At 32.4% G+C, this 135,646-nt stretch overlaps 2 protein-coding genes across 6 annotated transcripts; one reads left to right on the top strand and one right to left on the bottom strand.

Moving 5' to 3' along the window:
- Positions 1–20,469: 20,469 nt before the first annotated feature.
- On the top strand, positions 20,470–81,455 carry LOC145268451 (SWI/SNF-related matrix-associated actin-dependent regulator of chromatin subfamily B member 1-like). 5 transcript variants are annotated; one of them, XM_080124018.1, is made up of 10 exons: positions 20,470–20,819; positions 25,183–25,288; positions 32,756–32,882; positions 37,277–37,411; positions 38,436–38,563; positions 40,218–40,384; positions 41,564–41,672; positions 43,815–43,896; positions 78,998–79,150; positions 81,106–81,455. In XM_080124018.1, the coding sequence occupies exons 1-10, from the start codon at positions 20,727–20,729 to the stop codon at positions 81,143–81,145; spliced, it is 1,140 nt and encodes a 379-aa protein (XP_079980144.1). In that variant the 5' UTR covers positions 20,470–20,726; the 3' UTR covers positions 81,146–81,455. The 5 variants fall into 5 exon arrangements, with proteins under 5 accessions (XP_079980144.1, XP_079980147.1, XP_079980148.1 ...); XM_080124021.1 differs by having other exon boundaries at positions 20,474–20,819; positions 32,756–32,840; XM_080124022.1 differs by having other exon boundaries at positions 20,493–20,819; positions 32,756–32,840; positions 79,019–79,150.
- A 12,812-nt stretch (positions 81,456–94,267) lies between these two features.
- On the bottom strand, positions 94,268–118,723 carry LOC145268450 (mediator of RNA polymerase II transcription subunit 19-like). The gene is made up of 6 exons (XM_080124017.1): positions 117,841–118,723; positions 103,648–103,804; positions 99,058–99,157; positions 96,775–96,883; positions 95,489–95,586; positions 94,268–94,535 (listed from the first exon to the last, which is right to left on the bottom strand). Exons 1-6 carry the CDS (start codon positions 118,022–118,024, stop codon positions 94,479–94,481), a joined length of 705 nt encoding a protein of 234 aa, XP_079980143.1. The 5' UTR covers positions 118,025–118,723; the 3' UTR covers positions 94,268–94,478.
- Positions 118,724–135,646: the final 16,923 nt, after the last annotated feature.

The following is a 135,646-nucleotide window of genomic DNA, read 5'->3' as shown; positions in this document are numbered from 1 at the left end:
TCAAAGGCAGCATGCATTCCGCAGGTTTAACCGACATAAGTCCAGTTCAAACAGACAAAAGTACATAGAAGCTAGAAGTAACGTTAAGAAAGAAATAGCGACAGCTAAGAGGGAATTTACGGAAACCACTAAAAAACGCATCGAAGCACAAAAATTAGGAACTCGTGACTTCTGGAAAATCTACAACAGTGTAGTAAATAATGGGCAATCAACAATTCCCCCACTAACCAACAATCACGAGGTTCTTTGCTCAGCAACCGAGAAGGCTAACATGCTTGCCAGTCGGTTTGCCTCCAACTCTACACTGGACCCTCTAAACCACCCCCTACCTGACTTTCCTATGCGGACAGACGCCACGCTAGACGATCTGGAAATCACCCCTGCTCAGGTGCATGCTACCATAAAAAACCTTGACACTTCCAAAGCATGTGGACCCGACCTCATCCCAGCTGTGCTATTAAAAAAGTGCTCAGCCGAAGTAGCTCCAGTTCTCTCCAAACTCTACAACAAATGCCTTAATGAATCTTGCTTTCCGAGCTGTTGGAAAACTGCTTCTGTGGTACCAGTATTCAAGAATTCTGGCGAAAGAACTGACCCATTAAATTATCGCCCTATTAGCCTCCTCCCACTTTTTGCCAAAATATCTGAGACCTTAATTAACCATGCTCTAGTCCAGCACCTTACAGATGCTAAACTTCTGACCGACCATCAATATGGATTTAGACAAGCCCGTTCCACGGCAGACATCCTCACTGTAATCTCTGAACGCATATACCATTCACTGGACAAAGCGGGAGAGGGCAGAGCAGTAGCTCTAGATATATCTAAGGCTTTTGACAGGGTATGGCATGAGGGTCTCCTCAGGAAGATTAGATCTTACGGTATCACTGGTAGAATACTTAACATAATTAAATCCTTCTTAGATAAGAGAAAAATCCAGGTTGTCCTCGACGGTCGTACGTCCAAACAATATAATATAAATGCGGGAGTGCCCCAGGGATCTATCCTTGGTCCTCTGCTGTTCCTGATATTCATAAATGACCTCCCCGACAAAATTGCCTCTGAGATGGGTATATATGCTGATGACACCACACTCTATAGCAGGCACGACAGGAAAACAAATGAACATATATCTAAAGTAATGGCAGAAACACTAGAGGATGACCTCAAATCAGTAGTGGAATGGGGACAAAAATGGATGGTAACGTTCAATGCCACCAAGACAAAACTGGTTTCATTCAATAATTACAAGAAACCTTCTCTACCACCTATAGCAATGGCCAACAACTCTTTAGCTGAGAGTACGTCTTTCAAGCTCCTTGGCCTAACGTTCACAGGAAACATGAGCTGGAACAATTACATCGAGGGCATTGCCAGGGCCGCTGCGAGGAAGGTGGGCTCTCTCTACCGTGCTAGAAAACTTCTAACACCCGAAAGTATCCTGTACCTCTATAAGGCCACTATTCGCCCATGTATGGAGTATTGCTGTCACATTTGGGCCGGTGCATCGGCTACTAGTCTCTCGCTCCTTGACAGGGTTCAAAAGAGAGTCGCAAATCTGATAGGCCCTAAACTGGCATCAAAACTTCAGCCTCTGTCCCATCGTCGAAACGTTGCATCCCTCTGCCTTTTCTACAAGTATTATAATGGTGAATGCTCTGGAGAACTGCAAGCACTTGTGCCCCCACGACGTGAACACCCTCGACAGACCCGACAAGCTACAAAATCCCACCCCCACACTGTAGAGATCCCTAGATGTAAAAGATCTTTCTACTCCAGTAGTTTCTTCCCCAGAACTGCTAGACTTTGGAATTCCATTCCAGGTCACTGCTTCCCCAACTGTACTGACATGCATAAGTTCAAGTGCAACGTGAACCAACATCTCGCTGCCCTAATCCCTACATAGTACCCCAGTAGATGTTTCCCCTGATAGTAGCCCCCTACATTAAAGTGGCAATGTGCCTTGTTTGGGGTGAAAATGTAATAAAAAAAAAAAAAAAAAAAAAAAAACTTCATCTTCACAGGTTAATCCATTCTCATCACACTTCTTCACTGTGATCTCTTCATTTTTTCTTATTTTATTTCAATTGGTTTTAAGAAATCAAGGGGAGCTAACTCCTCCTGGAGCAAACACTTGATTCCATTATGATTTGAATTTATATCCGAGTTATCTTTGGAGATAAATGTTGTCCCTTTATGGCTGCTATCCATATTTCGTTACAACTCGATCTTCCAGGGATTGCTTCTAAGTATTTCTGAAGTTTATTTTTTATAAGACAAGTTGCTTCTATCACAACCGGTATAATGTTTATTTCTTTTAGAGACCATGTTGTTTTTAGATGATTTTTAGGTCGTGATATTTTGTTATTTTTTTTATTTTTTATTTCATTTATTTTTTTTTGTGTTTAGCTCAAGGCCAAGGTCATTTGGGACTGGTACATCGATAATGAGCGCAGTTCTTTTTGGCATGCTCCATATTACAACGTCTTTTATGTATCTACCCGCCTGTATGTCTTTGTCATAGAACACGATGATCTTTTCATTTGATGTTATCGCCTGTGACTTTGAAGGTGGCTTTTTAAACCATCTGAAAATCTTTATCAGAATGGAACCTGATTTTGTTTTTTCAACAATTGGTTCACCACTTGACCATGATCACTCAAAGCTAAAGATTAATTATTCATTCATTTCATATCAATCAGATGATCCTATTGCTGGTATTGGTTTCACAATAATCTTTCTAGTTAGAATTTTTTCTAGAAAGACATCTGGTACTTACGGGGGAAGGGGCTGTGTGAAGTGTGCAGACAGTTTCTGTGAAACAAACTGGATTTGAACTTGGCACACTCACGTTGTCAGTCTGTGTTCTTAACCACTTAGCCATAGTCACCTCCCTAAGGATTACCGAGATAGAATTATAACTGCCAGTTGAAATATGAGCTTATAAACAATTATGAGAACAATAATCTATAAATATAAAAGCGAAAATGTATGTGTGTATGTGTGTTCGCTTTTTCTGTATATCTACAAAACACTTTTTTCAGAGAAGCGGTCGGTTGCCTAACAACTTTTTAAAACTTTTTATATCACATGTAAATCGTAATATCAGAGTTAACAACGGAGCTCGCCTGTCTATTTAATTTGCTCGACTTTGGGAAGATAAATATTCAACATTTGTCGCTTGTCACATGTGGATTAGTCTTTTTCCTATAATAAAAGCGACACTAATTCTGGCAGTATTTTCCGTCTATCGCCGGAAATGTCCGAAAGCAATCAGCTTTGATCAATGGGGAAATATTTTCCATATATCAAACAATTGCTATTCAATTTGGACAAGGGAAGCTGTTTCACCCTACCCCCAACCTCTTGGGAAAAAAAAAAGCGTTCCGCACTAAATGATACCCCGCAGTCAAAAGTTGACCTCATTAAGTCATTAAAACGTGCACCTGCTAATTTAAGTAATTAAATAAATTCAAACGTGTTTCTGTTAGCATCTTGCGGTGGCGCAATGGTTAACGTTGCACTCTTTTTTTTTTTTCACACTTTAATTTTCAACTTTGCCTCAAGGGTTCAGGTTCGATCCTCATACTTACCTATCAAAAGATTTTTTTTTTTATTTTAAACACCCCACCCCCCGGGGTTTTGATTTACCCAAAACCACACACACCTCCAAACACCCGGGCAACGCCGGGTACACCTTGCTAGTAAAAAGAAATAAAAGGCCAAGTGTAATTACACATTTATTTACTGTTAACAACATATGTGGTGGTGGTGGTGGTGTAGCCATGAATACCCTTGTGGCATTCAGAAATGATTATAGTCCTCATTCAGCATGGATTGTGCTTTACTAGTGCCTTCAGTAAAAGACAGGCAAATGAGAATTGCTAAAAGCAAACAATAGAATTGCTAAAGTTGATGGTTGGAGAGAAAAATTTCACAGCTCTCTCTGTTCTAGAGTGAAGATGTGACAGGTTTGTTTCATGACAGAATTATTGCAGTAACCTTGATGAGAAGGAAATACTTGCTGTGGCAGGAGATTAGACTGGTCATGTTGGAAACGACCCCTAGTAATTCTGAGTGTGTGCCTATAGGAACTGGATATGGTGATAGTGTTGTATAATGAACCTGATGTAGACAGATTGCCAGTTGGGGCCAGTGCGATATATAGAATTGTTTTTAGGTTAGAAATTATTTTGCGAACATAGCTGTAGATTGCTTTGTTTTCCAAAAGTGCGATAACAATATTAGAGAGACGGGCGGAACAATGCAGAGCAGTCATTGACACATGGCGTGATGTCGTTGGATTGCAAAATCACCAAACCGTTTGTAGGATTCGATTTGGGTGATGATTCAAACAAGATTGCAAAGAATCTGATTCTGGGTGGCAGAGAGAGCAGATAAAAAAAGTCTGTCTCTGGATCCCAGAAAAGCAGACTGGGGAGAATTCTCGTGAAGGTGATGAAAAGAAGCAACTGATAGCTAAAATCATGGAAAAATAAATACCCCCTCACTCTCCTTCTACGGTAAGAAAATGCGATGATGCAACTTTGACCATAGTAAAATCATTGTGGTTAAATAAAACCCAATTGTCCAAAAAAGCATAGAGACTTGCGTCTGTTACTATGTGTTGAGAAAGCTTTTGTTTCCCGAGGTGAGAAACAGCAGGACACAAGCAACTCAAGCACTTGGCCATGAGGTATGAGGGCAAGATAAAAATGATACTTCGATTTTATTGTAATTAACACAATATTTGGTTCAAATGCCAAAGAAGTCGTTTCCCATGTAAGAACACTTTTATAAATCCCAGAATTGTTGATGCGCTGTAATTGTGAACACTGATGAACTACAACAATAAAAAAGGAAGTAGAATTTTAAAGTTTAGTCTTGAAATCAACATGTTGGTTACAGACATCGTTTTTAGGAAAAATGGAATCCATCTCATTATGTATTAATCTGGTGCAACATAGACTGCTGGTTAGAAAAAAATGGCAGAAAACTTGAGTGCTATGAAAATAATATGCGGTGAAAAAAAATGTGACTCAGTAAAAATGCTCAAGAAGTGGAGAGAAGATTTATCACCATTATTTTTATTTTTTTATGGAAATCGTTTGAGACAAGGCATGAAGCCACTTGATGTAAGGGGCTAACAAGAATGAAAGCTGATTATTTCAAAGACATGAAGTGCCTATTGATCTTAGTCTTGAAAAGACCAAGGCTGTTGGTAGAAAGAAAACAGTGAGCAGGAAGAGAGTTCCACAATCTTGCAGTTCTTGGAAAGAAGTTACTGGAATAAGAAGTTGTATTATGATGAGGTATTAAAACAGTGAATTGATGGAAACCTCTTGACCAATGAGTCAAATGAGCTGAAACAAAGGAAGCAGAGAATAGATCATACAATTCTGAGGAACATATGTTATAATAGTATTTGTAGAAAAAATTGAAATTAGCAACATCACGTCTGTGAGAGAGAGAGCGGCTGCAATGAAGAAAAAAGCGTGGGAGCCAATCAAATCACAGATACGTTTCTGCAATTTATCAATAGCCTTCAAATGGGACACAAATTCACCATCCCAAAAATGACAACATTACTCCATACATGGTTTGATAGTAGATTTGTAGAGATAGACAATAGACTCAAGTGTGAAAAAGTGTTTAGAGCGATAGCAAGAACCAATTTTATGAGAAGCAGAAAGAGCAATGGATTTAATATATGAACTCTAAGAAAGATTTGATGAGAAGTTTTAGAGCTGATTTCTTATCAAGAGCAGAGCCATCCATAATAATCTCAGGAAGAAAAGAAACATGCCAGCGATTGGAGGACAACAGCTGAGTTTTGACAGGATAAAACGAAACAAGCTATTCTTTATCTTAATCTATAATAGAACCCAAATCAACTTGTAGATCAACTGCATATTTCAACTGATCTGAGAAAGATGGGTGAGTAGCAATACCAGAGTAGAGGATGGTACCACCAGCATAAATATTAATTTTTTGAAAGGAAGGTCATTCATATAGAGAAGAAATAGTGTTGGACATAGAATAGAGCTCTGAGGAACACCGCTTTGATAGGGAAAGAAAATGATACTCCATCAAGAGTTATTCGTAAGCTTCAATCTGAAGTAAAAGACCTAACAATGTCAAGAACTTTACTAACATTTAAGAACAACAGGAAATCAAACCCTTAAACTTGTCAAGGCTAACATTTTTTGGAGTGATGATTATGGAATCAAGAGTCTGATTAGTTTTCAAGGAAAATTAGGAAGAACAGTACCAGAATCATCAACATCAATTGTCAGCAAAAAAGACCAGCAAAGAAATCAGCCTTATCTTTAAAAGATGAAATGACCTGAAGGCCATTAAAAGAGGGGGAATAGCAGACTTGCTACTATTATAGATTCTCCAAAAATCATGAGAGCAAAATTTCGAAATGAGATAGAGTCACAAACTTTTGGAGTATTAGCTAGACTTAGTTCCCAAAATTTTGGAGTAATTGCTATACTTAGTTCCAAAACTTTTGGAGTATTAGCTAGACTTAGTTTCAAAAATTTTGGAGTATTAGCTAGACTTAGTTCCAAAAATTTTGGAGTATTAGCTAGACTTAGTTCCCAAAATTTTGGAGTAATTGCTAGACTTAGTTCCAAAACTTTTGGAGTATTAGCTAGACTTAGTTTCAAAAATTTTGGAGTATTAGCTAGACTTAGTTCCAAAAATTTCTCTCTTGCAGGCATTGCTAGCTTTTTTTGGAGGATTGTGTAGAAGCCTAAGACCTATCCTGACAATACTGATTAAACACAGGAATTTTTATGTTAACCTAAGGAATTTGCATAGAATTTTGAACAAAACTCTTTATTTAATCAACAGTGTTATCATGTTCTCGTTCTGTCAACTGTAACCGAGTAAAAATCTTAAATAATTCACATGTGTATACTTAGTATTGTTGACAGGTTAGGATTAAGCCTTCAACCTCCATAACAGTGTCACTTAGAAGTGAATTTTTACTTAGTACTTTATCATGGCACAGGTGAAAAAAATATAAATAGCCTTGAGCCCCTGGAGGAGTATAGGCTATCCACAATTTTGTAGATGCTTTTGTAGCAAAGAGGGTTTTTTTTCGGGATGAGGGTGCTGGTCCCACGCATAGCATTCCCAGAAGAAACATACAGTGCCTAGCCTTCCCAAATGGTCACCCATCTAGTACTGGCCAGGTTCAACGTTGATTACCTTTGGTGATCTGGCAAGAACCAGTGTGTCAATGTGATTGTGCTATACACTCATGCCACAGGTCCTTCAGAAGAAAAAGGTTGGAGGTTATATCAGTTGAAATATTTTGAGATTAACATTCAAGGTGAGAAAAGTAGTGTGAATAATCCAAATTACATGTTCTCCGATCCCCACGGTGCATCCACTTTGTTATCAGAATCAGCTGATCGAATTTTTGTAGCCGCAGTAGTGATGATTCCTCTTCATCTTGTCATCTCAGTAACAGTTTTTATAGATGTTATTAATAAAGAAATAAATGCATTTGCTTTTTGTTTGTTTTTTATCACTTTGGAGTTTTATTCTTTATTTGACGTTATTTTATTCTTTCTTTGATGTTATTTTTATGGAAATTGCTCCAGACAAGGTATGGAACCACATGATGTAAGGAATTAAAAAAAAATAAAATAAAAGGCACTTCTTCAAAGTGAAAAACTATCTAACAATAGGTGTTAGATGGATAAATTCTGACACAGAAAACAGCAACTCTCCCTCCTTTGTCAAAAACATTGCTTATAGAATGTGAGAACTAAAGGACAAAATAATGGAAGTGAGAGTTAAAAGACAAAAATAAAATGATATGGTATATAATTTTGTTTTTGTGAAGGGAATCGTTGCGACGCATGCTAAAAATTCCAGTCTAGTGCTTTTTCTCTCTGATGACTCAGCGAAAGAGAAAGGTTCCATTTACTCCTTCTGATCAGTTTAGCAGCTTCCTGTCTCTGTGACGTCACTGCCAGGACACAAAACTCTTATGATTTCTACTTGGAAAAATTAAGTTTGTCTAATTTGCTAACCTTGCATGGAAATTTACTATACACACCCTATACGCACACATCTGCATCTACATAGTATCATAGGATGATAAAGTATACAGAAGTAAAGAGACATTTTATTTTGTCATCTAATTTACATATGTGTTTGTGGTGCACACAGAGACATATGTAAATTAGATGACAATAGTGATAAAAAAAAGTCATGTAATTTGAACAAGTAGTTTTATTTTTATTCAAGGAAATCAAAATTTACCATGTTTCGACGAGGGGTTTTTTTTTTTTTTTTTACATAGGCATCACCACATTATCAAGGCCAAGAGGCCACTCAAGGATAAGGGTTACAGAGTGTACAGTAGAAATTGGACAATATAGTAATCATTAGTAATGAAAATTTGGTAAATTTGATAACTTATATGGAACGGCTCATCAAGAACTTATTTACGTTAGACTTGAAGACAACCATATTGTAGTCAGCCGGAAAGCAGGAAAACGGAAGACAATTCCACAGGCGTGCAGTTCTAAGAAAAAAGCTTTGTTAATGGAATCTACGTTTAGGTTTAGGCACAGATAAAGAGTGGGGGGAATTATTGATAGTGTTTACAGCTAGACGAGTATTTCTTGTGAAAGTTTGGCGAGGGGGGACCATAGATTGAAGCTCAGTCGAACACTTTCCATGAAAATAACGATACATCAGAGACAAACTCGCAACATCTCTTCTGTGAGATAGAGGTTGCAAGGAAGAGAAAACGACATCTCCTACGAGGCTACGAAGTCTATTTTGAACTCTATCAAGGCAGGCCAAGTCCTTTCTAGCAGCTCCTGCCCAGATGTGGCAACAGTATTCCATCCTTGGACGTACCTGGCTTTTATATAGATAGAGAATATCATCAGCAGTGAGATATCTACCGGATTGATAGAAAGATCCCACCATTTTTCCAGCGGCCTTGGCAACAGATTTGATGTACATGTTCCATCAGGAGTAATGGTCAAGCCCAGAAGCTTGTCAAAACTTGAGGCCTCCTGAAGACGAGAGCCATTCATTTCAATTGATGCCAGATGTGGATCAGAATGTTGATGATGTAAAGAGAGAAGCTTGGTTTTAGATGCATTAAAAGTAACCAGCCACTCCTTACCCCATTGTACTACGTGATCAAGATCAGAGGAGAGAGAATTGGAGAGAACTTGGTCGTTTACTGTCTTAGATGTGCTACCATAAATGGTAGTGTCGTCAGCATAAATGTCTACAAATGATGTAAGGATGTGATTTGGAAGATCATTAATGTAGATCAGGAAAAGAGTTGGGCCCAGGATGGACCCCTGAGGGACACCGGCATTAATACTGTGAGCTTCTGATTTTTGCCCATCAACTACTACTCTTATGAACCTATCAGAAAGAAATGATTTAATAATTGAGAAGACATTTCCAGCTATACCATAGCTAGAGATCTTATAAAGTAAACCTTTATGCCATACCCTATCAAAGGCCTTATATATGTCGAGCAATTGCCCTAGAAAGGTTGCCTCCATCGAGAGATTTGCTAATCCTATGAGATATAACTGTAAGCACATCTGCTGTAGATCTAGCAGAACGGAAACCATATTGAGTGTCACTAAGAAGGTTATTTTTGTTGAGATGGTTGATTACTTCTGTATTTAACACACATTCCAGCAACTTACTCATGACGCACAGGAGACTTATTGGCCTGTACTGAGAGGGGGATGAGCGATCACCTGAATTCTTAAATACAGGGCATACTGATGAAATTTTCCAGGGAGATGGGAAACTATTCTCCTTAAGACAACGTTTAAACAGTTTTGTAAGAATGGGCGCTAGTTCAGGGTGAAAAAAAAATCCTCCAGGACAATGGCAGACAACCCTAATGTATATGGAAACTGTCAAAACAATCACTGATTACCTTCTCTTTACTTACTTACTAGGTTATTATTTGAAACTGCTGCAAAGACCGCTCAGCTACTTCAAAACAAATATATCTCTTTTGTGGGACATATTACTCTGAAAGGGAAGATACACATCAAATCCATTCCCAAGGCTGCTGGAAAAATGGTGGGATCGTTCTACTGCTCCAGTAGATATCTCACTGCTGATGCAATTCTCTACTTGTATAAGAGCCAAGTACGTCCAAGGATGGAGTACTGTTGCCATATCTGGGCAGGAGCTGCTAAGATAGAGTTCAAAATACACTTTGTAGCCTAGTGGGGGATGTCCTTTTCTCTTCCTTGCAACCTCTTTCCCACAGAAAAGATGTTGCGAGTCTGTCTCTGCTTTATCGTTATTTTCATGGTAAGTGCTCGTCTGAGCTCCAATCTATGATACCTCCTGGCCTGACTTTCACAGAAAACACTCGTCTAGTTGAAACCACTATCAATAGTTTCCTCCACTCTTTATCTGTGCCTAAACCTTAACGTAGATTCCATGAACAAAGCTTCTTTCTTAGAACTGCACACCTGTGGAACTCTGTTACGTTTTCCTGCTTTCCAACTGACTACAATATGATTGTCTTCAAGTCCAATGTGCAAAAGTTCTTGATGAGCCCCTCCCCCCTTAAGTAATCCAATTTATCAAATTTCCACTACTAACGATTACTATTTTCCCATTGACTACTGTACACTCGTTAATCCTTATCCTTGAGCGGCCTCGAGGTCTTGATAAGTGATGACTCCTTTGTAAAAATAAATGAATAAATGAGTGAAGGTGACTTGTTCAATTAATTACAAATTACAATTAATTAGAACAATTAAAACAGAATTTATTCCAAACATAACTCAATCCCAGAAGTAAAGTATATTTTAGCATGTATGTAAGAGAGAATATCCCTTGCACTGGGAGGGTAGAGATTGCATATCCATTATCAACCATGATATACTTTGTTATCTAAATTCTCACTTGGTCCAAGACTTTAGATTTCCTATGTGAATGGGGGTTGGGGGAGAGGGTTACAAGTAGTGACAAATGGCATTAGAGAAGAGAGATTTGCATTTTTCTCTTAAAAGAGGGTTTAGAGAGATCAGTTTGTGTTCCCTATTACTACTCCTTGAAATAATAATAGGAGGGAATATGATCTTAGGAGAGGGGCAGGGTTTTGTCGAAGTTTTGACAGGATATCCCTTTTAGATGCGAGTAAAGAATAGCATCTGCTTCATCTTTTCTATCTTAAGTCAATCACAACATGTAACCGTTTTAATTAAATCTTAGATGTAATCATGCTCTTGTTTTTTGGGGAGATAGCCACTCAGACTTAGGGTTAGTGGTAGAGTTAAACGAGGGTTCTAATAAGGGTGTTACCATCTAGACTTAGGGTTGATAGGGTTAAAGGATGGTTTCCTTTTGGGGGAATGAAGGCCGTTGCCCACCAAACTTTAGTAAGATTAAGAGAGAGGTTTTTTTTTTTTTCTAACTTTGGAGCATGACTACTCTTCCTCCCCCAAAAATAAAATGGATAACAATTTATCTTTTTTAATAAAAAAATTGTGGTTATATGATCTTAATACGAGATCTAGCTAAGCAATGTCTCAGAAATGGATGATCATTTTACATTGAATTTATATGTAAAACTTATTCTCTAATTAAAATTAATTTTTGTTTTCTTGTTTGTTTTTCCCCAAGTTTGTTGGAGGTGTTGAGAGGTAATCACATAAAAAGGTAAAAATCCTTGGTTTTTTTTTTGGGGGGGGGGATAACTAAAGATTCTCATCTACAAATTTACTAACTTTTTAATGTTTAATGATTTGATGTTTACATTCTACATTTTGATAAACTCGTTGTTAAATTTTCATCTGTATTTTCCATGTGTCATTCTTCTTATTTTGTTGGATATAGAAACGTGGTGACGCATACTTAGAAAACAAACGTGTGCACATCTTTAGACTATTGTTGCCGCATCTGGGTTGGTGCATCTATCACTAGTCTCACCCTCCTAGAGAGGGTCCAAAAAAGAATCTTCAATTTAATAGGTCCCACTTTGTCAACTAAGCTCCAACCCCTGTCCCATCGCCGCAATATTGCATCCCTCTGCCTGTTTTACAAATATTTTAATGGAATGTGATTTAATGAACTAGTTGCACTTGTGCCCCCTCAACGTATATATCCCCATCAAACCCATTTAGCAACAAAATCTCACCCTTTCACTGTTGAGGTTCTTAAATGCCAGAAAGCTTTCTACTCTAATAGTTTCTTCCCTCAAACAGATAAACTTTGGAATTCTACTTCCTGCTACCTACTTCCCTGAATTTACTGATACACAGAAGTTTAAATGTAACGTAAACTAACACCTTGTTAATCTTTCTTAGGGATGGTCTCACATAGTCCAAGTGGCAATATGCCTTGTTACGGGTGAACGTGAGTAAAAAAACAAAAATTTCAGATGGAGTTGATCTACATTTTTGGCGTACCATAAAAATGACTGAAATTTTAATTAAAACAAAAGCAAAGAACTGCTTACATTCCCAAGGTCAGAATTTATGAATTATGCAATGCAAAATAGAAAAGAAGTGGTAGATCTTGTTTCTTGTCTAGGGCATTGAATGCCGTTCCCCCACTCCCGACACATCCCGCCCCTCATAACTGGGCACTTGGGAGTGCTTGAGTACCACGCATGCCTGTGCAATTAGATTGGGTGATCTTCTTCTGATGGGCTGAGTGTACCGGATTGACAGTTCCTGGCTGCTGTTTGCAACTGATAGTACAGGAGCCCTAATTCTTTGGTAGTGCTTAGAGCGGCTGCTCCATCAACAGTTGTATAATATCGGGTTGTTTATAGTGCCATGTTGCGCATGGAAAGGGACCCTGCACTCATCCCCGATGGGCTTTCCCGAGGCCACAGTCCTAGTTGAAGAAAGGTCAGCCAATTGTTCTACTTGTGTTGCATGTCTGATATCCTGCATAACCTCTTGTTCAGCTCCCCCTCACCTAACTGAAACTCTTTAAAAACATGATGACACTAAAATAAAAAAATAAGCTTAAACCAGGCCTAGGGACAAACAAATTCAACTTGCCTCCTCCCTTGAGGCTTGCATTCACTAACATTCGTGGGCTTAGAACTAATTTAGCTGATGTTGAAGCATTTCTCCTAACAAATACCCCGGATATCTTAGCACTAAGCGAGACTAACCTACACTCCTCCATCCCCTCTACTTTAACATGCCTGGCTATTTCCCACTCTTCAGTAAGGACTTTGACAGACATATGCACGGACTCTGAGTCTACATTCGTAATACCCTCCCCCTGACTAGAGAAACAAACCTAGAAACGGACGATCAAGCCTTTATGTGCTTTAGACTAAACATACAACACAACATTAGCTACTTTTATTTTCTCTACCGCTCTCCCTCGACCCAGGACTGCACCATAATAAACAAAGTCTCTGACAGTATTGACACAGCACTCTCCCTCAACACTAGTGCACAAATCCATGTATTTGGTGATTTTAATGTTCACCACAAAAACTGGCTTGGATTCTCTACTCACACAGATGCAGCGGGCAGCACAACACATAGTTTTGCTATATCTCACTCCCTATTACAAATGGTTACGCTTCCAACCTGTTTCCCTGACCAGCAAGAACAACAAGCATCACTTCTAGATCTGTTTCTGACTACAGTTCCCGAGGATTGTATAACAGCCCACTCAGGAACGCTGACCATGCAGTGATAATGGTAGAAATCGCCCTAAACTCTAGACCCAAAACTGAAGAGCCAGTGCTCAAAACAACGAGATATTATAAAAAGGCTGACTGGGAAGCCATCAGAGATCTTATCAGAGATGCCCCATGGGGAAATATTTTTTCTCTTCCTGTCGAACAGTGCGCAAATGAGACCACTGAATGGTTCAAAACAGCAATGGAAGCACATGTTCCCATGCGGAAATTTTATAGCAAGCCCCACTCTCCCCAATGGTTTACTTTGACTTGTGCAACTGCCATTGCTCAAAGGCAGCATGCATACCGCAGATTTAACCGACATAAGTCCAGTTCAAACAAACAGATGTACATAGAAGCTAGAAATAACGTTAAGAAAGAAATAGCGACAGCCAAGAGAGAATTTACTGAAACCACTAAAAAACGCATCGAAGCACAAAACTTAGGAACTCGTGACTTCTGGAAAATCTACAACAGTGTAGTAAATAATGGGCAATCAACAATTCCCCCACTAACCAACAATCACGAGGTTCTTTGCTCAGCAACCGACAAAGCTAATATGTTTGCCAGCCAGTTTGCCTCGAACTCCACACTGGACCCTTCCAACCACCCCCTGCCTGACTTTCCTTTGCGGACAGACGCCACGCTAAACGATCTAAAAATCACCCCTGCTCAGGTACATGTTATCATAAAAAATCTTGACACTTCAAAACCATATGGACCTGATCTCATCCCAGCTGTGCTATTAAAAAAGTGCTCAGCCGAAGTAGCTCCAGTTCTCTCCAAACTCTATAACTTAATGAATCATGCTTTCCGGGCTGTTGGAAAACCGCTTCTGTGGTACCAGTATTCAAGAATTCTGGCATCCTCCCACTTTTCGCCAAAATATTTGAGACCATAATTAACCATGCTCTAGTCCGGCACCTTACAGATGCTAAACTTCTGACTGCCAAACAATATGGATTTAGACAAGCCCGTTCCACAGCTGACATCCTCACTGTAATCTCTGAACGTATATACCATTCACTGGACAAAGCGGGGGAGGGCAGAGCAGTAGCTCTAGATATATCTAAGGCTTTTGACAGGGTATGGCACAAGGGTCTCCCCAGGAAAATTAAATCCTACGGTATCACTGGTAGAATACTTAGCATAATTAAATCCTTCTTAGATAAGAGATAAATCCAGGTTGTCCTCGACGGTCGAACATCTAAACAGTGTGATATAAATGCGGGAGTGCCTCAGGGGTCTATTCTTGGACCTCTATTGTTCCTGATATTTATTAATGACCTCCCCGACAAAACTGCCTATGAGATGGGTATATATGCTGATGACACTACACTCTATAACAGGCATGACAGGAAAACAAATGAACACATATCTAAAGAAATGGCAAAAACACTAGAGGATGACCTCCAATCTGTAGTGGAATGGGGACATAAATGGATGGTCACATTCAATGCTGCCAAGACTAAACTGGTTTCCTTCAATAACTACAAGAAACCTTCTCTGCCACCAATAGCAATGGCCAGTGACTCCCTGTCTGAGAGTACATCTTTCAAACTGCTTGGCCTAATGTTCACAGGAAACATGAGCTGGAACAATTATATTGAAAACATTGCCAGGGCCGCTGCAAAAAAGGTAGGCTCTCTCTACCGTGCTAGAAAACTACTGACACCTGAAAGTATCCTGTATCTCTATAAAGCCACCATTCGCCCATGTATGGAGTATTGTTGTCACATCTGGGCTGGTGCGTCTACTACTAGTCTCTCGCTCCTAGACAAGGTTAAAAAAAGAGTCGCCAATCTGATAGGCCCTGAACTGGCATCTAAGCTTCAGCCTCTCTCCCATCGACGAAACGTTGCATCCCTCTGCTTGTTCTACAAGTATTTTAATGGTGAATGCTCTGACGAACTGCAGACACTTGTGCCCCCACGAAGCAGACACCCTCAACAAACCCGACAGGCAGCTAAATCCCACCCCCACACAGTAGAGATCCCTAGATGTAAAAGATCTTTCTACTCCAGTAGTTTCTTCCCCAGAACCGCTAGATTCTGGAATTCCATTCCAGGATCCTGCTTCCCTAACTGTACTGACATGCAGAAGTTCAAGTGCAACGTGAACCGACATCTTGCTGCCCAAATCCCTACATAGTGCCCCAGTAGTTGCTGACCCTGATAGTAGCCCCCTACACCTGAGTGGCAATGTGCCTTGTTTGGGGTGAAAATGTAATAAAAAAAATTTTTTTTTTAAATATCTTTACTACGTTTACAATTCCAGGAATGTCTAATTGTGACTATAGAAAAGAAAAATAAACAACAGAAAACAAAACAGAGCAGACTGACAGTGGTGAGAGTGATTGACATATTGACATCTTTTTTTTTTTTTTTTTTACATAGGCGGTACCACTTATCAAGGCCGAGAGGCCACTCAAGGATAAGGATTAAAGAGTGTACAGTAGTCAAAAAGACAATATAGTAATCGATAGTAATGGAAATTCGGTAAATTTGTTAACTTAAGTGGAACGGCTCATCAGAAACTTGTTTACTTTGGACTTGAAGACAACCATATTGTAGTCAGACGGAAAGGAGGAAACTGGAAGACAATTCCACTGGCGTGCAGTTCTCAGAAAGAAGCTTTGTTCATGGAATCTACGTTTAGGTTTAGGCAGAGATAAAGAATGGAGGGAATTATTGATAGTGTTTTCAACTAGATGAGTGTTTATTGTGAAAGTTTGGTGAGGCGGGGGCCATAGATTGGAGCTCAGTCGAACACTTTCCATGAAAATAACGATAAAGCAGTCACACACCAACCAACCCCACACAACTAACATCTCTCTCTCTCTCTCTCTCTCTCTCTCTCTCTCTCTCTCTCTCTCTCTCTTCCTTCCTAGATCTGGAACTTAATTGTAAATAAAACTTACACTTTGAAATTGTACTTGGCATTCGTATAAATAAAATACTTTTATTTATAACAATAATGTTATGGGGTCTTCGTTTGCACTAGGCATTCATATAAATAAAATACTTTTATTTAATTTATAACAATAATATTATGGAGTCTAAAAAAACGTTTTGAAAAATTTCATAAGTACATTGTAAAATTTGTCTTATTTTTAAATATCAGAAAACTCTTTTAGAAATGGAGAATATTACATTAATTACGAGGCCATGTTTTAACTAAATAATAAATTCAGCACAAATTTTTTTGTGGATATCATGAATGGAAATCGAAACTGGAACCTTAAAATCTTCAGAGCAAAGTTCTATCAGCTGAACTATTTGGTCTATCTTATAAATAGAGCTTAAAAAATTACCTTAACAAAATAATTTTGGCAAGACATCATAGATTTATGGTTTAAGTTATGTTTCAAAAAATGAATTCAAACATAAATGATCAAAAAAAAAATTAAATAGATAATGGATAAACATTGTTATTAGTACACTTTCTTCTCCTCTGCAACTTCTTTCACACGTAAGTCTAGTCTAAGTCTCTTCTATAGATATTATTATGGCATGTGTTCTTCAGAATTATCTGATTTATTCCTTGCTTCCTTTGTCCCAGCTTGTTTAAATCGTTGGTCTAGTGGTCTTCATCAATCCACCCTTTTGACACTTCATTGTAATACAGCTTCTTATTCTAGTAGCTTCTTTCCAAGAACTTTGCAGCAAATTCTACCTTTTATGATCAGGACAGCCTACACCTACCTCCTCCCGTATTTCCTCCTGTGAATGAAAATACACCCTCCCCATATTTCCTCAGGTGACTGAAAATACACTATACAACATGCAAATATCTGTATGTGATGTTGCCAAGCTTATTGAAAATCTTGATTCCAGTAAAGCAACTGGCCCCAACAGCATTCTAGTCATAGTGTTCAAAAAGCTTCAACCGGAACTAGGTCTCATACTTACAAAATTGTTTAAACATTGCCTTAAGGAGAAATGCTTCCCAACACCCTGAAAAACTTCATCAGTCTGCCCTGCATTTTATATTCGAATCTGTGATAAACAGAGAAGTGGTCAACCACCTCAGCAAAAATAAACTGCTCAGCGACATGCAATATGGTTTCCATTCTACGAGATCTACAACTGATGTACTAACTGCTATATCACACAGAATTAGTGAATCTCTCGACAGGGGCATCATTTCTAGAGCAATAGTTCTTGACATATCAAAAGCTTTTGATAGAATATGACATATAAGTCTACTTCACAAGATCACCAGCTATGGAATAGCTAGAAATGTCTTCTCAATTATTAAATCCTTTCTTTCTGATAGGCTTATAAGAGTAGTTGTTGATGGGCAGAAATCAGAAACTCATAGTATTAATTTTGGCATCACTCAAAGTTCCATCCTAGGCCCAACTCTTTTCTAATTTTCATCAATGACCTCCCAAATTACATTTTTAAGCCATCCATGTCTTGACAAGCTTCTGAAACTAACCTTCACTCCTGATCTGAAATGGAACACATACATCAAACCGTTGCCAAGATCGTTGGAAAAAAGGTTGGATCATTCTACCGCTCCAGTAGGTATCTCACTGCCGCTGCAACCCTCTCTCTGTATAAGAATCATGTATGCCCTCAAATGGAGTACTGTTGCCACATCTTGTCAGGAGCTGCTCGACATGTCCTTGACAGAGTTCAAAACCGGCTTCAAAACCTAATAGGTGTTGCCCTTTTCTCTTCCCTGCAACATCTCTTTCCCAAGAAAGAGATGTTGCAAGCCTGTCTCTGCTCGATTGTTATTTTCATGGCAAGTGTTTGACTGAACTCCAATCTACCATTACCTCTTACCAAACTTTCATAAAACACTTGACTAGCTACAACAACTATATACAATTTCCCTCACTCTCTGTGCCTAAATCTAAACACAGATTCTATGAACAGAGCTTCTTTCCCAGAACCATCTATGGCAACACATCAAAGGCTGTAAATGACAAAGTTCTCTCTGATTCTCTCTCCTCTGATCTCGAGCGCATGACACAGTGGGGGGAAGAGGTGGCTTTAATGCATCTAAAACCAAGCTCCTATCTTTACATCATCAATGCTCTGATCCCCATCTGACATCAATTGAAATGGGTGGCTCTCGTCTAGGGGAGGCCCCATGTTTTGACAAGCTTCTGGGTTTGACCTTTACTCCTGATCTGAAATGGAACACGTACATCAAGTCTGTTGCCAAGGTCGCTGGAAAAATGGTGGGATCCTTCTACCGCTCCAGAAGATATCTCACTACTGATGCAATTCTCTATCTGTATAAAAGCCAAGTACATCCAAGGATGGAATACTGTTGCCACATCTGGGCAGGAGCTGCTAAAAACAGAGTACAAAATAGACTTCGTGGTTTAGTGGGGGATGCCCTTTTCTCTTTCCTGCAACCTCTCTCCCACAGGAGAGACATTGCGAGCATATCTTTGTTTTATTGTTAGGTGCTCGTCTGAGCTCCAATCTCTGGTCCACCTTCGCTAATCTTTCACGATAAACACCTATCTAGCTGAAACCACTGTCAATAATTTTCTCCACTCTTTGTCTGTGCCTAAAACAAACCGTAGATTCCATGAACAAAGCTTCTTTCTTAGAACTGCACGCCTGCTTCCCTTCTGACTTCAACATGGATGTCTTCAAGTCCAACATAAACAAATTCCTGATGAACCGCCCCCTTAAGTAATGACACTTTGTCAAATCTCCAATACTAATGAATACTGCAACACTATCCTATTGATTACTGTACACAAAATAACCCTTATCCCCGAGTGGCTTCTGGGCCTTGATAAGTGGTGACCTCCATGTAAAAAAATTAAAAAAAAGAACTGCCCACCTGTGGAATACTGTACTGCTTGCCTGCTCCCCGGCTCAATACAAGATGGTGGCCTTCAAAGTTCTACCCAATTTACACCCTCACCACCTTTCATTCACAAACCCTTATCCTCAAGTGGCTTTCGGGCCTTGATAAGTGTGGTGACTCCCAAGCAGAAAAAAAAACAAACTGCAAACTTGCGGCACTCTCTCGCTACTTCTACCTGTATCTTTGCTTTTTCCAAGACTAAGGTCTTGTCTTTGCGATAATCAGCATTCGTTCTTAACTTCTTACGTCAAGTGATTTCACCGTTTCACACCTTGTCTGGGATGATTTCCATTATTAAAAAAAAAAATCTAAAAAATAATTAAAAAATTAAAAAACGTTGGAAATTATTTGAATCAGGTCAAGATCACTGTGTAGTAGCTGTTCTAATACTACACTTAATCTTTTCGGTCCTCGGTCAGTGGAGGACAAATCCTTCATGACTGAGACAATTTTAATTCTTGTTCTTATCCAGAGTGACACTTTTGAGGGAGCTGAATTTTCCCCACATTAAAAACCGACCCTGTGTCTAACTCTGCCCTCGTGGGGAGGCAAGTAAATATGAACCTTAACTACGCAGTTTGTAGTCTTTGACAATAATCTAATTTTCTCAGACTACCAGAAAAAAAGGGCATATATTTGCTAGCTCAATAATAATAGTCAAAAATACAAACAATGAACAATGAATAAAAAAAAAAGTAAAACCTTCTTTTAAAGGATTTTTTTTAGTTTTTTTTTTTAAGAAAAGCGGAAGTGAAATATATGAGAGGAAAGCCTTTTGCGGTTTCGGGCATTTAAAAATATATAAACATAAACGTAGTATATTTATTTTCCACAATAATAATCTTAAAAAGAAAGTAGAAATTTTTGAAGTCGTTAAACGAAGAAATGTAAAAAAAAAAAAATTTCTGCGAATAAACAGGAAGTGACGAAATATCAGTTAAAAAAAAAAAAAAAAAAAAAGGTCTAAACTTTTTAGTTTTAGGCTGTAAAAACAATGTTAAACAATGTATTTTACTTTGAATAATAATAATAACAGACAAAAATGTGAGCAAGATTATTAAAAGACTTATTTTTGGAAAAGTGAAAGAAATATAATTGGAAGGTAAACGGAAGTGACGAAATTAGCGGAAGAAACAAAAAAATAATTTCGCTTCTCCTGAAACTAAAGATCTCCTTACACACGATATTTTACACAATGGCTCACCATACACCAACAAAAACATTCGGCGAAAAACCCAAATCATTTCAACTTGAGGATGGCGGAGAATATTATTATATTGGGTCCGAGGTAACAATTAAATTCACGATCTTTTGAAAGGTTTTGTGTTTATCGAAATATTTGTTTTTCTCCCATTTAAATCGTGACCCGGCGAAGATAAACATCTCCCCTTCCATAACACCTTTTTCTTTATTATTTGCTAGTTCTAAAATCGTTTTTAAATTAAATTTGTTATATATATTGTTTTTAATTCGTAATATATATCGTAATGTAAACACGTGTGTGTTCGGACAAATTATTTCGTACGATTTCCATTTGCCGGTACAAATTAGGTTATGACACCAACTAGTTTAAAAAGGCACCTCCCTCACCCTACCCACTCATAAGAATGTTTCTAAATAATAACATTAATATGAAACCCATTCTTAACATGAGGAGGCAGACGGAACTTTGTTAACTATTCTGTACCTTTATTTACACTTCTTTTCTCACAGTTGATGCGACGTGGGTCGGTTTTTAGTGAAGAATCCATTTCCCCTCCTCTTAAAAAAGGAGGGGGGAATGGGATTATATGGCTGCAAAATATGTCGAAATTGGACCCCAACGAGGGCAACCGGCAATAAGCCGGTTTTTTTTTTTACGATTACTGCTTTCACTTCACTTCCGGTTACTTCGTTTATAATTGATTGGTACGTTATCTTTTGTTGGGACTTATTAAGATTGCCACTCATGGCGGCATTTAAAATTAAAGAAAATACAGAAATGCTTATGGGACGCAGATGAAAAATTCCCAAAATCACGTAATTTGATCAAGTAGTTATTTTTATTCAAGAAAATCAGAAGGTAAATTCGATATTTTGGTATTTGTGCACGTTTATCACCGTGCTGAAATAATGATTTTAAAAATTTGAAAGCCATTCATAACATGGGGAGGGTGTTTTTTTTTGTTTGTTTGTTTTTTGTAACTATTCTGTGCTTCCACATAACAATTTGGGTAATCGTGAAGAAAGAGAGCCTGTTTCCTCCGTTTTACTATAGGTGGCGTTACTGTCTGTCTACCCAGTTATGGAAGCACAATGTATATAATGGCACCCTTGAAATAAAAATAAATGTTTTTGTTATATTTTAATTTTAAACCTGCTTTTTGTGTGTGTGGGGGGGCTCTTTCTTTGATCACGCGCATATATATATATATATATACTCGTGGGTCGGTAAAATAAGTGCAGAAAAATTAAGAAAAAAGGGGGGTCAATAAAAAAAAAAGATAAAAGAAAAAAACGTTTTTTATTTATTTATTTATTTATATAAGAGCGTAAAAAATACTCGCGGAAAAACGGTTGTACCCATAAATATGTTTAAAAGAAAAATATAGCAAAAACATTTAGTTTATGCTTGCAAAAAAAAAATGTAAAAACAAAAAAAAACGTAAATGTTTGAAAAAAATAAAACTTAAATATGTTTGCAAAAAAAAAAAAAACATGTTTAACATTAAAATATAACAAAAAACATTTATTTTTATTTCAAGGGTGCCATTATATACATTTTGTGCTTACATAACTGGGTGGACAGACAGTAACGCCACCTATAGTTAAACGGAGGAAACAGGCTCTCTCTTTCCTCATGATTACCACAATTTGATTTAAAAAAAAAAAAAAGATTTTAGTAAATTTGAATTTAACCCGAAACAAAAAACTATTTAAAAATAGCGCGGTGGCAAAAGTGCACAAGCACCGATATTTTTTTACAATCTAACTCAGCATAGTATAAACACCCCTCAACCCTTAAGAACGGCTGTCGAAGTTGGAGGTGTTTATTCCGAAAGCTGTTCTCAACCTGGGAAAGTTGGTCTTTTTATTATGTTGGATTAGGTCGTAAAAAATACCGTAAAATTTTACTGGGTTACTGGTGGTTAAAATGGCGACTTTTATAGATTTTCGGGTATGCTGAAAACGAATACTCGAAAAACTAATTATTTACGGGAAATCTATATGCGATATTCGTTTTTAGCATATCTGAAAACCTTTAAAAGTCGTTAATCTAAAGGAAAATATTAAGGTGCAAACCAAGTAAAATTTACCAATCAAAATTTACTGTTTCGATGAGGGCGAAAAAAAAAAAAAACAATGGTAGACAACCCTAATACACGTGCAAGAGCTGTCAAAACAATTACTGATTACCTCCCACTTATGTTTTCTAATAAAACATGACTTTGTCTGTCACTTATCATTAAAAAATGGCAAATTTATTTTTTGTAAATGATAAAAATAACTACTTGATCAATTTTTGTGATTTTTGGAATATAAAATTTTCATTCTGTGACAAGTAGGTACAATATAAAAGTTTTTATTTTTGTTTATCGCTTGCCAATCTGAATAAATACCCTTTTGGTTTTTTAAATTTTAGGTGAAAGTACAGAATAATTAAGGAAGCACACCCCTCCCTATGTTAAGGTCTTTTCTAAATAAACATAGGTCAGTTTTTAATGAAGAATCCAGTCCCCCTCTTCCTGTTTAAAAAAAGTGAAAGAGTGAGTGTATGGCTGCAAAGTTTATGGACCTGTCAGCATTTCCCAATGAGGGTGAACAGCAATAAAACTCGTGGACAGTATAGTGTATTGCCTCGGAGAATTTTCTCATAAGATTGAACAGATACTACATTCTGGTATAATTTCGAAGGCCTAAGGGAAGATATATTATTATTTGATGTTTGTCATACTCATGGGTAATATATTATTGCCCATGGGTATGATAAGCATTTATTAAAAAATCAGACTTCTGTAGCTATGTATGGCTTTAATCATGCAGAATTTGAACCGAACAAAACAGACTTTTGCCAGAGAAAATCTGAAACTTAGGTTTAAGTTAAAAATAAGTTTGGTTCATGTTCTTTAGAAGAACCGAATTATCTATATGTGTACTTCATCTCTCTTGAACAATAGCCCAGTCTAAAGACTGCAGTGACAATGGGGCTGGAGATGTAGAATATAAAGTTTCCATTGAAATAGATATCCGTAAATTCATTAGATACAAAACGAAGAAAGAAGACATTGGGGCTCTTTTTTGAACAATAGTCAAACAGAAGAGAAAAAAACAACTTTAAAACAAATATATTACTTATCTAAGTTTTTATTTATTTATCTATATATATATATATATATATATATATATATATATAATTTGCATGTGTTTTAACTTATTTTAAAGCGTTTTTTACTTCAATACACAACTAGTGTCAACTCTGTTAGAATGAGAAATGCATGTCTGATATTAGATGATCATGTGGAGTCTCAATAATCGCTCAAAGACCAAAAATTAAACAATCACTGCTAATAACTGTTATCAATCATGTAAAAATGTAATGTTCAACCCAACTATGTTTTTATAACCCTTATTTTTGTGTAATTTTCGATTTTGGAGCAATTATCGAGACCTCAATGATCACCTATTGTTAGCCATATTTTTCCCATTCTAACTTAGGAGTTGACACTAGCTATGTATTAGACTAAAAAACTATAAAACACAAAAACTTATCTCAGTAAGTAGAAAAGTTACTTAGCTTGCCTTTAGTAATATTTATTTTTTCATTTATTTATTTTTCATTTATTTTTCATTTATTGACTATTGTAAAAAAAAATTCCCCAATTTTAAATGTCAAAGAAGTGAGTAAGAGATGAAATGAAACTAAAAAAAAACTCAAACATTGATAACGGTGTCTGTGTGTGTGCATGTGTAAAACCATGTTAAATGCTGGTTTTGTTTTCATGATAAAAACAAATTCATGTTATTTACTTCCTCTGCAAGAGGTAGGCTCATAATAAAGCGGGGGTTTGAAAAGCCAGTGCACTAGGTGTGAAGTGCACTCCATCGGCATTCCCCAATAAGTATGACTTAGATAATGAGCAATAAGCTAACCCCTAATCAGCATAGTATGTTTTTTTGTTTTGTTTTTTTAGCCCTGCCTTATTCTGTAGTTTACATTGCTTTCCAGGATCATGTATTCGTAGGAGGAAATCTTTATGCTTTAAAACAATTTTTTACAATTATCTTTCATCTAGCAATAATGATATAGATGTAAAATTCTCAATGATTTTTTTTTTTTTTTAAAGTGCAACAGAATGTACATTACATAAAATAAATCCAAGGTAATTTTTTGATTCAATTTGAATTAAATTTTTATACCTTACTTTGTAAAATTTATAAAAGTGCACTTTGAAGATAAATAAATTTCAAATTGAATTTTGTATCTTTATTTTTAAAGCCCATAGTAAAAACATTTTGTTTAACAATTTTCATGCCTTGGATGAAATGCTTTTCTAACTTGTAATGGTTTGACTCGTAACTTTACCTTTTTCTTATATTTTTAACGTGTAGTTAATTATTTGTCCATTACTTCACTTGATTAATTAATATATATGCTTGTTTTTTCTTTTTAGGTTGGCAACTATCTGCGCCTTTTTAGAGGTTCCTTATATAAGAAATATCCTTCTATGTGGCGGCGGCTTGTAACTGTTGAAGAACGAAAGAAAATAGCATCGATGGGTATGTATATATATAATATATATATACGCATGCACATGTCTTGGATCTTTATATGATTGGGTTCAAAAGATTCATCCTGGTTTTGGCATTTCGTGCGATGAGCACAGCAAATCATATCTTTTACCCACAGTCAAATGGGCAAATAGAAAGATTTCTGCACACTTTCAGAAGATTTTTGAAATGTTAAATAATGAAGAAAACGGCATTAAAGATATTTGAATATGTTTCTTCAGAATTCCCCTAAATTATAAACAAAATTTTTTAAAATCTGTATGATGCATGTACCTATGACAAAACAAAAATGGCATATCCCAAAAATCATGTAAATTAATGAGTAACTGTCATGCCTGCCATTTAAACAAAACAAAAGAATCTCAAAAAATCAGGGAGATAATTCAATAATTAAAAACTTGAGAGATTTATGTTGTAATGTATATGAATTACCATTAGTAGCTTAAAATTATTTTCTTTATAAAAACTATTTGATTAATTTACCTAATTTTTGGAATATATTTTCATTTCGTCACAGGTACATCAAAGATTTTTGTGTTTTGATATGAAGAATTCTGAAAAAAATCGTGTTTTTTTTTTTTTTCTAATCAAAGATTTTTTTTTTCTAATCAAAGATTTATAAGAAGTTCCAACATATAAATAAGAAAAATTAATGCATAAAAGTAAAATGGCTAAAGTATAAATATGAACAAAGTGATTGCTCATCATATTACCACATAAAAAAATTTTTACAATTAAGGATATATGTTTCTCTTTATCCTCCATCGTACAGGTTAATGCAAATTAAATGCCACCTATCCATGGAACTATTAATAAAACTTACAATCTTTTCTGCAGTCATATTTGACTCAAATAAACTTCACTCTGATTGGCTTGCCCATAATAAAGTTTATATCGGTTTTTATTTTATCATTGCTCTGACACTCTCCTTTCTCTTGATACTACCATATTTTGGCTGTGATGACCATCTTCAGTTCAAAAATGGACTGGGGATTCTTTTGATAGACATCTTGGTGCAACTTTGCTATAGTGTGTCTTTAAAAAAAAAATGCATTTCAGAGGAAAACATTATGTACTTACAAGTTATGCTGAAATTAGTATGAATTCCAAAAATTACGGAAAATGGTCCATTAGAAAAATGATTATAAGTAAAAACAATTTTTCAAAGTTGCAATTTCACCGCAAATTAAACTTTTCGGTACTTGAAATCTAAGAGAGATAACTGCTTTCAAGTCGGCCATCTTGCTTATTATCGATAATGCTACATGCTTTTTTCCCAAAAACTTACCTCTAGCACGTTCTCTACTGGGTAATGTTTCGTAAATTTTGGAATTTATACTAATTTTGACATGACACATAAGTACATAGTGCTTTTCTCTGAAATGCCTTTGTTCGAAAATACACAATTGGGTTTTACGACACCCTATAGTAAATTTGCACTGACATCTTTGAAGTAACCCTACAGATAAAAATTTAGCTAGTCTAATGAGTGTGAAGTCCATCTAGGATCACATCTTCTACTGATCAGACGATCACCAAAATACTCCCACATTTAAAAACCAATAAAATAAAGACTGTTGGACATTTCTGACTGAAACCTCTGGTTGTTTTTTTTTTTTTTTTCAGATTCCTCTAATCTATTCAACATGATTAGATACCACTCTGCCATAAGGATTCGGGCACACATATGCACAGGCTCGGAGTCTATATTTGTAACATTCTTTCTTTAGCTAGAGAATATTAATTAGAATCTGAAGACCAGGGCTATATGTACTTCAGATCAACATTACACCACAAAATATCAGTTACTTATATTTTCTCTACTATTCTCCTTCAGTCCAAGACTGTATTCTGTTCAATTATGTCTCTAACAGTATAGATGCTGCACTCTCTTTATATCTGAGCACCCAAATGTATTCTGGGTTCCTCGAGATCTACAGATGCAACTGATAACAGTATAGATGCTTGCTGCACTCTCTTTATATCTAACAGTATAGATGCTGCACTCTCTTTATATCTGAGCACCCAAATGTATTCTGGGTTCCTCGAGATCTACGGATGCAACTGATAACAGCACGCATAGTTTCTCTACTGCACATTTCCTTGCACAAAAAGTTACTTTTTAATCTGCCTCTCTATTGAGAGAATCAGCAAGCTTCACCATTCTTGATAACACTGCCTAAGGCTTGTGTGACAGATGCCATAGCTCACCAGGGAACACTTGTGATAAGGGTTATTATCACTCTAAACTTTCGACCTAAAGCTGAATAGCATTTGCTCAAAACAAATATTAGGTTAGCAACTAAATTCTTGTCATTTTTTTTAATCTCCATTTTTTTTAAAGTTAAAATAAGAACTATGTGTCGAAAGTGTACATTTCGTTTAACTTGACATTGCATTTTGATGAAATAACTTGCATCCAAAAAAAAAAATAAAAATAAATTTTTAAAATGCAATATATTTAAAAACGGCAAGAACTTAGTTGCCAACCCAATACTATAAACAGGTTGATTAGGAATCCATCAGATGCCCCACTGGGTAAAACCTTTTCTCTCCCTGCCGATCAGCATGCAAATGAAGTAACTGGATGAGACAAAGCAGATATAGACTTGTGTGTCCCAAGGCAAAAATTCTCTACAAAGCCCCACTTCTCCCAATGGGTAGGATTAAACCAATAATAGGATTATGCAACTGGTGTTGGGTATAAGCAGCAAGCGTTTTGCCAATTCAAATACAAATAGACAAAAAACTTCAAGAAATAATTGTAAAAATGTAATAACTGCAGCCAAAAGTATACCGAGATGACCAAAAACAAAAATCAGTTACAGAAATTAGAAACTTGCAATTTCTGGAAAATTTATAACAGTCTGATGAATAATGGCAATTAACAATTCCCCCACTATCCAACAACCATGATGTCTCCTACATGGCAACTGAAAAAGTTGGATTGCTTGGCCAGCTATTCACCTTTTATGGTAAGTGTACTGGCCTACGGAGAGGCTTTATGGTAAGGGTATTGGCCTATGGAGCCCTAAAAAAATGTAAATAGCAGAAAGTCCTTGTGCAAGCAAAAAAAAAGTAGCAGCCAGGCTCAAATCTGTAACACTAAGAGGAAAAGGAAATGGGGAAAAAAAGCAAACAGTTTAGTTGCCGCATCCACAATGACATACAACGTCGCCGCCGTTCAAATTAAGCTTAGTCATTGCAAGGCGTATGGTGACTTTGCAAAAATGTTGACGAAAAAAGTGCCCCCCCCCCTCCTTATAAAAAAACAGCCTAGTTGACTTTCAAGAATGAATGTTTTTGGTCAATTTTTGGATATTTGTCGGCCAAGAGACTGAGCTTTCCAACAATACCAATGTTGTCAGTGTTGGTTACGTGTGTTGAAAGTTTTAACGAGACATACAAACATACACACTAACAGGCATTTGAAATTTATATTATAGAAGATGTTGTAAAAGCCTAGATACCTCCAAGGCATGTGGGCCTGATCTTACCCTGCTATACTAATTGATAAATCTGCTGAGCTAGCCTTTGTTCTCCCCAAACTCTACAACAAATGCCTTGCCAAATTTTTCTTCCCCGTTAGCTGGAAAATTGCTTCTATGATACTAGTATTCACGAATTCTAAGTGAAAAAGCTGACTCGCCCAATTATTGCCCCCATGAATCTCTTCTGTCTGTGTGCTAAAAACGTCTTTGAGTCGTTAATCAACCAACCACTAATCTACTATCTTGTAAAAATTAAACAGTTTTCTAACCAACAGTATTTAGGCAAGTTCATTCTACTGCGCACATCCTAACAATCCTCTCTGAACATAAAAACCTGCACGAGACAAGGCGGGGTTGATAGGGATCGACATGAAGGTCTTCTCATGAAAATCGTCAAGTATTACAAGCAGAATATTATATAGAAACAAATGTTTTGATGAAGCTAATACATTTTTGGATAGCACAAAAACTTTAGTCTTTTTGGACCGAAAAACCAATAACACACAGCAAATATGAGTCTAACATTTTTATGAAAACAGTGTCCATTATATTTTAAATATAGAACTGACCCAAATGAGATAAATTAATGAATACTAATAAATACTTAGAAAGTAATATTGTGCTACATAGTGCAATATAAATAATAAAATCACATTGTAGGAGGCGATTTTTAATTTACTCCTTCAGTCCAGCACCTTTTGAGAATGTTCTTTTCTTTTCTCCCTGTTTCTTTCAAATGTTGCCTTTTTATTTAATGATTTTGCTGACTTCTTCCTTTGAACAATTGCTGCACGTCAAGATTATGAGTTTCTTCCTCACGCTATTATTACAACAATGATTATGTATTATAATGATATTCAAAAATAAGGAAAATCACTCATATTCTTTTCCAGATTGGCCTTTTAAACCAAATTTTGTGAATTTGACCCTTTTTTTTTTTTTTTTTTTTTTTTTTTAAGCAGTTTGGCCTTCAAAAATTATATTTTGACCTTTTTCATAGCATAACGTACGGACTAAGGAAAGAACAAGCAAAATATTTTATAGATAATCGAATCCTTCTTAGCCAAAAGAAAGATCCAAATTGTCCTTAATGGCCATACATCCACACAACATGGCATTTATTGAAATAATGTTTGGTGAATTTATAATTTTTAAGCACACTTTGTTTCCTGGAAATGAATGTTGGCCCAGATGTAGTCCTACTCCAAGCCCTGTACCTCATATTACCATTTTGTCTTCTCTAATTTTAATGCTGCAAAATAAATAAAATGAAGTGAAAAGTTGGTTCATTTTTATGGATAGCAGAGGGAATGCAAACCCAAGACTATTATTTTATCTAAAAGAATTCCCCACTCTAAATTCTGAAATTATTGTTTTTTGTTTTCCAGCACATAATCCCTTTTCTCTTTTTCTTTTATCTCATTTTTAGGGGAATAGGATTTAACTGAGGGAACTCCTCTACAAATTTATGAATCTATATAATTATAAAACTCAAATCTTGGTTGCTAACGTCTTCAGTATAACCATTTTTACTTTAAAGAAAATTTTCAATTTGGCCTTTTTGGCTCTTTTTCTGAAAAATTTGACTTTAAATATTTTTATACTCTGGCAACCCTGAGTTATTTCCTTGTGTTAATGTTATATGTCAAAAACAAAATGGCAGACCATTGTGTAGTGAAATCCTGAAAATGTGTTTATACAATAATGCACTAATATTTAACTAATTGTGACATGACAATTAAGTAGATAACATTGCTTTTAGTTGAAATTGATAGAAAAAGTAGGTAGATAGCATTGGGTTTTAATGGAAATTTAATTTTTCCACTTTAGTTTTAATATCTTATAAGCAACAAAAACACTATGTTATGTTGAAACTAGTAAAAATATAAGTTAACATAACAAAAAACAATTTATTATAAGATACACTAAAACTTTTTTACAAAAAAGTGTTATCGATCCACCATTTTCTAATTTGAAATGACAGAAGTTAAGTGAAAACAGGGGAGATAAATCAGCTTTTCATACAGAATAGAATAAATAAAACTGTTATTCAATAAATTTTGTTTTTGTTTTTTCCTCCGTAATAATTTTTCTACTCTATCATTGGTGCAAGTCCAGAGTTAAACCTAATTAAAAAAGTAAAACTACAGAAAAGTAGGTGCTTCTATATTTAAATAATGAAAAGATATTGAATTTCAAGTAAAACAAAGCATCGAAAAAATTTTGTACACACCCATTGCAGAACAAAAATGTCATATTCCAAAAATGGCATAAATTGATGAATATTTACAATTTTTCTTTTCGCAATTTAAAAGTAAATTGTAGCCATTAAAAGGCTGATTTTGATCTTGGTAGTTCAAGTTAAGTCATCACCCTTTATTTATTAAATACAGCGAATCAAGATACAACATTCAAGTTTCCTCATAAATTACATTTTCTTAGTTTAAAAAATACTTCATCAATTTACATAGATTTTGAAATATGACATTTTTGTTCCATGACAACAGATACATGTATCATAAAGATTTTTCTTTATTTATCCAATAATTGACAGCCACTATTTTTTTGTTCTTTTAATTTTCCTTAAAAAAAAAAGTCTTGAAAACGCTTTAGAAAGAATTTGTAACTTGTAGAAAGAATTTAACTGTTTACTCAAGTGTTTTTGATCTCTCTCTCTCTCTCTCTCTCTCTCTCTCTCTCCCCCCCCCCCTGGAGTTTTTCAGAAACCCTAACATGAGGATATTTCCCATTTGAAGTAAATCCTAACCAAATATTTGACAAAAAAAAAAAAAGGTGGTGTTCTCTTCTCAAGTATATTCTCAGGGTTACAGATGATCCTCTATTAATCGAGGGCAGTTTTGATTCAGCAATGTGCAATGAAGAATTGATAAAAATATGAATAAAAATAATAAAATAATGGCAGGCCAGCACCCAGGATAAAAAGGGCTCCTCAACCTATTTATACACCGAGTGGTTAAACAATGGTATGAACCTTCCTACCTTTGGAAGTAGTATTTCAGCCATGACTGAGGCCAACCAGAAAAAACTATCATACCTTGAAAAAAAAAAAAAAAAAAAAGTACCCTGGTCTCTTATCTCCAGCATATGCAGCAATAAAAAAACAAAAACAAAGAAAAATATATTTAAATGCCTAGCTATGGTCTATTTCTATTGTACAGAAGATGCTGTTAATTTTGCTATCATTACTCAAATTTTTGACCAGTGGAGCAAGATATCAAACCTGACCAAGAAGATTAAAAAAATTTTACCTCCCTGGAGAGAAATCTCATACCTTCGTTTAAGAAGATTTGTTGAAAGATAAATAAAATATTTTGCTGTGAAAAACTGAGTTAACGTTTCTGGTAATGTAATCCACATTCATATTTTCATTTATTTTTTAACACATCTTTTTATCCTCGGGTACATACATGGTGGTTTGTTTATTTTTAAATAGAGTTGATTTAATTTCATTAAAAATCAAACATTTTTCAATCAGCCTTCAGTTAGGCTTCTTAACTGTAGTGCCATATGGTGACCTGTAGTATAGGAATCATGAATCAAGCACCATTTTTTCTTCTTTTAAATTTATCTATATAATGTCTTATAAATTTATTTATTGCGGACTATTATCCTCGTCTTTTTTAGATGTTGGTTCACAACATTTCGGCCAACTATTCCTTTGGCCTTCGTCAGGTGGTAACCGCGACGGGATAGGAACTCCAAATCTCCTAACTGCATTCTCAGCAATTACTGCTATCCAACAACTATGGATGGCAGTAATTGCTGAGAATGCAGTTAGATTTGGAGTTCGTAGGCCAGAGGAATAGTTGGCCGAAATGTGAAACATCTAAGAAAGATGAGGATAATAGTCTGCAATAAATAAATAATACTCATCTCAATAATGAATTCCAATTAAAATAATGTCTTACCTAAATAATTTACAATTTTTTAAATTTTTTTTTAGGTTTTGGTCAACACACTTTAGCCACAAATATTACCCTACTGAAAGCACCAGAAGTCGATGAAATATTTCAAGGCAACGATGATAAGTATAAAGCTGTTTCTTTATCAACTGACCCATTCCCTACAAGGTAAGTTTAAAGAAAATAGGTTCTTTAAGAGAAATTCCATAAAAGTATTATTTCCAATTAAGGGGAAAAAATATTCCCAAACAAGAATTTCTGAAAATAGTTTCTATAAGATTTAATTATGTCAAGTAAATTAGAATGATAGACAAAAATGGGACGAGTAAAATAGGAATTTTCTGCGATACGATGAATTCCGTAATTTACCTTTTTTTTTTTTTTTTTTTTTTTTAAATTCCTTCTGAATCAGAGTGAGGCAGCTGCTTGGGTTTAACTATACTCGTCTCAGACAAACTGTTTGGCTTTTATTTATAACTATGAATGTCAATCGATATTTTATCGCCATAAACAAAGCATGTGCTAGGCAGAGGATTAATGATTTGACTGCCGAATCCTTATTTAAATATTAAAAAAATCCTTCCGATTGGCTCAGTGTTGTTTAAGTGCCATTTCATTTTGTAGTGATCATGTAACTTCTTTTTTTATATGCCACAACGAGACCACAAGGAATTCTGAATGGTTATGCAACTTTGTAAAGATAACGAGGCAATTATTAAAGAGTTGAATGAAAATATAAAAATAAATTTAACTTGGAATTATTGGAAATAAAGGTTGCCAATAACAGGGAAGAAGATAATATCAAGAAAATTGTTAGATTTTTTTTTAATCTCACATTCTGGGGGAAGCTCAATGTATTCCAATATGATTAATTGCTAAATATCCTTAGCTAGCATTGCTCGGAATTTTTATTTTTATTAATAATTTACCTGATTATAATGTAAAATATTTTGCGTCTTATTTTTCTTTCTTTTTTTTTTTTTTTTTTTTTTTTTTTTTAAAGGTGAAAGGGAAATAACTCTGTATTCATCAATACAAAATTATTTTCGTTTTTGATAGAAGTAAAAAGCTGACTAAACAAAGGAAATTAACTCTGTATTAATGAATATAGAATTACTTTCTTTTTTTTTTTTTAATATGACGTAATTTCGAAAGTATTCTGGTTGGATAAAATAATTTCTCAAGCAAATTAAATCAAATTAAATTTTTTCTTACTAAGAACATGTACGAACGTTGCACAAGAAAAACTGACGAACCAGAATCAAATATTGATTTTGCAGGACGAAAGCTATCGAGGACAAAAGCTATCGGTGACCAAAATCGACAAACTGACTGACTTTACTTTATTATCTGGAAGAAGAAAGAAGAAGAAGATGGGTCCCATAGATGTGCCACTTCGGTTGAACATGCATCTAAAAACAAAACATGCTTAGAATTTGCCGTTTTAATTATTCAGTAGTCTTGAACGTTTATGCAAATTTGAAAATTATGGTAGATTTGTATTTAAAAAAAAAAAAAAAATTTTATCTTTAAATTTTAACTATTTTTGTGCTCCTATCATGATTTTATTTTTATTTTTTTTTTTTTTTTTTTTTGCTGATGCTCTAAATATTACCTATTCTCCATGAAATGTTATTAAAAAAAAAATCAAATGCTAATATTTTGATTTCTGTAATTAGCTTCTGAGTTCCGTCATTACAATTCTTTAAAAAAAAAAGTAAATATTTCTCTATCTTTCTAGTTTTCTCTCTCTCTCTTTGTAGAGATTAGTTCTCATTAAAAACGTTTCAAGTAGTCCCAATGATATATATATATATATATATATATATATATATATATAGGCACCCCAGAATGTAACACTAAAAAAAAAACAGGGAAAAGATTTATTTTACACAGGGTTTTTTTTTTTTTTTTTGTGTTGATTTGTAGTACAACATTCTGAATGGAGGTTATGCACTTATTTTAATTGGAATTATTATTAAATTAATATTAACTAGTGGCACCTGTGGAAATTCCACAGAATGAGAAATACATTTAACCAACAAATGCTTTGATAAAGCTGATATTTTTCTGGGTAGGGCAAAAAATTTGTTTATTGGACAGTAAAACTAATAACGCAGCAAATATGAAAATAGTGTCCATTGTATTTTCAATGTAGAACTCAACCAAATGAAATAATTTAAAAGTACTAATAAATACTCGGAAAGTAATATTGAGCTATATAACAAATATTATAAGAGACAAGCTTTTGCCCAGCACATCTAGACAATGTTTTTTTCCCTGTTTCTTTCGAATGTTTCCTTTTTTATGTAACATTTTGCTGACTTTCTTCAGTAAAGAACTGTTAAACATCAAAATTATGAGTTTAATCAAAGGGAGGTCATTCTCATATTCTTGTCCAGAGTTGCTAGATTGGCCTTTTTAGAGCCAAATTTTGCGAATTTTACCTTTTTCTTTTTTTTTTTTTTTTTAAGCAGTTTGTCCTTAAAAAAATGTACTTGACCTTTTTTACAAAGTGTAACGTACAGACTAACTAAGGAAGAAAGGAACAAGCAGAATATATAGATTCTGTTATAAATGCAATTATATTGGAATTATTCAGAATCACGATTTTTATTTTGATTGTATAAATAAGATAGTGATTTATACAAATAAAAAGGATTTATAATTTTATTTGAAATATTTTCTTCAATTTGTGTTCATTTTTTATGGTTGTCTATATATCTATGAGGAAAACTTTTTAATCATTTTTCATCTGGAAAAAAAAGTTGCTAAAGGATAAAAATTGACAAATTGTTATATGGGGTTATCAGATTTTTATTTGTCAACTGGTTTACAAATGTGCATGTGTGAATCCTTCACATGACAGATTACTTATGCTAAGAATAAGTAGGTTTGAAAACACTTTTTAGAAATTGTCATGTTGTCCTACAAGAAGTGAACTGTTTAGAAAAAAACCATACTCGCATGCACATATCATTTTTCACACACACACACACACCCCTTATTTTTTTCTTTTTTTTTTTTTTTCTTTTTTTTTTTTTTTTTTTTAAGAATTTAACATTGTGTTTAATACTTAAGGTATTTCTGTCTATAATAAATGAGAATTTTGCATTAATTAAAATATAATATTTATGCATATATTATGACCAGGCAATGCTGGGTGGCATGCTAGTTATATATGAAAAAAGAAATTGATTTTAATAAGTCAGTATTCACATGAACATAATGTTTTTCTGTGAATCTGATTTCCATATTTTTTAACTAAATTACATTATCTTTCACATTCGTGCAGATTGATGGGGGTGGGGGGAGCTGCTTGGGTTTTTGTACTCTGGAACAATCTGAACTGTTTGATTTTTTTTTTTTTTTGTTTTTTAACACAACCATAGATGTTAATTGAGATTTATAAATATTAGAATGGCAAATACAAGTTATGTTTGATAAAAGGTCAATGATTTGACTGCCAAATTGTTACAAATGCATTTATGATTCTGTTTTGAATAAAGTTAAACGAATCATATTTTATATTTATATGAACATTAAAAACTGAATTTTTTTTTTTAATAAAAAAGTTCAGTTTTTAATTTTAATTAATTGAAAGTTTATAGATTTTGCATTTTTGAAAAATTCAATCTTAAAACAAAAATAGGATTATAATTTTTTGCTTGATCATATATATCTTACAAGTGATCAATTTCAATTTCTGATTAAATAAAAATGATTTTTAATATGAAAGCATGATTTTATTCAATTTTTATTCAAATGAATATTGTAAGTGCAAAATGCCCATTCAAAGCATCATATATATTGTTTACAAATCAGCTAGAAAAAAATTTGTATAACATTCTTCTTTTTTTTTTTTTTTTTTTTTTTTTTTTTTTTTTAATATCTAATTCTGGGGTGCTTATTCCATCTTGTGATCCAATTATTCCGAAGCTGAACATATATGCTGACCAGAAGAAAGATTTTTTAATTTTTTTAGGGAAAGTTTCATCTTTATTAAAAAAAAAAAAAAAAAAAAAAGTATTGAATAAGTGAATTAATTATGGTTAAGATAAGGTAGAGAAAATATTCAAATATATTATTTATTATTATAATTTGAAGAAGGAGGGGGGCATTTAAAGTGTTCTTTACATAGACAGTTTAATTATTTTACTGCTATTCTACTTATTATTGCATTAAATTTTAAAACTAATTTATGAACATACAAAGAATCTTTTTTACTTTGTAAATAAAATTTATTTAACATGATTTTAAATAAAACAATCAAGTCAATGTAAATATCATTTTTTTTTTTTTTTTTTAATATTTAAATGACATTTTTCCAAAAAGCCACCATTTTTTTTTTTTTTTTTTTCAGGCTTGTCTGTTATAACTATTATAAATTTTTCAAATAAAACTTAATTTTAAGTAAAACTTTTTAAGCATAACCGTTTCTTAATTTCTGTGAGATTTTTAGCTAAGATTGTTTTGTGGCTTTTTTTTTTTTTTGTTTGTTTTTTTTTTTTAAATTTTGATCAAAATTTAATATATGCAACTCTTTTTATATAAATACACAGAGAAAACAAGTCTAAACGAAACAATTGGGTGCCGGCGCTTCCAAGTAGTTCCCACCATCTTGATGCCGTGCCCTGTTCAACTCCAATTAACAGGAACAGACTTGGAAAAAATAAAATGAGAACTTTCCCACTATGGTATGATTTTTTTTTTTTCACTTGTTTTTTAATATTTGTATAAATATTTGTATTTGACTTAATAATGTGTACAATTTATATTATAAATTTTAAGATGTATTAAATAAATCAAAACATATTGTGTAAATTAAGATCCAGAGCCTATCCGCCATATATCAAGATTTTAAAGAAATTGATCAGTACAAACAGGACAATCAACTAGATGTTGACTAACCGTTTTTATTTCTCCTCTTGTAAGAAAGGTTTATACGTTTACTAATAAAATTGTTGCAAATATATGAAAATTAAAAAAATATGAACTATATGAAAAAATTTTTAAAATATGAAATATATGAAAATTAGGCGCTTCTACATTATTGGGAGATTTTGTAGTCGATAAATGGAGTTTTCAGATAAAAACAATGGTTTCAACTGATTTTTTTTTTTTTTTTTTTTTTTTTTTGTCAATTCTAATAAGTTACAATGTTAGCTTCCAAATTATGCAGTCAAAATTATCTGAATATTAGTGAATTATTAAACAAAATAACTTTAATCGTGTTGGCAGGTGAAAAATTGCCGCCATCTTTTTTAAATTGAAACTGAAAATTACCTCCCTTTTGAATTTTCCAATTGTTTTCTTCAAATTCTTTTTATTTTTTATAAATAATTTTCTACCTTATCGATTTTCATAATTTTGGGATACGAGGAATACGTAGATACCATTGTTTTCATGTGAAATTCTCTATTATGATTTCCGAAATCTTGTCCCAATAGTGTAGAAGTGCCGAAAAATGTGTTTTATAAAAAAACAGTGTCAGTGAGTATTTACATGATGTTGAAGTCACTGGTTGTGTATGAACCTCTTGCAGCAGAAGAGATGATTAATTTTTGTTATTGTTGTTTTTCTTTTTCAAAAAACATGGAATAAATCCACTTTTCGCAGTGAATAATCACAAACTTTTTTTATTTGTATAAAATGGTCGATTACAAAGAAAGCCTTTTTTTTTTTTCTTTTTTTTTTTTTCTTTTTTTTTTTTTTGTACAGTTTTGATGACACAGATCCATCACAAATCCATGAAAATGCCTCGAGTTCTGAAGTCTTGATTCCAATCCGTTTGGATATGGAATTTGATGGCCAGAAGTTAAGGGATTGCTTTACTTGGAATAAAAATGGTTGGTTTGCTTTTCTCATATGCTCAGATATGGACATCAAATCTCTTATTGTGTGTCATATGTCCTACTTGAACTTGAAAGTCGAGATTGGTCATGCTGTTGCTACTATTTCATTAAGATACAGACAAGTATGACTGCATTTGAAATCAAAATACAATAAAATTAGATTGCCCTTCTCCTGCTAAGATCTTCTTTTCAACAAACAAGAGCAATGTCAGAACAAATAAAATTGAAAGATGGCGGCAAAAATCTAATATAAACACAAATTACTACTTGTGCACATTACTGATTGTGCTATTTTTTAGGGTTTTTTAAGTTAATCTCAATTTTTTACTTTTTTTTTTGTTTATTATATTTTCAAGTGAAAGTACAGTGTAGTTACAAGATACCATCCCCTCTCCAGTTAAGAATGGATTTCTAAATAATATTTCAGCATCGTCCATAACCTGAACAATTACCCATGAATCTTTCACATTGTAAAGATTTTATTGAATATCTAAAATTTTAATTTTATCTCTCTGGTTAATGTCTATTTTAAAAATAAAATAAAAGAAAATATCCAAGTTATTTTATTAAAAATCATCTCCAAACTTTTATTGCCTATGTGTGTTAATGTTTTTTTTATTATTTTTACTATTATTATTATTCAATTTGAATTATAAAGATTACTTTTAAATTAAAATAAAATACATAATTGCTTCTTTTTGTCTCTTTTTCTTTCACTTATTCGTTTCACAAAACTTAATGTGTACTGAAAAAGTTAAGCAATCAACAACTTTTTCATTTCAGTTATCAAAATTCAGTTAACTGTTTTAATTTGAGGTTTTAAAAACCAGATTGTTTTTTATTCTTGTTCAGACTTCTCCCCTCCCAAAAAATCATCCTCATGACAAAGCGAAAATATCATATTCCAAAAATCATGTAAATTGATAAAGTACTTTTATTTTTATAAAGAAAGTCATTTTTAAGTGATTAATGGGAACTTGTAACAAAAATCTTGCAAATCTTGAATTATTGAGTTATCTCCCTTGTTTTTTGAGATTATTTTTCAAATTATAGGCAAGACAGTTACTCCTTGGATACTCAAAATGTTTTGTTTTCTTAACAAAAATACTTGGTCAATTTATGCGATTTTTGTTTTGTCATGGGCACCTACATCAGAGATTTTTCATTATCGTTTAATATTGGGAATTCTGGATAAAACCTTTTTTTTTTTTCTTTATAAATATACATAAAACATTTTTTTTTTGTATTTGGATTATTCAAAATACTTTCCTTATTTTCACAATGTTTTGGCCTATGTAACCTTCTTCAGATGTCTGTTGTCAAATTCGAGAATCTCTGGAATTTTGAACATAACTTTTTATTTAATCTACAGGATGCTCTCATTCCTTGAGCCATGGTCAAGTAGAAGTCTAAAGTAATTTGCAATTGTATTCTTAGTACTACCTGCACTAAGGGTTAAGCCTTCAACCTCCAGAAGAGTGTCACTTAGAACTGATTTATTATATAGTACTTTATCTGTTACACCACAGGTCCTTCTGGGCATCAGCAGAAATGTAAGATCCCTCAAGATGAGAACAGTAGTCTGAATAATCAAAGTTATGAAATCCTTATCTAAAAAATTCAGAAACCTTTGTTTTTCTTCTGACAGAGGCATTGATATCACCAGAACAATTTGCAGAAATTTTATGTGATGATTTGGATTTGAATCCTTTGAATTTTGTCCCAGCAATTACGCAAGCAATACGCCAACAAATTGAAGCGTATCCCCTGGAAAACATTCTAGAAGAGCAAGCAGATCAAAGAGTAATATTAAAAGTAAGTAGAATCATTTCGAGTGTGGTTTTGTTTTTTAAATAAATTAAAAACTTTAAATAGATTTTTAACAAAAAACAAAAAAAACACTTAATTCCTTATGCTTACAATAGTCATAAAAGAAAATCTTATTTTCTAAATGTTTATTTTTTAAATTTCCTCAAGATGAATTGATTTGAAGAAACAAATTTGAAATTTCAAAATACATGGCACGTTTATGACGTAGAAAAGGTTTTTATTCTTTGTTTATAAATAATAGTAATAAATCATAATTTAAGCGTTTTCTTTGGCTATTACTCTCCTTTCTTAATAAGCTCATATTTGACTAGAGAGAGAAGGGGAAATAAAGATGGGAGAAAAGAATTTTCACCAAATCAGTAGCCGTTTATTTTGTTATGTAGTTAAATAGCATTGCCATTTCCTAGTTACTCTAGTGGCTCAATCTGTTAGAGTACCGAGCTTAGTCAGAAGATGTGAGTTGCTTCCCTTGAAATCATTCCGGTACTTGTACAGTTTAATTAAGACATTCAAAGATGAAAATATTGAAAAAAGGTTATATTGTACGTATCCGTTTTGAACTAAAGATCTTCGGAAAAAAATTTTCATTTAATTTGATCAAGTAGTTTTTTGTTTACAGCGGAAAAACACATTTTTATGAGAGCATGTTAAAGTCAGCCATTATGGAATTTGTTAAACATGCCACGGGGAGATAACTCAGTTTAAAGCGCTGACACTCCCTCCCCATCTTTAATACTAGCTTTTCTTCCTAAACATCAAACCTTTTGCTCGGTATCATAACAAATTGTTTCTTCACTGTAAAAAAATAAAAACTACTTGAAATTAAGGGAAATTTTTTTTTCCCAGAAACAGATACGTGCAATATAACCTTTTTTCGATATTTTCATTTTTTTAATGTCTTAATTAAACTGTACAAGTACCATCATTCCAACCAATCATTTTATTTAGATTTGATAAAATTGAAAAAAAATATATTTAGACTAAACTTATTAAAATCTACTCCAAAATCAAAATACTTTTTTGATTTTCCTGTTTAATTTCTATTCATAATTTTTTATGTGACAAAACTTTATACGTATCAACATTTGAATTTCCATGTACTTATTTTGAGTCTAAATTTTTCTCAGCAATAAAAGTAATGGTCTATTGTTTTTTTCTTTTTAGTTAAACATTCATGTTGGAAATATTTCTTTGGTTGACCAATTCGAATGGGATATGTCAGAAGTCGATAATAGTCCAGAAGAGTTTGCAATAAAACTATGTGCAGAATTGGGTAAGAATTTTATTTTTCTTGGTTATTTCTATTATTCATCTCCAGACAAGACATATATTACTCTAGTAGCATAAGGGGCTACTGTAGTAGGGGGTAGCTTGGGTGGGGAGTTGTGCAACAAGATGTTTGTTCATATTACATTTAAATTTAAAAGAAGTTATCAAAGTAAAAAAAAATATATAAATATATATCTGGCATCTAGGGACCTCTACAGTGAGAGGGTATTTCCATTAAGTTAATCAGACATACATTCATAAATCAAGAACAGGGATGCAACACTGCAGTCCTGCAATGGCGGATTGAGCTTGACAGTGCAAGACCTTTTTTTTTTTTTTTTTTTTTTTTTTTTTTCACCCCTGTCTAAGAAAGAGAGGTTAGTTGATTCGATGTTGTACCGGATATAATCGTGATACAATGACTCTTAGGAACTCTTATATTCTTATTCCTTTAACGAATGTCCTCATATTAAATTAAGATCTGGATTAAGTCGATTGATCATGTCGATACAACATAGCTTACCAGCAGACTTTCAAGCATCTTAATATCTGATATAGCTTTCAATCAATTTTTTTTAATCATCAGATTTATAGAAAGCATCATAAGTGGAGAGTTCTGCAGCAAGATGTGTTATGTTCACATAACGTTAAAGTTTCTGCATGTTGGTATTGTCAGAAACAGGAAGCAGTCTGAAGAAAGAAGCTCTAAAGTGGAAAGCTTTCTGATATCTGGGGACCTCTATAGTGAAAGGGTATTTTGCTTCTAGTTGGGTTGGGCTATTCACGCTGAGAGAGAAAACAAGTGTAGCAAGTTCATCAGAGCACATTCCACAGAAGTACTTGCAAAACAAGCACAGAGTTGCAGTGGTCCAATTCTCCACACATAATAAACGATTCCTGAAAATAGACTTTAAAGTTTAAAAGTTTAAAAACTTGTTTATCAGGCGTAAAAAACATCAGTAGACACAAATAATCAATGTCATATTAGCTGTACATAACCAGTGTAGCTTGTTAGTGTATATTCACTTGAAATTTTTGAGGAGTTGGGAGGGGCTGTTTTATTTTTTTTATATTTTTTTCAAAGGGAAATAATTCTATAGACGAATACACTTATGTCTCTTTGTGTTTTAAAAATGTCTGAAAAAAAATTCCGATCATGACAAAGTATTTTCCAGAAAGAATTAAATTGAATTATGGGTGATTATTCAGATTGACATGTTATTTTTTCCGACATTATTCTCCCCCCCCCCCCCCATAAAAAAAAACAATTGAAATGAAAGTCGTTTGTCTACCCTTTATTCTGGTATAGTTGCTGATTTTTTTATCCTCTCATCAACATGGAGTAAAATTTGATTTTCTTGAATTAAAAAAAAAAAACAAAAAAAAACTACCTGATCAAATTTCGTGATTTTGGAAATCTTCATTCCATGACTGGTACATACTTGATACAAACTTTTCTGTATTTTTTTTTTTTTTTTTTTTTTTTGTTGACGCCATTTTAAGTGCTAATCTGACTAAGCATCAAATTGTTTCACGTTTAACAAAATGCTGCAGTGATCAACAAGAAAGCCGGAAAGCCAGAATCCAGAATTTTTAACATGTTGTTTCAATAAATAAAAATTTATTCTTAAAATTCATTTTTACAAATATTCAATTTGTCATTTTTTTTTTTTCTTTAGAAACAAAAAGTTAAACAGCAAAACATTGGACATGGCATTTAAGATGATGCTGTTTCAACAAACATGTAAATAAAAGTACCCCATCACAGAAATATATAGAAATAACTGGGTTTTTTTTTTGTTTTTTTTTTTCTCTTTATTTACTTGTCTCTTAACAAGAACAAAAGTTAGTCTATTTTTAATGTGGGGAAAATCGAGTTTTCCTGCTCGCTCGCTCGCTCTCTCTCTCTATCGTATAAAAAAAAAACATACTCTGGAGTGAGACTTAAATTGACTTGATCAAGAAAGATTTCTCTTTCACTGACTGGCAATAGAAACTGCATGGACCATTAGAACAGATATTACAATTTGCTAAGGCGAAAGAGTGGCAAACCAGTTTGTTTGTTTTTTTTTATCTATTTGATTCTCTTTTTATTTACTTATTTCTTCATACCAAATAATATATTTTTTATTATTATTAAATTTAGGACTTGGAGGAGAGTTTGTTACTGCCATTGCATACAGCATTAGGGGCCAACTCAGTTGGCACCAAAGAACGTATGCATTCAGGTAAGTCTTTCTTCACCTCTCGGCTTTTAGTAAATACTATTGCTACTGCTGCTAATGCTTTTGGTGTAAGGGTTTTATTTCCTTCTCCTTTTTATGCTTCCTTTATAAAAAAAAGCTTTTTAAATGTTTATACACAATCTATTTGCTAATTATACACTAACAAGCATAAGGTGTCCAATATCTAATCAAGCCTGTCTGTCCACATCTGGAAGCAAAGCAAGCAATTCGCTTTTAATGTAATTTATTTTTTATATTGAACAACCACCAAGTGTCAAAATATACTCATCTCATACTGAGGAGCAAAGTTAGACACAAGGTCTTTTTTTTTTTTTTTTTTTTTTTTTTTGTAAAGAAAATCCAACTCCCTTCCTCCTGCCCATACTCCTACCTCCTCACAAAATGTTGCACTCTAAATTGAAACACATTTTTAAATTACCTTAGTCTCCTTCTTGAACTGAGGACAGAATAGATAAACATTTATTTTTTTATCTCTATATAAATAAAATGAACTCCTTTTTTCCCGTCTGATTTTGACATTAATAGGATTAAAAATCAAGATATTTCATGCAAATATAATATGCACAAACGGCAGAACAATATCTGAGGTGTGTTATAGGCTTATTATTTCTCAAATTCCTCGATAATCTTAGATTTCTATACTTTTTCTGCTGAGAAGTCACGGCCAAAATCGGTTAAGATCAATGGAAGTGGTAAAATATTTTCTCTCTAATAAATTCCTCCTCCCCCTGCCACCACTTAACACCGTTTGGGGATCGTTCACAAGGAACAGTTGAGAAGAGAACACCGGTTTGGCTTCGTAGTTCTTTCATGTGAAGTTATTTAAAATCACTAAACTAATCTGCAGTGCTCTGTGGCGTAGTGGTTAGCGTGCTGGACAATTCACATTATATTTTCACGTTCGCGCCGACCTACCGTAGTCGGTTTTTTTTTTTTTTTTTTTTCCTAAACAACTGGAATGGACTGTTTTTGGTGGCCGAACTGTTAACGTTGCAGATGTTTTTTTGGTTTTTTTTCACTTTATTTTCCTACTTTTACTCATGACTCCTGGTTTGATCCTTCCTACTTACCTACCATAACATTTTTTAACCCCCCCCCCCCCGTCCCGGAAACAAACACTCGGGCAACGCCGGGTACCCCCGCTAGTTCAAAATAAAATCTAAATTATATTCCATTCAAAAATTAAAAACAAGGCTATAAAAAATATACCTTGGATATTACACTAGCCCAAAGGCTAAGTTTCTGTCTGATTAAATCTCTGACATCTCTTCTTTTTTTTTTTTTTTTTTCTTTTTTTTATACTTGTTGACAGATCATTGAAATTTATTATTGATATTGGATTGGGGTATTGACTAAAAACCGCCTGGATTCTGAAATTTGTTTTTAAAAATAAAAATCAACTCCTGTAAAAATGGTCAACTTCAGCAGCTAAAAGAATTTGACTCCTGAAGAGTCCCTATTTATTTTCCTTCCCACAAGTACAGTGTCAGACACAAGGTCGTTTTTTGGGTTTTTTGTTTTTTTTAATGTGAGGAAAATCCAGCTCCCCAAAAACTGGGAGTACTTTAGAGTAAAACAAAAACTAAAATTGCTTCACTCTAGGATTTCTCCTTTACAGACCAAGGACAGAAAAAAATGAAGTACAGCATCAGAACAGATACTACACTTTGGTCCGAAGCCAAAAGTTAATTTAAAAAAAAAACAAAAAAAAACAGTTTCAACTCTCAGCTCTTGTAAAAAATTGCTATTTCCCTAACCTCTCACCTCTGATTACTATTACATTTCTAGCAAGCATAGATTGTCAGTCCATGAAGAAGGCGATTCTATTTTAATAATACTACTGTCATTATGTTTGTCCACTCTTGCGTGGTAGATTTTAATTTAAAACCGATTTTGTCATTTAATATACAACCTGGATATAAGAGATCCTGATATAAAAAGAAAAATCGGTACTTGTACAGTTTAGTCAAGACATTAAAAAATGAAAATATCGGAAAAAAAGGTTATATTTCACATATCCGTTATGAAACGAATCACATATCCGTTATGAAACGAAGTTCTCCGAAAAAAAATTTCACTTAATTTCATCAAGTAGTTTTTTACAGCAAAAAAACAATTTGTTATGATACCGAGCAACAGGTTCGATTTTTAGGAAGAAAAGCTAGAATTAAAGATGGGATGGGAGTGTCGGCGCTTTAAATTGAGTTATCTCCCCGTGGCATATTGTTCAGGTTCAGCAAATTTCATAAGAACGTATGTTTCCGCTGTAAAAAAAAAAACTACTCGATCAAATTAAATGAAATTTTTTTTCGGAGATCTTCAGTCCAAAACGGATACGTACAATATAACCTTTTTTTCAATATTTTCATTTTTTTAATGTCTTGACTAAACTGTACAAGTGCCAAAAAAGGGATATAGAGATTTTCTCTGCTCCCAAACTAGAGCCTGTGTGCTGCATAACCCGGATATAAAACAGCTCTGGGGATCTGAGAAAAGGTTTCTTATATCCGGGTTATACTGTATTGGCATTTATCTGCTAAAGAAAAAAATATGCCAAGATGTGAATCTAATTTTTACAAAATAGGCTTTAATATCAATTGACATTAATATGAATTATTAACGTGGTATTAGGATTTATAATGTAAGTTTTAAAATTAACTTGTAGGAAAATTAAATCGGGTTTGTTTTTTAGTCACCACTTATCAAGGTCTGAAGGCCACTCGAGGATAAGAGTTAATGAATGTAATGTGGTAGTGTAGTAATTGTTAATGGTATAAATTGGGTACAATTTTATTATTTATGGGGGCAGTTCAACAAAAATTTGTTTACATTGGATTTGAAGACTACTATGTTATATTCAACCAGGAAGCAGGCTAACAGAGGCTTTTGTTCATGGAATCTGTGTGGGGGAAATCGTATATAGTAGTTATAACTAGTCGAGCATTTTTTGTTTTTAAGTTTGGCAAGGAGGACCATAATAGTCTGCAGAATGGGAAACTTTGAAAGAATGGGTGACAGTTCTTAGGTTAATAGGTATAGAACAAATATCGGCAATCTACAACCTACGAAGGTATTTTGACTATTTTTAACATGGGATGAGGCTTTCGAATTCAACAAAATGCTTGTTTTTCTCTTCTCCTGATCCATCCAATCAAATTTGAACACTATAACTACAAAAACATGTTCTAACCCCAATCACCTACATTTCTATATAAAAAAAAAAAAAGTGTTTTTAAATATGCATAAAACCAAAAGCTCAGAGCCGATTTGACATGCTGACATTAGGTGAAGACAACTTCGAAGCGATAATCTTGTCTCAGCGTTCTACTTCATTCCTCTAACAGCGACTCCCATACCCTTGCCATCTACCCTATGTAAGTTGCTGGAATCTTTCAATGGGCCATGTTATCTTTTCAATGACTGTTTAAAACATACACATCATAATTACATCCATTTCACTTGGATTTTTTTTTTTTATTATTGTTTTTCTGACTTTCCAATGTTTATTTTCACTATGGTTTTAAAGAAGGGGGTCTGCTCAGGTAATTTTGCTTACTTTTACATTGATGCCCTTTTTCGTCTTGCTCGCAACCAATCATTACAACACAATCTGGCTTGCAGGGTCAATTGAGTTGACGACACCTGGTATAGAACAATAGAAGGTTCTGTTCACAGCAAAAGGGCAATGAAAATATTGCATGAAATGATAAAAATGAACTTGAGAGAAAGAGGGATTAATAAAGACCTGGGCAGGGATAGGTTAGTTAGGAAGTCAATTTCTAAAATTCGTTCAGCGCATGTAAACTGGATATTAATCAAAACATGATTATTGAAAAGAAAAGAAGCAAAAATTATTTGAAAGAAATGGACACTTCATAATAGTTGCATTTATTTATCAACTTTTCCAGAAAATCTAACAATTTTTCTCGTAGAAGAACCACATTTCGTTTATATTTAGAATGTAATTCAAAAACATTCAAACAGATGTCATAATTTCTACTAATATTAAAAAAAATATTTAAATACTTACTAATAATAGATGTTTTTATTTGTTTTTGTTAGCGATACTTTCTTGAATAAATTCAATTATTTATACGAAAGTGCATTTTTATCTAAATGCAGGTTTTCCTATATATTTTTATGCTTCTTCGCTAGGTAAATGTCTGAACATTCTTGTAAAAATAAACTTTATTCAATTTTATTCTTTAGAAAAAATAATTCATGAGTACGCCAAACACAAATTTATCAAATAAAGTCACTTTCGTTTAAGAAAAAAAAGGAAGTCAACTTCATACCCGATGTATAATTTGGATTTTTTTAAAATAATAAACGCGGTTTTTCATATATATTTTTATGTTTATTTGCTAGGTAAATGTCTAAACATTCTTGTAAAAATAAACTTTATTTCATTTATTCTTTAAAAATATAATTCATGAGTACGCCAAACAGAGATTTATCAAAAAAATTAGTTTTGTTTTAAAATCGAAATCGTTGTTGGATATTAAAAATAATGAACATGGTTTTCAATATATAATTTCATGTTTATTCGCGAGATAAAAGTTTAAAAATAAGTTGTTTTTTTCTGTATAAAGTTATTTTCATGACGGAATGAAATTTGGCCTGTGGCGTACTTTTTGGCGAGCTGGCATCCCAAAAAAGAATCACCCGTTTTCTACCTAGCTGGCTAAGTCTTTAGTAGTTTAACTTATTTTAAAGTATTCATTCAGTTAAAAAAAAAAGTAGTTGAGAACAAGAAAAAAATGCCCAACAGGAGAGGATTACATCTTTGAAGTCTCGATAATAGTTCAAAAATAGAAAATTAAAGAAAATACTGAAGGGGGGGGGTAGTTTTTTAAAAAGTTATGTTAGTGAATTAACTAACAATTTAATAAACAAAAATATCATAAAAACTGAATTAACTTGAAAATACTATGAAAAAAATAGATTTTTAAATTTAGTAATCAAGTAAAAAAAAAAATGCCAATTTTATTTTTGTTGTGCAATAATTTCTATCAGTTTGAAATATGTTAAACTTTTTAAAAAAAACATTGTTAATGAATGTTTTGGTAGAAAAAAGTCCATTAGTGTCAGCTCGTTGTTACGAATTCAAAATAGGAATATCTGAGCGATAAAAGCAAAAGTACAAATCCGGGATAGATCTCTATTATTATTGGGGTCTCTTTTTGAACTGAATAACACTTTAAAATAAGTTAAATCACTAAAAACATATCCAGCTACATAAAAAATGAACACTTAGAAAAATCGGTTTTATCTTTTACGATACAACAGTAAACAAGTGAAAATATATTTTTTAATAATTATGGAGAGGTGTGTTTAGTCTCTTCTAAAAACAATATCTCCTTCTAGAACGGTCATAAGATGTGTTTTCAATTTCAATCAATATTTATTCAATAATGGTCCAATTTTCCTACCGAGCAAAAATGGACAAGTTTTCCTAAATTCAAACTGCCTGGAAAATTCCAACAATAGCATAGTCCTTATTCTGCATAAGTATTATAATAAAAGGAATTTGTTGACACTAAGTAAATAAACAGTGGTAGGTTTGTTTTTGTTTTTTTTTGGGGGGGGGGGTATGTGTTCACCTAGTAAAAATAGGTCAGCTTGACCTCTTTTCCTGTTTTGAGTCTGGGATTGTTTGAATTGCTATAATAATTATCTTTACATTTTTTACTGAAATATTTTATAAAAAAAAAAAAAACATTTTCTTAAATGTTAAAATTATTTGTCAATAATTTTAGAATTGAAAATCATCAAAGAAAATGGCCACAATATACGCTTGACAACAGTTTAATTGGTGCCCGGAAAACTCGTCCCGGGAAAACTCGTCTCCGGAAAACTCGTCTCCGGAAAACTCGTCTCCGGAAAACTCGTCTCGGGAAAACTCGTCCCCTTTCGCTAGGTAGGAAAACTGGTCCCTTATTGAATTAATATCGATTGAAAACACATTTTATGATCGTTCTTGAAGGAGAAATTGTTTTTTTAAAATAGACTATAGCCCCCCCCCCATAATATTGAAAAAAAAATTTTTTTACTTGTTTGATGTTTTTTTTTTTTTTTTTTAAATAAAATCGATTTTCTAAGTGTCCGTTTTCTACCTAACTGGCTAAGTTCTTAGTGGTTTCACTTATTTTAAAGCGTTTATTATGTTCATAAACGAGACCGCATATTTTTTTATATTAATATAAAAAGAATTTACTTATTTACTGTTGTTATAAAAGGGTAAAATCGATTTGGGTTTGTATTACTGTACACATAGATTCGAAAAAATTGTCAAAAAACAAATATATAACAAATAAATGTTATCAAAGGCAAGATAAGTTACTTTCCTACCAAACTGCATATATTTTTCGTGTTTTTATTCAATGTAACATGTTTATTCAGCTCGAAAAACATACAGTGTTTACCGATGTATTGGAACATTCAAAATAGCGGCCGACTCGAAACACAGTAAGTTCGGGAATAGGTGTTATAAATAATAAACTAGACAAAATACTATTAAAAAAACACCGAATATATGTCAACCTATGTCACGGTAATATATATTGAGCGAATTTCTAACAGTATTTTGTCTAGTTTATTATTTTTCGAATCTATGTGTACAGTAATACAAACCAAAATTTTAATATTTTTTGAAATATAATTTAGAGAGTGGGGGGGGGGGGTTATATCTCCCTCGGAAAAACAACCAACAAAAAATGAAATTAAAAAGATTCTTGATAAACGATAGCGGAGTTTTCAATAAAATTGATTAATAAATATATTTAGTGATTACTTTTTCTCTGAATGATTGATTTTAGAATTTTGAAGTAAAAATTAAAAAAATTAAAAATGAGTTAACGAGAGATTGTTAGCACATGGCATCTCTCGCGCCAAAAAAATATTTCGCTTTTGATTTATTAGTTAATTTTTGCAAAATTTGACAGGACGACAATAAATGTTGATAATTGATAGAATTATAATTTTAAATAACGCATGAGTGCATTGCATTTGGTATGAGAGAAAACGAAAACATAACAACAAAAAACTATCATAATTAAAAAACCAAAACAAAAAAGTAACGCTCCCAGTTTTTAATTTTTGTGTTTTGTTTTTTTATTATTGTTTTTATGACTCCAAAAAACATCGTTAAAATAAGAACCAAAAAATTTTTTAATTAACTTTGTATGAACATAATAAACGCTTTAAAATAAGTGAAACCACTAAGAACTTAGCCAGTTAGGTAGAAAAAAAAACAAAAAAAAACATTAAACAAATAAAAATATTTTTTTAAAATATTATGGGGGGGGGGCTATAGTCTATTTTAAAAAGCAATATCTCCTTCAAGAACGATCATAAAATGTGTTTTCAATCGATATTAATTCAATAAGGGACCAGTTTTCCTACCTAGCGAATGGGGACGAGTTTTCCCGAGACGAGTTTTCCGGAGACGAGTTTTCCCGAGACGAGTTTTCCCGAGACGAGTTTTCCCGGGACGAGTTTTCCTAAATTCGTTTAATTTTATACAAATTTTTTAATGTATATAAAATGAATTTAGGAAAATCAGGCAACTAAAGAATAAGTATTGATTGAAAAGAGATTTTAGAATCTTTCTTGAGAGGGATATAGATTTAAATAGGGGTCAGCAGCATTATAACCCCCCCCCCTTCCCCTCATCCTCCTAGTGAAAATTATACTAAAAAATAAATATTTAAAAGATATTTACTGTTGTTGTAAAGAAATGTTTGAAAGTGTGTGTGAATTTTGTAAGGATGCAACAATGAAATTGAGTGTGTGTGTCTTTGCACGTGTATATCTATATATAATAATTACACAAAACTTTGTGTTCAATATTGTTTTCAACTTTTAAAAAAAAAGTTGCATGTGTATATTAAGGGTAATTGTGAAGACAAAGAAAATGGTTAATTAGATTTTTTTTTTTTTTTTTTTTTTTTTTTTTTTTTTTTTTTTTTTTTTTGAAAAGCAAATTTTGTGTTTAATATTATTTTCAATATGAACAAAAATATTTGATTATTAAGGGTTATTGTCAAGATCAAATAAACTGTTTACAAGCTACAAAGTTGATCTTGAATACTATATCATTGTTTTTAAATATTTTGTTTATAATATTGTTTTCACTTTTTAAAAAAAAACTTACATGTGTTTCTGAGGTAGGGGGCGGTAGCAGTTTATTCTAGAAACGAAGGGGAGCGATGCGAGCCTGAAAAAGTTTGAGAGACTGTTTTAAAGTTAGTAAAATTTATTTTTCTAAGTGTTCGCTCAGAACACAATTCTTGTATCAGTTTTTCCCCGAATTTAGGAAAACTCGACCCCGGAACACTCCTCCCCTTTTGCTAGGTAGGAAAACTGGTCCCTTATTGAATAAATATCGATTGAAAACACATTTTATTACCGTTCTTGAAGAAGATATTGTCTTTAAAAGAGAATACACATCCCATAATATTTTTTAAAAAATATTTTTACTTGTTTACTGTTGTTCTAAGTTTTCGTTTTCTACCTAGCTTTTGGTGTTTCAACTTATTTTAAAGAGTTTATGTAGTTAAAAAAAAAAAAAAAAAAAAAAGTAATGTCGAGTGTTACTTATGAACAAAAAATGTTCGACATAAGAGGATCACGTCTTAGGAGTCTCGATAATTGCTCAAAAATAGAAAATTAAAGAGGTAGATATAGTTTTAAAACGGGCGCCCTCCAAAAGAAAATACATTTGTATATTTTTAGGTAATAATGCACATCCCATAATATTTTTAAAAATATTTTTACATGTTCATTGTTTTAAAAAAAATTAAATTGCTTTTTCTAAGTTTTTGTTTTCTACCTAGCGTTGTAAGTTTTTGGTGTTTAAACTTATTTTAAAGAGTTTATTTAGTTAAAAAGAAATAACAAATAATGTCGCACTCTACATTACTTAGTAAATAATTTTTAACAAAAAAATGTCCGAAAATTAAAGAAAATAATGAAGTAGATATAGTTTTAAAACGAGCTTCCCCCACCTCCAAAAGAAAATAAATTTGTATATTTTTAAGTATTGCACAAGTGCCTCCGAAATGACTTTTAAACAATACCCTCTCGTCCCCATGTTAAGAATGGCTTTCGAAATAACGTTATTTCAGCGCGGTACCAAAATTACATAAGATCGTGTTTTCTTTTTTGTTTTGTAATAACACAAGAATTATTTAAACTGAATTAATTTTTCTAAATGAAATAATTGCTTTCTTTGATAATACACGTTTTCTTTCTTTATTTTTGTTTCGTAATGACACAAAAAGTGTTAAAAGTAGAGTATTTTTTAAAAATAAATATTTGGTTTCGTTTTTCGTATCTTAACTCCGTAATCAAGTTTAATTTTTTTAAGCAAGAGTTAAAAATAATTTTAAAAAATATTATGGGGGTGCATAGTCTCTTTTAAAAACAATATCACCTTCAAGAACTGTAATAAAATGTGTTTTTAATCGATATTTATTCAATAAGGGACCAGTTTTCCTACCTAGCAAAAAGGGGGGGATTTTCCGGAGACGAGTTTTCCCGGCATCTTTTTCGCCATTATTATATTAATAAAGCAGGATAAATTGAAATACTATTACAAGATTAAATCCACCATAATGGATTTTAGTTTCTTCATAAATAAAATAAAAATTGTTACGATTTATTTGAAAGAAAAGAAAAACTTCAGTTTCAGTTAAATGTACTTTTTTAGACAACTTGATCAGCAGCGATTAGAACACTGAATTACAACATTTTTAAGGCTTTAAAAAGTAAATTAGAAATTTCATGCTCGGTGAAAATGACAAAAATGGATAAATAGGGAAGAATAGCATGAGGAAGGAATATCGATGAAAATATCACATCATTTATCAAAATATTGGATACGTAAAGCAAATTTAAAAGAAAATCTACTTTTAAAAATTGATGAGGATCTTTACCTATTCTACACACCCACAAAATTAAGTTTGTTTTTGTTAAGGTATTCATGTGTGAACATCCTGAAAAAAATTGTTTAGAATTTAAAGTGGGTGATTAGTCTTGCATATATAAGTAAATGCTAACTAATTTTTATATCTTCAACTGGGAAAATCATAAAACCACACAAAATTGCCTTGATTTGTTTATAAAGAAACTAAAATGCATTATGGTTGATTTAATCTCATATGATCTTAATTTGCTACTTTTTTTTATTATGATAATTGAAAAAAATAATACATATATTTACCTTCCTTGCACTACATTAGAATGCAACAAGATTGAAAGGTTGGGATTGTAAAGCCAACGCACGAGAGGACTGTGCACTGTGACCCAGAAAAACACTTGAGTAGCCCTGTTTACATTCTTAAAATTTCAAAAACATTCGCCAACTTTGGCAAAATAGAAAAACCAGGCATCTATGGAATGAATATTGATTGAAAAAAGATTTTAGTGACCATTCATAAAGAGGATATAGTTTTAAATATTTACTGTTTTAACGCAAATAAAATTTCATACAATTTATTTAATTGATTTTATATGGCATAATCACGTTGACACACCGGTTCCCGATTTATGAAAGACTTTAGTTGTGACCCAAATAATCTTTTGAATTATTATAATTAATTACTGTTATATCATTATAATTTATAAGAATAATATTATAATATTAATCTTATTATTATATCATAATAATTTATAAGAATAATATTATAATATTAATCTCATTATTATTATATCATTATAATTTATAAGAATAATATTAATCTTATTATTATATCATTATAATTTATAAGAATAATGTTTGCACTTTGAAAACATTATTTCATATTTGAATTATAGTAATTAGAAAGTGAAATAACACTTCATTTTTCTTTTTCTCCAAAATAAATCATTTTTCTCTAAAATAAATCATTTATATTAATAAACAAGCTTTCAACTTAGTTTTCATCAGGTTCTGGGTTTTTTGTCTTTTGCGACATATGGCTTAATAAGAATATAATATCTCTAATATTTTTAAAATATGAAACAATGTTTTCAAAGTGCCAACATTTTTCTTATTAACCCATACCACGTATCCATGTGTGACACAAGGCATTTAAATCAACTGTTACTAACACCGCGGCAAACTACTATTCACAGAGGGTTTTATTTCACTGATGGGAAAGATGATTTCAAAACAAAAAACATGTCAGTACCTGATGAAGACTTAAGTTAAAAGTTTGTTTATTCTTCAAGATAAATGATTTATTTGGGAGAAAAAGAAAAATGCATTGTTATTTAGTTTTCTAATTCTATATGATTAGGATTTATAGTTTGAGATTTGTTTTCAAAATGGCGGATAAGACAGTCACTCCTTTGATACTCATAAAATTTGATTTTCTATTTAAAAATATACCTACAGGATTAATTTATGATTTTTGAAATGTGATATTTTTGTTTTGTTATGGATACATGCATCATACAGGTTTTTTTATTTTTGGTTTAATATAGGGGGAGTTCTGAACAAGAACTAATTTTTTTTTTTTTTTTTTAAGTTTAATGTCTGTCAACAGTTGATATTGTGTATTTGCCTTAAAACTCTAACTCCGACACTTAACGCCTGTCAGCAATGATCATGCTTGTTTAATTAATAGACAGTTGTCGTATAATTTGCTTCCATATTTGGATTTTTTTTTTTTTTTTTTTTTTTTTGTGCGTGCGTGTCCCATTATACCAACCACTCACCCTCCATCCCAACCTGTAGGAAGTTTGTTTCCTCCATCCCCTGGTTTATATACCATTGGTTCTTTTCCAAGATACACTATTTTTCTCGCTTAAATTTGGGATTTAAGAGTTTTAGGGGTTTTTTTTTTTTTTTTTTTTTTTTTTAACGTTACTAATTATGAAAACCTGAACAATTTTTAAAAAATATATTTTACAATTAATTACATGCCCAAGAAATGAAAAAACAAGCTTTTATTATTTGAAAAAAATTGTGTGTCTATCTACTATTATATAAAAGTCACTTTGTGTGTGTGTGAGAAGTTTCCAAACAGCCGAGTTTATCTTTTGCAAATTTCACATAAGCCAACTTATATGTCTGGCAGTGTTCTTAGATTTGTTTTGTATAGAAACTCATCTGATAAGTATCGAAAAAAAAAAAAAGTCTGATCCTAAGAATACGCTTTCTTTCTTGTAGATTAAAAAAATTTTACAGGGAAATATTTTACGTTACACCGGTAAGTGAGATAATAAAATCTTAGCAAATTATTTTTTCTTAAAAAAAAAAAAACAGAATTATTGGCATCTGGAGATATAGCTCAGTGGTAGAACATTCGACTATAGGTTGAATGATCCCCTGTTTAAGTCCAGGTGTACCTCACCATTTTATTTTAATTTTTTCTTATTAATGAGTTCAATTTACGATAAAAGCAGAGGTACCATTTAAAATCACCACAAATCATTTCTTCATTTGCATATTTTAAAACTAAACATTAATCAAAAGTGACTTTTCCAGGGCATTCATTGTCAAGCCCAAATATGATGTGATATTGTAAACAAAGATGGAATTTGATGAAAAACATTTTTTTTTATGTTTTAATTTTTGTCGCAAATTAGTCCACCAGGCAAATTATTCCTCGTAATATATAATATTTAATAGACGATTGATTCTATAATATATATGTAATCTGCATAAATTAAAATATCATGTTTATGATTATAGTACATCCGGGCAACGCCAGGCGTCTGCCTAGTATGTATATATAAATTTAAATAAACATTGTTAAAAATAACAAATGCTTATAAGTATACCTCTTTTCAATTTTTCTAATGATCTTTTTTGTGTTAAAATCAAGTTAATGCATTTTTATTTGTATCAAAAATGATTGTGTCCAGATAAAATTGCATTACTTTAAACATTTTAAATGTTGTTACCGATGTCACACATATTATTGAGTTTTGAATCTAGGTACTTGTTGCGTTGCATCTAGGTGTATTGATGTGTCGTAGATGCAAAACTAAAATTATTAACATTACATATAAAACCAGTAACAATATTTTAAAATGCTTAACATAAAATTTTATCCTGTGATGCTAATTATGAGATCATAGAATTTAAATTAGCGCCTTTATTGGAACAGTGCAAGTTTGTTTTCTTGGCGCCTAACTGATTTCACATGTTCATTTGCGGCTGCCTTCTGAAATTCTCTTTTCTCCATCTTTTTTGTTCATTTGTTTTTGTCGACTAGACATGATTTAACAAAGAATCAAAAACGTTTGTGATACATATGGAACATAATTTTTTTTTTTTTTTCATTCTAACAAAATATATTCTAGGAAAATTGAAGAATTGTTACTTTTAACTTGGGTACATATTTCTCATCTGAACATCAAACATTTGAAAAAGAAAATATTTATAAAAACATGAAACCATGTGAATTATTTAAATCTTTTTGGACAATCTTTTGTTATGCTATTGATAAAAACAAATAACTTTTTATAAACAATTATTTATCAGATACATTTTTTTTTTCTATTGTGATTCTTTGCTTTTTAGTTGCCTTTCTCTAGCTGCTACCAGTTATTTGCACTTACATTTTTAGATAATGCTTTATTATGTACTAGCAGCGTGTTGGGATTGAATGATGATGAATGATTATTTTACACGCCCATATTTTTATCATCATCAAAATGGATGTAATCACCCATTTTTCAATCAAATCGATTGATTCCTCTAATTGGGGATCCATCGCGATGCATCTTCACATGCCTCTCGCACTGACTAAGTTCACAATATACTGTAGTTTACATTGCACTGTAGAGAATCTGCTATTCATTTCATAAATTATTTTTATATATAACTAGCAAGAATACCTGGCGTTGCCCAGGTCCACATGAAGTTCCATTTGGACACACACCTGCTATACTAAGGATATTGAGCACTCTTTTCATTATTATATCAACTTCATCGTGGGCAACGTTGATACCCCACAATTTCAAAAATAAAAAATGTTGTAATCTACTTAAAGAACAGATAAAGATACAAAAATGTAATCGTCAAAAAAAAAGTATGTGACCTCCCCACTAGATATTTCAGCAGAAGAGATACAAAGAGAAGCTATTCTCAAGATATTAAGCACTTTTTGATGACTATATACCAGTTTAAGCAAATTTCTTTAATGCTGTAAAAGTCTGTAAAAATAAAACAAACTGAAAATAATTCAGTTTTAAAAGAAACAAAGTAGAAACAGGTGGGTGCTCAGCATTGCCCGTGCACTGAGAAAAAAACGTCCTCCTCCAAATTTTGATTACTGTTAAAAAATTTACAAAAACCAACGCAACTTTAAAAGTGATACAAATCGCACATAATTGCAACCAGGACTTCATAATGTAATGGTCTGTGCACACTATCATAGTCTGGTTGGAGATGTGAATCATAAATGCAGCAAAACATGTGTCTATAGATAACTGTTTTATAAGTAAAAAAAATATATGTTTTAAATAAATATTATTTTAAAACCTACAGATACAGGGGTTTCAGACTTATGTTCTCATTGGTGTAGGAAATGATAATTACTGCCAGTTGGAGAATTCAAAACAGTCACAATGTCGTCCTTCCCACTGTAGGTTGGTATTCAACCTGTAATTAGTATGGGAATTAAGAGAATTTAAGTTCTATTAATACTAACTAGCGAGACCTCATTCATATGTAATATATTGATGTTGGTATTCTGTAGATGTTCAGTGTACCTAAAGACGCTCTGATATTATTGTAGCTTTTTTGTTAAAACTGCAAAAGTATTTATCTAAGCTAGCATGGATGCCTCAGTAAAGCCCGGTCGTAAAGTACGCTTTTTAAAATTTTTTTAATTCTTGCAGATTTCATATATATTATTATAGAGTTAATTTTCTATCGATTTTTATATATCATAAAGTTGCAATTTAAAAAATAAAAAAAATATATCTATATGACTTGGGTGCATTAGCTTGAATCAAAACCGAAATAAAAACTTATGGAAAATATATATATATATATATATATATATATATATATATATATAACTTGAGAGTTCCTTCAGCCATAACCGAAACCAAGACTTGTGAAGAATTCTTAGTAAAATTATTTATGAAAAAAAATAAATGACTTAAGTGCCATCAGCTATAATCGAAACTGAAACCAAAACTTATGAAGAATTTATTTATTTAAATTATTTATGACAAGAAATGAAAGTACATAACAATTAAACGACCCAGATGTAAGCGTGACACAGAAAATAACACACGCTATCGTATTAATATATAGATTAGCTGTGTATAAACAGTAAATGGTTAGATAGTATTCAATGACATGTTGGAATGTTGTGTTGCGTTAGAAATGACCACTTATTATTGATCCTCTTAAGAGGGCTCATCTGATAATAAACACTGCTGGAGAGCCATGTGATAAAATACTGTTTTGTTTTTAAATCTCCAAAACAGTTTTTTATAGTAAACAAATGACGATCCCTATAATAATATTATGACTAGTGTTGATTCTTGAAAATAAAACTAATGCAGTGATTATTGCAAGGGATTAAATTGACTTACAAGCAAAGGAATTTTCCAACGAAGGGCTTGGGACTAAAAAAAATTTTTTTTTTTTTTTTTTTTTTTTTTTTCATATCGTTTTCAAGGTTTAAAAACAAAATTTTGCGACTATACATATTATAGCACATCACTCAATAAATCCTCAGCTTAACTAATAAGACAATAGTTTTAGTTAAAATTCAACTTTATTCATTGACATAGTTTCCGTCTAGGGGGATACACGGATGCTAATGTTTCTCTAACAATTCGACGTAGAACACGTTTTTGACCTCTGTTTTCAATATCACTTCTTCATTGGAGCAAAATAACTTCCCCATGTTGTGATTAACTTGTGACATTGTGCATTGTATTTGTGAAAAAGCACAGTTTTCTTTTTCATTTGTGATTTTTTTTTTTCTTTCTTCAAACACCAATAATGCAATATACTGTTCACTATTGATGTAACATAATCATTACATGTCAACTCTTGGGACCCATACGTTGTATGCAAACATCACAAGGAAACAAAGACATGACTCCCTTTTTCTTTAGTTGAAGCAAGACATTTATTTACAGGTACTTTTCAGAGTAATGCCTTGTCTCTTGTTCAAAAGTCTTCTCGTATTCCAATGTGCTTAACAAGGCTCTGTCTTTATTGGGCCATGTTTAGGACACATCTTTTCCTGATATTCTTAGGCATATATGTAACATGTCTCTCTCTCTATCTAGGAAGAAAAGATTATAAAAAAGAAAAACGTGTCTCAAGAAAGATAAAACTAGACATGTTACACGCGTAGCTTGATAGCAGCAAGGAAAGACGTGTCCTAAACATGGCCAGACAAAAACAAAATACCACATTGCAGAGTCTTGTTAAGCATATTAGAGTATAAGAAGACTTTTGAACAAGAGACAAGGCATTAATTTTGAAAGTACCTGTAAATGTCTGTTTTTTTTAAATGAAAAAAAAGAGCAAGTTAAATTCTTTCCTTGCGACTGTCTGCATACGTGTGAGGTCCGAGTGTGAATATTTTACGGCTACATTACAAGAAGTATGAATGAGACATGTTCAACTTGCTGCAGACATTACTGCAGGTAGTGATTATGACAAATTATGAAAATCTTGTCAGATGTAGAGGTGTTTGCAAAAGATAATTTGTTTCAAGCTGTTTCTGTACAGTGAGCTGAATCTGGGAAAGTATTTGAAATGCAAAAAAAAATAAAAGTGGATATCCTGGAGAATCGCAATGCAGAAAATAAAATGAATTTTAACACTTAGGAGGAATTGCATCAGGAATCGATGAGAGTACCTGATTGCTTCAGGTAGGTTGTTAACTGGGCTGAAAAAGTCATGGGATATTAATATTTTATTTTTATTTATTTATTTTATTTTTTATTTTTTTTCGGGATGGGGTACTATTGTTATCTACAATGTGTGTGTGTGTATACATAATAACTTTTTATGAATATATTATTTACACTTATTATCTGGTTTGGGTTTATTTTCTCCTTCTTCCCTCTCTCCTCCACCCTATCCCTCTTCTCTTTTCTATTTCCCTTGTACCAAGCACTTCACTATCCTTCCTCCCCTCTGTAGGACAGAGTTGGATTTTTCTCAATTCTCACTTTTTTTTTTTTTTTTTCAAAGTACACCTCTTTTATTTTAAGCCTTGCTTCACAAACACTTTTTAACGCCTCTTTTTTTTTTTTTTTTTTTTCCTTTTTTTTTCCTTTTTATTATATATATTTGGGATTTTTTTTTTTTAATTTTGTCTTTTTCTTTCAATATTTACGAATAAGTGAAAAAGTTTGTTACAAACAATGAAAACAGTCTTATCAATTTTTAAATTGGCTCATTTGTGGGCAGGTGAGATATCACCACCAGTCATAAAAACTTAGAATCTCAGAACATTTCCATAAAATGGCATTGGTCGGCGTCATACTGATGCTTACTTGGATTTCTTTAGATTTATGATTCATTTATTTATTTGCACTGTTTTTCTTGTATTCAGTTGTGATTTTTGTTGTCTGTTAATGTTTCTTCGCTAATCAAATCGAATCTGCTGATTTTTAACCATTTTTATAAAATAACAAATGCTTATTCATAGCTGGACATAAGCAAGCACCTTGTGGAACGAAATATGAGACTTTATTGTAGAAATAAAAATCAGTTGTTGAAGACAATAGAAAAAAATATAACTGCAGTTTTTAAATTTTAATTAAGGGTTTGAGTCACGTGATTTACAACTCTAATGAAAGAAAAGGGGAGGGAGTAATAAAGATATATTTGGGGTAGTGGACAAGAGAAGGAGTGCAAGAAGTTAAGCAGATGAGTTGGTGAGTAACAGAACAAAAAATAGATGAAGGAAAGGGTGAGAAGAGATAGGAGTAGGGTATGAGGAAGAGTTTAGCATAGTCAATACTAATGTGTGGTGAAATAAAAAAAAAACGATAAGAAAGATAAGTTACTTAGAAAATATGACATGTCTCTAAGGTGATGAATGATTTGAAAACATTATATATCATTGTATTATAATTAATACTTAATTTTAGTAATCTTGATAAAACTTGTTATATATATTGCTTGTGGATGGTATTCTTAGAGGATATATAAATAAAATGTCTCCATGGATAACAAGAAAAATTATATATTGTGATTTTTATCATTCTCAAAAATATTTAAAATTCCATAAGAAAAAAATGAAAAATAAATCACACAAAATGAAAATATTAAATATTTTGTAGTTGTAGTATTTACTAAGATGACTAAAATATGCAATTTTACATATTAAATAAAATTTTAAATTCTGATAATTTTTTAATCATTTTTGAAATGCACTCAAATTTTAAGTGTTTATGACTTTTTTTTTTTTTTACAATACGAAGCTACAAAATTGGCCTGTATAAAAAAAAATAAGATTTGTTTTTTTGTTGTTTTTCATATCAGTCTGATTGGAAATAAGTACCTGACATTTTTGCCTTAAACCTTTTTGAAAATTTGAATATTTAAATTTAACAATTGCATAATTTTGATTTATGATAATCATAAATTTATACCAAGTAGTTGTACATTTTGTTTCTTTTTTTGATTTTTTAAAAAAATAATTTTAAGACCTAGTGTATATTCAACATCCCAATTTTGCTGGCAATTAAAAGGGACTGCTTTAGCTCAACACCATATCTAATATCAATCAAGTTATACTTTGTCAAAAGTAAAAAAAACATTGTTTTTTTCAAATTTACTTAATCTTAAAGTAGCTTCTTTTTCTTTTTCCCTTTTTTCTTTTCTTGTTTTGTTTTCTCTTTTTTCTTTTTCCTTTCTTTTCTTGCTTTGTTTATCTTTTTTTTTTTTTTTTTTACATTAAAATCATGGTATTCTATACTACAGGTCATTTCACGTCACAGTTCAGAAGCATGAATTTAGATCTATTTCTTTTCAGATTTTTTGAATGAAATTAAATCAACTATATTTGCAAATAAATTGAATAACATTCTGACCTATATCTGAGCATAACAAGATGCATTGAAAAGTAATTGTAAAATATTTCTGTCGCTCACATCTTTTGAATGGACACCTTAACTACTTTGTTTGTTTGTATTAACCTTATCAGTTTCCACAATCAATAATACATATCCTTAAAAATCTCCCCAAATCAAACATTTGTCAAGGTCTTCAGTCGTGTTTCTTGTCTGTGCCATGAACTGGCCTGTGATATAAAAATGGCATGTTAAAAATACAAATTTTTTATAAGGTACATACAAAAAAGATCTTTTCTGTGTTAAAAAAAAAATTGCAGTTTTATTTTGACAAAGGTTATTTAATCAAAACACAAAATTATTAATTTGAAATTTTTCAAATTAATGAATTATTTTTCATGCTAAGAATTATGTTTATTTCAAAATAATTATTTTAAACTTAAAGCAGCTTGTTTAGACAAGTTATCAATTAATAAAGCTGAAAAGATGCATGTGCAAAAAAATTGATGATTTTGGAACGAATACATTTCAGGTGAAAACATCACATAAAGTTCATGTTGAAATTAGTATAAATTCCAAAATGTATTAAAAATGATCCAGCAGAAGTTGTGCTAGGTCTAATTTTGAAAAAAATTCATCCACAATAAATGTCCCAACATTGTATTTTAAAATGTCAAATCTTGAATTGAATGCAAGGGAGATAAGTCAATTCTGTTAAAAATGATTGAAGTTACATCTTCTGGATTTTGAGAACTCTGCCACACTGAAACATGCAATAAAAACTTTATAAATAAAAAAACTCATTTTTTTTTTTTTTCTTTTTTTTTCTACGGGTTCATTTTAATGTTTTCTCCAGAAATACATTTGTTTCAAAATCCATTATTTTGCGCGCGCACACACACACACACACACACACACACACACACACATACACACTGGTGAAGTTTATTTTTGCTTAAATTAATTTCCATATTTTTGCTTTATTTTATTTATTTATTCATATTTTTTTTTATTGAAGCTGATATTCTCGGGCATAAATTTATTTTTCACTTCATTTACAATTGGGTTTAATTCTCTTAATTTCTGTGGACGGGATCATCATGTGTGTATGGTAAAACACAATTGAAGAAAGACAATGCACAGCTTTGATAAACAAATAATTTAATGAAGCAAAATCGGAGTAGATAAAGAGAAACAATACATAAAATAAACATCGTTTGATAGAAATTTATGTTAAGTTTCATGTTATTGTATGAATTTACATTGTGAGATAATTCACAATGTTATCCTCTCTACCCAACTTGTTGGCAGCCAGCTGAGGATCAGGACAACAATTATCAAGGCGGTAGAATCAAAAGTGATTGACCGCCTTGCAAAGCTTGTTCAGATCCATGGTGCATCGGCTGGTATCACATGTTGTTTAGGCCAAGAAAGAAATCAGCTTGGCCTAATGATAGTGAACACTGTTGCAACAATAACACGAATTTAGTGAAATCGTTGCAGATCCAATAATGTTTCTAAAAGATATTTTATGGATAATTAAAAATTCAGAATTTTCCAAATTAAAAATTGTGTTGTGTGTGCTTGTGCAATATAATTCAATAAATGCATTTCAAGTAAAAACGCCATCACATATTTGCATATTAAATTGAAGTTAGTAAAATGATCAAGTAGGAAAAACAAAGAAGTAAAAATAAAATTTATCAAATTATAGTTTTATCATAGTTAGTTAATGTTGCGGACTTAAAATCCAGGGGAGGTAACTGCAGTCTATAATTGACAAAATAATTGTAATTCTTGAAAATTTGTCCTCAAGATAGAAAATGGTGGATCACTATCTGCTTCTTGTAAAAAAAAAAAAATAGTTCTAGCAGATCCTCTACACAATCATTTTTATAAATTTTTGGAATTTATATTAATTTCGACATTACACGTAAGTACATAAGTGTTTTTACCTAGAATTTTTTTTTTTTATCCTATTATAATGCACAAGCACCGTTTTTTTTTTTGTTTTTTTTTTATAATAAATATAAATTTTCAAGGAGTTTTAACTGGGGGCAGGGAATTCACATTCTGAGTCAATTTAAAAATACATTTTTTTCCCCCCTTATATTTCAAAAAGGTATGATCTTCAAGTGATATAAAATATGGTGTCATACTAAAGCTGTTATCAGCATAACTGTGGTATTGACGGTACATTAGATCCTTTTTTTTTATTATTATAACGGATAATTATTTAAATTGTTTAATTTTGTTACAAATATGTTAAAGTGATCTTAATTTTTTAATCCTAAACAGTAAATTATTTTTTGTTGCTTGTCTAATATTGTTTTTTGTTTTGTTTTTTATTTATTCAAATCACCCCCATCCCACCCACTCCCCTCCACCCCTCCCCAAAACACAAATTTCTAAAACGTATATTTGCATGCAACAAAATGTCAAATTTATATCTTTCTGCATACACACCTGCTATCCAACAAGTATTTATGAAATTTAGGAGATTTTGTTTTAAAAGGTTCAGATAAACTTATCTGATTTTATTTATTTTCTCCAGCTCTTTTGAACACTTAGCCCAGTTTAATTATGCTTAACCAACAGAAGGAACAGTGTCTTATAGTTTGGTTTTTTTTTTTTGTTTTTTTTTTTTTCTCCTTGTGTTTCTCCTCATTGCTTCTTTCATTGTTGAAGGATTCTCAAAACTTAGTTTATTTTGTTTTTCTGACTTCTCCATGCATGTCTTAGTTTCACTCTTATCAACCACTGTATAGTGTATTGACTTGCAAATTCTTTTGTTTTTTATTATTTTGAAAATATACTCTTTTTTTTTTGTTCTCTAAAACGTTTCCCTTCAAATAAAGGGAAGTAACACTTTATTGACGAATACAGTATTGCGTCTTTTTTTGATAGTGTCCATATGAAAATAATTCCAACTTCTGAGCAAAATATTTTCTAGAAGGAATCCAATCAAATTACATTTTGTTTTAAATAATTGCAGCGATACAGAAACAATGACTTAAAATCGTTTTTTTTGTTTTTTGTTTTTTTTTTTTGACAAAAGTTATTGATGACAAAAATCAAGAAGCAGACTAACTTTACTTTATATGTTAGATTTATATATCTCCATTCAAATCGGCGGTGATACCTTTGCAGATTATGGAAGCGGTTAGCCCATTGGATATTCCTTATTGGACATATTGTGTTCACTAATATCATTAAGAAATTTATCCTCAGTTATAAGTTTAAAAAAAAAAAAAAAACATTAACTAACGGCCTTTAACCTTATCCAAGGCTGTGTCCACATTTTTTGGCAATTTATGATAAGTAGCTGGAAAAAGCTGATGCAAACGCTGTCAGACAATAAATTCAAAATGTTGAAAAAAAAGCTTTAACACAAGACTTAAATTATGAAATAATTTTTTTTTTTTTTTTTTTTTTTTTCCAAAGTATATTAAAAAAAATTGTTTTAGCAAATGTTTCAAAGAAATGTTTTTTATTTTGCTTTTCTTTTTTTTTTTTGGGGGGGGAGGGGTTTAGACAAAAACATGGGCACATCTATGAATGAAATTTCAATTTAAAAGTTTTTTTTTTTTTTTTTTTTTTTTTTTCCTATTAATAAAAACTTGTCTGCTAATTGGCCAATTGCATTTGGTTTTTCCGTGTACTTTTCTGGAAGACACCAGCACAACCTTGGGTCAAGCTCTGGATCAGTACCAAAAAAATGAAAAAGCAAGCAACTTATGTTCAACTTATCATATGTAATGAACCACTTACAAATGGGTAATATTTTGAAAAATAAATTACGAAATCATATTCCCCACTACTAGTTTAGTGATATTAGACTAGGCTAGTGTTCTAGAAAGATGGAGAAAATCAGGTTCTTTTAGTCATTTTCCCCACTAAAAAAAAAAAAAAAAAAATTTTTATTTTTTTTTTTTTTTTTTTTCATAATTGCTTGTAGGATATACAGATACAATAAAATATGAAAGCACCTCACAAAAATACGATCATTATCATCATTCATATATATTTTTTGTTGTTAGGTTTTTTTGTTTTTTTTTTGGATTTTATCTATGTGGATAAATGGTCAAATTAGGTGGTTGTAAATTTTGTTTCTTCAATATGTTGGTCATTTTAAGATTTTAAACTTCCTTTTTCTCAGTTATTTTTTTTTCTTTTTTGTTCTTTCAGTTTCAATATTCAATTGCATAAGATCTTATTTTATTTAATCTGTGTTTTCTTTTCTTTTCTTTTTTTATTCACCTACCTGGCATTGCTTAGGTTTTACTTGAATTTTTTTGTTTGTTTTCCTTTTTTCTTTTTAAATAGAATCTTGGAAGCTTAATTGAGCAAAATTTTATTGAACCTATAATTGAGATATAAATGTTGCAAAATAACATTGCATTTGCATCAGCATTTGTAAAAATTATTGGGTGTAAAATTTGCATCAGTATTTGTAAAAATTATTGGGTGTAAAATTTGCATCAGTATTTGTAAAAATTATTGGGTGTAAAAAGTTTCCAAAACATTCAACCTTTTAATTGCTAAGAATTTTAAAGCCGGTTTTCAAAGATTTGTTGTTTGACAGTTGAAAGGATTTGGAAAGCATTTAAAATTTTCAAAGGTCACAAAGTAATTCAAGTATTTTGTTTTTTTTATATTAAGACTAAAATGTTTGACTTATTTACTAATTAATAAATGCATTCTGGTAGATTTAATTTTTTTTTTTAAATAGGATTTTTTTGTTTTGTGCTATTTTTATTTTTCCAATAAATAATTGCATAATACTAATAATAATAATAATAATAATAAAATACTAGCGGGACCTATGGAAATTCTGCAGGAGATTCATACATATGTAATATATTGATGCTGGCATTCTGTAGATGTTCAGTGTAAATGGAGATTCTCTGATATTATTGTAGCTTTTTTGTTAAAACTGCAAAATTATTTATCTAAGCTAGCATGAATGCCTGGTAAAGTCCGGTTGTAAAGTACGTTTAAATATACTTTAATTCTTGCAGATTTCATATATATTATTATAGAGTTAATGTTTTATCAATTTTTATGTTATAAATTTGCGATTTCAGAAATAAAAAATATATATCCATATATCTTGGGTGCATTAGCTTGAATCGAAACTGAAATAAAAACTTATGAAAAAAAAAATATATAAACTTGAGTTCCTTCAGCCATAACTGAAACTAAAACTTATGAAGAATTCTTGATAAAATTATTTATGCCAAGAAATAGAAGAACATAACAATTAAATGACCCGTAAGTGTGACACACAAAAGAAAACACGCTATCGTATTAATATATATATTAGTCGCATATAGACATGAAGCACACACATAAACACAAGAACTGTACTACACTTTTATCAATATAGAAATTAGTTTTTTAATCTAATTACGTTGTAGATTTTGTTATGCAGGTGAACAGTTAAAAAGTATGAAAAAATTTAACGTTGAACTTGCATGCTATTGATTTTTAAGATGCACACTAAAAATAGCACAAGTGAATAATTAGGAAGAAAAATGGCACAAAGCAAGAATACAGAAAAATGGCACAAAGCAAGAATACAGAAAAACGAAGTAATAAATATCTTTTCTGTGAAGATGAATTAGTGTAGTTGACAACAGTGGTTTGATTATCAAACAGAGCATACAGCAAATACATATATTAGCTTCCCTCAGTCTTGACAGACTATGGATACCCACTGTAAGGCTGCCTGCGCATGGATTTTTTTTCTCGTAAGAGTTGTGCAATCTCCAGTCATACTACTCTTAAGTCAGCATTGTTAAAACCAGTGGCAAGTGTACGTGCAGGACGACTGAAAACAATGTTGAGATAAGCGGAGAGCACATACAGCACCTAGAATTCCCAAATGGTCACCCATCTGGTACTTGCCAGACTCAACATTGCTTAACTTCGGTGATCTGTGTCAACGTGATTATAACTATATATATATATATATATATGCGTTTTATTTTTTATTACCGTATCTTTCTGTTAAGTTACATTATTGTTTCGGCTACACTGCCTTTTTTTTTGGCCGTCTGTAGCGTCCTCATATACAAACATTATTGGCTATATACGTGCATGCATGTTTCTGATTTAAATTTGGTTTTAAAAGAAGATTAGGCCTGAAGACACTGTTTTTCTAAAGGAATTGCATTAGAAACATGTCTGCACATATGTAGTCAATGATATTTGTATACATTAATATACTATATTTACACTCTGCACGTTTTGGCAAACAGTTCAGTGGATTTACATGTAGGAAACTATCATGATACAATTAGTAGTGTGTTATAAGCCTTGTACATATCTGTTCTGTGTTAAAGATGATTGATTACCCACTTTCCGACTGGTTAATGACTGAACAACATGGAAATGTTTTAGTTAAATCTTGGATGTAAGCATTCTGGGGGTGGGAAGATTGATGCCAGCTAGACTTAAAGTTAGTAGTAGTATAAGGAGAGGTTTGGGGGGGGGGGTAGTGGACTGTTGCCACCGGACTTAGTTATTGATAGGGTTAAGAAATATAAACACACACACACACACACACACACACACTTAATCTACCTTAACAAAAAAAAATTCTTCTTATATGCCCTTAAAAAGCTATTTTATTAGACAGTGGCCCAAAAATAAGCGATCATTTTATGTTAGGTTTATTTACATTCTAAAGTGATCATGTTGTTGTTTTTTTTTTCAGAGCATACACAAGTAATCACCTAATAAGATTTGATTTTTATTTAAGAGGGAAAAAATTCGCGGCTACGAATTCACTTTACTTTAAAAAACATGGATATAATTCTTTTTTATTTGACAAACCTTTTTATATTATCCCTTTATGTATTGTATCCCAGACTCTGAGAAATTTAATATGAAATTTTCATATTTTTTTATTGTCCTCTTGTGCAATTTTTGTTACTTAAATTCATTGGTTTGAATAGCTATCACAAACTGGTCTACATAACTTTCACGAGTAAACTTTGTTAAAATAATAAAATTTAAACCTTCTTTTACACAAAAAAGAGTTTTAATTAGGTTTTGGAGTTTGTTGGCCTTAGAATTGTTGGTATATGCTCTCAACAGTTTTTTTTTTTACTTTTAGATGTTTGTACAAAATTTGTTTTCTTAAAAAAAATTAAAAGTATTTCTTCAAAATGTAGGTAACTGCTTAAACAAAATATATTTTGAAGTATTATAACCAGTACTATCGTTTTAATCAATCAAAAGGAGAAGACAGATCAGTGACAAGAATTCCTATTCAAAAGTTTCATTGTTTAGAGCAAAATTTACTTATTTTTAACAAAAATATTTTTATGTCAGATTTTGCGAAATATTTTGCCCTATTTATGTATTTATTTTTTACAGGGTCCAAATAGTTTTTTATTATTATTGAAGTATTAACTTAAAATAAATTAATTCCATCTTTATGATGCCATGAATTTTAATACTTGATAATTGAAAACCCTTATTAGACATTCAAACTAATAACTCTATTTCACATTTAAAATTTTTTGAAAAAGCTATATAAAAATACAATTTCATAAAATTTTAACACTAAAAAGACAAAACCACCAACTATCAAAAGCGTGACATACAATATTCCTGATTAAATAATTTTTTTTCAAAACTTATAAATTGTAATTTCAGATTATTTGAAGCCTTCATTTTTTTTATCCTATTATATATATTAAACAGTGTAATGACAAATGAAAATATTTTTCCATGAAAACTTCTGAAAAAAAGATGAGAACTGGTGAATGTTAATTCATACTAAACACCTAAAACTCGTTTTTATTTACCTTTTTACTAAAATGTAAAAAACGTTTTTAAATAATGAACTGCTTTAAATAAACCCAACGTTGATTTTATTTAGTTTTTAAACTAATGTATTTTTATTTTATTTACTCGCTTCCTTTCGTTTTTCGCTCCATTTTTATTTTCTCCGTTTCTTTTTTTTTTTTTTCTATTTTTTTTCATTTTCTTTTTTTTCATTATCTTTTTTTTCATTATCCTTTTTTTCATTATCCTTTTTTTTCATTATCTTTTTTTTTATTATCTTTTTTTTCATTATCTTTTTTTCATTATCTTTTTTTCATTATCTTTTTTTCATTATCTTTTTTTCATTATCTTTTTTCATTATCTTTTTTTCATTATCTTTTTTTTCCATTTTCTTTTTTTTTCCATTTTCTTTTTTTTTCCATTTTCTTTTTTTTTTCCATTTTCTTTTTTTTTCACATTTTCTTTTTTTTCCATTTTCTTTTTTTTTTTCCATTTTCTTTTTTTTTCCATTTTCTTTTTTTTTTCCATTTTCTTTTTTTTTTCCATTTTCTTTTTTTTCCATTTTCTTTTTTTTCCATTTTCTTTTTTTTCCATTTTCTTTTTTTGCCATTTTCTTTTTTTTTGCCATTTTCTTTTTTTTTGCCATTTTCTTTTTTTTCCCATTTTCTTTTTTTTCCCATTTTCTTTTTTTTTTCCATTTTCTTTTTTTTTTCCATTTTCTTTTTTTTTCCATTTTCTTTTTTTTTTTCCATTTTCTTTTTTTTTTTCCATTTTCTTTTTTTTTTCCATTTACTTTTTTTTTTCCATTTTCTTTTTTTTTTCCATTTTTTTCTGTTACCATTTTTTCTTTTACTATTTTTCTTTTGTTTTACATTTTTTCTTCCCCCCCCCCATTTCGTTTTTTCCATTTTTTTTCTTTTTTTTTCGCTCTTTTTTGTTTTTCCTTATTTTGTTTTCCCTTTCATTTATTTCCCCTTTTTCATTTTTTTTTTTTTCATTTTTCTTTTCCACTCTCCTCTTTTCCGTTTTTTCCCTGCCTTTCCTAGTAGATAAAAGATCCGCATTTTTCCTTTTGTTCTTTTTTCATTATTTCCTACGAAAAATCTTGGAAACACTGTTTTAATACAATCATTAATTTGTTCTGCTTCGACTTGTTGAACCCATTAATGATAGTATTCAAATGTTCTAAGCCTTTATGTTTATATAAACTTGTATCAAGAAAATTGTTTAATTTCCTGCAACAAATATTTTGCTAATCACACTCAAAACCCGATAGACCGCCTCTAAATTTGATGTCCCTTTGACACTTCCTTCTCATGAAGAAAGTCGCTCCAACCTGCATATGGTGAATGCCATGCAACAAACAAATATTTTGCTATTTTTAAGCATCTCAATATGGTTTCCAGTATTTCTATAACTAATCGTCATAAAATAGGGATGAACAATGAAAGTGAAAACAATTTGTTTTATAGCAAAAAAAAAAAACATAATCAGGAAATAATAATCAATCAAATAAAACAAATAATTTATAAAAACATCTACCAAAAAAACAAATAATCTATGAAAAAAATAATCTACTAAAAAAACAAATAATCTATGAAAAAAATAATCTACCAAAAAAACAAATAATCTATGAAAAAAATAATCTACCAAAAAAACAAATAATCTATGAAAAAAATAATCTACTAAAAAAGTAAATAATTTGTTAAAAAAAGTAATAATCTACCAAAAAAACAAATAATTTATGAAAAAAATAATCTACTAAAAAAGTAAATAATTTGTTAAAAAAAGTAATAATCTACCAAAAAAACAAATAATTTATGAAAAAAATAATCTACCAAAAAAACAAATAATTTATGAAAAAAATAATCTACCAAAAAAACAAATAATCTATGAAAAAAATAATCTACGAAAAAAGTAAATAATTTGTTAAAAAAAGTAATAATCTACAAAAAAAACAAATAATTTATGAAAAAAATAATCTACTAAAAAAGTAAATAATTTTTTAAAAAGAGTAATAATCTACCAAAAAAACAAATAATCTATGAAAAAAATAATCTACTAAAAAAGTAAATAATTTGTTAAAAAAAGTAATAATCTACCAAAAAAACAAATAATTTATGAAAAAAATAATCTACTAAAAAAGTAAATAATTTGTTAAAAAAAAGTAATAATCTACCAAAAAAACAAATAATCTATGAAAAAAATAATCTACTAAAAAAGTAAATAATTTGTTAAAAAAAAGTAATAATCTACCAAAAAAACAAATAATCTATGAAAAAGATAATCTACTAAAAAAGTAAATAATTTGTTAAAAAAAGTAATAATCTACCAAAAAAACAAATAATTTATGAAAAAAATAATCTACTAAAAAAGTAAATAATTTGTTAAAAAAAAGTAATAATCTACCAAAAAAAACAAATAATCTATGAAAAAAATAATCTACTAAAAAAGTAAATAATTTGTTAAAAAAAAGTAATAATCTACCAAAAAAACAAATAATCTATGAAAAAAATAATCTACTAAAAAAGTAAATAATTTGTTAAAAAAAAGTAATAATCTACCAAAAAAACAAATAATCTATGAAAAAAATAATCTACTAAAAAAGTAAATAATTTGTTAAAAAAAGTAATAATCTACCAAAAAAACAAATAATTTATGAAAAAAATAATCTACTAAAAAAGTAAATAATTTGTTAAAAAAAGTAATAATCTACCAAAAAAACAAATAATTTATGAAAAAAATAATCTACTAAAAAAGTAAATAATTTGTTAAAAAAAAGTAATAATCTACCAAAAAAACAAATAATTTATGAAAAAAATAATCTACCAAAAAAACAAATAATCTATGAAAAAAATAATCTACGAAAAAAGTAAATAATTTGTTAAAAAAAGTAATAATCTACCAAAAAAACAAATAATTTATGAAAAAAATAATCTACTAAAAAAAGTAAATAATTTTTTAAAAAGAGTAATAATCTACCAAAAAAACAAATAATCTATGAAAAAAATAATCTACTAAAAAAGTAAATAATTTGTTAAAAAAAAGTAATAATCTACCAAAAAAACAAATAATCTATGAAAAAAATAATCTACTAAAAAAGTAAATAATTTGTTAAAAAAAGTAATAATCTACCAAAAAAACGAATAATCTATGAAAAAAATAATCTACCAAAAAAACAAATAATTTATGAAAAAAATAATCTACTAAAAAAGTAAATAATTTGTTAAAAAAAGTAATAATCTACCAAAAAAACAAATAATTTATGAAAAAAATAATCTACTAAAAAAGTAAATAATTTGTTAAAAAAAGTAATAATCTACCAAAAAAACAAATAATTTATGAAAAAAATAATCTACTAAAAAAGTAAATAATTTGTTAAAAAAAGTAATAATCTACCAAAAAAACAAATAATTTATGAAAAAAATAATCTACTAAAAAAGTAAATAATTTGTTAAAAAAAAGTAATAATCTACCAAAAAAACAAATAATCTATGAAAAAAATAATCTACTAAAAAGTAAATAATTTGTTAAAAAAAGTAATAATCTACTAAAAAAAAAAAGAAAGCAAAACAATTTGATCTAAATGAGATTTTCAGTGTTTTTTAATGAATGAATTTCAATATAGAATATTTTTATTTTTAAAAATATACTTAGATTTAATCGTATTCAATTTTTAAAGTCATTTTATTTTATGTCACAAAAAGTTAATTTGTGTTGCTGCAATTGCATACAAAAGTGAGTAAAAATCAAGGGCAACTTTAAGGCTCCGTTTTCGTTTGCTATTACAGCAAGATGTAGGGGTGGATGTCATTCATTTCCTAAATTGCTTCACTTACCCTTGATCCTAACTTTATAAGGTTGAATGTTTAGCAAAGTGCATCAAGTATGTTTTCAAGTTTTCGATATTACTCTATTAAGAACTGAATGCCGATCTCTTACCTGTTCATAAACTCTAAGAATTATTCAAAGTGAACTGTAATGATGGGTTTAGCGATTTTAATTTTCTTTAAAGGAGCATGAAATAGTATGTTTTTGATTATGTTGAAGTATGAAGGGGTGGCTGACCTGTTTCACTTTATAAGGTCACCCATAAAGAAAAAAGATTTATGCACCACCAAATTTTTTTACACCCAATATTCATTAGATTTAAGCCATCTTTGTCTTCTGATTGAGATCAAAGTGTGCTATCTGTTCTGCCCTTGGTCAGAGAAGGAGAGATCCTTCTTGCCTGGAGCAATTTTATTTTTGTCCCATCCAAGGAACTGGATATCCCCCACATAAAAAAAAAATGACTTCTGTCTAAATCTGCCCCATGTAAAGTAGATAGTGGCATAAAAATTGAGCAAATATTCCTCATTAAAAATCCCATTATAGAAACTTCACAAAACCAAAACTTAGCACTTCTGTATCCTACAAATGAAAAAAAAATAGTGAATACCTACATAATTATCAGGTTTCCAATAGTAACATATCCAAAGATTACAAAAAATAAGGTGGAAAAATAATTATTAATGAAAAAAAGAGATAAGTTGACAGGGGAGATAAGTTCTGTTGCTCATGTCACATGGCGAACGTAATTCAAAATGTCGGACAAAATTTATTCCCCATATAAACTTTATCGAAAACAGTTTTTCATGAATAATTATTTTTCTGCCTTATCGTTATTCATAATTTTTGGATATGTTACTATTTGCAACATGACAATTTCGTAGGTACCATTTGTTTTACTTGACATTCAATATTTTTTGCTTTTGATAGAAGTAGTGTAAATTAAAAAAAAAAAAAAGAAAAGAATTGTCATAAAAGTAATAAAATCGAAATTGGATAAATATCTGATTACATGATGGGTGAAATGAAATCTCTAAGCAGGAAAACTTTTTCACTACTTTTATGTCCTCTTACAAAGATTAAATGCAAGTTAACATACTACTAAACTTTGGGTCTTGAATCCTTAATCCAATTTTTATCAAAATCCATTATATGATTTTGATTCTAAATATCTAAAATTTAATGCTTAAGTATAAGGGGTCTTCTTTTTTTTCTTTTCTTTTTTACATAGGCGTCACCACTTATCAAGGCCGACAGGCCACTCAAGGATAAGGGTTAAAGAGTGTAGAGTAGTCAAAAGGACAATATAGTAATCGATAGTAATGGAAGTTCAGTAAATTTGTTAACTTAAGTGGAACGGCTCATCAGAAACTTGTTCACGTTGGACTTGAAGACAACCATATTATAGACAGCTGGAAAGCAGGAAAACGGAAGACAATTCCACAGGCGTGCAGTTCTAAGAAAGAAGCTTTGATCATGGAATCTATGTTTAGGTTTAGGTACAGATAAAGAGTGGGGAAAATTATTGATAATGTTTTCAGCTAGTCTAGTGTTTCTTGTTAAAGTTTGGCGAGGGGGGACCATAGATTGAAGCTCAGTTGAACACTTTCCATGAAAATAACGATAAAGTATTTTTTTTCTTCTGGTCTTCAGGAGAAAATGAAATCAGGGAATTTTATTTAATTAATGTCTAACTATGGATTAAATTCAATGCAAATCTGATGTATTTGATTCTTTAAATGTGAGGTTTTATCCATAATCCTAAAATCCTTTAAAATACTAAAAAAAAAAAAAAGTTTTAAAAATTGTGAAATTCAGTGAATACAGTAGAACCTAGGGACACAGCATTAAAAATTAGCAACAAAATATAGTACAGTATATTATATACACACATATAATCAAATAACAAAATATAGTACAGTATATTATATACACACATATAATCAAATAACAAAATATAGTACAGTATATTATATACACACATATAATCAAATAACAAAATATAGTACAGTATATTATCCTTCTTAGTGACACTCAATATGGTTTCCGTTCTGCTAGATCTACAGCAGATGTCCTTACAGTTATATCGCATAGGATTAGCAAATCTCTCGACGGTGGCAATCTTTCTAGGGCAATTGCTCTTGACATATCTAAAGCCTTTGATAGGGTATGGCATAAAGGTTTACTTCATAAGATCGCTAGCTATGGTATAGCTGGAAAAGTCTTCTCAATTATTAAATCATTTCTTTCTGATAGATTCATAAGAGTAGTAGTTGAGGGGCAAAAATCAGAAGCTCACAATATTAATGCCGGTGTCCCTCAGGGATCCATCCTGGGCCCAACTCTTTTCCTGATCTACATTAATGATCTTCCAAATCATATCCTTACATCATTTGTAGACATTTATGCTGACGACACTACCATTTATGGTACCACATCTAAGACAGTAAACGAGCAAGTTCTCTCCAATTCTCTCTCCTCTGATCTTGAGCACGTAGTACAATGGGGAAAGGAGTGGCTGGTTACTTTTAATGCATCTAAAACCAAGCTTCTCTCTTTACATCATCAACATTCTAATCCACATTTGTCATCAATTGAAATGAATGGCTCTCGTCTTCAGGAGGCCTCAAGTTTTGACAAGCTTCTGGGCTTGACCATTACTCCTGATCTTAAATGGAACACGTATATCAAATCTGTTGCCAAGGCCGCTGGAAAAATGGTGGGATCTTTCTATCGATCCAGTAGATATCTCACTGCTGATGCTATTCTCTATCTATATAAGAGCCAGGTACGCCCAAGGATGGAATACTGTTGCCACATCTGGGCAGGAGCTGCTAGAAAGAACTTGTCCTGCCTTGATAGAGTTCAAAATAGACTTCGTAGCCTCGTAGGAGATGTCCTTTTCTCCTCCTTGCAACCTCTATCTCACAGAAGAGATGTTGCGAGTTTGTCTCTGATGTATCGTTATTTTCATGGAAAGTGTTCAACTGAGCTTCAATCTATGGTCCCCCCTCGCCAAACTTTCACAAGAAACACTCGTCTAGCTGTAAACACTATCAATAATTTCCCCCACTCTTTATCTGTGCCTAAACCTAAACGTAGATTCCATGAACAAAGCTTCTTTCTTAGAACTGCACGCCTGTGGAATTGTCTTCCGTTTTCCTGCTTTCCGGCTGACTACAATATGGTTTTGTTCAAGTCTAAAGTAAATAAGTTCTTGATGAGCCGTTCCATATAAGTTATTAAATTTACCAAATTTTCATTACTAATGATTACTATATTGACCAACTTCTACTGTACACTCTTTAACCCTTATCCTTGAGTGGCCTCTGGGCCTTGATAATGTGGTGATGCCTTTGTAAAAAAAAAAAAAAAAAAAAAAAAAAAACATATAATCAAATAACAAAATATAGTACAGTATATTATATACACACATATAATCAAATAACAAAATATAGTACAGTATATTATATACACACATATAATCAAAATATAGTACAGTATATTATATACACACATATAATCAAAATATAGTACAGTATATTATATACACACATATAATCAAATAACAAAATATAGTACAGTATATTATATACACACATATAATCAAATAACATAAATAACACCATATGGTGGGGTAAATACCGTAACCAGAGGCCGGAAAAATATTGTATTCCGCATCATAACCTGAAAAAAACTATCCTACAGCCACCGTATCCTGGGGTTTTACTGTATATGATGTCTAATGATTTCTAAAGTCTATTAAATTTCTCCAAGACCTTAAATGTTTATTTAGGACTTTCACACCTTTTTTTTTTTTTTTTTTTTTTTTTTTTTACCTCCCTCCTTGCTTAAAACTAAATATAGACTATATTATAACATCTTACACATAGCAGCTTGGTTCTAAAACTCAATAGTGATTGGTTAATTAGTTTTCAGTTGAGTCCTGTGTAAAAAAAAAAAAAAATACAAATATACACATAACTTTTACAGTTCGGTTATTTGAAGGCGTGTCATAAATTATAACTTCTGCCGTTTCTTTCTACTAAATTTGTTTCCATTAACAGACATTTTTTTTTGTCTTTGCTTTTAAATCTTTTTATTGTTTTACTTTTCTTCCTTTTTTTTATATACTTTAGTGGCTGTTTCACCTTCTTCCATATTCATTGACTCATGTTTCTGGTAACTGTTTCTCTGGCTGTTTTAATGCATAGAGTAGAAAACACTAAAAAAAAAAAAGCTTAGTTTGCCATTGTTTTCTCTGATGTGGCGGTGTCGTCTTCTTTTTTTTTTTTAACTACTATTCTTTGTTGTCGTGTCGTCTTCTTCTTTTGTTGTTGGATCTAATCATCCACCATGTTTCGTCGATCGTGTCTTTCATCATGTCACCTCCAGAGGTCTTCACTACCGCACGCACTCTGACCCCTACATTCGTTGATATATTCACTTGCAGCCGTCAGTCTGTGTCTTTCAGCGAGGCACCTCTGCCAACGGTCGAAGTTGCCATACGTAATCAGAATGAAGCTGATCAATGGTGCCCGTTCCTGGAAACCCTTACCGATGCTGAGATGGAGAAGAAGATCAGAGACCAAGATCGTAATACAAGGCAAGTTTACCTTTTCATTATTCTGAACGTTATTGGAACGAGGCAGGAAGCATTAATATAATAATATTATTAATATAATATTATTATATTAATAATATAATATTATATTAATACAATAGACGCTCTAACTGACTATGGAATCTGAAACCATGTTAACTTTCAAAGCTTCAAAACACGGTACTTGTGCAGAATCTGAACCATGCTATTTTGTTTTTTGTTTTTTTTTTTTTTTTCTTAGATAGGATTCTCAAGTTAAATTCAACATTTACAGTTTTTTATTTATTAAATTATTAGGTGACGTACAGAATATTTTTTTTTATTAGGTGACGTACAGAATATTTTTTTTATTAGGTGACGTACAGAATATTTTTTTTTATTAGGTGACGTACAGAATATTTTTTTTATTAGGTGACGTACAGAATATTTTTTTTTATTAGGTGACGTACAGAATATTTTTTTTTATTAGGTGACGTACAGAATATTTTTTTTTATTAGGTGACGTACAGAATATTTTTTTTCCAAAAGAAAATTTCCCTCATGTAGCATATCTAAATGGATTTCCAAATAATAAAGTTATTATTTCAACGCCGTCTCTATTCTGAATAAGTACTCAGACTTTTTTTTATGAGGATTGATATTTTTTTTTATGAGGATTGATATTTTTTTTTTATGAGGATTGATTTTTTTTCTTTTTTTGATGAGGATTGATTTTTTTTTTTTTTTTTTTTTTTTGATGAGGATTGATTTTTTTTTTTTTTTATGAGGATTGATATTTTTTTTTTTTTTTTTGATGAGGATTGATATTTTTTTTTTCTGAGGATTGATATTTTTTTTTTATGAGGATTGATATTTTTTTTTTGATGAGGATTGATTTTTTTTTTTTTTTTGATGAGGATTGATTTTTTTTTTTTTTTTTTTTGATGAGGATTGATTTTTTTTTTTTTTTGATGAGGATTGATATTTTTTTTTTTTTTTTGATGAGGATTGATATTTTTTTTTTTTTTTTGATGAGGATTGATATTTTTTTGTTGTTTTTTATGAGGATTGATATTTTTTTTTTGATGAGGATTGATATTTTTTTTTTTTTTTGATGAGGATTGATATTTTTTTTTTTTTTGATGAGGATTGATATTTTTTTTTTTTGATGAGGATTGATATTTTTTTTTTTATGAGGATTGATATTTTTTTTTTTTTTTTTGATGAGGATTGATATTTTTTTTTTTTTTATGAGGATTGATATTTTTTTTTTTTTTTATGAGGATTGATATTTTTTTTTTATGAGGATTGATATTTTTTTTTTTTTTTTGATGAGGATTGATATTTTTTTTTTTTTTATGAGGATTGATTTTTTTTTTTTTTTTATGAGGATTGATATTTTTTTTTTATGAGGATTGATATTTTTTTTTTTTATGAGGATTGATATTTTTTTTTTATGAGGATTGATATTTTTTTTTTTTATGAGGATTGATATTTTTTTTTTCTGAGGATTGATATTTTTTTTTTCTGAGGATTGATATTTTTTTTTTGATGAGGATTGATATTTTGCATTATTTGAACTATTGTTCTCATCTTGGATGATATTCTTGCAGGATTTTGCCCAATGTAACCTCTGACTTTCTTCAGGTGTATCTTGTGGAATTTGGGAATATGTACAGAATTTCAAACAGAACACTATTTAATGCACAGAGGTAGCATGCTCTCGTTCTGTCAGCCATGAGCAGGTAGAAGTCTTAAGTTATTCGCAATTGTATTCTTTGATTGCTGCATTAAGGACTTTCAACCTTCAAAAGAAGACGATCACTTACAACTGATTATTACTTAGCATTTTTATCAATTCAATCCTCTACATGTGTGTTTGCATGTGTACATGAATATATGTGTACACGAATACGTGTTTTAAATTAATAATTTTAGCTTGTAATTTTTTCCCCTTTTTTTTTTTTTTTCTTTTTTAGGAGAATGAGACGACTTGCCAATACCGCACCATCTTGGTGATGTAAACTGGCTATAAGAACACCAACTCCTGAATATATTCCGACAGTGTATTTTTCACTCTGTGTATATGTATGTGTGATTGTGTGTGTGTAAGGGAGATGAGTGGACGGATGGATGGATGCTGACATTAATCTGCCAAAAAATTAAAGAAATGGATTTTGCTTTTATGGAAAAGAAAAAGGAAAGAAAATTTCAGTGGAATTTGGACATTTCATGATTCATCTCATTTTTCATTAACTTTTTATTCGTATATCATCAACGGTTATATCAAAATTAAAATGTGTATTTAAATAAAATTTCATTTATTCAATAATTTTTTGTTTTTATTTTTAATATTTTGAGGGGTGGGGGGATATGTCACAGTGTATGCAAGTACTTTTTTTCTTTCTTTTTTTTTCTCTTCTTTTACATAGGCGGCACCACTTATCAAGGCCAAGAGGCCACTCGAGGATAAGAGTGTAAGGTACAGAATTGGACAATATAGTAATCGCTAGTAATGGAAATCTGGTAAATTTGTTAAATTATATGGAACAGCTCATCAAAAACTTGTTTACGTTAGACTTGAAGACAACCATATTGTAGTCAGCTGGAAAGCAGAAAAGCGGAAGACAATTCCATAGGCGTGCAGTTCTAATAAAGAAGCTTTGCTCATGGAATCTACGTTTGGGTTTAGGTACATATAAAGAGTGGGGGAAATTATTGATAGTGATTTCTGCTTGATGGGTGTTTCTTGTGAAAGTTTGGTGAGGGGGGGGGGCAGAGATTGGAGCTCAGTCGAGCACTTGCCATGAAAATAACAATACAGCAGAGACAAACTCGCAACATCTCTTCTGTGGGATAGAGGTTGCAGGGAAGAGAAAAGGACATCTATGAGGCTACAAAGTCTATTTTGAACTCTATCAAGGCAGGATAAGTCCTTTCTAGCAGCTCCTACCCAGATGTGGCAACAGTACTCCATCCTTGGACGTACCTGGCTCTTATATAGATAGAGAATTGCATCAACAGTGAGATATCTACTGGATTGATAGGATTTCACCATTTAGAAAAGTAGACAGGATTATTTTAGGAGGGTGGACAACCATGCTGGTAAGCAGTTAAAGCAACTTGGCATCAGTATCAGTCCTATAAGTGGTTGGTTTTCAACTGTGGAATTGGGATTGGCTGGCCATGTCATGTGACTTAGCTCAGAGTGGGCAAAAGTGGACTGTGTGATGGTTAGAGAAAATGTACTTGCTTGGTAGGAAGCCAACTAAATCTAACAAGGGGATAACCACTATAAATACTAGTGAGTGGGGGGGGTAAACATGCTAGAATGACAAACAAGTTTCTAAACAGATGTAAAGCCTCATAAATGAACCATGTGTGATATCCTTGGCATCTTACAAAGATTAAATGCAAGTTAACATACTACTAAACTTTGGGTCTTGAATCCTTAATCCAATTTTTATCAAAATCTATTATATGATTTGGATTCTAAATATCTAAAATTTAATACTTAAGTATAAGAGGCCTTCGACAAGGTATGGCATAAGGGTCTACTTCACAAGATTTCCAGGTACGGTATAACTGGAAATGTTTTCTCAATCATTAAATCCTTTCTCTCCGATAGGCTCATAAGAGTAGTGGTAGATGGACAAAAATCGGAGGCCTGCAATATAAATGCTGGAGTCCCTCAGGGGTCAATCCTGGGCCCAATTCTCTTCCTGATCTACATCAATGACCTCCCTAAACACATACTTAAATCATTCGTTGACATCTATGCTGATGACACGACCATCTACGGCAACACATCAAAGGCTGTAAATGACAAAGTTCTCTCTGATTCTCTCTCGTCTGATCTCGAGCGCGTGGTTCAGTGGGGGAAGATGTGGCTGGTTACCTTTAATGCATCCAAAACCAAACTCCTATCCTTACATCATCAACGCTCTGATCCCCAGCTGGCATCAATTGTGATGGATGGCTCTCGTCTGGGTGAGGCCCCGTGTTTTGATGGCAAAATATTTGCAAAGAACTTTGCAGCAAATTCTACTTCTTGCAATCAGCGCTGTTGAATTATTAATTGAATGCTATTTAAAGAAATACAATTATGCCTGTCTAATTCTCAATATAGGCCTCAGAGATTCCCATTTTGCTCACCCAAAAAGTGATGTCTTACCTCTACTCCATAACGTGACCGAAAGTGTAAAGCGTTCCAAATTAAACGTAGTCAATCAAAAAGATGACTTGCAGAAATGGCATTGCGTTTAAACCTCACACGAAGGTTGTTTTTAATGTGTGTGTGGGCTGCTTTTCCCCTATAAAGGGGGCACTCTGGCAGTATCCAAATAAATGGTAATTGTATCAGTATGAAGGGTTTCCCTTACATTGACCAAGGACCAGATACTACCCGGCCAGGAGTTGGCAGTTGCGTTTGATTAGTTTTGCTTTATTTATACGAAAATGACAAACAAACACTTAAAACGAGGGAATTTTTAAAAACTCGATCAAAAAAAAGCTGTCCATTTGTGAGTCTGCAATGTTACGATATAGGAAGTATAAGAAAACTTCACCCGGAATCTAACCGACACAAGAACCCCGCATTCAAAAAGCCTTTTGTGGACGTACACAAACGTTTGTGACTATTTTGCGTTTTATATAATAGACTAGCGGGAGTACCCGGCAATGCCTAGGTATTTGTAGGTGTGTGTTGGGGAGGGAGGATAGATCCAAACCCTATGTTAAACTTCTTTTAAAAATTGGAAAAACAAAAAAAAAAAAACAGCAAACATGATGTAAAAAGAAGAAAAAGTTTTAAAACAAAAAAAAATCGGAAAAAATGAATATTGAGGCTAAAAACTTGATAACTTTCCTTTCATGGGCGAGTGGTAAGTTAACTAAAAACAATTTCATTTTAACGTTTATAAATGCACAAGTGGCAGGTGCATGGCAAATTTAATTAGGTCAAAGGAAAGTAAATTCTGCACTTAATTTTAACTGCGGGGTAGTTCTTTTGGGTTTGTTTTTTACCCAACTTTGTCTGGTTTGTTTTCCCAACACGTTGGGGAAAAACAGCTCCCCTTTATTAGGGGAGTGTCCAAATGAAAGCAATTGTTTGATATGACAGTTTTCACTGACATTGGCCAAACATCCACTGCTTTCGGGACCCTCCCGGCCCGTAGGCCGAGGATTGCTCATTAGTTTCATATCAGTTTTGCTTTTATACGAAAAAAGCTCAACCAGCACGTGAGAAGCCGAAATAGCAATAATTTTGTAAAAGTCAACGTAAATAAATTTAACCGCGATGTTTTGATTATGATCTACACGGTATATAAGAAGTTCTAAGCGATATAAACCCTCCCCCCACCCCACCCCACCCCGCCCCGGTGAAAAAAGCCTTGGACATACAAAAACTTGTGCACCCGTTTTACCTTTTATATTTATAGACTAGGCTGGGTGGTCAGGTGTTTGGAGGTGTGTGTTGAGCAAAAAAAGAAGAAATGGTAGTAGGCAGGCAGGCTCGAACCCGTGACGCGAAGGCGGAAAAGAAAGTGAAAGAAAACCTGACGTCTTACCCCTACTCCATGACGCAACCGGAAGTTTGGAACGTTGAAATTAGTAAAGTCATTCCAACCGATATGATGACTTGTAAAAATGGCGATGCAAAAAAAAAAAAAAAAGCGACCCCCTCCTTGTAGAAAATTGCCCAGTTGAGGATGAATGAATTAATGTTTTTAGCCAAATTTTTTTATATTTGTCGTCCGAAGGGTCAAGATTCAAAACGATCCTGATCTTGTGAAAATCCGTCGCCTCTGTCTAAAGTTTTAGGCAAACATACATATATTTAAAAAGACAGATGAGATTTTTATAATAGACTAGCAGGAGTACCCAGCGTTGTCCGGGTGTTTGGAGATGCGTGGGGGGGGGGGTCACCAAAAAAAATCCTTTAAAAAATTGGAAAAACAAAAAAAAACTGCCCATCGTCACCTGTGTGGTAAAAGAAAAAAAAGTTTTTGTAGGTAGGTAGGTTCAACCCTGGAACCTTGAGGCGAAGGTGGGAAAAAATCCTGACCCCCCCCCCCCCCCACGGCAGAGTAACAGAAAATTGATTTAATTTAACAATTAAAACTTAAATGCGCGATTTTAATGATAATGAGGTCAAATATATCTCGCAGTCAGCTTTCGCTGCAAGGCTGTTCTTTTTGTTTTCTTTTCAACTTTGGCTGTTTGTTTTCCCAAGATGCTGGGGGGGGGCAGCTTCCTATAAAAAGGGGAGTGTCCCAATGAATAGCAATTGTCTGACATAAGAGCCCCCCCCCCTCGCATTGATCAAACTTTATTGCTTTTCTGGACGTCCCTGCCACGAATGCGGGGGAACTGCTGATACAGATTCAGTTTCGCTTTTTTATACTGAAAAGCGAAACGAAGACGACGCAACGATTGAAAAAAATAGCAAAAGTAAAAGTCGGGCAAATTAAAGATAAGCACAAACTCCATATGTAACTCGTAGATATTATGATTTAGGCAGTATATAAAAAGTTTTAAGGAGTGAGCACGACAAGCGCCCCCCCTCCTCTCCAAAAGCCTTTGCCAGACATACAAAAAAAGTGCGCACACACACACATTTTCGCTTTTATATATATAGATAACAAAAAAAATATATTGCATTTCAATTAAAACAAATGGTACCTATGTAATTATGCTGCGAATAGCAAAATATCCAAAAATTATGAAAACTGATAAGATAGAAAATTAATCATGGAAAAAGACATTTATATTATTTAGCGATTTAGTTTCAAAATATTCCAATTTGAATTGGGGAGGTAATTAAGTTTCTCAGAAATCTAATGCCAATTTCGGAAAAGTAATTTCAGAAAATTTTAATATGAAGATGAGATTGAAGTAAAGTAAATCTCACATCAGAAAATTTTATTTAAAGAAACTCAGAAACTCAAACAGTTATTTTTATATATGAAATAATCACAAATTGAAGCAACTAAAAAAGGAAATCAAAAATAGTTATTTTTATAAACAAAGAAAATCAAATTCAATCAGTTATCTCCATATATAATATTGCAGAAATTCCTTTCTGGACCAAAATACCGTAGGTTTGCAACAACAGATGCCACATACAAATTTATTATGTCAAGACTATTAACCAATATTTTATGTAACTTTAGAACGACATTTTAGACACATTTAGTCGTTATAATAAAATCCTACATTTCATTCTAGGAACAACACCATTACAATTGCACCATCTTTAGAGGAAATAGTTACTATTTTTCCCTCTAAATATCAAGTTCTCCTACTGCCCCCAGCATCACCAGGAAGAATTCTGCACTTTCGACATATATGGGGTTTAACCCTTCATAACTTGATCATAAACACATAGACATACTATTAACATTTCCTTTTCTGACTCATAAATAATAATGTCTTCCGCCCAATCTGAATTGAAACCTGACATACTTGTAATACAGAACTACATAAACGAACACTTCTATGTAAGACTAGTGGGAGTACCCGGCGTTGCCCAGGTGTGTCATGATCGTATAGTAAGGAACCTTTAAAAAAAAAAAAAAAAGTGGTAGTAACTGGGAGAAGGAAATCAAAACAACAGTAAGCAGCCCGGGTGGAGAGAGGTGTTGTTTAAAAAAAAAAAAAAAGTGGTAATAGGCAGACAGGCTTGAGCTCAAAACGAAGGAGGAAAAAAAATGTAACATCTTAACCGATGTGTCCATGGCGTAACCAGAAGTCGAGAGCGTTAAAATTAAGCGTAGTCAATCCAATGGAGACAATGACTTACAAAAATGTTGATGAAAAAAAAGCGACCCCTCCTTGTAAAAAAACAGATGAATTGAGCATGTAAGAATGAATGTTTTGAGCCAAATTTTTCGATATTTCTCGTCCGAAAGATCAAAGTTTAAAATGATACCAATCTCATCAGGATCTGTCGCGTGTGTCGGAAGTTTTTTGTAAACATACACACACACATACGCGCGCGTACACACATTTTACCTTTAATATATTAGATTGTATATGGATTTAGAGAGAATTGTCAGGTTAGAGTTAAGTATTGGCTGTTGAACAGAGCAATGGCTTCTCTCAGTTGGAAGTGGGAGATAAACTGACTGGCATCGGTTAGAACATTTTTACTGATACATTTCAAATTAAAAAATATGAACTGTATGGATTTTGTTATGGTTCTTTACTCAAATAATAAAAGTTGTTGTTAATTATATTGTCGTCTATTCTTTTGAATAAATGTCTTTTTGCTCCAGCTAGCCAAGTGGATCATCATAGCCATGAAATCAAACATCTATCGATTCCAGAGCTTATGTGATGCCATGATGACAATCAGTCTATTGTGATACTATAAGTGCCCCCAGGCTCAAGGAAACAAAGAAAGAGAAAAAGAAATATGAGAAAAGTAAAGAAGAAATAGGTTTGGTGGTAGAACAAAAGAAACATAAAAGAAAGCTGGGGTGCGGTTGTTGGTCAAGGTGTGGCAGTTTTTTTTTGGTTTTGGGGGTATAAGGGAGACACCAATTATCAAGACCCGGAGGCCACTCGAGGATAAGGGTTAATGAGTGTACAGTGATCAAAAGGAACATGTCATAGTAATCGTTAATAGTGGAAATTTGGTACATTGGATTATTTTAGGGAATGGCTCATCAAGAATTTGTTCATGTTGGACTTGAAGACATCCATATTGTAGTCAGTTGGAAAGCAGGAAAACAGAACAGAGTTCCACAGGCAGGCAGTTCTAAGTTCTTGTTCATGGAATCCACGTTTAAATTTAGGCACAGATAAAGAGTGGGGGAAATTATTGATAGTGGTTTCAGAAAGACGAGTGTTTTCTGTGAAAGTCAGGACTGGGGGACGAGCACTTGTCATGAAAATTATGATAAAATGTGGGAAAGAGGTTGCAGGGAAAAGAAAATGGCATCCCCTACTAGGCTATAAAGTCTATTTTGAACTCTGTCAAGGCAGGATAAGAACGGAGTACTGTTGCCACATCAGGGCAGAATAAGCTGCTTCTAGCAGCTTATTCTGCCCTGATGTGGCAACAGTACTCCGTTCCCAGAAGTACCTGGCTCTTATTAAAATGACAAAGGAGAGTTGAAGTGTGACTCTAATTAAGATGAAACAGATGACGGGTACAAAAGACCCGAGATATATTTAACATTGGAAAGGGGATTTTACGAGATGAGTAGATGGCAATTGTGAACTAGACACTGTGGCTCAGAAGAAATGGGGAAATGAATCGATCGACTAACAGACACAGCCTTGAGCCTAGATGTAGATGTGGACCGTAGCGTGTAGAGGGGGACACACAGTGCAACAAATATATACAGAAAGTGTTGGGGTCTCTGTTTTCCTTTGTAATTGTGTGAAAGACAACGATACAGCCACAAGAGAAGATGAAGGATAAGAAATCCAAGGCACACAATGTTGGGGTCAGCTGTGATGTTGCCAACCAGGGGACACACGATTTTGTCACACAATCACATGTAGCACTATAATAGCCCACCTTGTTACAGAGCAAACAAATTTCTCATATTGGTGAAGTTTTATTTGGGCAAACAAATCTGTGAACTTGAATCCTACTATTATTAGAGACCAGATAAAAAGATAACAAGGCCATCAATGAGAAATTTTTAAAAACAGGAAAAAGCAATGTCATTATTGAAAAGTTTAGAACTAAAAATGGTGCATTATTGAAAAATACAAATACTTCTTTCTAAACTGATTAAGGTTAGCAAGCAGTTTTAACACCTTTGTGATATAATTGGAGCATAGGATGGAGTAGGTGCTAATGTGATTGTAAGAGTTAAGATTGGATGGAATAAGTTCAGAGAACTTCTGTCATTACTAACTAGCAGAGCATTACCATTACTGGCCAAAAATAAAGTCGATTAGGCATGTGTACACAGTGTATGAAAGTGAAATCTGGCCAGTGAGGGTTGAGGGCATACATGGTGAGAAATATGCGAGAATGATATGCTTGAATGTGTGATGGTGAGTCTTACAGATAGGCTTAGTTTTCATTAGTTCTCAGGGGAAGATTAAATGTGGAAGAGCGACCAAACATGAATAGAGCAATACATTATGGTCATGCAGCACTGATCTCCCCTTTAAAACAATCGGATAGGATTTAATTGAAATTAATTTTGCTGTCAAAATTGCAGTTTAACTATTTTATTCAAAGATAGAATTGAAAAATATCAAAAAGTTGTTTAGGATGATTCAATTGTTCATATATATTGTAAATAGTTATTATTATTATTATTATTATTATTATTAATAAATATTATTATTTAGTAAATAGTTATTATTATTATTATCATTATTATTATTATCATTATTATTAATAATATTATTATTTAGTAAATAGTTATTATTATTATTATTATTAATATTATTATTTAGTAAATAGTTATTATTATTATTATTAATAATATTATTTAGTAAATAGTTATTATTATTATTATTAATAATATTATTTAGTAAATAGTTATTATTATTATTATTATTATTATTATTATTAATAAAAATATTATTATTTAGTAAATAGTTATTATTATTATTGTTATTATTATTTGGTAAATAGTTATTATTATTATTAGTTAGTAAATAGTGATTATTATTATTATTATATAGTAAATAGTTATTATTATTTAGTAAATAGTTATTAGTTAGTAAATAGTTATTGTTATTATTTTATTATTATTAGTTAGTAAATATTATTATTATTATTATTATTAGTTAGTAAATATTATTATTATTATTATTAGTTAGTAAATATTATTATTATTATTAGTTAGTAAATATTATTATTATTATTATTAGTTAGTAAATAGTGATTATTATTATTATTATATAGTAAATAGTTATTATTATTTAGTAAATAGTTATTCTTAGTTAGTAAATAGTTATTGTTATTATTTTATTATTATTAGTTAGTAAATATTATTATTATTATTAGTTAGTAAATATTATTATTATTATTATTATTATTATTAGTTAGTAGTTATTTCTTTGGAATTGTATATTTAATAATTTCAGGTATGGCACCAATAATAAAAAAATATCAAAAATGATTTTTTTCATTTTATTTAATTTTTTGTTTGTTTATTTTTTCACACAAAACAAGGCACAGTTCCACTTTGACATAAGGGACTACTAATTGGGATCAAATTTCCAGAGATACTATGTAGGGAGTTGAGCAGCAAGTTGTCTGTTCAAATTACGTTTGAACTTTTGCATGTTAATGAAGTCGGGGAAGCAGGGATCAGAGAGGATGGGTGGATTTGCAGATGGATTTAGATAGACTGTGATAAAAAAAGAAAAGAAAAAAGGAGAAGCTATCATATATGTCTTGTTTTTCATTTTTTATTATATAAATCCTTTTTGTTTTGTTAGATTTTGACATTCAGATGTGTTTTGGAATGTCTCAACTGATTGACATGTTAAAATAATTCTAGAAGAGTCAAATTAAAGGTAAGGAAAGGCTTTTTTTTTTCTTATATTTTGTTTTTGTATGAATTTCTAGTGACGAGCACCAGATTATGAACTCGCAAAATGTACTTTTAATTTTCTTTGGGTGAAACAGCCGATGCTTATCTACGTTTAATTGCTGCCATAATTGTCCATCTAAATAAGCACCAAACAGCCATATAGATTATATAAATTATAAATTATATAGATTATATAAATTATAAATTATATAGATTATATAAATTATAAATCATATAGATTATATAAATTATAAATCATATAGATTATATAAATTATAAATCATATAGATTATATAAATTAAGAGCATGAGCGTGTTTCTACCCTCAATTTTCTTATCTTTTTGTTTTTTGCTTAGAATGTCTGGCATCCTACTGGATGCCAGACATTCACCCACTAATTCAGACACTCCAACTGAAAGATGTTTTTAAAATTCTAATCATCCCTTTAAGCGAAATTGTTTTATATCTTCTTGCACTTAGTTCACCGCATAGTTTTTTTTAATTCTTTTTTTATGAGTCCAGTTGCTCCCATAATTACAGGAATGATAGAGATCTTCCTAAGGTTCCAATTTCTTTTCATGTTGTACATAAGACGTTGATGTTTCGTTATCTTTTCTCTTTCAGCTCTGCTTAACCCAGCATCATTGGAGGCACTAACTTCTACTAAGGTTGCTTCTTTCTCTTTCTTGTTCCATATCATTATGTCAGGTTTTATAGTTCCATTTTCAAGGTACGTAGATGTAGAGATTGCAGTCATAGTGGACGGTGTATGACTTATTTCCAACTGTTTGTTCTAGTAAACACGTTCCCAGGATTTGTTGCTGCATTCAATATTCAGCTTTTTACAGATCATCCAGTAGAGATATTTTCACACTCCATTGTGTCATATAATAGTCATGTATGTATGTGAGTGTGTGTGTGTGTCATACATAAGACTTTATTATTTCATTATCTTTTCCCTTTCAGCTCTGTTCGAACAAGCATCAATGGGAACATTAATTTCTTCTAAGGTTGCTTCTTTCTCCTTCTTGTCCCATATAACTATGTGTTTGTGGGAGAGAGAGAGAGATAAAGAAAGAGAGAGAGGGGGGGGATAATGATAGAGGCCAGTGGAGAATTGTAAAAGATTTATACACAAGTATATACTAGGGTGGGGTGGGGGTTGGGGCAGAGTATGATGAAAAAAGGATCAGAGTCTAAATAAAGAGAAACACATAAAAAAATATTGTTTTCATTTTCTAAAAATAACATTTCTATTTCAAACACAGCGATTGATAGGAAGGTCAAGGGTTAATCTCTATTGCCAGCTTTTATTTCAATGATGATTCAGATAGCATAAAGTTCATCCACAGACACGAGGTGCCTTCAATAAGTTTCCAAACTTTTTTTCGTATGGACACTTTTATTGATAGTACACACATGAAACTCTAGTCCCTTTTGAAGTAACCTCCTCCAGCTGCAATGCACTTATACTGTTCCAACAACTGGAAGGTCTTATGGAAATCCCTTGTGGGAGTGTGTCAATGACCTTCATCAGTCTCTTTCATTTCCTTAATTCTCATAAGACATCCTTTAAGGTATTCCTTGAGCTTAGGAAATAACCAAAAGTCACAGGGAGTAAGGTTTTGACTATAGGGAGGGTGATGAACTGTCTTGATGCCACATCTTGGTCAAATAGTTTGTGACAAGGATGCAACACTCTTGGGACAAACTTTGTGCAAATCTTCTGCATCTTCAGATCCTCGCAAATAATTGTGTCTACAGTTCCCACACTGACATCAAGATGTGCACTTATTGTCTCTATAGACAGACGACAGTCCTTATCCATGAAATTCTTTATTTGGCCAATCAATTGTGGTGTTCTGACTTCCTTACTCTTCCCACACCTCTCATCATTCCTCACAGACCCCTGCCTTCCTTGAATCTCTTATGCTACTCAAAAACTGATGCTTGATTCATGCAAGATGGTCCAAAAGCAGCCTGAAGCATTCCATATATTTCTGTGGCATTTTTTCCAAGTTTAAAACAAAATTTTATTACATATAAAGTGTCCTCACATTCAGATTGCATTTATTATACTTACCAGCTGTGACAATTAGGTTTTAGTAGGATGTATTCCAATTTTTGCTATAGCTATTCATTTGAACCTGAATTTTATTTAAAAAAAAAAAAAGCAAGCAACATGTCATTATTTGGCTTTCCAATTTCTATGATACTAGCAGGCTGCTCAGCATTGCCCCGGGAATCTACCCCACCCTATACATGACATCATATGTGACGTCATAACACCTATACGTATGGTATGACGTCATTGTGAACAAACAGACAGGAATACTGATTTATTATAATAGAGATAATGTAAATAATGTTTCAAGATGGCGATCTTGGGGGTCAGATTTAGAAGTTAAGTTAGAGTATCCTTTAATTGCGAACTCTTCTAGGGAAATAGCTTGTCTAATGCCAGTTTCACTTAAATATAAAAGATCTGGTTTAGTCTCCTGTAATTGGGTTTCAACCTTTGGAAGGTTAGAACGTAGAACGTAGACCCCTGATGTTGGAGAAGGAGACATGGTAGTGGGGGTCTATGTTGGAAGTTGGAGAACCGGGTTTAATCGTGTATTTTTTCTTGAAACTTGTCATGATGGAGTTTTGGAATTTGTGGACTAGGTCATCAGATTTGCTTAGAGCAGGACAGAGAGGGGAAACTAACAGAGAAAAAGAAACAAAGAACTTTTTTTTTGTAGTACATGAAAAGGTAAAGCGGTAACAATTACCCACTAATATAGCATCTAGAAGCCCCACCAAAAGCTACTGCATGGTCCAGAATCCATTCAACAAATGGCAATACAGCAGCCCCAGTACTTTACACCTGCTGATAGGACAGCCTCCTTATTGGTTAATCCAAGGTTCGGGTCCCTGACTATCAGGCGGATAACGTCAGCCCAGATAAAACGTTTACCTTCAGCACCCTTACTAGTGACATGGCTACAAGGATAGACATAGAAACAGAAAATTTCCACCATCTCTGCAAACTGTTCGCGCAAAATACTGCCAACCTAGAAAACAGCTTTTTCTTCCCCCTTTGTCAGAAAAATCACTCATTAAAAATGAGGACTGAGGGACAAATAAGGAGAAGCGAGAGTAACGGGAGCTACCGATAACGCATCCACAATGCGTTTTCTACTCTCCATTAAAAAAAAAAAAAAATTATTAAGTATTGTACTTAATAAAAGTCCAACGGACGTGTTTAAGGGAAAGTATGGTGATAGATTCCCCTCTCACGACATAAAAATGAGTACAATTACGTAATCTATTTTTGCAATCAACTTGGTAGATAAATAAACATTTATGGACGAGAAAAAAGCTAGCATTTAATAAAACAGAAATACATAAATTAAATATTGAAATAAAATGTAGTTATTAATATTTGAATCTAAAGATAAAAAGTAGGATTAATATAGAAATCACTTATCTCGAAAAAACACTTCCGTCTCCAAAATGCAAACTGTAGAAAAGAAATATATGGATGCTTGGTTGAAACTAATTTCCATTTTTTTTAAGAACAATATTCTAGGATTCTCTTCTAATTTTAGAAATGACAAAACTTTGTAAATACGAAAAGTAAAATTTTATAAAAGTTTATTTAAAAAATCAAAATTCATAAACATTGGTCATGAGAATGGTTCAAATAAATAGCACTTCTTTAGATTCGCACTGCCACAAAAAAATGATCGGAATATTTAAGGAATTCTTGTTTCATGGCGGGGTGATTGTAAAGAAAAACCGTTTGAACAAAAGTTCCAGTTGTTTTTGTTGTAGAGAAAATCATTTGGTCAGGAGGGAATTTCAGATGAAGGAGGAACAGATGACGGATGCTCAGGACTGTGTTTCTGCAAAGAAAAAGAAATTATTCACATTCATTTAAAGGTAAAGAAATGTGACTAAATTAATGAAAAGATTAATCTCATATGGATACATTAGAATCCTTACATTTAACTATTTTATAAAACATGAGGGCAAGTAACTTAATTGAGATCTTTTAGAATGGTATCATATGGGCACAGCTTCTTGTTTGAAAATTCAAATTTATCCCCTTTGCATTGAATTTGATCCGTAGTCATTAGTAGGGCTATGACAATAGAATATTCTTATCGTTTTGACTCTAGAGTATATATCCAACACAGTTAATCAACAGAAAACCACATCACTATCTAAAAATATATAAGATATTTACTGATATATACTCGAGAGTCAAAATAATGAAAAGAATATTCTATTGTCATAGCCCTAGTCATTAGACACTAATTAAGCAAGATTATAGGAGTTTCAATTTCTTCTTTTAGACATTTTCTACAATCAAAATCCATTACAGGATTTTGATTAAATGTGGAATTAGGATTCTACACATAAGGTTTAGTAACATTTGATCTGAATGATAGTTGCTGCACAAGATGTTAAAGACAAGTACAATGTCTCCACAGATGCGTACATTCCAGTCAATACATGTTAAGTGCCACCAATTGTTGCTAATAGAATTTTGTGTGAAATCCACAGACCATCTGTGTCGCAAGTCTCTGAACCCGTTTCAGATGCTGGATATCATGAAATAGAAGATGAAGCTTGAATGTCATATTCCAGAATGGGCTGAACCAGTGATAAGTATAATGGTAAGGAGATGGCATTCAACATTGGTGGCACCAATTAGGCAGTAGATGCACAACAAAATATACTATTGTTTTACATGACAGACACTTTTTGTAGAAATATTGGAAATAAAATTAGAAAAATCCAAGATTTTCTTCTGAGATTTCTTCCAATTAAAACTAGCAGATTATCTACTGACCTTCTTCTTTTTCTTTTTCCGTTTCTTCTTTTCTTTCTCTTCTTCTGTACGTTTTACTTTCTTCTTTTTATCATGAGCAGCATCTGAAGAATTTTCGCCTAAAGAAAGAGACACAATTTAAAAATGAGAAAACATTTTATAATGGAATTATTTGCTGATAATGTTTTGTAGGATTTCCGATATTTATCCCAAGATAAAATAATAAATTATATATATAAATAAATAAATAACAGAGGACTGTGTTTCATACCCCTGTAAGAAATTGGGCTAAAATTCATGGAATACATATTGCCAGGTGTTTCCCATATATACATGAGTTAGTTTAGCTAACTAACCAATCATATTCATTGTTATTTCATCCCACAAATTAATGCCAATGGTTGAACTTTTTTTAGACAAAGGTTAAGTTGACCTTTGCACCACTTTTCCTTTTTCTTTTGTATGGGGTGCAATGCATGTCTTCTGTGAATGTGATAAATTAAAAAGGAAAACTTGTTTTAACGTATGTAGGATTTGGTTAGTTTCATTTGTATTTATTTTGTTATCAGTTGCTATCTTACATACTGGTTTAGTTTATTTCTTAATTTTATTTTTTCTTATGTATTGTTATTCTAAAGTAAAATTTATTCTGTGTGTGTTTGTTATTTCATTTCTGCAGTTTAGTAGTATATTAATTAAAACAACCAGTGAATATTATAATAATGTAAGGAAGGTTTTGGTAATTTCTTTTGATTATTTTAATTACTGTTAATATCAATAAAACTATTACATATATATAAGAAAATAGAACAATAAAATTATACGTAAATAACACCAAGCATTAATTTATTATAAACAGTTTGCATCTGTGTTCTTGTGTATACAATATTCAAAACAGACTATATTGCATCATTGATTTTAATAACAGTGGACAGTTTTGATGGTAATATATTAATGATAAATGAAAGCCACATATATTCATTTAAATATATTCAAACATTTTAAATTAATAAACATAAACAATCTACAACTGAAATAATCGTAAATCACATTTGATCTGTATATTCCTTTTCTGTAATGTGTGATTGTAGATAGATTTTAATAAAATTGGAAATGAGCGTAATAAAATAAGAGGTGCCAAAATTACAAAGATATAATAAATTGGAGAGAAAATTATATTGTTCACCAAACACCAATGTATATAGAAAAGTCAGATAAAACAAGTGATTTATATCTATAAATAAAAGATGTTTGTGTGTATGTGTAATATTAAAAGTTGAAAAATATAAAACAAAAGATTATCTTACCTTGAATTTCTTGCATGCTGCCATCTTTGCCAATTTCTTTTTTGCTCTTTTTATGTCGGTGTTTACGTTTCTGTGGCGTCTGGTTAAGAAATCTGTATTGTTCTGGAAGCTGCAAGTAGAAAGTGAACAATGTTTTCATGAATTCAGCAGAAGTGACACATCTATAAGCTTAATCAATCACATTATATATATATATATATATATATAATTAAATGTGTATAGATATATTGCTTATTTTGTCTTACAAAGACTCATCAGTGTGGCTTATATAGAACTACAAAATTTCTAACCTTAGATCTCAGGTCTAACAATAATCTGAAATTTATATCCATGCATTTGATTCAGTCATACGAATGAGATGTATAAATACTGCACTTTATCAGTACAACAAACTGTCTCTTAAGAGGAAACAATTTCAGTTTATAAGGGGAGAGCACCTTTGCATAACAACTTTAAATTGAAAAAATTCTTACTAAACAATGTGCCTTTTCTCTCTCTCTCTCTCACACTATATATATATATATATATATATATATATATATATATATATATATATATATATATATACTTGTACTTTTTTGTAGAAAAAGAAATCCCATACAGTGCTCTATTATTAGGGAAAAAACCTTTCTCGAAATAAGAGCAATATATTAGCCGACTACCGATATAAATGTAAATTCCTGTATATATTATACAAAATATATATATATATATATATATATATATATATATATATATATATATATATATATATATATATTACAGAAGATCAGAACAACATCAGTTACTGTTGGTTTCAAATCCAAACAAAAGCAACCTATAATTGGTTTCCCTTACCGGAATCTCTTAAGTTCCTAGGCTAACCAAAACAGTTTTTGAAATAAATAGATTGGAAAGGATGAAAAACAGATATAATAGAATGGGGGGCTGATTAAACTTTTGTACTTTTAGTTTATTCAGCCATTTGAAACAGCAGTTAGAAATTAAAATTAGGTTAATATTGATATTCTTATCTAAAAATTGCCCTTAAAAAAATGTTTATTATTTTAAAATTTTCTTGTTGAAAAAATAACCTTAGCCAAACTTAACTTCATGGTATAGCCAAAATGATCACCCATTTAAGTATTGATCAGGTTTAATGTTACTTAACTTCCGTGGTCAAATGAGTATCTGTTTCAATGTGAAATAACCATAATACACTTAGCTATATAATACTTTCTGGCATTTTTATTAATGGTTCTAGAATTACCTATCCCTGTCGTATTTTTTTAAAAGGATTATTCAGTCGGGTTTTGTTTTGATGCTAGATGATATTACACTGTATAGAATTACTAGAAGTTTAACAAAATTTAAATTCATAACTTTTTTTGTATGATAAATAATTATTATGATTAATTAGAAAAAAAATAGCAATCGAAAAATAATATTTATGCATTGAATGTTCAGGTAAATTACATTCCTTGAATGTGTAAATCTTTAATGTCAAGAAATAATTTAAGAATACTTAAAATTAAACAAATGCACAATAATCTTTTGTAGGCAAAATGAGTTAACAATCAGACAGCTAGATAATGTGTTAGAGTTTAGAGTTAGTTTGTTTCCAATCATTTTTTTTTTTTTTTTGCAGTCAGATTCCTTCATTTTATTATATATTTTCACAAAGAATATAATTTTGCATGAGATAATGCCAGAATTCAATAATGAATAATTTTGTACATAAAGTGGATCTTTCATTGTGCTGGACTTCTTGCTCAACTGCAATGACAGATCCATGATTAGATGAATCTGGAATGTGAAATCTGACCACACTCAATTGAGGGCTTAATTGACCAACATAAATGTCATCTTAAAGACAAATTTGTTATGTGGGCAATCACGTGGAGTGTTCGATCTGCTGCAAAATGTGGATCTTTTGAATCATAGGAAGGTTGGCCGCTCAAAACCATACGGAATAGAATTGGAAGATGGTTTATCTGTTAAACCATGAGGACCAGAGAGTAAGTGTAAAATATAAATGAAAAATTCAGGCCCCAGGATAAAGGAAAAATGTAACGTTAAATGAGGAGAAAGGTAAAACATGCTTTAGCTCCACAGGATGCACCATTGCAATATCTTAGTTTTTCTTACTCTCTCCATGTCGTTGAAAACGAATTATAAAGAATGCTGATAGATATTTAGAAGAATATATATATTATTCGATAGTTATCAGCAATTTCCTACATTGTGAAATGATGGGAAGTTAATTATTTTTAAACAATAATCGTCAGAAAAATGCATACTTACAGGTCCCGGATGAAGCCTGAAGCCGGACAAACTTGCTCCTGATAATGGTATTAATTCGCGTACAGTGATTGGAGGTTTCTCAATTACTGAACGTAATGAACTGTAAAAATTTTTTAAATGTAAAAAGAAACTATAAATTAACAAAGATAAATTATTCAACTTGTGCTTTTCAATGCATCTAAAGTTTACATTTTGTTAACTTATAATCAAAGAATTTTGTTAAACTTTATATTTTACTTTGGGCTATTATTTTAACAACAATATTTATACTTGCACCATGTGCCCTTTACACTTATCATGCAGGCGTAGTGTTCAGCTATAGTGTTGTTCCCATATTTGAATAGGATTGAATCACAATATATCTTATAAACAATTTAGTTCCATTTTATACTAGAAAGCCGGGACTCGTTTTGTTGCTGACTGAGTTCAGGCTAGATTGTTTGAATTAGAAAAAAGTGAGTTTGCAAATTAATTTTTTTTTTTTTATAAAACAAAATCAAAATTAATCTCTTTCTTTTAAAAATGCATGCATTTTGTGCTGCATGTAAGTGACAGCTAATACATCATCATGCTTTTTTCTTCCACCATCATTAATTTAAAAATGCATTTGTCTGAAAATAAAAAAATAAATATATATATATATATATATATATTTTTAAAATTTTTGTTTGGATTTTTTAGAACACGCCACAGGGAGATAACTCCGACACTCCCTCCCCATCTTTAATACTAGCTTTTCTTCCTAAAAATCGAACCTTTCGCTGTAAAAAAAAAAAAAAAAAAAAAAAAAAAAAAAATACTTGATGAAATTAAGTGAATTTTTTTTTTTTTGGAGAACTTCATTCCATAACGGATACATACAATTTAAACTTTTTCCGATATTTTCATTTTTTAATGCCTTGATTAAACTGTACAAGTACCATATATATAATTTATACATATAATATATAAATTTTTTTTTTTTTTTTTTTTTTTTTTTTTTACAAAGGCATCACCATATTATCAAGGCCCAGAGGCCACTCAAGGATAAGGGTTAAAGAGTGTACAGTAGAAGTTGGTCAATATAGTAATCATTAGTAATGAAAATTTGGTAAATTTAATAACTTATATGGAACGGCTCATCAAGAACTTATTTACTTTAGACTTGAACAAAACCATATTGTAGTCAGCCGGAAAGCAGGAAAACGGAAGACAATTCCACAGGCGTGCAGTTCTAAGAAAGAAGCTTTGTTCATGGAATCTACGTTTAGGTTTAGGCACAGATAAAGAGTGGGGGAAATTATTGATAGTGTTTACAGCTAGACGAGTGTTTCTTGTGAAAGTTTGGCGAGGGGGGACCATAGATTGAAGCTCAGTTGAACACTTTCCATGAAAATAACGATACATCAGAGACAAACTCGCAACATCTCTTCTGTGAGATAGAGGTTGCAAGGAGGAGAAAAGGACATCTCCTACGAGGCTACGAAGTCTATTTTGAACTCTATCAAGGCAGGACAAGTTCTTTCTAGCAGCTCCTGCCCAGATGTGGCAACAGTATTCCATCCTTGGACGTACCTGGCTCTTATATAGATAGAGAATAGCATCAGCAGTGAGATATCTACTGGATCGATAGAAAGATCCCACCATTTTTCCAGCGGCCTTGGCAACAGATTTGATATACGTGTTCCATTTAAGATCAGGAGTAATGGTCAAGCCCAGAAGCTTGTCAAAACTTGAGGCCTCCTGAAGACGAGAGCCATTCATTTCAATTGATGACAAATGTGGATTAGAATGTTGATGATGTAAAGAGAGAAGCTTGGTTTTAGATGCATTAAAAGTAACCAGCCACTCCTTTCCCCATTGTACTACGTGCTCAAGATCAGAGGAGAGAGAATTGGAGAGAACTTGCTCGTTTACTGTCTTAGATGTGGTACCATAAATGGTAGTGTCGTCAGCATAAATGTCTACAAATGATGTAAGGATATGATTTGGAAGATCATTAATGTAGATCAGGAAAAGAGTTGGGCCCAGGATGGATCCCTGAGGGACACCGGCATTAATATTGTGAGCTTCTGATTTTTGCCCCTCAACTACTACTCTTATGAATCTATCAGAAAGAAATGATTTAATAATTGAGAAGACTTTTCCAGCTATACCATAGCTAGCGATCTTATGAAGTAAACCTTTATGCCATACCCTATCAAAGGCTTTAGATATGTCAAGAGCAATTGCCCTAGAAAGATTGCCACCGTCGAGAGATTTGCTAATCCTATGCGATATAACTGTAAGGACATCTGCTGTAGATCTAGCAGAACGGAAACCATATTGAGTGTCACTAAGAAGGTTATTTTTGTTGAGATGTTTGATTACTTCTGTATTTAATACAGATTCTAGCAACTTACTCATGACGCACAGGAGACTTATTGGCCTGTACTGAGAGGGGGATGAGCGATCACCTGAATTCTTAAATACAGGGCATACTGATGAGATTTTCCAGGGAGATGGGAAACTATTCTCCTTAAGACAACGTTTAAACAGTTTTGTAAGTATGGGCGCTAGTTCAGGTTGAAGTTTTTTGAGTACTATGATTGGAATACCATCAGGGCCAGTTGCTTTACTGGAATCAAGGTTTTTGATTAGTTTGGCAACATCACGTACAGATATACGTATATCACATAGCGTGTTTTCTGATACAAGAGGAAATATTGGGGGTTGGCGGTCTTGGTCACAAAGGGTAGAATTAGCTGCAAAGTTCTTGACAAAGAGTTTGGCTTTGTCTGATGCTGACGAGATTACCTCAGATCCATTGATAATAGTTGGGATGGAGCACACGCTTCTGTTCAGGATTCTGTTTGCTATTTGCCAAAACTGGTGGGAACCAAGCCGCTGCTCAGCTACTTTGGACTTAACAGATTGAGCATACAACTTTCTTGCGTTCCTTATTACTTTCTTACAATGGTTGCTGGCAGTCCTGAAAACGGCTTTAGTTTCCATACATCTATTACGTTTGAAGCAGTGGAAAAAGTGATTTCTGTGCGCAATGGCAGCAGCACATTCTGGAGAGAACCATGGCTGGCTGTTAGGTTTTTGCTGAAACTTTTTAGAGGGTATGAAATGGTCAATACCTACAATTAACCATTCAGTTAGGTCTAATACTATAGAGGACACATCCTTTTTAAACATGGAATGCAGAGGTAGATCAGATATAAATGTACGGAAGCTATCCCAGTCAGCCTTAGTGTATCGATATACTGTACGATGAAGAGGTACGTCTGGGGACTTATTACATTTCATTTTTATCTTAATTGATACAACAGAGTGGTCGGAAGATCCAAGAGGCGACAGAACAGAAACTGAACATAGTTCAGGGCAAGTTGTGAGAAAAAGGTCTAGTAGGCTCGCATACTGGCCGTCATTATCGGGCACACGGGTAGGTTCCTGAACAATCTGAGTGAGGTCATAGGCAATGGAGAAATCATGACAGAACCTCCCCTCATCATCGGTCTTGTTTGAGTGGGTCAACCATTCGACGTTGTGAACATTGAAGTCTCCACATACGTGAATGTTAGCTGCAGGATAAGTAGAAAGGACTTGGTCAATTTTCTCAGATATGCTTTGAAAGATAGTAACTCCGCTGTTGTGGGGGCGATAGAGAGTAAATATAAATGCAGTAGTGTGAGCTAAAGCAACCCGGAAGCACATATAAGGTAAGTTAGGATCTTCCCTGGAGATGTCCCTCCCACATGGAAAGCTATCTTTAATATAGGCACATATTCCATGCCCATGGCGATCTTGGGGGTCAGATTTAGAAGTTAAGTTAGAGTATCCTGTAATTGCAAACTCATCAAGGGAAATAGCCTGTCCAATGCCAGTTTCACTTAAAAATAAAAGGTCTGGTTTAGTCTCCTGTAATTGGGTTTCAACCTCTGGAAGGTTAGAACGTAGACCCCTGATGTTGGAGAAGGAGACATGGTAGTAGGGGTCTACGTTGGAAGTTGGAGAACCGGGTTTAATCGTGTATTTTTTCTTGAAACTTGTCATGATGAAATTTTGGAATTTGTGGACTAGGTCGACAGATTTACTTAATTTATACATAAATTTATACATGTATTTATATATAATATATACAGAGGATGAGGAAAAAATTAGAATTGATCTGTACAAAGTTACTGATGCATTAATTATAAAAATTTATTTTTTGAAAGAGAGTTTCATAACAATTTCATAATTACTGAATTTTTAATATTTTCAAACGCAAGGGAAGGGGCTTCATTAAATTGAGATGCAGCTGAATTTGCCACCATTGTTAAATTCTAACAAGTTACAATGAAAAAGCTCAAATTGGATTTAAGTTGATATTTCACATCTGATGAGCAATTCAGATCAAGAAAATGTAAATTTAACATTTAATAAATATCTTGAATGTTTTTTTTAGATTTGTTTCTATTTTTATCAGTAAATATCAACTTTTTACCATTTAAAATGGATGAAAAGTTCATTTTGCATCTTGTTAGAAAAACATTTTATTTTTAAAAAAACAATGCTCCTTTCAATTGTAGCATGTCGTTTCATTCAAATGTACACAGACAACTAAAACTAAAAATAACTTACCTGGAGTCATTAATACCAGGTGAGTCGATGTTTCCAGGAAGATTTGGCAAAAAAGCACTCAGTTCTTCTTTGACTTTCTTTGTAAAAAATTTATTATAAGAATTCCCAAGACCATGGTAAGACATTAAGTTGGTATAGCCTGTCATCTCAGCTTGTTCTGAAAAATCAATATCAAGTCATTCACTTTTGAAATTGATTTTCAAATAAATATTTAATGTTTTAGATATCACTCCGTGCCAGACTGAATCTGTCGGTTGCATGCACCCTAACTTTACTTGTGTTGGTTGCCACACATCCATTGCAATTATTTCATTTGAATGATTTTCGTCAAATTGTTCTGCTCACAATTGATATTTCTACTACTTTTCGTATTCCTCATTTGTATTGTTTATTTACACAATATTTTTTCCATATTTAAATATGATTTTTAATTTTATGACATTTCAGCTGTAATTAGGTCATTTTATGCCAAGAAAACATGATTCATTGTAGGTTACTTTGTTCTATAGAAATATATTTTTTTAATAGTTTCTAAAGGATAGTTTAAATGTAACTCATACTTAACAGAACAAAGTGTACATGAAGGTCATGGTAACACTCCTCTCTCAAATTAAGGCCTCACTACTGAATGTAGTTTTGTGTCACACCCAGGACAGTTTTGGGGAGGGAGACTGCTAAATTAGATAGTAGAGTTAGAAAATGAGGTAGGCAGAAAAATAAAAGAAAAAATTTGGAGGTAATGGAGTAGAGTAGAAGTCAAGGGTGTTTGAGGCAAAATGATAATGCATTGTTGATATTTTTCTTAAATGAAATTATTAGAAATTAAATTAGGCCATAGACAGCATAGTGGTCGAAATTCAATCCATTAATGAGACGGAGGTGCTGCTTATAAGCTTCAGAGACAATAAAAAAATCTACCTTTAACCAACGTAGATAAACAGAAAATCTATCTATTGTGTAAACAAGCAGAAAAACAAATTTTGTCAATGGTTTGAACATCTGTAGTCAGGTTATCCGTATGCGAGAACAAGAAGGCAAAACACTTGAAAGTAAAGAAGCAAGAACAAGACATAAACAAGAAAAACCTAATTATCTGTATTGAGCCAAGTTTGATTGAAGAATAAATCTTGTACTAAAATTTGACATCAGATAGAAGCATCGAATTACAAAATCGAAAACACTAACATGTGAATATTGAAATAACACCTGAATATGAAGGATTATCCCCAGAACTTTGGAGAGTGAAGCAGAAATGTGATGAATGCCTCAATAAACTTCATACAGTTAAAATCAGGGTGTTAAAAGTCTAACGTTTTGTAAGGAGTCAAACTCGTAAGAATGCTAAAGCCAGATTTTAAAATCTCCAAAGGATCAGCTGACAGTCTTAAGATTGGAAAGACTTAAAATAAGGATTAAATGTTTTCAAATCCTACGTGTAAAAACCTTATACCTTCCAACTCAGAGACACTGGTTAAATAAAATTCTACCAACAAGATAAAACAGAGAACTACTTCCATACAAATAATTGGAGAGAAAGGGAAAGGCTACAAAGTAACATGTATTAATTATAACATATTTTGGTGATTGTCCAGAACAGCCTACAAAGCAAAATATATTTCCAAGATGAGATATTTTTTGTTATTTGTATCTTTCAGACTGTTGTCTTTATCTTGATTGTTTTGGACGTGGCAATCTCCAGTCTTACCAGCCACCTATCTTGTCTGTCAGTAAACTTCTGGGAATTTCAAACCATGATGTCCTCATCTTGGTTATTGTCACGTCAGGTTACATTGTATTCCTTAGACTTCAGAGTTTTTACTGAATTTAATTATCTTATAATTAAATACAGTTTGTAAAATGCACTGAAACACTAGTTTCATTGGAGTTTTACTAAAATAGTAATATTTTTAAAAGGAAAATCATCAAACCCAAAACAGATAAAACCAAATAATAAAAAAAAAATGTTTATTGACTTTTACACTAAACCCAAATAGTGTTCCAGAAAGAAAAGAAAACAAAATGCTCTTCATTAGCATAAAGAATGTTCAGAAGTGCAGCATTGCATTAAATGTATTAAATGTACATTAGTAAAGGAAAAAACAAAAATGACATAAGTCACATATTAGTAAATAATTATTTCAGTTTGCTTGCATTCCTATTTTAATAAATAGAAAAGTCTCAAACTATTTTTTAGCATTCCTGTCATAAGTAGAGGAGGGAGCAGAATAATGAATCCCCATCCCCTTAAAATTAAAGGTAAATTCTTATTTTGTTCACTTAAATTATTTTAAATAAAATGGGATTTGGCATCAATAAAAATAAAAAAAAATTTTAAGTAAAATATTTTAAAGCAAAGGTATATTATAAGCAGTGAAAAAAAATACAACTGTGAATTACTTGAGACTTCTACCCATTTATAGCTGACAGAGCAAGAGCATGCCACTTCTATGGATTAAATAAAGGATTCCGTTTGAAATTTCGTGCAAGTCCCTAAGTTTAACATGACACTACTTAAGGTCTAAGCTTACATTAGCCACAACATTTTGAAAATAACACTCAAGATGAGAACATTAGTCAAAGAATCAAAATAGTTTGAAGAACATTACATTTTTACATTAGTGATTTTGTTAATTTTTTTAGGAATTAGTAAGACGCTATGTGATTATCTAAAAAGATAATTATTATCAGAAGGGACATTTTCTACTTTGATACCGCCATCCCATCTGCAACTGGAACTCAAATTCAGTACACAATCTTTACCATAACCAAATAAATTGGTTGGGATTAATATTGAAATTTATATGACTGAAATATGGAGTAACCAAAAGTATTAGTAAAAGTCTCTATTAGCACCGCGAAATTGACTTGTAATGAACTCCGAAAGTTTATTGTAAAGTTAGTGTTCATGATCAGTTATTCAAATTTATAGGAAAAAAAAATGAAAAAAAAAAAAATGGACGATTGTGCAGGGAGAAATAGAGTGAAAAAAATTACAAATAACTAATATCAGATCTAAGAAAATTTGATCTGACTCATCTAGTTTTGAAATGTTTTTAAAGTGTTTGCTTTAGATTTCATAGCGTCTCGTCAGAAATTTCTTCCTGTTACTTATACTGCACAATCGCCCAAAATATCAATAGGTAAGAACACTGTATCACCCAGAAATGTGTAACAATATGGATAAACTTTGCAGAATAACCAACAAAGCACCAAAAAAGAAAAACAAAAAGTAATGGGGGTGGAAAAAAAAATATATATTACAAATAAATTATACCAAAGGCAAGATAAACTACTAACATGGATAAGCTTTTGATGTTTAATTTAAAGTCCTTTTATTTGGAAACAGAAGCAGTGTAAAGTTTGTAAAGCTAAAATGAAAAATAAAATAGTGGTCTCATTCGATACCTAGTCGAACCTTGATAATAACAAAAAAATCGGAAATTACACAAACTACTGATAGAAACACATCCAATAAATGACAAAAATGTGCAGAAATATAATGTTCTATCCATATTGTTTGATTTTTGACCGATTAGTGAGGCTCTACTTTGGCTACAATGAGAGTACTATTTTGTTTTACATTCTAACAACAGGCTTCACACTACCTTTATTTTTAATTAAAAAAATTAAAAAAAACACTTTAAAATAAGTTAAAACAAAAACTTATCCCGGTAGGTGTAAAAATAACAGCTTGTCTTTAGTAACATTTGCTTTTCTGTTTTGTTGGCTATTCCGGAAAATCATCGTTTCTTCTACTTGAGAGAAAAAAAAAAATCATCGTTTCTTCTACTTGAGAGAAAAAAAAAAAATCATCGTTTCTTCTACTTGAGAGAAAAAAAATCATCGTTTGTTCTACTTGAGAGAAAAAAAATCATCGTTTGTTCTACTTGAGAGAAAAAAAAATCATCGTTTGTTCTACTTGAGAGAAAAAAAATCATCGTTTGTTCTACTTGAGAGAAAAAAAATCATCGTTTGTTCTAACTTGAAAGAAAAAATTCCAAGCAATGAATCTGCCGTACCATTTATTTACCACTTTGATCTTTTGTTTTGCACGTGGTCACAGGTTCATTCGTGTATGTTCCTGTCGGAGGATCAATAAAGTTTGGGCTACTGTTCACCTGTTAATTTATATGAGAAAGATTTGAACTGTTGAATAAGTTCAGTAATCAATATGATCTGCTTATTTTTTATGTTCAACTTAACTTAAAGTTGAAACTTTCATTTTAATAGAACCAAAATGTAGAATATATAAAGTGACCAAAGAAAAGTATTACGTCATAAAACTAAGCCCGGATTTAGGATTAGTGGTTGAATTAATAAATGGCACCAATTGTACTGATTCAACATCCAGTTTAGAGACGCTAATATGGCGATGGACAAAATGGAAGTGGGTTGTAAGGTTTGTTTTAATGGAGTCTCTCTTTAATAATCTACTAAAAATCAGGTAATTATCTAATCAATATGAAATTTTCATGAATTATTAAGTGAAGAATGAATTTTATAACGGTATATATTTTTTTCAAAATCGATATATATATATATATATACACACACACACATATTTTTTGCATACATATCCTCCCTCTCCTTCATTTTTGGTCACTACTTGCCCTTAAAATAAAAAGCTGAACCTGAACATATACTTCCGGTATGGAGGGGTTGGGGGTGGAGGAAGAATGTAGAAAAACAGCAGACCTTTAAATTCTGAGAATGAAAACCCGAATTTTGGACGTGTTTAATTTTTCACCGCTTATGTCTTGAATTGTGAAGTTCATTTATTATATTATAAATAATTAGCATCTTTCAGATTAGCATAAAAAAATATTTTCATTAGTTTTAGGAAAACTTGACTTTAAAATTTTTGAAAATAAATTTTATAATTTTCTTTTAGAAAGCTCAATATTACCAATATAACATTAATACAGAAGGTTTTGACGAATCGATACTAAAAAGAAAAAATATGTATACAACTGTGGAAGTTGAAAAATTACAATTGTTTCTGCAATTTGTTGTTTATGTGAGATTCTTTGAAGTATGGTGGCAGATAGGTGCTACAAACAGTTGTTATCTCATTTAAAGAAAAACTGCTCAAAATCATAAGATTGTCGTCTGTGTGTTTGTTGACATCACATAATTCAAATCAGCCAATGAATTGATGATACGAAGGCAAGCATTCAAAGTGGACACAAAAGTGGTTGTCTGACCATTTATTTTCAAACAAAATTCAATAAAATATTGAATCTGCTAAAAAAAAAACAAATTTTACAATCTTTTTTACAAAATTGGGGAAAAATACAGTATGATCTGGTTTATGGGAAAATAACGTGGTTCACTTGTTATTAATGAAAAAATAAAAAATGGAAAATGATTTCATGGAAATAAAAATAAATTTACCCTATTAAAAAAGTGGAATTTATTCTAAATACAACAAGAAATGAAAAAAAATTCTGAGGAAAATATAAGGAAAAATTTGGAAATTATAAGAGCAGACTAAAAATGATATTAAAACTTAAATATATAATACCACAAATTCATACTTGATGTAAAAAAATATATCAGAAAACAAAGTAGTTTTAGTTTAGTTTTCTATAACCGGTATAATTTTCTATACTTTTAAAAAGCTTACAATTCAATTACATTATCGACTCATCATAAAAAATGGAATTATTTGAAATGTAGGTAATGATATTCTAATATTTTTGCATATTCTTATAGCAAACCGCCCTAAATCTTAATTTAGACATAAAAACATTAATTTAATTGATTCAAAAACATTTTTTTTTAAATATTTAAAGTTTTGTTTAATGCTTACTTTGGTGTAAGATAGAGTTAACAGATCGGTTTTGTTTTAAATATGTCGTTTTAAGCAAAAACAATATTATGTACTTGTCATGTAGAAAATAGTAATATATCCAAAAATTACGAAAATAGTAATATATCTTTTCTTTTCGGCAAAAATTGGTACTTAACTGTTTTTTTGTTGAAAAATTTTAAAGTTTAAACTTCTATTTAAAATTATTTTAAGAATTCTGTTTTTAATATAAAATTGGGAGTTTTATCTTTCTGGAAAAATCAAAATTTGTTCTGAAATATTGGATTTTATTTATTTTTTATTTTTTACAAAATATCACTTATCACGGCCCGAATGTCACTCGAGGATAAGGGTTAATGAACGTAAGGTGGTAGTTTAGCAATCGTTAATAATATAAATTGAGTATAATTTGATTACTTATGGGGATGGCTCAATAATAGATTTTAATTAGTTAAAAAAAAATCAACTTGATTTTTCTCTGTGTTTTGGCCGTATCTACGTTAATACATGCTTCTTTTTTTTTTTTTTAACAGATTTCTTTTTAGTTTCCAATTTTCAGTGCAGTACAATTTGATTTAAAAAAATTCATTCTAGGTAAAAACATTGGCAGTCTTGCGGTTAAGTCCCGGCAAAGTTCGACAACTCTAGAAGGGTCACATCAGTATTTTACACCGAGGGAAATCACGAATATTACGAATTATTAGATTTAAAATAAAAATTATTAAAGTTTTAAAATAAAAATATGCAATTAATATAAAAAATATTTTAATATTGGCAGTAAGAACTTGATTAAATAAAGTAAACAAACAAAATATACATTTTTATATATTTACTAGCAGGGCTACCCGGGACCGTATAAACAATGAGAAAATTGAATTTGATTTTGAATATATTTGTTATTCTTAGGAGCGACAAATTTTTATTGTCTACGTATCATTTGAGCAAAAGAATATTTTACCTACCTAGGACAGGTATTACACGTATGAAATAATTGTATCTACCTAGGGTAGGTAATTTACAGCATGTATATGAAATAATTTTACTTTTACAAGGACGGGTAATATACAACACATATTTAAAATAATTTTACCTACACTAAGATGGGTAATTTGTATACATATATGAAACAAATTCACATACTTTTTTTTACCCCAAAACGGATATTACTTTCTCCAACCCCACCCGCAAAAGAAAACTCAAGAGCACATTTAAAATTAACATAATCGTGCTTCTTTCTACCCACTACTACAACCATCACATCATTCCCAGATGATTACATAAAAAAAATCTTAACCCCCTACAGAAACTAAGCTAGGAAACTTTCATAGAAAACCAACAATATATATATATTAATCTAATTTTGAGATCATAAATTGTTTAAGCCATATCCGGAATCGACTTCACAGATAAAGTAATTTTGAGATAGAAAATTGTTTAAGCCATTTCCGGTAGAAACTTTATCTTCTACCACCTTCATTTAATCCAGAGCGGCACTGATTATTCTGTTAATATATATTTGCCCCTATCTGATTCAATCCCAGGCAACGCCAGATATTTTGCTAATATATATTGCCATCAATCTCCTTGAATCCCGGGCGATGCCAGGGATATTGCTAGTAAATTATCTCATGTATCTCATTCAAGCTTGAGTAACGCCGGGTATTCTGCTAGTGTATATGCGTAGCTATCTAATACAATCTCGGGCGACACCAAGTGTTCATCTATCTATCTATACTGTATTTGTACCTATATCATTTAATCCCAGGCGATACCAGGAATTCTCTTAGTATTCATTTGCACCTGCATTATTAAATCCCGGGCAATTCCTGGTATTCTGCTTCTATATATTTCCACCTATCTCATTCAATCCGGGGTGATGCAGGGTATTCTGCTAATATATATAATTTCATCTATCTCATTCAATCCCAAGCGATGCCAGGTATTTTGCTAATATATATTCTCAACAATTTCATTCAATCCCGGTATATCTCCATCAATCTCATTAAATCCTGGGCGACGCAAGGTATTGTGTTATTATATATTCCAATCAATCTAATTCAATACAAGGCAATGCCATTTATTCTGCTAGTATATATTTGATCCCAGGCGCCACACGTGCATTCTGCTTGCATACATTAACATGTATCTCATTCAATCCCAGGTGACTCCGGGTAATCTGCTAGTATATATTTGGACGTATCTTGTTAAATCCCATAATTCTTGGAAATGTTACTAATTTCGACAATCATTTTTCCTAATTCAACCCACATTATCGTCCACCGCTTACTAAAATGATAACTTTGATAAATTGTCTTGGCTGTTTATTTTGTTACAAACACACCATACAAATAACTCTCATTTCATCGTTTTTCATAATTCTTGGGTATGTTACTAATTTCGACCATCATTTTGTATGCTTCAACCCACATCATTCCCCCCCCCATTACTAAAATAATAACTTTGACACATTTTCTGGGTTGTTTATTTCATTACAAACACACCAATCAAGTAACTCACATTTAATCATTTTTCATAATTATTGGATATGTTACTGGCTTGTTATTTCATTACAAACACACCAGTCAAATAACTCGCATTTCATCATTTTTCATAATTCTTAGATAGGTTACTAATTTCGACAATCATTTTTCATGATTTAACTCACAGAATTGGCCCCCTCTTACTAAAATAATAACTTTAAGACTATGTCTGGGCTGCTTATTTCATTATAAACACACCAATAAAATTACTTACATTTAATCACTTTTCATAATTCTTGGATATGTTACTTATTTCGACCATCATTTTTCATGACTTAACCCACATAATCTCCTTCCTCTTAATAAAATAATAACTTTGAGACATTGTCTGGCTGGTTATTTCCTTACAAACACACCATTCAAATAACTCACATTTCATCATTTTTCATAATTCTTGGATATGTTACTAATTTTGACAATCATTTTTCATGATTTAACCACACATAATCGCCCCTCTCTTACTAAAATAATAACTTTGAGACATTGTCTGGCTGGTTATTTTCACATTTTATCATTTTGTGTTTGGACACGCCCAAAAATTGAGAAAATGTTGAGTTTCTTTGTTAAAATAATGGAACTCTTTACTCTTTTGTCTCCCAATTTTTTGTCTGCTAAAATTTTAATCATGTGATTACAGTGTAGCATTAATAAAATAAACCATTCATTCAATTGTCTCTTGTTATGGATTTAGCTGAATACGATATTGAAAATCACTTTATTGATATATATGCACTTATGTTACCAGGCTGACGGGCGTATTGTAACTTTTTTCTTTTTTTTTTTTACACAGTGATCACCACTTATCAAGGCCCGGAAGCCACTCAGGGATAAGGGTTATTGCAAATACATTACGTTAGTGTGGAGATTTGATGAAGTGTTTACTTAAGGGGGCAGTTCATTAGGAATTTGTTAATGTTGGACTTGAAGACATCCAAGTTGTAGTCAGGTGGGAAGCAGGCAGACGGAACAGAGTTCCACAGGCGTGCAGTTCTAAGAAAGAAGCTTTGTTCATGAAATCCGCGTTTTGATTTAGGCACAGATATAGATTCTGTACTTTCACCTAACAATTTAATAAAAAAAGATATTGTAAAATGTAAATTTAACTTGAAAATACTATTTAAAAATTAGCACGATAACATTCACCACTTTATTTTACATTTTCCAAAGGACCATTTGAATACATTGATTTATATTTAAAATGTGTAATTATTTCTAAAAAAATAAGTACTAAAAAATAAGTACCAATAAAGTGATTTTTAATATCGCATTCAGCTAAATCCATAACAAACGGCACTTGTACAAATGGTTGACACTACACCGTTATCACCTGATTAAAATTTTAGCAGACGAAAAATTGGGAGACAAAAGAGTAAAGAAAACCAAAATTATAGTACTCAAAAAACTTCAACCTGAACTTGCGCCCATACTTACAAAACTGTTTAAACGTTGTCTTAAGGAGAATAGTTTCCCATCTCCCTGGAAAATCTCATCAGTATGCCCTGTATTTAAGAATTCAGGTGATCGCTCATCCCCCTCTCAGTACAGGCCAATAAGTCTCCTGTGCGTCATGAGTAAGTTGCTAGAATCTGTGTTAAATACAGAAGTAATCAAACATCTCAACAAAAATAACCTTCTTAGTGACACTCAATATGGTTTCCGTTCTGCTAGATCTACAGCAGATGTCCTTACAGTTATATCGCATAGGATTAGCAAATCTCTCGACGGTGGCAATCTTTCTAGGGCAATTGCTCTTGACATATCTAAAGCCTTTGATAGGGTATGGCATAAAGGTTTACTTCATAAGATCGCTAGCTATGGTATAGCTGGAAAAGTCTTCTCAGTTATTAAATCATTTCTTTCTGATAGGTTCATAAGAGTAGTAGTTGAGGGGCAAAAATCAGAAGCTCACAGTATTAATGCCGGTGTCCCTCAGGGATCCATCCTGGGCCCAACTCTTTTCCTGATCTACATTAATGATCTTCCAAATCATATCCTTACATCATTTGTAGACATTTATGCTGACGACACTACCATTTATGGTACCACATCTAAGACAGTAAACGACCAAGTTCTCTCCAATTCTCTCTCCTCTGATCTTGAGCACGTAGTACAATGGGGAAAGGAGTGGCTGGTTACTTTTAATGCATCTAAAACCAAGCTTCTCTCTTTACATCATCAACATTCTAATTCACATTTGTCATCAATTGAAATGAATGGCTCTCGTCTTCAGGAGGCCTCAAGTTTTGACAAGCTTCTGGGCTTGACTATTACTCCTGATCTTAAATGGAACACGTATATCAAATCTGTTGCCAAGGCCGCTGGAAAAATGGTGGGATCTTTCTATCGATCCAGTAGATATCTCACTGCTGATGCTATTCTCTACCTATATAAGAGCCAGGTACGTCCAAGGATGGAATACTGTTGCCACATCTGGGCAGGAGCTGCTAGAAAGGACTTGTCCTGCCTTGATAGAGTTCAAAATAGACTTCGTAGCCTCGTAGGAGATGTCCTTTTCTCCTCCTTGCAACCTCTATCTCACAGAAGAGATGTTGCGAGTTTGTCTCTGATGTATCGTTATTTTCATGGAAAGTGTTCAACTGAGCTTCAATCTATGGTCCCCCTCGCCAAACTTTCACAAGAAACACTCGTCTAGCTGTAAACACTATCAATAATTTCCCCCACTCTTTATCTGTGCCTAAACCTAAACGTAGATTCCATGAACAAAGCTTCTTTCTTAGAACTGCACGCCTGTGGAATTGTCTTCCATTTTCCTGCTTTCCGGCTGACTACAATATGGTTGTGTTCAAGTCTAAAGTAAATAAGTTCTTAATGAGCCGTTCCATATAAGTTATTAAATTTACCAAATTTTCATTACTAATGATTACTATATTGACCAATTTCTACTGTACACTCTTTAACCCTTATCCTTGAGTGGCCTCTGGACCTTGATAATGTGGTGATGCCTTTGTAAAAAAATAAAAATAAAAATAAAAAAATAAAAAAAATAATTTACATGTATGTTAAAATTCTAAAATCAAATAGGGACTGAATATTTAAAAAAAAAAAAAAAAAATCCTAAATGGTGCATGCCTTGTTTGGAGAGATTTCCATATGAATTTTTCACTGGTTTCTATAGCGTTTTCCAAAAGATAAATAAATAAATTCTAGTGGCTTCATGTCTTGCCTGGATCGATTTCCAGATAAAATTTCAAGTGGCTCAATGACTTGTCTGGAGCGATTTATAAACATAATTTTTTTTTTTAACAAAAACGAATAAATTTATTTTGAAACGAAAGAAATCAATTTGGTCTACCTTCTGGTATTTGTTTACATGAGTTGAACTCGTCGTTCACATTGGAAATGTCGATTTTTATATGTTTTCACGCATGCTCACAAGTGTATTAAAAGGTAATCATTTTCCAAGTTACGATACCCGATATGGACTAACTTTTGTTTACAGCCAGAAATAGAAAGAGAGATTAATTCTGGCGCTTACAGGCCACCAAAGTTTTCAACTCGAAGAAAGGGAGACGTTTGTCTCCCCTTTATTCCAGTTGTGAACATCTGATATCACAGTATTTTATTTAAAAAGGACATGGAATATAAAATATAAATATGGATAAATTCTTAACAATGAAGAATGGGAGTACCCATTGATTATTATTTTTTATAGGTAAGTGATTTTTTTGGAATTTATATATATTTATTATATTCGAAGTAAGTTAAAATTCATTGATTTTCTTAAAATCTTTTTTAAAGAAAACCAATTTAAAAAACAGATATTGCATATTTTGCTATTAAACCTGTTATTATTTTAAATTTTGGTCTTTGCTCCTTTTATTGAAAAATAAAATTAGGGTTTAAATTACATTTTTCAAGTAGTTAAAAGCTTCGAAAGACAGTAAGTCTAATTATTCAAGTTTTTATCACGCATTTTTAATGGCGATTTCTGACACTGCTAGTGTATTATTGTCTTAACAGAAAAACGAACAAAATAAAATCTGAAGTAATGAACCACGTAACAAAATATAAATTTATACAAAATAAAACAACTTTGAAAATTAAACATTTCTTAAAAGGTGTACTGTTGTCTTATGCTTTTAATAATTCGTGGAAATGCGTGTCCTTTCTCACGCCGTCTCCACAAATCTTCCATTAGATGGGAATGGAACAAATTTTCTTTTTTTTTTTATATTAATTATATATTTTATGTTAATTACATATTTTTTATTTTAAAACTTTAATAATTTTTATTTTTATTTTAAAACTAATAATTCGTAATATTCGTAATTTAACTGTGTAAAATAGAGTTGTCGAACTTTACCGGGACTTAACTGCAAGACTACCAAAACATTTTCGTACTAACGTGTCGTTTCATTTTACTTTTATATTTGTAAATTTTTTTTTTTTTTTTTTTTTTTACACGATCATTTTTTTTTTTTTTTGTGTGATTTTCAGAATTTTTTTTTACTAATTTCGACATAATACGTTTTTACCTAAACTGTATTTATTTGAAATCGAATTATACTGCACAAGCACCGAGTTTTCTTATCATAAAAAAACAGTTACTGTCTTAAAACTGTCAGAAAATATTAAGATTTACCTGCGGTTCTTGGGAGGAGAAGGAAAATTAACCAACAGCTCCCTATCTATACAGGGTTATGTACCAATCTCATTGATAGAATGAGTGCATATAAAGAATCACTTGGGAGCGGTCATGGTTCTTTTTTTTTTTCTTTTTTTTTTTTTTTTTTTTGGCGTCAATTTCTATTGTTGTTGTTCTTGTTGTTTGGATTGTGTATTCTTTCCCTGGCAACTGATCCCTGAATAATGTAATCTTTACCCGAGCATTCGAGGCAATCAATTTCCTGCGGCGAAAGGTCGCAACATAACCATTGTTGCAATCCCTGCTTTGATGGACTACTAACAAGAGAACTGCTGTCTTTGAGTGGAAATTCCTCACAGAACAGGGGTTTCAAAATTACGGTCCGCAGGTCAGATTCGGTCAGCCAAAGTTTTTAATCCGGCCCGCAGAGCTCTTATGTAAAATGTAAACATTAAGAAAAAATGTAAACAATGGATATGTGTGAAAATAGAGTGATGGTTTTTGTTCAGAAAATGATTAAACGAACGAGGTTTTGGGGAACCACTAAAAAGCAAAGCTAAAAATCTAAACAGTATAAAATAGGTCCAGATCATTTATAATTATTTTGGCTCGCGTAGCTCTAAAACGTCAGCAATACCCCCCCCCCTCCCCGTTCGAAAACTTTAGTGATCCCTGCCTTAGAGAGGAAAAAATAACAACAAAACAAAAAAAAACAAACAATAACAAATTTCGATTGGAGTACGAATACGACTACACTTTTGTTTTTTGTTTTTGTTTTTTTGCCTAAATTGAATTTAGCGGTTTTGAACAATCTGTTGTACAGTTAATGTTCTTGATCAAACTTTAGTATGAAAAAATGTTAATGAAGTTTAATTATGAAGTGGTTAAAACAGGTATTTTAAATTGTCCCGATAAGGATTTCTGATCATAACGCTAAAAAAAAAAAAATAATAATAAATAAATAAAAATAACTAAAAACACTTTATTGGCGACGGGAGTGATTCTATAAAACATCTGAAACATGATTTCTTGAAGACTAACACGAATTCTAAATCCGGACGCAAATACGAAAAATAACTTTTAAAAAACGGAGGGGATATAAAAAGTACGCACGACGTGGATGTAAAAAAAAAGTCGTTAAAAATCGAAATCGTGTAATGTTTAATATTTTAATAGCCTGTTTATATATTTTTCGTCCATAGTTGTTATATCATAATCCAAAACAAAATACATACCCGGTACATCTTTCATCAAATAAAAAGGTCCCGAATGAATGACAGACGGAACCTTTCCTAGACTAATTGTGGTCTTCAGGGTGCCTGTAGAATCAGTACGAGGGTATGCGGGTGATCTGGACCCCCTGGGGCTGGATTTTGGGCTTGACGTAGCTTGCTCTACCCGACGCGGCTGATCAGCCATTCTCTCTAAACAAAGATTTGAATATACTAAATTTCATGGCGTCCTACTCTCTAATTTAGAAACGCCGGAAATAGCAGCTCCGCATAAAACATAAATAAATATCTTTCATTGAGCAATAATCTAAAACTATTAAATGTTATTGCTTAAAAAATTAAAATCAAATTTTTATTCATTGTTTAAAACTTTTTATTTTTACATTTCCTTTTAAAAAATCAAAATAAAATATAATTTAAAATATTTTTAAAAAGAAGTTTTGTAGCGTAATATTCATTCCGCATTTACAGAATATAAAATTTTACTTCATATTTTTTATTTTTATTTTTCATAGTTAATTTTCTTGAAAGAAATCGCTGAATTATCACATACTATCGTTTTTGAGTTTTAGTATTTTAAACTAGGTACGGGCAATAATGGCTGAAAAATAAATAGGGGGACACAGTTTTGAAAGCCGATTTACCATAATTTGTTGTAGGTTTCGGACAACTTTTTGATTGTATTTGAAAGATTAAAGCCTAAAGTTAATTTCCAAAAGGAAAAAAAATATTTGTACACGTGAAAAAAAAAAGAAGAAAAATGTTTTCCGGTTGACAAATTCAGCTAAATTTTGAAGTTAAATAAATAAATTAATTATAAAAATCCTTTGAAAGATAAATGTTAGTTTTCTGGTTTAATTAGTAAAGGGCACTTCCGCATGTCAGTGATATTAGCAACAGAGACGAGTTATCGACCCCTGTTCTTCGAAAGAGGACTGACGTCTAGCGGCCATTATGTGAACCTCAAATATAAACATAACACAAAAATATATGCAACTCGAAACAACAAAGTATCACAATATAATTTTAATGTATTAATAGAATTTCTTTTCAATGAGTAACTGAAAATAAAATAATAAATATGATAAAAACATGAAACATTTATAGATTGTTTTTAGAATTTTTTGCTTGTTTGTTTTTTGTTGTTGTTTTTCACGGTAAGAAGCTTGTGTAAAAATGTAGCAAAATATAATTTTAAAAACATGAAACATTTATAGAGGTTTAATAAAAATAATATTTTTTTTTTTTACAGAAAGATTGTATAAAAATGTAGCAAAATATAATCTTAGTTTACACACACTTTTAGAAAATGAAGAGTTATCGACCCCTGTTCTTTGATTTACAAGTGACATCTGTAGGCGGTTCTTGAAACTAAAATACACACATTTGCTTGATGTCTGACATGCAGAAGTGCTAAGTAAAGTCCTACTATATTGAATTAAATAATAAAAAAAACACCTTGTTTGTACAGAAAAAAAAATAGCTTAATTAGCCCCCAAAAGCGAGAGATTCTAGCTTTGTTTAAGCAAAAATAAACGAAGTCGTATGGATTTTATGGAGGCTCAAAATTTTAGAAAATCCAAAGGCTGTTCGAAAATGGCATCAGGTAGGTAGGGAGTGCTATTTTATTTACCCTCCACAGCCGTGCATCCATACATTCCTATCATGAACGTTTGTATAATTTTTTACCATTTTTTAATTTATTTTTCTGCGTTCCTGCTTTTAAATTAAAAAATATATATTTTTCAAGATTATATAAAAATTATGTTATGCCAAAAATTTCACGTTCATTTAAGCAAGGAAAATATTAGAATCCTACATATAAAAATTATGCGAAATATGAAATCTAAAAAAAAAAGTAGAAATGACTACACTAGGATACAAATACCCTAAACTCGCTACAAGAAAAAATAATGAAACGAACTGAATGAGGGAAACAAAGAACTCAAATGCTGGAATAAAATAAACATGTCGTTTATTTTCTGTTGAGAAATGAAAGTCTTGGGTGTACACGTGTTCATTCAGCTGTTGACGACTACGCGTGTGGAAGGAAAGGGGAATGCAATAGAGGAACGCGAAGTGGCAAGCCAGCCTGTAGAAAGAGAGGGTTAAGCTCAGTAGAGAGTTGCGCACATGTCTGTATTGATGGACCAAAACCGAAAGAGAGATAGAGGGAGAAAGTCAATCCAGGTTATGGAGATAGAAAGCGTATAAAGTGTACGTACTGTCTGTTGGCTTTTTGTCCCACATAGTAGCAAGTGGTGTGAGGTACGCGCGTGCGCGCGCATGCCGAAAAGGCACGCTGTTGGTCCGTACACCGTACAGCTCCTAAAAAGGAAGAAGCCGCTTATTGGTCATAAAAAGGAAGAAGCCGCTTATTGTTCTTTCTTTTATAGGTGTTTCCGGTGGTCTTTTGCGCATGTGTGGATTTCCTTTGAAAGGGGAAGTGACGTTGTCCATGCGTGCGTGTATGTGAGTACATGTGTACGTTAGCGTGTGTGTATGTACGCATGAATGTAAGTGTATGTACGCGAACGTAAATATGTGTACATGTACACGATGGTCTTCTAAGGAAAATTAGATCATATGGAATCACTGGAAGAATTCATAATGTAATTAAATCCTTCTTAAGTAATAGAAAAATCAAAGTTGTCCTCGACGGTCGTACATCCAAACAATACGACATAAATGCGGGAGTACCTCAGGGGTCTATCCTTGAACCTCTATTATTCCTGATATTCATAAACGACCTCCCTGATAAAATTGTTTCGGAGATGGGTATATTTGCCGATGACACCACTCTCTATAACAGATATGAGGGGAAAACAAATGAACACATATCCAAGGAAATGGCAGAAACACTAGAGGATGACCTCCAATCCGTAGTGGAATGGGGACAAAAATGGTTGGTCACATTCAATGCTGCTAAGACTAAGCTTGTTTCCTTCAATAACTACAAGAAACCTTCTCTACCACCAATAGCAATGGCCAAGAACACATTACCTGAAAGTACTTCTTTTAAACTCCTCGGCCTAACGTTACCAGGGAATATGAACTGGAATAGATACATTGAGAGCATTGCCAAGGCTGCTGCAAGGAAGGTTGGCTCCCTCTACCGTGCTAGAAAACTACTTACGCCTGACAGTATCCTATACCTCTATAAGGCAACCATTCGCCCATGTATGGAGTACTGTTGTCACATCTGGGCTGGTACATCTGCTTCTTGTCTCTCGCTTCTGGACAGGGTTCAAAAGAGAGTCGCCAACCTGATAAGTCCTGAACTGTCATCTAGGCTTCAGCCTCTGTCCCATCGACGAGATGTTGCATCCCTCTGCCTGTTCTACAAATACTTCAATGGTGAATGCTCTGACGAACTGCAAACACTTGTACCTCCCGACGTAACTACCCCCGACAAACCCGACAAGCTACTAAGTCTCATCCCTTTACAGTAGAGATCCCTAGGTGCAAGAAAGCCTTTTACTCCAATAGTTTCTTCCCCAGAACTGCGGGTCTTTGGAACTCCCTTCCGGGATTCTGCTTTCCCAACTGCAACGATATGCAGAAGTTCAAGTGTAATGTCAACAAACATCTTTCTACTCATCTCCCTTCATAATGACCCCGCTAATTAAGTCCCTGATAGTAGCCCCCTGCTTCAAAGTGGCACTGTGCCTTGTTTGGGGTGAAAATTGAATAAAAAAAAAAAATTTTTTAAATGTGTGGACGTGGGCGCGTATGTTTGTGTGCGCGTATGTATATGACAAGTAATATAGATTGAGATGTGAACGCATGTTTTTGTGTGAGACTAGAAAAGGCTCGCGCAGAAATATTTTTAGCAATTATAATTTTTTTGTGTGAAAATATGAAATAAACAATGGACATCCTATACGAGAGTGCCCATCCCTAAAAATTTGTGTTTTACACCTTTTCTTAATTTTTTTTCCCCGACGATTATCAGCAGAAAAATTTGGAAAAAAAATAATGACTTTTAAGAAGGTGTTCACTTTCTCATTATAACGTTCTACTTCATTGTTACCTGACTTACTGTCCATTTCTTTATCGACGTGTGATGTGATTTTTCTTCGAGTTATATTGAATTCATTAATACAGACGTTAGGGGTTTTTATCATAATGTTCTTGAAAAAATAGATTTTTCTTTTTTATTGTTATAATTTACGATGCTTTATTTTCTTAAAAAAGCAAAAATAAATTTATTCATTTTTTTTTACTACTGAAAACTATAACTTTAGTAAAGGTATTTTTTGTTTAAACAAAATTATACATTTCCACTAAAATCTAAATAAAAATAATGCGTTTATTATATTTCGTGATCATTATTTGATAAATACTGAAAATTTCATTAAAATTGGTTAATTTTCTGATTATTGGTGAATTTTTAAGTAAAGGGAGGGGTCAAAATGTTTATACATTTTGAGCATCGGCTATTCATTTCTCATGTACCATTGCAATAAAATCGATAATTTAGATTATGTTTTTTAATTGTTTGTTTCTGTTACTCTTAGCTGTAGAATCATTACTTTTAGAAATCATATTTCCGATTTTTTAAATGCGGTTAAATATTTTAAAGCACATTAGTCTCACTTTTAAACCAACTGTGATATACCTATCATTCCATATGGACAGTTTGTCTGTACAATTCTTGCAAGGACTTTGGATTTAGATCTATCATCCATCATTTGGATCTGATATTTGAATCCATCATTTGGATCCATCACTTGGATCTGTCATTTGAATCTATCATACATCATTTGGATCTAACATTTCAATCCATCATCCATCATTTGGATCCATCATTTGGATCCATCATCTGTCATTTGGATCTGTCACTTGGATCCATCATTTAGATCTGTCATCCATCATTTGAATCCATCATTTGGATCTATCATTTGGATCCATCATCCATTATTTGGATTTATCATCCATCATTTGGATTCATCTTTTGGATCTGTCATCCATCACTTAGATCTGTCATTTGTCACTTGGATCTGTTATCCATCATTTCGATCCATAATCCGTCATTTGAATCCATAACCATCTCAAGATATGATCACTAATCTCAATGTTGTGTACCGTGGATTTCTTTTCTTTCATCTTCTCTTCTCGTTCTGTCCTTGTCATCTCTCACACATTAGCGACTGTGGAGGGGGTGCATTGATTCACAAATATGAAAAAAAAAAAAAAAAACAACTAAAAAGAAAAACACAAATTCTGACAATTTCTGTAAATATCATTTGCATTGTGTGTGTGTGTGTGTGAGTGTGTGTGTGTGCGCGTGTGAATGTGTATGCATGTGTGTGTGTACGAGTGTGAGAGAGACACTATCATGAGAAACTACCCTCTCATGCGTTAATGTCTATATCTTAGTTTTTCTCTCAGGATTGAGTTTGTCAGTTGATCTCAGTTCATCTCAATCTCTCAAAGCTTTCTCAACATGATCCAAGCCATGATGTGCATTCAACTGAGTCAAATCTGCTACTCTTCTCAACCGTGTCCAACTGGCAACTATTGGCAACTGTAAATGTTATCAGACATCAAAAGGATCACAGTTACTCCTAAAACTGGCCACACAATAACTCTAGTATGTATGTCTAGATTTTATGTCTGGGCTTCTGTTAACCACACTCTGACTAACAATCTCTTTCAGCTTCCTTAGTTTGCTCCAGTGAACAACTTCCTCTCCACTGTTCTGCCAATAAACCCATTTTCTGTACTATTTTTCTCCCAATACTTATTTCTTTCCTTTGTCTTTTTTCATACTTTTTCCTTTTCTTTTTTTAAACCTAACACCTGAGGATGGAGTACAGGAGGCATGCCAACAGTGTCATATTGTATCTTTATTTTCTTCTAGTATATCAGCCATGATTCTCTCTAAAAAGATATTGAAGAGTGTAGAGGATAGCAGAGAGCCCTGTCTGACTCCGACTGTCATCTTGAATTATTCCCCTATGCTACCATTGGAGTAGACTACACTATTACCTTTGTCACATGGGTTCTTTATGACTATGATCAGGTTGGCATTGATGTTATACAGTCACATGCTTGCTCACAAAGCTGCATGACACACCCGCTCAAACACTTTCCTCAAAACGTAACAGAGTTCTTATTGGCGTTGAAAGTATATCTCACACAATATCTTAAGAGTCAAGATCTGTTCTGTGGTGCCATTTTCCTCCTGAATCCTGCTGGCTTTTCACTGATGATCTTTTCTACCTGCAGCTTCAGTTTGTTCGGTATCATCAACAAGACTTTGCTGGGGAGGCTTATCAAACTGATGGTGTGGTAGTTTGGCCATTGTTGTAAATTGGCCTTCTTGCAGAGATCAAGTGATCAGATTCATGCTGTAAACCATTTTCCTGTTTGTCAGATCTTGTTGCGAATTTGCCTGCAAGATCTGCATTTGTAGACACACATAATCTGGCATGTTTCATACTAAATCTAATAGGGAAGGGTAGTATCTAGACTTTTTGCTGACATGTTTTGGACGGCTTCCTAACTAACCTTCCCCCGGCTAGATTCTTGTTTAGCTGTTCTTCTCTCAAATTCATTCTCTCATGTTTTTCTTGGCCTTTCTCTGCTAAGTGACCCTAAAGCTTCAGCTGTTCTACATCTACCAAAGCAAAAACTTTTATTCATTCTTTCAATGTGACCTAACCAACAGAATCTCCTGTTCTTTATATGGACACATGATAAACAAGATACTATGACACGTAAAACTCCATATATTAAACATGTGAACGAAAATGTATCACCAAAGGCAAAACAACAATGAAAAGTGGTTGATTTCCATGGCAGAAAGTTGGACGGTAGTTTCCAAGTGAGGAAAAGGAAAAGTTGAAAGTGTGGCAGGTCAACCAGCAGTTATCTTCGGGCAAAGATCATTGGTGCTGGGGCGTCCAATGGATAAGGACACGAAGGAGAGAGAGAGAGAGAGAGAGAGAGAGAGAGAGAGAGAGAGAGAGAGAGAGAGAGAGAGTATCTTTCTTCGATGCTTCCTAAGTTCTCTCTACTGATCAATTGTGATTCCCAAAAGGGATAAAGAAGTTCCTCAGGGGACAGATGGAATCAATGTACCCTGCAAGCTGATTAGTAATTGCGTTGCCAAATCACTCAGCAGGGAGATTGATTCACAAAAGAAAATAAGTCTTTATTTTATTTAAGACATCCACATACTCTGATACATCTATACTCTTCCTCGATGTGTTCGAGTGTGCCCACAATGGCTACATCACCACATCCATGTATACCAAATCCACAGGTAGGCACAGGTATTTGGATTTCAAAGAAATTAAAAGTCTTGTTGATGATAACGAACAAACTGAAGCTGCAGGTAAAAAAGATCATCAGTGAAAAGCCAGCAGGATTCAGGAGGAAAATGGCACAACAGAACAGATCTTGACTCTTAAGATATTGTGTGAGATATACTTTCAACACCAATAAGACCTCTGTCATATTTTGAAGAAAGTGTTGAGCAGGTGTGGCATGCAGCTTTTTGAGCAAGCATGTGACTGTATAACATCAACACCAAACAGGTCCTACTTACACAACAAACATATTTGATCCAGTACAACAGATCACAAAAAAGTAATATATTTCATACTTCTACTCATCTCACGATTTTTAAACAGAAAATGACCCCCCTCATATCTATGGAAAGAGCAGTACAGCAGGTAAAAGATATTAGCTTACAACAGAATTGCAATAGTATATGTCGTTAATCATAACACACACAAACTATCTCAATTACTATGGAAAAATGTCCTATACTTCAAAACAGACCTAGGCATCACCTCCACATTCAATGCAATACTAATTAATGCCTGAAAGAAAACTTCTTGCATCACCCTAACCCTAACCCCTAACCCTAACCCCTAACCCTAACCACAAACCACCTAAGCAATCTACCATGCAAAAAACTCCACTTTAAGCTCTACAATTATAATGTTACTGATTCTGTCACCCAACTCACATATCAAACTCGAACTCCCATGTCTCACAGACCAAACTCTCAACATATTTACTATATTTACTGTACATGTTGCATTACATCGGTAAAACAACCACAAGAAAAACGATTGGGAAAAATAACACCCACTCATCAGTGGCAGAACATTACAATCTCCTGAATCACACAATAGATAGCACGATCAACAAACTTAAATAGATTCACAAATTAAATACACACACAAAAGGCATACACATAGATATCAGAGTTTCAAGCTCTTACAAAGTCTTTCTCCTCTATCTCTACCCATAAGCATCTCTTAAAATATAAACAACAGCAAAATCAAATGAAACATTACAAAATAACCCTCTCGAACACATACACGTACATACACACACACACACGCACACACACAAAATGTGCACACACACACACACACACACACAACATGCACACACACACAACATGTACGCACGCACACACACAACATGCACGCACACACCCACACACGCACACAAAAACACACACACTTAACATGCACACACACAAAATGCTGTCTGTCATAGACAGGTTGCAGATTTCAACAAGTTTACAAGTAAATACGTTTTTCTGACACCGTTAAATCTGCTTGATGGTAATTATGATTGTCAGCTTGGTGAAGTTGACGAAGATATAGAAAAGGATAAATTCTTTGCCAAAGGGAAGAGATTACAGTATTGTGCGAAAGCTTCAGGAAAAGACAAAATCAATGGACCTCTTCAACTTTTGAACTTTATACAGAGATACCACCTTGGGAGTTCCATCCCTCTGCATTTTCTTTACCCAAGCTATTAGCATTGCCAGCTGTGAGTGCTCTTTCTTGAAACTGAAGCTTATAAAAAACTACCCTCGATCAAAAATGAGCTTACAGAATTGGAAATCCTCTCCATAGAGAAGGAACTTTGATAGAGTTATTGATAACTTTGCTGAAAAAAAGTGCGAAAAGTATGTTTGTAAATTTTCAACCAACTTGATGCTTTGCGATAGTTCTCACAAAAATAAATTTATAGCTTTATTTTCAATTCATAAATACATTTACTTTTAAAAAAATTTAAAACTATTTTTTAAAATGATTGAAACAATATTAACAATAACAAATTTCTTAAATTTCACGCTTAAACCAAGCGATTACACACACAGATTTCAAAAAGCACGGATAAAAGACTTTTTTCTCTTCAGTAGGCTCAACCTCTTAATAATAACATTATGAAGAAAAAGAAAAGAAAACTGCATCGGAGAGTCATCTCTTTGATACAGCTATGTTTTTTGTGGCAATTCAGAAATAACAACAGTAAAAAAGTAAATAAAAATGATTTTATGATTTCATAACATTTTCAGGTGTCCAAATGTTCTCATTTAAATTTGTTATTATATTTGTTTGTGAAGCCAATTAATTTAATTTAACATTTTTTTAATAATTTGAATAATACGTTTTTGTTTTGAGAAAAATATTTGGTTTCTTTTGTTTCATATTAACGTTCACATAATTCCCTTCAGATTAATGTTTATGCACTTATTATTATTCAAATTATTGAAAAGAATTTTTTAAATTAAAATTTAGAAAATGGGGAATTGTGTAAACCTTAATCTGAAGGGAATTGTGTAAACATTAGTTCAATAAAAATAAATATTTTGGGGGGGAATTTTGAAGGTTTTAACAGGTTGTCATATGCCAGCAGTGGGGGAGAGCAGTAAAACAGGTAATCATATGTCAGCGGGGGATGGGCAAAACAGGAAATCATATGCTAGTGGGAGGGGGAGGGGGCAAAACATGTAATTATATGCCGGGGGGGGGCAGGTAATTATATTCCAGTGGTAGGGGGGGGGCAAATTTTACGACCGCCCGGGCGGTAAAATCTGATACTACAGACAGTGGATGTAAGGCAACTTAAGTAGACAGACCGTTTTCATGGCTTTATTCAATTAAATTGACAACAGTAACAATAGCAAGGCAAGAGGCCAAAAATGCATATAAATAAAAATAAAAAAAGAGAGAACGTATTTAAAAAGGAAAGAAAGGAAAATAGGCAAACGGCAAGATTACGCGAGATTACGCGAGATTACGCGAGAGGAAATATGCAAAAGTAGAGACAAGAATTTAAGCAAATTTTTATCTTAATGAAATTATAGCAAGTATGAAGCAATTTTGATCTGTTGCAGATATCGTAACAGTCATCTTTGAACAGATAGAGACTTTCTCCAAGCAACCCCCCCCTCCCAATGGTTGCTGACACCCCTATTCTGAATTTGTGCTTGTAGGATCCTAGTGGACGGTTTCTCACCGATATAAATGATTGCACACTAAAAATAATTAAATTTTTAAACTATCAGGCTTTCTTCGACCATTGCTGTGGGCTTGTCAGACCAAGAAGTGATTTATGAAAATTAAAGAAAATACAAATAAAAGAATAGTCTTATTTGAACTTCTATAATAAAAATATGTTTATGAAATAAGGTTTTCACCGCTAAGTCTGATGGGCCCACAGCAACCATCCTGCGAGCACAAATTCGAAATAGGGGCGTCAGCAACCATCAGGGGTGGGTCTTTGCCTGAGGAAAGCTTACATACATAGGACAGATGAAGTTGGGGTGATAGTGCTTGATATATCTAAAGCCTATGATAATGTCTGGAATGAAGGTCTTCTCAGGAAATTAATATGTACTCTATTATTGAACTAATATTTGATATGAGCATATCCTTCTTAGCTAAAAGAAATATTGTTGTGGAGACGCCCACTAATTAGCATACGTGGGTGAACAAGATATAGATAAAGGTATCAAGTCAGCAAGACCGGGAAGCTGTGTTCGAACGCCGGATAGGCAAGACACATGTGCCGGTTGCTCCATGAAAGACTGTAACACACCCTCTGCCGGACAATCTTCCAACTGCAGTACAACTGCACCTTTGTAAATATGTATCATTTTTTCGTCTTAATATATTTGTTTTACCTTTACTTTCTGCGTTCATGTTGTTATTGATACAGACACAACAGTGGCGACAGGATTTTGAAAAAAGATTTACGCGTGAGAAAATACACTATCAAACTCAACAGTGGTATTCGGGAAATACTTACTCGTCAAAGATTGAAAAAAAAAAAATTCACTTGGAAATTCAATGTTTAAAACGCAGCAACTATGAAATTATCACCAAGATTTTTTTTGTGACTACTTGAAAAGGAAATTCAGAACCCGGGACACTTGAAAAAAAAAACAAAAAAAACAGCAAGCACTTTATTTCAAAGTGCCTACGAACAAAAAAAACTTGAAAGTTGCAGTAATCTTTTCTGTAAAGTGCACACACACACACAAAAAAAGAAAAGTGTTTCGCTAGGATACTGTGAACTTATTAGGTAGACGGTTTTGAAAGGAAAAGTGATTTTTTTTTCTCAGTGTGCTAAGAAGGATTTTTTTCTTTCTTGTACGCAATTAATAACGTAACAAAAGGAATCGGTTGTTCGTAGTTATTAAAGAAAGGAAATTGTAATAGTGAAAGACAACAAGAAAGAGACGAAAGACAGAATGAACGGCTTCTTAAATGTATAGAGCAAATGCAACTTACTCAAAAAGATTTATTGGAAAGATTAACGACTAATTCTGCACAGGAAAGCAATACGACTTTTTTCAATGCAACAATTCTGAGTAGCATAGATGTGTTCACCTACCTACCAGAAGAGGATAAAACTTTTGAGGCATACTTCAAGAGGTATGAAGATATTTTCGAAACAGATTGCGAAAGCTGGTCAAACGCAAAGAAAGTAAGTTTATTACTTCGAAAGCTAGGTACCAGTGAACATTGCAAATTTGTTGATTTCATATTGCCAAGGAGAACGAATCAGTTAGACTTCGCTGAGACCGTAAAACTTCTTAAGGAGTTATTCGGACCGAACATGTCTCTTTTTCACAAGAGATGGTCGTGTATGAACCTTAAGAAAACAGAGGAGCAGGACTACCTGACATATGCGTCAGTACTGAATAAACACTGCGACAATTTTAAATTATACTTACGGTGGACGACTTCAAATGTTTAATTTTTGCCCAGGGATTAGTTTCTACAAAAAATTCAGAGATCCGAAGACGCGTTCTCTCAAAATTAGAGACAGAACAAGGTCTGAGACTGCAAAAGTTAGCAGAAGATTGTCAAAGGGTAGTATCACTAAAAAAAGACTCCAGAGATATAGGAGAAGCAGGAGTGTCGTACATAAGGAAGATTAAAAAATCTGGCAGAAATGCAGGGCAAAGAAAGTGGGAGACTCGTCAAAATCCAAAAGATTATGCAAGTTATAAATACTCAAACTCTAATTACAGAAAACGAAATTACGATTTAAGTCAAAGGAACTATAGAAAATCGGGACCAAGTAATAATTGCGGAAGATGTGATGAAAAACATTGGGGAAAGGATTGTCCTTACAAAAATATCAGATGCTTCAATTGCGACAAAGTCGGACATAAGAGTATTTGTTGCAGAACAAAATATAGAGTACACCAAATGAGAACAAACGACAAAGAAAAAGACAATTTACGAAAATATGTGTTAGTTAATATTTTTGGCAAACAAATAAAATTTCAACTTGATTCTCGAGCAGATTTGTCGGTAATAAACGTTAGCACTTGGAAAAAACTGGATAAACCGACTCTGAAAAAGTCAAGTAAGGGTGCTAGAACGGTGACAGGAGACAAAATCAAATTCGAAGGAGAAGTCCACCTGCCCATTAATTTAAATGGCACGACAAAGAAATTGAAAATCTTTGTAATTAAAGAAAGCGAGAATTTATTGGGAACAGATTTTATTGAAAAATTCAACCTTTGGGATAAACCGATGAACGCTTTTTGTAAAAAAATAACCAGCTGCCCTACAACGTCAGAAAATATTAAAAATGAACTAAAGAACGAATTCCCAGAAATATTTACTATGGGACTGGGAAGATGTAATAAATTTAAAATTTCGTTCGAGCTAAAAAAGATGCAACACCAGTATTTAAGAAAAAACGGAACATGCCGTTCGCCGGATTAGACAAAATAGCTAGCGAATTAGACAGACTTGAAAGAACGGGCATTTTATCGAAAATCGAAACTAGCATTTGGGCAGCGCCTATGGTGTACGTAAAGAAGAAATCGGAACAAATTCGAGTCTGCGGAGATTTTTCAACCGGGTTAAATAATATGCTACAAGATCACCATTACCCTTTACCAAGCCCGGAAGAAATTTTTGCCAAAAAGTAGATTTGTCCAATGCCTATTTGCAAATTCCGATAGAAGGAAAATGCTCAAAGATTTTATGCATTAACACACACAAAGGGTTATTCAAGTATAACTGATTACCGTTCGGGATAAAAGTCACGCAGGCGATATTCCAGCAAGCGATGGACACAATGTTGAACGGTTTAGATTGTGCTTGTGCATACCTGGATGAACAAATCATAAGGAGCACTTCCATAAGTGAACATGTAGAGCATTTAAAACAAGTGTTCACAAGAATAAACGAGTACAGATTCAAGGTGAAAGGAAACAAATGTGAGTTTTGTCTAGAAGAAATCAAGTATTTAGGACAAATAATAAGTAAAGATGGTCGACGCCCTGATTCAGAAAGGGCGATAGCAATTAGGAACATGCCAGCACCACATAATGTGACGATTTTACAGAGCTTCTTAGGCCTTGCGAACTACTACCAAGTATTTATCAAAGGCATGCATGACCTAAGAGCTCCGCTGAACGAATTATTAAAGAAAGAAACACCATGGATATGGACAAAAGAATGACTCATTTGAGGAAATTAAAAAGACTTTGACATCAGATTTATCCTTAACTTATTACGACCCAAAATTACAAATAATTGTTGCGAGTGACGCAAGCTCGTATGGTATAGGAGCATGTATACCACATATCATGCCAGATGGAACGAAGAAGAGTTTATATCGAAGCAGATATTGTGAAAAATGACTTGCCTCTTCTATTAAGTCACAAATCAATGAAGACAGCAGGAATAGTGCTAGATTTCCGGAAAGATATGTGCTGGATTTTTGATAAATGTATTGAACTAAAGACCACAACTTCAGGGCACTATTGTCTCCCCTTAACAAATAAGTTGTTGGATCATAGTGGTACTAAGAACATTGTATTACATGTTCAGAATTTTGGTCAGTGTTCTTTCACAGAAAAAAAAAAAAAAGCAGAAAAACTTCATCGACAGTTTGCTCATGCCTCGAAGGAAAAACTTGTTTCCTTGGTTAAAAAAAGTGGCAAATTCAATAACAAGGAATTTATAAAGGCGATTGAGGAGGTTTGTGAAAACTGTCAAATTTGCCTTAGATTTAAAAAAGCTCCACTGCGACCGGTTGTGGGATTGCCTCTTGGCAATAGATTTAATCACACAGTTTGCATGGATTTGAAAGAGTTCATCCACAATGAGGTGTGGATACTACATCTCATTGATGCCGCTACCAGGTATTCAGCGGCAACATTGATCAAAACAAAGAAGAAGAAGGAGATCATCAAAAACATCTTTATGATGTGGATTACCTATTTCGGATCTCCTGTTCGTTTTCTGAGTGATAATGGGGGTAAATTCAACAACGAACACTATAGACAGATGAATGAAAAACTCAACATAGAGACCTGTACTACTGCCGCAGAAAGTCCATTCAGCAACGGTACTGTAGAACGTCATAATTTGATAGTTGCTGAGGCAATGAAAAAAACAATTGACGATGAGAAGTGTGAACCTGAAATTGCCTTGGCATGGGCTATTTGTGCAAAAAATGCCCTCCTCAATTACTCTGGACACAGTCCAAATGAACTTGTATTCGGTTTCAATGTAAATACACCCTCAATTCTGACAGACCAGTTACCTGCTATGGAGTCCTCTACTACAAGTGACATGGTGAGAAAAAATTTAAATGCTCTCCATAGTGCAAGGAGAAACTTTTTGGAAGCTGAGTCCAGTGAGAGAATTAGGAGAGCTCTCAGGTCTAATGTCAGAACTTATGCTGGTGAAGATTATGCTACCGGAGACCAAATCTATTATCGGAGGCAGGGTTTTAAAGGATGGCGTGGTCCAGCAAAAGTGTTAGGCAGAGAAGGCCAGTTTGTCTTAATCAGACATGGCGGAGCATTTTATAGGATGCATCCGTGCCAATTGATGAAAGTGAATAAAAACAACAAAAAAAGAACAAAAAAAGCTGAAATGCTGGGAAACACTACAGAAGGGAAGAATGAATACCTTACAGTTGAGGAGGAGGAGTTGCAGAATCAAGTGGTAGAAAGTGAAGATATAGACAGAGAAGAAGTTGTTGATAGTTCTACCAGTTTAAGAGATAAGACTGAAAAACCTGGCCGAAATAAGACCATAACTTATAAAATAAATGGAAGTGGGGAGTGGAAGAAAGGAAAGGTTATGTCAGTACAGCCTAAATCAACTGGCAAATATAGTCATTGGATCAATATAGAACCTGAGGATGAAAACGAGGATCAAGTTTGTATCAACTGGAATCATATTGATCATTGGAGAGAAGTGCCCCAATATACTGAACAGGAAAATGTAGTCCTGCTCACCGCTGAACAAGAGCAGTCGAAAGCTGTAATGGATGCCAAGCATAAAGAAATAAAAAACATGAACACCTATGAAGTATTTGAATGTGTGCCATACACAGGTCAAAAAACAATATCCACAAGATGGGTGATTACTGAAAAATTCAAGGATAATCAGAAAACAATGAAAGCTTGCCTTGTAGCACGAGGCTATGAAGAAAATAGTAATCTGAAAACGGACTCCCCAACATGTAGCCGTGAAGCTATGCGAATGGTCATGCTAACCGCATCAATAAAGAATTGGATGCTGCAGACCATAGATTTTACCTCAGCCTTTTTGCAAGGTGGTATTTTAGAGAGAGATGTGTACCTGAGGCCACCATCTGATGTTTGTCCTAAATCTCAAGTGTGGAAATTAAAAAGATGCATCTATGGATTGAATGATGCTCCACGGGCATGGTACAAGAGAGTTACTCAGGCTTTGATTGAATTAAAAGGAGTAGCAAGTGCTTATGATAATGCATTGTTTTTGTGGCATGATATTAAAGGAAATTTGACTGGAATTCTTGCTATGCACGTGGATGATTTTGTTTTCTGTGGAAACACAGAGTTTGAAAGGGATGTGATTGCAACATTGAAAGAAAAATTTAAGGTGGGATCTCATGAAAGTGGAACATTCAAATATGTTGGACTGAATGTTAATCAACAGGAAAATGGGATCACTGTAGAACAAGATCTATATGTATCTTCCATATCTCCAATAGAAATAAGCAAAGGGAGGATACTGAGGAAAAATGATGAACTGAATGAAGAAGAAAAGCATGAGTTGAAGAGACTTGCAGGTCAGATGATGTGGGTTTCAACTCAAACACGCCCTGATATAGCTTTTGATGTGTGTAAAATGAGCAACACTGGAAAGCATCCCAAAGTAAAAGCCTTATTTGAGGCGAATAAAGCCTTATCAAAATTGAAATCCAAGAAGGGTTCTATAACATTTCCAAAATTGGGAAAGCCCTCAGATTTACACATTTTGTGTTATACTGATGCCTCTTATGCCAGTCTGGAAGATGGATCTTCACAGGGTGGTTTTGTTGTCTTTATTGGAGGAAGTACTGACAAAATGGCCCCCATGTGTTGGGCGTCAAAGAAATTGGACAGAGTGACAAAAAGCCCATTGGCCTCAGAGACTCTTGCTCTGAATGAGGGAGCTGATGCTGGTGTTTTGACTGCGGTTATGATACAAGAGGTATTTCAGTTATCTAAATTGCCAGACGTTCTCTGCAAGACAGATAATGCATCACTTGTGGAGACATTGAATTCCAACAATCTGGTAAGCGATCGACGATTGAGAATAGATGTAGCAAGGCTGAAGGAAATGAAGAGTAGAGGAGAGATACAGATAGAATGGATCAAGGGTTGTGATCAGGTCTCTGATTGTTTGACCAAGGCAGGAGCTTCGTCTGAGCTTCTAAGGGACTTGTTAAATCAGAAATAAATTATTCACTTGAGGACAGCAGCAATGTTAATGTAGACATTGGTTACCTCCCTTGCTTCAGTTACATGGTTACCTCCCTTGCTTGTGGTGATATAAATAGGAGTCGGCCATCTTGGTTTAGTCAGTTCGTTCGTACAGTTTAGACAGACTACAAGTGTCTTAACATATAGCGCACGCTTCAAAGACCCTAATTCCGTCAGAGAAGGCTTACTCCCAAATAGAAAAGGAAGCATTAAGCATTATTTTCGCGGTGATGAAATTCCACCGTTATCTGTACGGAAGACATTTCATACTGGAAACAGACCACAAGCCCCTAGTGACTATTTTCGGCTCAAAAAGGGGCTTACCAGTATATACGGCAAATCGGTTACTCCGTTGGGGCACGATCTTGCTAAATTATGATTTTGAAATAGAACATCTACATTTGGGAAAAATAGGTCATGTGGATGCATTGTCAAGGCTTATACCGAAAAGGGATGAAACCTTTGAAGAGTCAGTAATTGCAGCTATACGTTCCAATTATGAGGAAAAAAACATGGTGGCGAATATAAGAGAATTACCAGTCACGCTTACCGATATAAAAAGGGAGGCTGAAAATGACGACGTCATCAAAGACATAAAGAAAAAATTAAGGGAAAATGACAGAAAAACGCAAAGTATATTTTTCTTATGCAATGAGGTATTATTATATAGTGAAAGAGTGGTTGTACCAAAAACCTTGCAGAAAAAAATCTTACGTGATTTTCATACAGGACACCCGGGTATAAATAGGATGAAGACACTTATGAGGA

This window comes from Euprymna scolopes, chromosome 43, assembly GCF_053919585.1.
Source record: "Euprymna scolopes isolate OS-2025 chromosome 43, ASM5391958v1, whole genome shotgun sequence".
Taxonomy (NCBI): Eukaryota; Metazoa; Mollusca; class Cephalopoda; order Sepiida; family Sepiolidae; genus Euprymna; species Euprymna scolopes.
The sequence above is the reverse complement of the archived record's forward strand: the minus strand, read 5'-3'. Positions and strand labels throughout refer to the sequence as shown.

Coding starts and splice junctions, on each gene's coding strand:
- LOC145268451 (XM_080124018.1), top strand. CDS start 20,727: ATGGCTCACCATACACCAACAAAAACATTCGGCGAAAAACCCAAATCA. Junction 37,412..38,435: donor ATGAGAACTTTCCCACTATG/GTATGATTTTTT, acceptor TTTTTTGTACAG/TTTTGATGACACAGATCCAT. Junction 40,385..41,563: donor ATCAAAGAGTAATATTAAAA/GTAAGTAGAATC, acceptor TTTTCTTTTTAG/TTAAACATTCATGTTGGAAA.
- LOC145268450 (XM_080124017.1), bottom strand. CDS start 118,024: ATGGCTGATCAGCCGCGTCGGGTAGAGCAAGCTACGTCAAGCCCAAAA. Junction 99,158..103,647: donor CCTGGTATTAATGACTCCAG/GTAAGTTATTTT, acceptor AAATTTTTACAG/TTCATTACGTTCAGTAATTG. Junction 94,536..95,488: donor GGAAAAAGAAAAAGAAGAAG/GTCAGTAGATAA, acceptor TTTTCTTTGCAG/AAACACAGTCCTGAGCATCC.